Raw genomic sequence first — 140,291 nt, forward strand, 5'->3', positions numbered from 1 at the left:
ACCCTGTCCCTTGGCTCCCTTCTTCAACCTCTCAAAATTTTTCCCAAAGCTTTTTTTGGAATTCCGAAAGCCTCTCATGGCCAATCATCAAATCCCTTAGCATAGTCAATATCTAAAATTAGGGAACAATGGTTTAATGTTCCAAAATTTCTCTTATTCCAGAGTCTATATTTAGCATGGTGTTCATGCCTTTGATTTAAGATAGCATTAGTTTCCATCCCCATTAAACAATTCTTAGCTCTTAAAACTCACCCTTTTCTCTACAAAATTGTAATAAAAACCCTAAAATCTTCTACACTTCCAACAAAACCCTGGGAGTTTCTTATACTTTACAAAAACCAATGAGTTATAGACCTCCACAAAAGGGGTTCTCTACGCCAATTTTGATGTGTTAATCCACACATTACCCTCATAGGATGAAAATATTAACAAAATAATATTAGGGTTACAAAAATTGGTTGAAGATTTTGATTTGGCACATTGTTTGTTTTGATTTTGGAGAAAGATGGGTGACGGTAATATGCAATCAAGGTATGTGAGATTGACAAAAGATCAGGCGCCATTGGAGGATATCACCCCTGGAGAGCTGAATCAACCTATTCAAGTGCCTCAGGTCACCTTTTCTTTTTTTCTTCTACTATATATCAACAATTGATGTTGTGTGTTGAATATTGATATACAATGACTTGCACAAACAGTTGATTGTTCATAGATGTGAGGAGTGTGGGCAGCCGCTACCGGAAAGCTATCAGCCACCAGCCGATGAAGATTGGACCACTGGCATTTGTGGTTGTCTTCAAGATACCCAGAGTTGTAAGACTGTTGCTAACAGAGTTTATGTTCAAAGTTGACAATATTATACTACGAGTCTAGTGATTGATTTTGATGTGGTGCAGGCTGGAGAGGAATGTTGTGCCCATGTGTGTTGTTTGGGGAAAATGTAGAGACACTGAAAGAGGAGATACCGTGGCAAAATGCATGTGTTTGCCATGCAATGTGTGTGGAAGGAGGAATGGCAGTGGCGGCGGCAACGGCACTTATACATGGCATTGATCCCCAAACTTCTTTTTTGATATCTGAAAGCCTCTTGTTTGCTTGGTGGATGTGTGGTATCTATACTGGTTTGTTTCGCCAGTCCTTGCAGAAGAAATATCATCTTAAGGTCACACACACAACCTTTTATTTCTCTCATTATTCTTTCTCGGATCTATTATAATAAAACAATTTTGTGTCTAACAATTTTGTGTCTAATAACAATGACCCACATCGATTAGGGAGAAAAACGAAAACATTCTTTATGAGTGTGTGGAAACTTCTCCACGCGTCTTATAAACCTTGATGAGAAGCCTGAAAAGAAAACTCAAAGAGTCAATTGGCAACTGTGGACTTGGGCTGGCGATTTGCTCATATGGATTGGGGTCCCGCATCAATTGGAGAAGGAAATGAGTGTCAACGAGGATACCGGGCCTTAAAGAGGGGTGGATTGTGAGATTCATTCCATATTAGGGTTGACCCATGATTATAAGTTCATTTCATACTAGGTCAGACTAGAATATGGCTGGTTACATTTCTACAAATGAATTATAATCTGATAATCGGGTCGATTTCATGATTATAAGTTCATTCCATATCGGGCCAGATCGGAATAGGAATAGGTTACACTTTTACAAATGAATCGGGGTGGATTGTGAGATCCCACATTGGTTCTCACTAGGCCTCGAAAGAGGACATTTCTAAAAATGAAGGGTGGATTGTGAGATCCCACAACGGTTCTCACTAGGCCTCGAAAGAGGATACTTTTAAATGAATCAGGGCAGATTGTGGAATCCCACATTGGTTCTCGCCAGGCCTCGAAAGAGAACAATTCTACAAATGATTCTAAAAATGAATCGAGATCCCACATCTGATCTCGCTGATCCGCAAAAGAGGACACTTCTAAAAATCAACCTACATATTGATTGAAATTATTTATTTGGGTTGGTATTTTGATGTTATTTATCAAAATTATGGTTAGGTTTTTAGTAAGCCCTAATATTTGGTGTACCTTCTTAGAACTCTCCATGCGATCCATGTCTGGTGCATTGCTGCATGCATTGGTGTGCGCTATGTCAAGAGCATAGAGAAATGAGGAACCATCTTTCTGATAACGTTGCCATGCAAATGACAGTCATCAGCCCTCCTGCCCTTCAGGCGATGAACATCCACCAGAATGAATCTGCACCGTCCACTTCATCTCTGCCATCTCAAGAACTAGCCATCACGACGATTTAGAACTCACTAACTCCTTCATGGGCCTTGGAGAGTTAGGAACTTTTATAAGGAATGACAATATTTTAGGAATCTTTGTTTTTAGTTCAGTGTTTTTGAATCTGTAACGTTATTACCAACAATTATTCTCTTCCTTCTTTGTTTTAATCGAGTGCAATTCTCAAATGGCACTCCCAATTTAAGCATATATCTTTTTGGTCGAAATATATGTATATCTTTTTGGTCGAAATATATGTATATCTTTTTGGTCGAAATATATGTATCAATCAATTGTGTTATACTCGATTCTAGGTATTGTAATGACCCAACTTTTCCTCTTAAACATATGATCGTTACTATGTGAATGTCATGACCCAATGTATCTGACAAGTCACACTATAAGTCAACTCATGATGCATCTTCATCTCTACGGGACTTCGAAAAAAGATTTTTGAAATACCCAACAGACATTAAAGCGCAAAGTTTATAGATTGGGTCAAAATAACTACAAACAATGCTATGGATGAAAATGCATCCACTACCATACTACCATATGAATCTTGACTAATAACCTAAAAATTTATAACTATTTCTTGGGTTTTACTTTCTTTTATAGATAAGATAGTATTTTTCTACACACATATCACATACATGTACATGCGCTTACTAGGTGTGATCGTTAACGAAACCCCTAGGCTTGATTATGAGCTAGCGCATACTCACGCTTGTCAAAAATCGATGAAAAATAAAGAAATGTGAATAATTTTGGGGTGTACGCTATATATAACATGTTGGAGAAGTAATTCATGATCATATAGGCATACAACATGTATTAAGTCTCGCATTTAATGTCGTGGTTGAATGAGATAATGCACGTTAATATTTCCATAATTATCATGACTTCAATTTCTTAAAAAACTACATAGATATTGTTATTTCAATCGTGCTTATTTAACATGTTATATCATGATCTCGAAAAACTTATATGTAGTCATTATCAACATATTAATCCTAATCAAACAAATATGGAAGTATGCATCACATAATTCAAACAAATATCATGACAAATTAATAATAGGGCCACTAGTCCGTGTGTTAATATAATTCCAAATGTTCCTAAGTTTTGTAAGTTGTTGGGATTTATGCTCAAAAACTTCAGATTGATAATTTAAGTTTTAATAAAATTTTGATTATTTTATTTGCAATTTAATATTATCGTATGAAAAATCTAAGATTATTAGTATAATTTTGAAAGGTATGTGGTTGACATGCAGAAGAATTTTGTTCAAATAATATCCTAAAGGGTTTATGATATATAGATAAAGTTTGGTGCATTATCCGGGTAAAAGTATTAATACGACTCATTTTGTAATTGTTACAAATGATTTAATCCAAATCGGAAACATGTTAGTGTGGGTATCCTATACAATGAATTTGTATAAGATTGGATTACGAAATATTTAATCTTTATTTATAAATTCATTAATTAATATTTTATTGGAGGATCATATTTGACTTGATCTGAGTTTATGAACTCGTGCTTGTGAGGGTGGTTGGAGTTTATGTCTAAGGCCTCCTAATTGTTTATTTAATTTTTTTAATAATAATTTTGATTATTTTATTTACCATTTAATATTATCTGATATGAACCAAAAGACATCAATCATACAATATACTTCAAATGTGAAGAAAAGGTTGACAAAATTATCAAAAGATGTTTCAATTAATGAAGTTTGATTGTTATAAATTTTGGGTGGATTACAATTTAGAGTTATTGTATTTCATTAATGTAGTTAAAGAGTTTTTATTTACTTTAGGTTACAATTACATAATGGTTAATTATGGTCATTAAGTATGAATGTTACAACTCTTGGAATGCCTTTAATAGTTTCATTTTGAGGTTATATAAAGCCATGTATGTTGTATTTGTAAGTTTCTTTGCAATTCTATGTAGTTTAGGTTGCATGTAGAATCATTCAAGCTCGACATGATCAATCTTGTTTGTGGAGTGATTCGAATCTCAAACAAGTGTTCTTGCGTTGAGATATTTGATCAACAAGAATCATTCAAACTAGACATGATCGATCTTACTTGTGGAGTGATTCGAATCTCAAACAAGTGTTCTTGCCTTGAGATATTCGATCAACAAGGTAATCCGAATCTTATTCCCCTTGTATTGATTCCTTATCTTATCATTATCCATGGTTGAAAAATTATGAGGTTATTAGTGTAATCTTATGTACGTGATTGACATAGAGAAGGATCATATTTAAGTAATAACCTAAAGTGTTTCATTGATACGACTAACTTTGTAATTGTTACAAATGATTTGAGGCAAATTGTATCAGACTAACCACATATTATTTAATCTCTCTTTAAAAATATGATAATTGAAAAGATTAATATTTCACAGAATTATCATATGTGACTCGATCTTAAGCTTGAGTGAGTTATGAATTTTTGCCTACAAGAGTCTGTTCTTTGATTTGCATGGGTGAGAGTGATTTTTGTAGCCGATTTAGTATGCGTACTATTTTGGAAACTTTACCAAATTGGGAGATGGAAACATGGTTTCACAAGATGAAATTTAATCTTTACGATATAGAGAACGTAAATGAGTAAATTCCCTTATGCGTTGATTTTGAGACTTAAACAACAGAATCTCACTCACTCGCTCAAGAGGGACTCTAAGGATAAAATGAACTTTTGACCCAATTGTAATTACGAGCAAGGGTACACTGAAAATATATAAAGATTACCAAAATTCTCACGTTTATTAGTATATAATATGAATATAGTCCAAAATGTTGTTTCTAGAAATAAACTCAAGCTGTAAGAAATTACTCCCAAAATCCAGTCCAACCAAATTACCTGCTCCACGAGAGATATATATCTGTAATGTTTTAAGGGAAAAAAAAGGTCACTTACGTAGCAATAAGTGTACTTAGATACAAGTCCAAAACATGTGCTTCTCCAATAAACTGCCCAAGTCAACAACAGTAGCAGGAAGCTGACTGGTACCACCTCACTATCCGCCGTTCATCAATCAGCCTATCATCTGCACAATCTATATGGTCAGATTCTTTTCCTTTTCGTAAATAAAACAAATAATCTTTTCATTGATACAGACACTTTAAGGTTCAAATCTCACTATAGTTCAATTTTGATGTAGATAAATTAAATGTGTCAATATACCAAAGTCGAGCATCTAGTGGAACAAAGTTTATGAGGCACTAAAAATCACCTTCAAGAAATCTCCGAAGATCCCTTGTAAGGGATTTCTGCGCCGTACTCCATAGAACTTCTCTGCAATTTCATCAAGAAACTGAAGCAAAATGCTAAAGTTAGAATCCGATTATTTAAAACCAACCAACTTTCCACAACTTCATCTCAAACAAATGCAGGAGTTGCACCTCATTTAGGGCAGGTTCTCTCTCAATACTTGGCTTGTAATTCGCCCTCAGCATGTTGAAAAGAGGCAAAGCATCTCTTTGCAACCTGCAAAGCCATATTTTAAGTTCGCTCATAAAGCATAACCCCTCATAGAAAGAATCCAGAAGAAGTCACACTAAAAATTTAACCAGCAAGCAAGACTAAATGTAACACTACTTGACGGTTCTAAGACAATGACCAAAAAAAGAAAGAAACAAAGAAAGAACTAATCTTTTCTCACTAAATTGATTTTATTACCATCATGGTTCGCACTCGATGCTTTACATCTGCTGAAGTAGATATATTGTTGGCTAGTTTATTCAAAACGAAGTAAATGGACTTACGTCAGCAAAAGATATATGATAAACTCAATCAATTCTGAATCAGGGAACTCAAGTTCCTCACGTTCTTCGTGCTTCTTTAACTCATCAATTAAACGATTAGCATCCCTTAGATTACCAAGAGACAAGTACCTACATAAAAACAAATGCATTTCACTCGTTTTATAACCATATAAATTTGAAATAAATTCCATATAGATGCATTGACAGAGATGGAGCTAGTATATCCACACAACTCTGCACTCTCACATTGAATGTACAAAAATTTCAAGTCCTTAAAAAAAGCTTCCTTTCATAGCCTTTTACTATGTTTTGGATCCCATCTTCTATCCCATAATAGTTCGGGAAAATATAAACTCTATCTTTGACTGAAGTTGAAGACCATTAAAACTAATAAGATAGCTATATCATTAAATGTATCCGTCCTAACTAACAGTTTAAATATTGATTTCAACATCAATATCTGAATTTCAATCAAGTATATCAATGAATATAGTGATAAATTATCATTCAAAAGTTGTCCACACACTCAAACCAAATATCGCTATGCTCTCTCCTCTCCCTTCTCCCATGCTTAACCACCTTTACATCGCCTCAACTTCTGACCACCATTTCCAGTGACTGGCTGTCGCCACTTTACAATGGCCTTGGAACTACTCCACCCATTCCTATTGATTGTAAATCCTTCACCATTGCTTTTGAACTCTCATGAGAAAGCAGAGCAAAAATCACAGCGCGAGTCAGAAACTCCTCCCATTCCCTTGCCCTTACATGGAACTCCTTCCAATGGCTTGCTTCATCTTTCAGCACCCTTACAAAAGACCCCTGCTCTCACAAAGAATTTTTCTGTGAAATCTGTTGAGATGATTACATCCCTTGGCTGGAAAAATTTACAAACATCTATGGGTTTTTTCTTTTCTTTCTTTTTTTTTTTTTTTCTTTTTTTTTTTTTTTTTTTTTGAGATCAGCAAACTATTACATAATGGAGGCTGGCGTACTCATCTCATCAGAAGACAATAAACAAAGTTGGTTCTCTTTCTTCTCTCTTATTTTAGATTATCCAGGAGCAGCACACCGACAGAATTGGAACCAATCAACCTCTCACAAAGAGAGGTTCCAGGAAAAGAATAAACCTCCAGTACCCGCAGCCCCATCTTACCCAGAAAGTTTGAAATGAAATGGTGGTTATAATCCAAAGGCAGAAACAAGGCAATGGCATGGCCAAGCATTCAAGATTTCCTACTTGCCTTCCCACTTGCTAAGGCCTCATTCCATGTTTATGATCGACAGGTATCCACGAACCCTTGCAAGCAAACAGATTGGACTCCTATTGAGAATTTTCAATTGAAGTTCTAGCACCTGACCTCACATACATATCTCCAAGATGGTATGTCTGCTGCTTATAGAGGACGGAATAATGTTGGAAGTCTCCAAGTTCCACAGAAAAATATGGATTTTCCTAACTGTTATCCAATTTCAATAAGGAGGCATGTCAACTGGTTAAAAGTGGTTGCTCACATTTCAAAATTCAAAAAGAAGATCAAATACATCAACTCGATCTCCAACCTTTTTGCGAACATGCAAGCTGGTCTCTATTTTCATATTTTAAATGGCCTTGTAAGGGTGAAGGGTTAAGGGTGTACTAGGAAGCTAAGGAACTTTGTCAAAGATTCTTTAATTTTAAGACAATTATTGTAAATTCGCCTCTAAACGACAAACAACCCCTAATTTTGAGCTAGTCATGGTACAAGCAGCTTGTAGAAAGAAGGCAAATCAATATTATTCTCTTAAACAGAGATAACAAGCCTATGCAGTTTTCATGCTTGACAACTTGACAAAAGTTACTCCCTTGTTATCCTAGAAAAAAAAAATGTTTTTTCGCTTCTTGAACAATTCTTGGTTGAGAGGAGTAGAGAAAAGTAGCTGGAAGGTTTCACAAAGCCAGTTTATCACAATTCCAATGGATGGAGATGATGTAAATGTTAACTTTATTGAACTCAACAATTCTTACTCCGATTCCTCTATGATTTTTGTCTATCAACATGAAGGACTTCCATTTAATCTTTGTAGGAAAACTTTCAAAGTTCCAAGCACGAGGGACACAGTGTTCAGAGGTTAGGAGGATCAAATGAGAAGGCCCATTGGGAAAAGAACAAAGCACAAACATTGCAGTCAACGCAAAAGCTCAAAGACGTAAAATGACTTCAAATGACATGCTCAATTAAGATGATGTCCCTCCAAAATCCTGATCCTACAAGAATATTTTACTTTTGATCTCCACCCAAATCTCTAATTTTTCGAATTCAGGATGAGATTGAGAATTATCCTTGAGCCCACAAGAATAGCCTTGCATTGTCATGTAAAGGATTTTTCTCCTAATACCCATGAGTGTCTGAGCAACTTTCGTGCACCTCAAATATTATCACAATACAATCATTTGACCTTATTGCATTTGGCTGTCAAGGTAACTCGTAAGATATTAAATCCTAAGTGACTACACAGGCATAAATCTAGCTTGCTCAAGAAAACCGCTATACCTCATAGCACTAGAATCGCCTCCGACCGTCGCACCTTCCCCATCCGTTCTTGCATTGCCTCTGATCCTTTTCTTAAACCCTATTCAGGCCGCCTCCACACCTTTTCCTAAACCATAATCACTCCCCCTCCCTAACCCCCAACCTCAACCCTCTTCACCCAATTCAAGCCTCTGGCGTTGTTTCTGTCCATTCTTCCTCACCCACTCCCCGAAGATTTCATAAAATTCACTGCCTTTGTCCATTTGTCCATTTTTCTTCTTTTTTACTTCCTATTCTTCTTCTCTTTTATCGCAACCCCTCTTCCTCCTCCGCCCCATACCACCTCACCGTTGACCACAACCACGCCTACCCTCTTACTGTTGCCTGCATTTTCTCAGTTCAACCTTCCACCCGTCAGCTCTCCTAGTCTGATATTCTCAAGGACTTTTCTTATCAAGATTTCATTATTCAAAGTCGATTGATTTGCATTTTTTTTGGTTCAATGGCAATAATGAGTTATTGCAAACGTAATATTGATTTCCACATTGGTGTGAAAATGTTGAGTTTTTCATGGAAAATGTGAACAAACAACAAGAAGATTATCCTTTCAACCTTCCTCTTATGCCAGCTTACTCATTTTTGGGACCATCTGGCTGTCTAGATTTTGTTCATTCAATGGTTGTCACTTTGAATGTACTGTTTAGCCTTCCTCGAGGGGAAGAAAGCTTGTACATATTCCTACTGGTTTTGACACGAAAGGATGGCTTGTATTTTGGAAAATGGTAAGAGATTTTATCTTAAAACTCTTGGAGATGAAGTTTTTAGTGTGAATTTTCTCATCAATCTAAGAAAGCAGCAACGTTACAGGAAGAATCGGTGAAAAGTAAGTTATCCTCCAGAAGTCAAGCAAATGCGACTAAACAGAATCCATGCCACATTCAAAGTCTGGACTTTTTGAAAGCAGTGCCCCCTGTAATTTCTTCCTTTTAGGCAAGGAAAGAGAAGGAAATAGTGGATATGAATCTCAATTCCCTCTGGGCGATTTCTAGGATGCCTGGTCAGGAAAGAGGTGCAAATCACCTCAGAATATTATTTCCAGTCCAGAATTTTATTAAATCCATTCATAGATGACAAGGTTTTGGTAAAGATTGATGATGGTTTATTGAGAATAAGTTTTGATGATAAGTGGATGCTTATTGGTAATCTTAATTTGAAAATTGAGCATCCATTCAACAATAGCTACAGAGGACGGATTTCATAATGTACCTTTGCTACTGGAAAGGTTCTTTTTTTCGAAGCTATAGGGCAATACTTTGGTGGTTCACTAAGAAATTTCTCCCAAACAATTGGTCTCCTTATTTGATAAAGTAGAGGGGAATATTTGTTATTAGAAATTTTCCCCTCCGTTATGGCGATATTCAACATTAGACCGTTCTAGCATGAGAAACTTTAATCATGGGATTTTCTCAACAGTCAAGGTTATTAAAGACCATTTTGTTGCCAAATGTTCAAACTTTATTCAAGAAAAAAACTCATTTGACCATGTGTCTTTCATGGTCACACATTCTTGGCTTCATTTTCTCAAGCTGCTTTTTTTAATTTCTTGAATTTCAAGCCCTAGTGTCTTTGTTCTACTTTCCTCCAGAAAAAGTTTCTGCACTTACAGCTGAAGTGGCAGCACTTAATTGCAAATTTTTGGCTGTATTTTTATTTCAATCGCTAGTTACTTTTCATTGTTTTATTCTCTTGTATTTTTTAGGCTTATTTCTTCTTGTATTGTTTTTTCTTCGATCCCACTGGGAATTTGTGACCTTGAATGCTTTCCTTCCTTTTCATATATCAATGAAAAGTTGTTTCTTATATATATATATATATATATATAAATAAATAAAAATTAAAAAAAAAAAGAGCAATAATAATAAATAAATAAGTGAGAAATTCTACATGGCCACCATGGCTTCAACCTAATTTCCTCTAAGCCTTGTTTTATTAACAAAATCCTATTGACCACCAGACCAACTCATGGCAGCTCATGTAAAAGACCAATTGCAAACTATCATTTTCAAGAAGAGAAAAAACCTCTATAATCTTTCAATATGAAAGCAAAAAGATAAGTAACATCCTGAACTACCTTCAAGTATCTATCCAAGTGCCTATTCCTCACCAAACAAACACCTCCAGATATATAATTCTAAGCGTCCAATGGAGTGAAAAAAATACATGTGCAAAAGGACCATCACTCAGAGGCTTCTTAACAATGTTCCATTGTTGCATTGCTAGGTCCATACTATATACATGCTTTATGAAACAGTAGTTCAAGTGTCATAATTTATAGCCACAATTTAAATTATTTTCCATTTTAATGCCATTGAACTTGTAAAAATAATAATGTAGCCCTTGGGACACAAGTTCTTCACCCTATACACTACATCCATATGATAACATTTCCATAATTTTCAATAGATTTGCTGTGTAAATATTTGTCCATATTTTTAATTCGTGATTTCTCCCATATTCTTGAACCCTTCAGAATTTCCATGATTCGAGAATTTTCAAGTGGTCTTAAGTATAAACGACTTTTGATAATCTTACATCAAAACAGCCCGTGCAATAGCCATATCATCTTCACCTGGATAACACTGCAGTGTTGGAAAAATGCACTGGCTCAGTTAATTACACGAAATAGAACAACAAAACAGATAACAAAATGATCACCTAGGCAAAGTACTAGAGCTCACAAGACAAAACAAATAATTTTGATCATTTTTACTCCGGAAAATAGAGAACACCAAAAACATGTACTCCCACTACTTATAATCGAGGTTTAAATATATGATAATGTCAATATTTCCATTCTACAGTACAATTGACAAAATAAAAAAATACATATTAACAAAATATATTTTTTTAGTTCAACATGTAAGAGTGAGGTTTCGAACCACTAACTTTTTTATTGAAGATATATGCATCAACTAAATGAGTTATGCTCCAAGTTGTGGCAAATATTAACAAAATTTTGGTAAGATGAATATAAATATTAATTACTTATTAATTTAAACATATTGTTACGAGTAATTTTTATTATTTTTTACGAAAATAACGTTGATATTTTATCAATGCTTCCATCAAAATTTCCATTAAATCGACCTCAACATTTTGGTCTTCATCAACCTTGAATTCTTTCATGTCATTAGTAAATAAGAAATTACACTAAACTATCTTTGGAAAATATAGATTAATGGCTGTACAAGTACTTCAACTGAATGACTATTAAAAGGTGTAAAAGGTGTACGGGCAACAAGTTATGTAAAGAAAAAGAAATACGCTTTAGGAACATAATTATTTAGGGAGCAATTAGCATAACACATGACTAAAACCTTACTTCAACCACGACAATAAATATGACTTAATGAAAATTGTATACTGATCCTTGAAAAATGAGTGATAAAGAAAGATTTGATAACCTTGCCCACAAAATTCACTAATATAGAAGCAAACATCTCGGGATTATTTCCTCGAACAAAATGATATGATACTCTGGTCATGTCCTGCAACAAGTAGAATACTGGAAGATACTATTAAACCAGTAAAGGTGGACAAGCAACAACAGTTTCATCACTCATGTTCCTAGATCACGTTTCAACATCATATTGAGTGGTTGAAATGGCAGCAAATTCTTACAGCAGCAGTACAACTTCTCATTGCCAAATTACATACTCAAAGAAAAATTTGTCATGCTAGGCTACAAAGAAAATTATCAAAATGGTCTTGGAGCCTAGCTAAAAAATCAAATAACAATCATTCTCGAAATGCTACATCTTGTTTCTATTAACAAGTCAGATACGACAATTCTAAATTTTTTGACATGATAGAAATTAGACACTGAAGTAACAAACTATTCTATCCCTAAAGAGACTGAAGTAACATTAAGCCTGCATTTGCATTTAAATGTACTCGTCATACTCATAGAGCACAAAAATTCTTATAAAACAAAGAACAAGTAGATAAAAGAGTGATACTCTGGTCAAACCTACCACTTCTGGTGACTCAGAATATACATATGTAGCAAGCATGATATGAATTTCCGGAGATCCACTCCTATGCGATCCAAACTCCATAGACCACCTGATATATTTAAGGATTTGTAGAAAGCATGTTCTCCTTTTTAGTACACAAGGATTATTCATAACTGATTGAATGAGACAGCAAAATCTAACTTAATCACTATGAATGTATGATATAGTTCAAACAGTCGCAGTTTTAAAATAAGATACTCATTTTTCTTTTTTATTTTGCATATTCCCAATGTAGATATGGCTAATTACTGGGAAGAAAAATGAACAATGACTCACTTTAAAGCTGCTTTCAAAAAGGAAGAACATCCTTCTACACGAGTTTTAGCGGCACCAAGTGCTTCAGAAAGCTGTTGCACATCATCATCTTCCCCCAATTGTTGAGGCAAAGGAATCTGAGGGAAATTCTCGTAAATTTTCCTGACACGACCTAACATAATGTTTGTCATAATTGTGAAAAGATGAGCATTACAACTTCATAAGCAACAGTGGACAACTAAAGGTAGTGTGTGTATATATATATATATATATATATATATATATATATATATATCTTCCATATTGGGTTATCAATTTAATCCTCAAATAGACTTGCCTAAGAAAGAGTTGAAGAAACAAATGACGAAGTTATCAAAAAGAAACTTTTGTTTTTAACAAGAAACAAAATTTTCCATTAATAAGATGGTAAGAGAGACTAATGATTGAAAGATACAAATTCTGCAAGTGAGAAACAAAAACAGTAGAGGACAAAGGAAATAAAAGCAACCCAAAATAGGCAAATAATCTATATAAAGAAAACCTCTCAAAAGACTGAATCTGAAAACAACTGAATCTCAAATTAAAAATTGAAAATTGGAATGCAAATACTGAATAACAAGCAACTAAAACTGCAATGGGAAAACGATGGAATTCAGATCATAAGAGAACAACGCTGAAAGGTTATTGCAATAAGAGAAATTAAAATTCAATATCCTTTCAGAGAGCTATCTCCCTCCTAAGTTTCACAATGGGTCATCCCAAATTCGGTTAACTTTCAAACATACAACCCACTCTATTTAACGATACAGTCTAACCAACGGTAATTTTTGTACATAACTTTTTTGTTGAGAACTTCCTATGTAATTACAATTATGCAACTCCTCATATCCATCCCAATAACACCCTCAATATCTCTTATAAAAGAAATACAGCCAAGCACGTCAAAGGGACTCACCAAGTGTATTATCATCACAAGGAACTTTCCCTTTAACAAGCGTCTCCACGAATAACACAGCAAGCTCTGCTCCACATGTAACCTGAAAAGTAGTAACTGTTAGCCATTTAAAACTAGGTTGATAAAAATTGTGAACTTCAAAAAGCATTGTTTCGTTTCCACACAAACCCTAAAAGCATTAGTATTAATAGAACAAACACATCAATTTTTCAACTAGAAAGCACAAAATTCCCATGAAAAGTAGACTTTTATCGTTATTCTTATTATTTTTTGTTGGGGGGGAGGGGGGCATCGAGACAGTGGCAGAAGCATAGGATCCATCAAGTGAAAAAAAATGATAATAAATTGATCAATCTATAGACATTCTAATAAACAAGTTTATAAAACCCCAAAAATAAATAAACGAAACAAAGAAAAATCAAGAGAAGCAACATAAGTGAACCAAGATGTCAGATCTCAGAAACACAACCAAAACAACAACACACAAAGAGAATGAACTAGGAGATGGAAAGAGGTCTTTCTAGGCAAAAAAAATTGTGCCAAGATGATAAGGAATCAACCCAAGGAAAAGCTTTGATACCAAATGATAAGGAATCGCTACTAGGGAAGTAAGATTCGGATTACCTTTTTGATCGAATATCTCAAGGCAAGAACACTTGTTTGAGATTCGAATCACTCCACAAGCAAAATTGATCATGTCTAGCTCGAACAATTCTAAACATGCAACCTAAACTATATAGAATTGCAAAGAAACTTAGCCATTGGCTAAAGGAAAAGGTAAGGAAACTTAGCCCTAATGATAAGGAATCACTCCAAGAGAAAGTAAAATTTGAATTACCTTGTTGATCAAATATCTCAAGGCAAGAACACTTGATTGAGATTCGAATCACTCCACAAGCAAGGTCGATCATGTCAAGCTTTAATGATTCCAAACATGCAATCTAAACTATATAGAATTGCATAGAAACTTAGCCCTCGAGGAAAGCAAAAATGCTCCTTTACTACATTTTCCAAGTCTCCTTTACAAATCTTCAATAAAAACTCTCCAAAGGAATCTAAGTCCTCAGTCGCGACTCTACAAAGGATACAATTGTGCGGACCCATCATCCCAGGTGAAAACCTCAAAATACTATCCGGCGCGTTAATCCTTTTGTGTAGGATCTACCAAGTAGAACACTTCACCTTCTTGAGATTCTAACCTTCCACACCAGGCAAAAGACCCCTTCCAAAGAATCCCTCTCCCCACCTAAAATGAAGCATCCTCAACCAAAGTGAGGATGCTAATGATATCCGTAGCAAACCCAAGATCAAGAGTGTTCTCAAGATGAGAGAAGTCCCACAAAACAATTTCTCATAGAAGATGTTTGGTACTGCTAAGAATTGTTGGGAGGGAGTCCCACATTGGCTAACTAAGGGGATGATCATAGGTTTATAAGTAAGGAATACATCTTCATTGGTATGTGAGTTTTTGGGGAAACCAAAAACAAAGCAGGAGAGTTTATACTCAAAGTGGATAATATCATACCATTGTGGAGGTTCGTGATTCCTAACAGGTACAACTGAGGAAAAATGAAAACGAAGCCAAGGAGATGATCGTGAGTTTATAAGTATTTGAATACATCTTCATTGGTATAAGACCTCTTGAGGAAACCAAAAACAAAGCCGTGAGAGCTTATGCTCAAAGTTGACAATATCATACCATTGTGGAGGTTCGTGGTTCCTAACAGGTACAACCGAGGGAAAACGGAAACGGAGTCTAGGGGTCTATCCCCCAACCACTTTATCCACACAAAAATAAGTAGCCCTCCAATCACCAACACACTAAGGATAAAAGAAGAAAAACAAGGAAAACTATCCAACAGTGCCTTCCAAGGTTCTTGGAAATGCCTTTGAAAGCCTTGTTTGAGGACCACTCATGAAGATGATAACCATACTTGCTCACAATAATCCTGCGCAAGGAAAACTATCTAAAAGTGTCTTCCATGGTTCTTGGAAATGCCTTTGAAAGCCTTGTTTGAGAACTAGTCATGAGGATGATAACCATACTCGCTCACAATAATCCTGTGCCACACGGAGTCAAGCGCGCAAGGAAAGCGTCACAGCCACTTAGCCAAGAAGACCTTATTATGAACCCTTAGGTTCTCTATGCCTAATCTGCCATCAACTTCTTGCATTAGAACCCCATGATATGCTTCTCCAAGGACCTGTTGACTAATATCGTGATCTTAGAATGAATGAAAAAAGAAAAAAAAAAAAAAAAAAAAAACATAGGGAGGAGAGAGTATTCTTGAAGTTGGGTTCACAAAGATTGTTAGGAAAGAAATAGTTGGAGGCAAAAGGCAAGAGTGAGATGGGTTAAAGATGAGTTCTTTTAAATTTTTATTTGTAACCCGAGATCCAAACAAAAAAGTTGCTTTAAGCATTAGGTGGTGTCTCACCTGAACCTATATGCAATCCACGCCTGGCACACTTTTTGGGATTTATCAAAATAGAACTTTGATTAAATTGTTATTATTTTTTTTGGATTTTTTCTTTTCTTTTTTCTTTTTTCTTGAATCGTCATATAGTCACAAATAAAAATGGTTTCTCTTATCCTCGGTTTTTGACCAAAAGTGACTAAATAATTGTACTTTTTTGTTAATGTGTATTAATAATTGTTTGGAACTGATGGAACTATGTATATTGTATATTTCATTTATACAGCATCAAAAGTAACAGAACAAACACAATCTAAAGGCCAAGGAGATAAATCTCCAAGCGAAGTAAAAAAGGATCAAAAGAACACCCCATTAATGGCCTCAAAAGAGACTAGAAAGGCAATCACAAACAAAACATTAATAGACCCTTCATTTTTTAATTGCTAACCTATTAATCCATAAACTCATTCACTAGAAACAATTCTGGAAACCAGTTGAAGAGAATGCTTACTTCAAACTCGCCAAATGAAGTAATCTTGTTTTCTCCAAAGGCAGGAGGTTGAGCCTCAGAAACACGGTATTATCATGAGTCCCTCACTACTATATTTGTGTATTCAAATGGCCTAGGGAAGTTAACAAGAACCATGAAAAATGCATACGACTCATGGAAAGGGCCTTCAAAGGAGGGAAGGAAGACTCTAGTTAATTGGAGTATAGTTTGTAGGCATTGAACTTATAATAATCTAGTGTGAAACAATCGTTCGCTGAGATACCAAAAGTCCTCAAAAAAAAAAAAAAAAAAACAAAAGAAAGTGCCCCAAATCAAGGTAGATAAATAGAAACTCCAGAATACTATCCGAACTCTTAAAGCACACTTACACAAAACACCACTACAGATCCAACAACATGGGGAAAAAAACTCTGAATATTCAATAGTCTTAATCCTCCAATGCAAAATGTACTAGACAAAGAATCTAACCGTCCTCAGAACTCTGACCTTCCACAAGGAAGAAAACAAAGAGGGCTTTGGAGAGGGAACCCACAGAAGAAGGGAAAAAAAAAACCAAAAGAAACCCCACCCAAAGAATTGAAGCTTTAAGAACAAGCATCCCAAGACGATTCAAGATGAAAATGGACTACTAGTAATAAATTGGAGACTATCTAAGGATAAACTAAAGTATAAGGTTATAGTTTTTCAGACAATATCATCAAACTGATGGTGCTGTATTTGACAAGGATAGAGGTGATGTGAGCAATCTGTAAGACATGACTACTTTCCTTTTGAGAAACTTGTTTTTGTTAGACATTTGATTTCATTTTATAAACTTTTGAGGGAGCCTATATTCAAAGTTTTTATTAGAATGACTGCATGGAAAAACAAGGATCCTAAGGATGGAAGCCTTAGTTTTGTAACTCCCTAGAGCTGGAGTTTCTTCTTCTTCTTCTTCTTCTTTGTTTTTTCTTTTTTTTTTTTTTTTTTTTTTTTTTTTTTTTTTTTTTTTTTTTTTGCAATTACTCCCCTTCTGCTATTGTTTTCCTGTAACACCTTTGTTGCTTTGTTTTATCTCCCCTTTCAATTTCATATTATCGATGAAATTTGGTTTCTGATTAATATTATTTTGTTGTGCGTGATGTCTTATTTTCTGGGATATGTCATATCATTATTGCTATGTTGTGTCTCATTTCTATATTCATGAATAATATTTCAAACACAATTAAACGTCACAGAAGTACCATACTACAGTTTTGAGTTTCTCCTGTTCTCTAGAGAAGAGGACTTCAAACATGGGCAACGAAATGAAGTTGAAATTTCAAGGCCTAAGCAATTGGGTCATTAAGAGTGTTAAAATAATGAAACATTGTTCTACAAATGCAAAAAGAACATCCAATCCAGCAATTACATACGCAGAAAAGATGCAACTAGCTTTGACCTGCTCATGTTTCAACTGGGAGCAAGCCCCTGACAGAAGAATTTCCAAGGCTTCAGAGTACTTTTCTGCAGCCACGTATCTGTAACGAGACAAGCAGATGTTCATGCACGTGCAGTTTGATTGTCCAAACCCCCATTTTTGCATTATCAATTGAGTGAAGGTCAGTTTTAACAATATTCGAAAAGGCTCAAGTCTATTAGCATTTGTGATAGATAGTAATTGCCAGTAAGGCTGAATCCAGATTAACTAGAAGCAGTACAGCAGACGTAATGGTAGTATTGTTATCTACTAATCAGCATTACTATTCTACAAATCAGAGTCACATACCGTGTGTCCATTTTGCATACTAATTTGAAAGGAATTTTTTTTAAATCGATCAAAACCATATGAAGATGGTATACTGTACCTTGAACTGACAGATTTATACATTTGTTGAGCCCCGTAGTAGTCACCGTCGTCGATAACGTCATCTATTTTCATAATATGCTGTAATAACAGTTCCAAAGAAGTTAATGCAGTCTAAAATATTTCCTCGACTCAGGGTGGAAAAAGAAAAAGAAAAAATAGACATGGAGGACAAGGTTTCTGTTTAATGAACTAAAAGAGTGGTCTCTTACATCAGTAATTGCGTTTTTTTTTTTTTTTTTCAATAATGCCGGAATACATTACAAAATTCAACTCACATAATCAATGAAACTTTCATTCTTTTGATTCCGAACACGACATCCTCAATGATTCGTGCATCACTTTTCTTCTCTTCCGGTCAGAAATTGATAATAATTTCGAAAACAAAACGTTATGTAATTTCTGAATTTGAGTGAAAACAAATCATAAGAAATAGTAACTAAACGAAACGCTAAAACTGAAATTGGTCTTAAAATTCTAACCAACACTCTAATTTCCCATGGAAGGCTCGAATTCGTTCTTAAACAACATAGAAGTGAACAAGAAGAAGGAAAAGGATCCCGAACATTCAATAATTACCTCTTGAACCGGAGGCAGTACAATTCGACTGGATCTCGCGCGGGACATCGTCTTCTGCAACGGGTGCGGACTCATTTTGAATCGAATAATGATCCCAGAAGAAACTGATATTTTAGTTTATGATCCTTCAAGAAAGAAGAACAAAAGCAGGGATTTCGAATGAAAAGAAAATGGAGGTTGTGTTGGGAAGGTTTCTTCGTTCTATGAAATTGAACCCCTTCGTAGAGAAAGCTTATTTTTCATAACACAGGATAGGTTCCTAAAATAGTTTTCTCATTCTCTGCCACCGGAGTAACAAACCTTCGGGACTTTTTAGATTTTTTTTTTTTAATTATTTTTTCCTAAATATTCAACTGTCATATATTGTCCGCTCTTTTCCAGTCTGAACACAAGCTCTCCAGGCTTTGCTTTAGGCTTCCCAAGAGGTCTCAAATTATTTGATTATAAATCCATTATCATTCCCTAAATTAACCAATGTGGGACACTTTCATCCAACACTATGCGATTTTAGTTTACCACCTAATATCCATTTACACAACATTCAACATCTAGTAGATTAATACATACATTAAAGTTGCGCACGGGAGCGATGTGTTTTGTTTTGTCTCTCAAGAGTGGTTATGCTATATGGGATCGAATTTCTTATAAATTTTGAAGATAACGGTAGTGTGAGCCTTTCAAGTTCATGGAATTATAGTCCTTTCTGGGCCGAGCATATTAACGTTTTTCTCGATCTTATGGATTTTGATGGTGAGATTTCAATATGGCGAAGTCCTTAAGAAGGTTGTTGAGAGCACATTTTAAACCAAAATACAACGTTTGATATCGTTTTCTACTAACGAAGTGTCAAACAACTTTGGGTTGACCATGTATCTCGTAGAGATGATTACGGTATAACTCCTAATTGTGAACTAGTCAAGAGGGGTTAGGGTCAACTACTTGGTACACAGTTTAGTTATCATTCAAGAGATTTTCGGAGTCGTAGAGAGTATACTACTAGGTTATCTCCGATTGTGCCTAGTGGGGAGCCATAACCTTCTACTGTTCTAACTCGAGAGTGGGTGTGAATAGTTTACTGTTCTAGCCTGAAAAGGTAAAGTAACAAGTAGTTTATCCTGTAGGGTAACTTTTTTTTTTTTTTTACTATTTTCATTCGCTTCAACTTTTTCGAAGCTCCCTATTGCATTTCCTAACACCTTGGCCATACTCCTAGAAAAGCAAACTAAAGGTAGGTCATAGAAATGCATCGAAAAACTCACATACTTTAATTCGAGGTCCGATATCTTCTACCTTTTGATTCCTCATACACAAGGAGCGCCTTATCCAAGCTCCACCGTCCTTCCTCCTCAAAGAAGATTTAATGGCGTATGACTACTTCCAATCTAACGAACACAATTGAAAAGTAGCCAAAACAAGGAAGCTATAAGTAATGCAACTATAAATCTCATGGAGAGTTCGATCGTGGCTCAAGATGAACGCTGGCGACATGCTTAACACATGCAAGTCGGACGGGAAGTGGTGTTTCCCAACTTATTCATAATTTTAAGTTCAAAATTTTGAAGAAGGTAAAATTGAAATTTGGATTATCATGAATACGACGTTTGACCTAAAAAAAAAAAAAAAAAGAAAACTCGAGCTAACAACGGTACACGTGCTTATCGATGATAATCAATCCGTTTATAATAAACACCAATAATTAATCAATATTTAAGAAAGGTTGGGGTGCATAAATTTTTATTTGCATTTTTTGTTTTCTAAGGCTAAGATTGTCAAAGTCCACATGGTGGCTGGATTGTTTACAAAATTAAATAAAAATAATGGTTGTGTGGATAATGCTCTGCTTATAATTAATAATTATTTACAAAATTAAAGATTTTTTTTTTTTTAATAATTATATAAATAAAATTTAATCTTTTAAGTTATCTATTAAATAAAAATTTAAATTTTTTATTTAATAACCATATGATTTTTAAATATTGAATTGATTAGAGACATAAAATAAAAAATTTAAAGGAATCTTATTAAATACTTTAAAACTCAGTGAATAAGACTTATAATCAACCTAACTACCGTATTTTATCTAAGTAAATATTTATTATAAATTAAATTTTTTTTGGTTTAACGAAGGTAAATGCGCGTAGATTAGATCTTCAACCTTTAGAGAAGTAAGAAATAAGATAATTTATACACTAAATTATGTCGGTTCTCAAATTGTTTTTTCTTAAAAAAAAAAGTCAAATTAAGGATAAATGAGTCATTTTACGTTCTTATGGACTCCACGACTCTTTATTTGTAATTTGAATTTTAAACTCCCAATTCACATCTTTCCCTTTCGTGTTATACACACAAAGTTGGTTCATAATGTAAGTTGACTTTGTTAATTTTTTTTTTTAATATATATATTAATTTGGTATATTTTATTTTTGATGTTTATACGAAAATATTAACCTATTTTATTTTTAGCTGGAGACGGAGACAACTCCTATATCCAAAGCACCTTACAGAAGAGCTGAGGGAGCTTAAGGAGCAACTACTCGATCTTCTAGATCAAGATTTTATTAGACCTAGTGTGTCACCTTGAGGAGCACAAGTGTTGTTCGTCAAGATAAAGGACGGGACATTTGTTGTTGAGTATCACTTACAGGGAAATGAATAAGGTGACAGTTATGAATAAGTGTCCTGTACCTCATATGGACGACTTGTTTAATCAGCTACAAGGTGCTTCAGTGTTCTCCAAAATTGATCTGAGGTCAGGGTATCATTAACTGAGGATTAGAGAGAATGACATTTCCAATACGACTTTCAAAAGCCAGTATGGTCACTATGAATTTACTGTAATGTCATTCAGTTTGACAAACGCCTCAACAGCATTCATGGATCTCATAAGTAGGGTGTTTAAGAACTTCTTGGACACATTTGTAATAGTCTTCATCGATGATATACTAACATATTTCAAGAACGATTAAGAGCATGAGTCATAACTGCGAATAGTACTATCAGTGCTGAGAGCTCATCAATTTTATGCAAAGTTCTTTAAGTGCGAGTTCTGGTTGCAAGAAGTGACATTGTTAGGACACGTCATGTAAGGAAGAGACATTTCAGTAGATCTAGCTAAGGTCGAGACAATCATAGATTGACATCAACCTACTTTGGCAATGGAAGTGAGAAGTTTCTTGGGTTTAGTAGAATATTACAGAAGATTCATCCAAGACTTCTCTAAAATATCTTCCACCCCTCACTAAGTTAACAAAGAAAGACACGGTGTTCTCATGAGATGGCATTTGTGAGTAGAATTCTAGGGAACTTAAACATTGACTAGTAACAATGCTAGTACTTGTTGTGCCAAATGGTTCAGGAAACTTTGTGGTATACAGTGATGCATCGGGTAAGGGGCTTGGTTGTCTGTTGATGCACAATGGCAGAGTTATAGCCTATGTCTGAAGACAATTGAAAGAATATAAGAAGTATTACTCGACACACGATTTAGAATTAGTAGCATTAGTGTCTACTCTAAAGATATGGTGGTACTACCTGTATGGTGAGTGCATTCAGATATTTATAGACTACAAAAGCCTGAAGTATTTGTTCACTCAGAAAAAGTTGAACATGAGACAAAGGCGCTAGTAGGAACTAGTTAAGGACTACGACATTCAGATATAGTCAAAAGTTGTAGCCGACACTCTGAGTAGGAAGCCGGCCCATTCTTCTACACTAGTGACTAGACAACTAACGTTGTAGGAGGATATAGTCAAAGTTGGGATAGAAGTAGTGGCCAAAGGTGTCATTGACATTTTGAGTCAAGTTTAGGGTTCAATCAGACTTGAGATAGCAGGTTATAGAGGTTTAGAGCAGTGATTCCTGCTTATCCTTGATTTGCAAGCAGAATGAGGTAGAAAGAGAAGAATGAAGACCTTCTGACTAAAGCTCATAAATTTTTCTTTGAGTGCACCCAGTAGTACTAAGATACACCAAGATCATACGAGTGACCAAGGATGAAATGTGATATAGCTAGCAAGGTTAGCTGATGTTTAACCTACCAGTAGAAACATATAATAGATTGTACATGGAACAAGTTGTGAGATTGCATGGTCATCCCAACCTCTATTGTGTCGGATAGAGACACATGTTTTACTTCTGATTTTAAAGAAGTTTGCAAAAGGCAATGGAAACTAAGTTAACATTTAGTACACCCTTCCACCCACAGAGTGACAAGCAGACAGAGAGAGTAAATCAGATCTTGCAAGTAGGTGGAACGAACATCTGCTTCTCATGAAATTCTCGTACGGTAACAGTAACAATTATAAGGCGACCATCGAAAATGAAACGTCCATAAAGTCCATAAGATAGAGAAAGAGAGAGAGAGAGAGAGAGAAACAATAAAATAAGAAGAAGACCTTGGGCTAGAGATTAAATTTCAATAATAATACAATATTGCGAAAGCTGTGTGTATGGCCATATATTAAATATACATTACACCACTTTTCCTTCTCCTTATCTCACTCAACCAATGATCATAAAATTGGAGGAACATCATCTCCCTCTCTAAATTAATTAATCATATGAGGCCCAAATCCCACCACCGCAAGGCTGCCGTCGCCGCCTTCCTCGCCGCTGCCCTCAAGCCCGCCGCTTATTTCCTCATCCTCTTGCTAACCTACACTCTCGGTTACCTATCATCCTCACCCTCTTCCACGTCATACTCCCCATCCACTCCTCCTCCTCCTCCTCCTCCTCCTATTATAACCCCTTCTTATTCAACCCCTCAATTCATCCAACTCACCGACACCCCGACAGAAATCCACCAATTCCGAATCAGAAACCGCTGTTCCCCTCCCCTCCCTCACCCACAGGTCCGTTTAGCACTCCTCCAAAAGGTCTTCAACGGAAAATCCCCATTCCTCAATTTCCCTCCGCCGCACGTGGCAGAGCTTCTCCACCCGAAGAAGATCAAGGGGTGGGGCTCAACCGGTGCCGTTTTTGAGAATCTTGTGAGACAAGTAAAGCCACGGACTATAATCGAGGTGGGTTCGTTTTTGGGAGCCTCGGCGACTCACATGGCTAACTTGACTCGCCAACTCGGCCTGGACACTCAGATTCTATGCGTTGATGATTTTCGCGGCTGGCCCGGTTTTCTCGACCGGTTCAAGGACTTATGGATGATAAACGGCGACGTTTCTTTACTCTACCAGTTCATGCAAAACGTGGTTGCTATGAACGCGTCCGATTCGGTTATCCCCTTGCCGTTCTCGACCGGTTCGGTTCTTGATAGCTTGTGCGAGTGGGGGGTTTATGGGGACTTGATTGAAGTGGATGCGGGTCACGACTTTAACTCGGCCTGGTCCGATATAAACCGGGCTTACCGGATCCTCAGACCGGGAGGGGTTTTGTTCGGCCATGACTATTTTACTGCTGCGGATAATCGAGGTGTAAGACGGGCAGTTAATTTGTTTGCCCAAATCAATGGCTTCAAAGTCAAAGTGGATGGTCAACACTGGGTTCTTGTCTCTCATTAATCTTCTGCCACGTGTTCCTTTTTTTGTGTGTACAAAATTTGGCGTTTGAAAGGTCATAATTGTAATTTGAAATTATGGGCTCAGGCTGTATGAGAATAAAACTTTTTTTTTTTTTTTTTTTTTTGTCCTTTTTGTTTGATTAAAATGATTGGATGAATGGCGAACCGAAGGTCACCGGCGACGGAGGACGACGGAAAGAATCGTCGGAAAATTATTCGGGAAGAGAAAGAGAATTGAAGAAAAGTTGCAGGCGAGTTGGGTGAAGGAGACGACCGAATGGGGTCGGTTTTGGGTCGGGGTCGGTTTACCCAGCATAAGAGCCAACCCACGATCAAATTTCATTTCGGCCCAAACACGCGACCCAACCTGCTCGACCATCCTGATAGAAGCCCAAGGCGCTTGCAGCCCATAACCCCGAGGCCCACTATGACGACCCAGGTCAAAACCCAGAAGCCTCGGCCCGTCAGCATGCAAGGCCCAATGCGTGACCCGCGTACTCGAAAGATGCGACCTGAGATCCCAAGCCTTGACCCGTAATGCAACGTGTCGTGCGTGCAGACGCCGAATCCTTCGGCTCACACCACGTGATCGGCTTGGCTCGACTCCGATGGGGCCTTGACGACTCGGTGACTCAATGGATTCGGCTTAAACGGCTCGACTTCTCGGCTTAGGCAGCTCGGTATACAAATAATATATCGTTTCCTAGGTTTTTTTTTACCCTCCTAAAGAGATTTTTTGACCTTAATTAAGGCAATTGAGGTCAGTACAACGTCCTATTACGAAATTCAAGTTGATTTAGGTTAGAAATGTGAGTGATTAACGAAAATACGATGGATGTTCGAATAGGAAACAACTCCCAACGTTGCTTGGAGCAACTTTGAGGAAACAAAATTCTAATGTACTAGAGTTTAGGGAGAACACCAGCTAAGTCCAACCGTGTAAGTGGCCTTACTATCGGCTAGGTTGGAAGACTTGCCTTATGTATGACGATACGTGCCTAGTGGTAGTGGCATTTGTCATTTACGCTTATTATGTTGTGATGTGTTTGAGCTTGATTATCATAATGACGTGTGATAGTATGATAACGCTATTTGATGATGACGATATAGTTTATGATGACTTATAATGTTATGATGACATTATTTGAATGATGATGTAATGATTATGACATAACGATGATGTTGTATGATGTTATGATAACGTTAATTGATGATGATTTAATGAAGATGATACAATGATGATGATGTATGATGATGTTATATGTTGATGTGTGATATGATGACGTTATGTGATGATGTGTGATATTATGATAACGTTATTTAATGATGATACAATGATGATGTTATATGATGATGTATGATGTTATAATGACGTTATATGATGATGTGTGATATTATGATAATATTATTTGATGATGATATAATTACGATTATGTATGATGTTACGGTGACACTAATTGATGATGATGTAATGACGATGACGTAACGATGATGATGTATAATGTTATGATGATGTTAATTGATGATGACATGATGATGTTGTTATAATATGAATGATGTAGGATGTTATGATGATGTACATGATGATGTTATGATGATGATATCATAATGAGGATGAGGTAAAACATAATGATGATGTACATGATGATGACGACAAAGTAATGATGATGTATGTTAATATGATGACGTAAGACTGTATGATGATGAGATAGATTAACATGACGTTATTCCATATCAAGATCACATGCATGTTTTGAATGTCATGATGCATTATGACGATAATTTATTCTTCTAAGGACACAACCCTAATTGAAGTTGATGATAAATGTATGAAGATCAACACCTACATATTGCTTGTGTAACATATAAACGGTGTATAGGGTTGTGTCATGAAGATGATTTAAAGATGAAAACTATAGGAATCTCATGCATTTTGTATGTACATACACATCAGGATACTTCCCCATTTATGATGATGAGTACAGACGCGTATACTATGATGATGGTGATCATGCCTTGTATGACACCCAGGGGTCTGCTGACCTCCGAACGTTGCTACGAACAGCTAGCTCGACTATGATAGGTCTAGTGGGTGCAAACCGCCTGGGGATCCACACTCGCAGGTGTGAGTCGTGTTTAGGAAAGTACTACACATCCAAATTTTGTTCGGACTAGAGGCTACCCCTATGATGGTTTTTAAATGATAGGTCCCTAGATCCTGAGTTGGATGTGTTTGCATTCCTTGATCACAATAGTGGGGTCATTTGTGTTAGGATCGCACAACAACGCACATGCTCGATCTAGATGAACACAAAGAATGGGATAGTGAAAATTGCAAGGAGAACTCTGGCTAAAAGGATTTTTTTTATTGATAACTTCAAGTATGTACAACAAGAGAGAGTACAGAGAATAGAAGGTATATTTTCAAAGCTCTACCGAGATATATATATGGTTTAGTTTACTATATATAGCTTTACCAGATTTAGCCATCTACTATATATAGCTATTTACCATATATAGCTTTACCGGATATAGCTTGACCATATATAGCTTTACTATATATAACTTTACCAAATATAGCTTTACCGGATATAACCGTTGACCAAGCTATAAATAAGAAGCAGGCTCCATAACCTAACAATTCTCCCACTTGGAGAATGATCCAGTCAACCAAGAATTTCATTCTCAAACGATCACTGCACCATACCAATTAAGGCTTTGCATAATCTTAATTTTCCAACATCAACACATTTTGTCAACATGTCTGCTGGATTCTTTGCGCCCTCTATCTTCTCCAAACACATATCGCCTTCTTCCACTAACCTGCGAGTGAAGTGGTATCGTCTTCTAATGTGTTTTGTCCTTGAATGATAGTCTGGGTTTTTCACCAACTGTATGGCACTCTGACTATCTGTATAAAAGATCTTCTTGCACTGCTTCCTACCTAATTCTTCTAGATAGTCTGTCATCCATATCATCTCCTTTTCAGCTTCAGCTATTGCCACGTACTCTGCTTCAGTAGATGAAAGAGCAACGCATTTTTGAAGCTTGGACATCCAACTCACTGCTGTTCCATCTATAGTGTAGATATATCCAGATGTGCTATTGCTAGAGTCTACATCTCCACTCAGATCAGCATCCACAAAACCTTGCAAAACTACTTTGCCATTGCCATAACAAAGTGAAGTATTGGATGTTCGTTCCCTGGATTTGCCATGTACTTGCTAACAACTCCCACTGCATGTTTTATGTCAAGTCTAGTGCAGACCATAGCATACATCAAACTCCCAACTGCAGAAGCGTACGGAACTGATGCCATGTGCTCACGTTCCTCAACTGTCTTGGGAGATTGCCCCTTTGACAGTTTAATATGATTTGCCAAGGGAGTAGTCCTGGGTTTAGCATCATTCATCTTGAATTTGGACAACACCTTCTCAATGTACTGCTCTTGGGATAGATTTAATGTGCCAGCAGATCTATCTAGAGAAATTCTCATCCCAAGAATCTGCTTCGCTGCGCCCAAATCTTTCATCTCAAATACTGAAGACAAGCTTGCCTTCAAGTGGTTTCTCTCTCTCATACTTGATCCAGCAATTAGTATATCATCCACATACAGGAGTAGAAACACATAAGAATTAGTGTATTCTTTGAGGTAGCAACACTGATCCTTTTCACTCCTGTGGAAACCACTCTTGCACATGAAGGAGTCAAACTTCTTGTACCATTGTCTCGGTGCTTGTTTCAGTCCATACAAGCTCTTATTGAGCTTACACACCATGTGCTCCTTGCTTGGAGCTGCAAACTCTTCTGGTTGTTGCATATAAATCTCCTCATCTAGATCTCCATGTAAAAACGCCATTTTTACATCAATTTGCTCAAGGTGCAAATTCTCCGATGCAACAATACTCAGCAGAATTCAGATAATAGTTAATTTCACAACTGGAGAAAAGATCTCAGCATAATCAATGCATTTTCTTTGTGAATATCCTTTAACTACTAACCGAGCTTTAAACCTCCTTCTGCCATCTGATTCAACCTTGATTTTGAACACCCATTTGTTCAACAGAGCTCTCTTTCCTGTCGGCAACTCAGTCAGCACCCACGTATTATTCCTTTCAAGTGAGCTCATCTCATCATCCATGGCTTGCTCCCACTTGGTTGAACCTTCCACTTGTAGGGCCTCATCAAAGAACTCTGGTTCTCCTTCGTCAGTCAGCAATAGATAATGTAATGAGGTTGAATATCTATCTGGTGCTCTGATAGTTCTGGATGATCTCCTCAACACCTGCTCAGGTGCAACTTGCTCCATGTCTGGTTCTTCAGCAATAGGATCAGGAGTTCTTGAGCTTCTGTTGTACCATCACTGCGTGAATTTTCCTGCCACTCAAGTTCAACTCCCACTTGCTTCGTAGTCTCAGAGTTTATCTTCTCTCTGTCCTTGTACATGACATTTTCATCAAAGGTCACATCACAGTGTCTTAGGATTTTCATATTTTTCTCATCCCAAAACCTGTACCCGAACATGTCAGAGCCATAGCCTATGAAGTAGCATTTCACAGCCTTAGCATCAAGCTTATCTCTCTTCTCTAGATCAACATGAACATACGTAGTACAACTAAAGGTTCTCAAGTGAGTACTTGAGTTCTTTTCCTGTCCATACTTCTTCGGGCAATTTGAACTTCAAGGGTACTGACGGCCCTCTATTAATCAAATATGCTGCTGTGTTCACAGCATCAGCCCAGAATGTCTTTGGCAGTCCAGAATGAATTCTCATGCTTCTTGCTCGCTCATTCAATGTTCTGTTCATCCTTTCTGCAATACCATTTTGTCTTGCCTTTCCGGGAATTGTTCTTATTAATCTAATTCCCTCAGCTACACAAAATGTTATAAACTTTGATTTGTTGTACTCTCCTTCATTGTCAGACCTCAGGCATTTGATCTTCAAGCCGGTCTGATTTTCAACTTCAGCTTTCCACTTCTTGAAGGTTGTAAACACATCTGACTTGTGTTTCAGAAAGTAAACCAATACCTTCCTGCTGAAGTCATCGATGAAGGTGACGTAGTACCTTGATCCACCAAGTGATGAAACTGGAGATGGTCCCCAGACGTCTGTATGGACCATTTCCAACCGCACTTTCTTCGGTTCTCTGGCAGCCTTTGTGAAACTAACTCGTTTCTGTTTGCCCATAACGCAGCTCTCACAAAGACCCATATCAACAGATTTTAAGCGTTCTAAAACTCCTTTCGCAGTCAGCATCTTCATTCTTTTGACGCTCATATGTCCAAGTCTATTGTGCCATAGACTTGAATTGGAAGCACTCTCAGCAGCAGCAGTCATGTTTATACACTCTGCAGTAGTGTATAAGGTTCCGGATTTGTGCCACGTGCAACAACCATGGCGCCCTTCACAATCTTCCATGAACTCTTTCCAAACTCTGCTGCATAGCCTGTGCTATCCAACTGACCAATAGAGATCAGGTTCTTCTTGAGACCAGGAATGTATCTGACATCTTGTAATGTCCACTGATTTCCTGCTGGAGTTTGTATGGAGATATCTCCCTTTCCTTCAATCTCCAAGGTTTTTTTGTTGGCAAGATACACCTTCCTGAAATTTCCTGATTTGAAATTTCGAAACAATTCCTTACTTGGAGACAAATGGAACGATGCACCTGAATCCAAAATCCAGGATTCAGCTGGGCTGTCCACACTAAGGATTAAAACGTCAACAGCATCTTCTGTTGTATATATAGAATCATCATCATCTTCAGATTTATGATTCTGCTTCTTCTTCAGTTTTGTTACAATCTGTCCGAAAGTGTCCTTTTCCCCCACAGCTCCAACACGTTACGTTGAGTTTGTTTGGAGATTTTCCCCGGTTCTTTGATTTTGAATGCCCATGTTTGTTTGAGCTCTTTGATTTGCTTCTTCCCCTTCGATCAACACTGAGAGCATTGCCTGATGAATCTCCAGTTTCCCATTTGCGAATACTTTCGCTGAGAACTACATCTCGAATTTCATCAAACTTCAGTTTATTAGATCCTCGGGAACTGCTGATTGCGGAAACAACAATATCCCATGACTCGGGTAAGGATGACATCAAAATCAACGCTTTAATTTCATCTTCGAAATTAATTTCCACCGAACTCAGTTGACTTATGATCATATTTAATTCATTTATATGATCAGCAACACGTTCACCTTCAGCCATCTGTAGATTGAACAATCTACGCATCAAATACACCTTGTTCATAGCCGACGGTTTTTCATACATATTTGACAGCGCCTTCATCAGATCTGACGTTGTCTTCTCCTTGATGATGTTAAACGCCACGTTTCTGGATAGCGTCAACCGGATCATCCCTAAGGCTTGTCGATCCTTGAGCTTCCACTATTCCGTGGTCATGGTATCCGGCTTCACCCCCAACAGAGGTTCGTGAAGATCTTTCTGGTACAGATAATCTTCAATCTGCATCTTCCAGAAACCGAAATCGGATCCATCAAACTTCTCAATTCCAATCTTTGAACTTTCCATCTTCACAGATCGTGGTGAATTTCGCTTAGCTCTGATACCAGTTGTTAGGATCGCACAACAACGCACACGCTCGATCTAGATGAACACAAAGAATGGGATAGTGAAAATTGCAAGGAGAACTCTGGCTAAAAGGATTTTTTTTATTGATGACTTCAGGTATGTACAACAAGAGAGAGTACAGAGGATAGAAGTACATTTTCAAAGCTCTACCGGACGAGATATATATATGGTATAGTTTATTATATATAGCTTTACCAGATTTAGCCATCTACTATATATAACTATTTATCATATATAGCTTTACCGGATATAGCTTGACCATATATAGCTTTACTATATATAACTTTACCAAATATAGCTTTACCGGATATAACCGTTGACCAAGCTATAAATAAGGAGCAGGCTCCATAACCTAACAATTTGCTAAGTATTTCTTAAAATACTTAAGTCGTGTGCTACTTCTTTTTCTGGTAAAGGCAAGACATCCCTCTATGGCGGGTGACGACATGGAAATTCGAGACCATGACACATGCATAGGGTAGTTGTACTTATTTTCTTAGACTTAAGTTATATTAGGGTATTTTGATTTAACGTTATTTATTTCATTCAGACTTTCGTTATGTCATTTAAAATATGTTTTCGAACACCTAAGTCCATGTCAGTGTTTTAAGATGAAGTTTTAAATGGTTCATTCTGCATATGATTATAGATGATGACGACGGTAACAACTCTAACAAGTAGAAATTTAGGGTTATTACAAATTGGTGATAGAAAAAGATGATCGTGGTCAACAGTCAACCTACTTTTAACTCCTCCACTATTTTGGCCTATTTTGACTTCCCCAAGTTCAATCTTTGATCCATTTTTAATAGTTTCATTGAAAGTAGTCATTTTGTGACAAAGATCTTCTTAATAAATTTTGTGACATTGAAAGTAGTCATTTTGGGTTTTCTTCGAGATAGGAATCGACTTGGATGTATAATTAATTTTCTCCACATGGCTTACACGTACAAGTATGAACCCACTAGTTGGTTCGTACATCTCCTGGGCTCCTTTCTGATCGGATAAGCATACTCTGGGAGCTGTTGATGCCAGTCACTAGTTAGAGAGTAGCGACCGTCACAAATGATCATTCCTCTGCCTAGTAGCATACACATTCATACTATTGTGAAGAAATTAGGTACCCTGGATGCATGAACACACAATAATGCATGAGGTCTCTATATCTTTCCATTTTAATTATCCTCAATACAATCCCACTAGCATATTTTCATATCATAACGTTTTTCACACTATTTCTCATAACTTTCATACGTATATCGGTGTATTTCATACTATTTTTTTTGTTTTTTTTCATGTCAATCATATCATATCATCTATGTAACATATAAGCCATATTATAACATCTTCATGCTTGCAGACATAAAGACCCATATCATACACATATCATATCAAATATCATAAGAGTTACATAATATATTCTTAGCACATCTTCAAAAAATCATAACATCCCATATCATATCACAAAGTACATCAATTCATCAATATAGCATAACAATCACATCGAATAGCAGTTACATATCAGCCTATGACACGTGCGAAACCATGAGCCCGTGTCATCCTACAACATTCAATTTGTAACTTAACGACGGTAGGGCCACGTGTCATCAAACCATAAGCATCAGATTTTGAATATTTATTTGGTACTAAAAAGGAAAGTAAGGAATAAGTTAATAAGATATTGAAAAACTTGTTTTGTACTTGTGTTTGTTGAGAAAGAAAGGTTGAGTTATGACCTAAGATTAATAATCATCCTTAAATACTGTTTAATAACAAATTCTTGAAGTAACCCATTCATATAGATTAACCAATAACTTGGGAATAGAACCATTAATTAGAATACAATTATTAGAAGTTTATAAGGAGAGAAGGCATTAGGGCACCCTATAGATTAGAGTAAACCCTATTCCTCTTCTTTGATGGTCACTTTTGAGGATACCCTTTGGCACTTTGGAACCCTCTTTTCCCCTTTATTAGCTGTATGTTGCCCTTCTCTCTGAATCTGATGCTTTTCTTCCCTCTCCCCTCTCTTCCCCCTTCATTTCTTTTCCCTTTTTCAACCTATATTAATTAATACCCTACTCTTTCGATTCCTCCGCTTTATATAATTTCCACCGAAACAAATCAATAACCACGACGTAACGACCCAAACCCACCACTAGCAGATATTGTCCTCTTTCAGCTTTCCCTTTCGAGCTTTCCCTCAAAATTTCCACACCCTATAAAGAATACTTCGTTCTCCTCCTCAACTAATGTGGGATCTCACAATTCACCCTCCTTCGAGACCCAGTGTCTTTTTAGGCACTCGTTCTCTTCTCCAATCAATGTGGGCCCCCCAATCCACCCCTTCAGGACCCAGTGTTTTGCTAGCACATCTCCTCGTGTCCACCCTTTCCAAGCTCAGCCTCCTTGCTGACACATTAACTCATGTTTGTCTCTGGTACCATTAGTAACAACCTTAGGTTAATTAGAAAATTTAGGGTCATTCCACACTATTAATACCCAAAATCTAATAAAGTTTAACAAAAATTATAATGTCCTAACCTTTTATTTTTTTCCTATAGTTAAAATATGCTCAAAATAAAATTATCAAAAATTAAATGTAAAAAATGATTTGATAACTATTTTGAAAACAAAATTGTATTTTTTCTTATAAGTTTTTATTTTAATGTTTTTTTTTTTTTTTTTTTTTTTTGTTTTTAGTGTTTAAAAAGACAAATTGTGTATGTTTTTCATTCCTTAAAAATAAAAAATAAAAAATAGAAAAATAGAAAAATAGAAAAATAGAAAAATAATAAACTTGTGTTAAACATGAAAATGGAAAAAATTGGAATAGTTGTAAAGAATATATTGAGAAAACACTCAAATTCATAGAATTTAATCTGTTATTTGTTATTATTCATTTGTCAGCTTTATACAATTCTTTTCCTTCCACTATAAATAACTCCACACGTATTCTTTCTTCATCACCCAATTCCTTCTACATTCTTTTTCATTCTTATTCTCAATGGCCGGTCAAGTTCCTCGTCCATGGTTCCGTTTGGGCTCTATGACCCGACCAACAACCGCCACAACCACCGCTCCGCCCACCGACCAACCGCGACCTGCTCCCCCTCGGATGCGCCCGCCCTTGATCCGAACCACCTCCTTGACGGAGCTTGCAGAACCCACCACCCCACAGCAATCTGCCAAATCGCCGCCGCAGTTACCTCGCCTAGCCCCACTAACCCCTCAGCCGAAAAAGGAAGCGTCGCCACCGCCACCGCCCCCGCCTTTGACCCGACCTGTTGTTACGTCCACTGCAGCGCCAAAACCCAGTAGCCCCAAGGGAAAAAGTCATTCGCTTGGAGGGTCTCCGCCGCGCAATGGCTCGTTTGATAAAGAAAGTAATAAACATCCCACCCCAGCTCCGTCTCCTTCTATTCCCAAGTCTATTCCGGCCGTTCCGTCGCCTTATCAGTCGCCAAAGCCGAAGCCTAAAGCCACCGCTTCGCCCCCGTCGCCGCTTGTTTTACCGCCGCCGCAGTTGCAGTTTGTCGCCGAGCCTAAACCTGAGACCATTCCTCAAGAGGTAGGGTTAATTTAACTTCATTGAGATTGGTGTGTTTTTAGCATTGGCAAACTTTTGAAAATCGAGAGTAAAAATAGTAGGTTTAGCCCGTTGAGGATTGTTGGGAGAGAGTACCACGTTAGCTAATTTAGAGAATGATCGTGTGTTTATAAGCCGGGAATATATCTTCATTGATACGAGGCCTTTTAAAAGCCATGAGAGCTTATGCCCAAATTCGACAATATCATACCATTATGGAGAGTAATGATTAGTAACATGGTATCAGAGTCATGCCCTTAACTTAGTCATGTCAATAGAATCTTCAAATGTCGAACAAAGAAGTTGTGAACCTCGAGGGTATAGTCAAAAGTGACTCAAGTGTCGAATAAATGGTGTACTTTCTTCGAGTACTCCAGAGAAGGAGTCGAGCCTCGATTAAGAGGAGGTTGTTTCTCGACTCCTTCCTGTAATCCTCGAACAAAGTACACCCTTTATTCGAGGGCTCGAGAGGAGGATTGTGGAGTCCCACCTTAGCTAATTTAAGAAATAATCAAGGGTTTATAAGTAAGGAATACATCTTTATTGGTACGAGGTCTTTTGGATGCTCAAAGCGAACCATATCTTACCATTATGGAGAATCGTGATTTCTAACATAATCAATGAACAGGTAGAACGAAAGACGGTTGTTTTTCAAAAAGTGATGGAGAAGCCTTCACCGCCCGATCACGATATCAATAACTACAATTCCCAAGCATCTGGATTTGGCAAAAATGGGAAGAAACATGATGACAATCAAGACAAGGGAAATGGAGCCAAGAAACCGTTCGTGTCGTCCGGTGATAAAGACTCGAGCACAAGAGTTATAACAATGGCAGGAGAAAACAGAGGAGCTTCCATGGAAGTAGTTCTCTCAGACAAAAACAACAACAGCCGCCATCTTCAAACAAATCAAAGCGACAAGGAAGAGACCACCAACGATTCTAAAGACAACAAAAGTAACAAGAAATCAACGGCGGGTCGTGGTGCATGGCCAATGAAAGCTTTCTTTAACAGCAATGTTCAAGGGATTAACAATTCAATTCTGATGGACTCCAAATTCACCCACCACGACCCTGGGATTCATCTTGTCTTCTCCAAGATGCCGCCGCCATCTGCCCATCAGGAAGACGGCGGACAATAACCAAGTTGTCTTGTTTCCTTTGATTTGTGTCTCTAAGTTCACTATCATCTGTGTTTATTTCTTTAATTTTATCCATATGTTTCTTTGACAGAATAAAATATGGGAGTTAATTGGGTGTTATAGGGTGAAAATTCTGGTTTGTTAAAGTCTAGAGTAAGGCATATTTAATAAAATGTTATGACTTTTGTTCATGTATCCAACCTATTTTTTCGATTAAAATAAAATCACTACTCGTATAATATGTCTAATATGTTATTTTCGTAGTCTCTGGAGTGACACAGTCATCCGTACATGGGTGTTTACATTTTCCCGGACAAAAAACATAGCATACTTGGCTTGAATATTAAAAAAAAAGAAAAAAAAAAAAAACTCAATAAATAGTCCTACTACTGGGTTCTGAAAATGCAATCACATGTCATCATGGTGGTCTGTGTAGAGTTGGATATGTAGTACTTCTCTATACACGGTTCATGTACGCACATGGACTCACTAGGGGTTCATATACTTATCCCTAGGTCTGCCTATGAGTTAGCGCATGCTCATGCTTCCAAAAGCCATAGAGGGAAAGAGTGTATATCCTATCATGGTGTATTCGTCTGAATTAATCATATTGGAGAAGTATCTCAATGCTCGTGACGAACAACATGCATGAGGTACGTAGGTTCAAATCGTGGTACATAATTATGATGCAAATTATACTTCTTTTCTTTTCATGATATGACATTCTTAAGAGACGTGCATACGTATACTCGACATATCTATCATAGTTAACATATATGGTTTGTTAATGTTTCATAGGCATCGTGTGGACATGCTATCATAAGGTACATGGGTTGAAATATGGAAGTACATGTATCATGTAACATTTATATCCTGAAGTAATTCATATCATAGCATATTCATCATATATTATATTGTACATAACACACAATAGTATCATAGAAGTATGATAGGTACAAATTGCCAAAGTGTACATATCATTCATATAGCACACAAGTCATCCAATTAATCTCTTGGGCGTCCAATAATAAAATCGTTTGGTTGGTTAGTCTAAGCTGAGGAGTCACTGCACGTCTTTAATGGTGCCTTGAATCTACTCCTTGAAATCCAATTTCACCTAAGAATTCTTACAACATCAAGTTAGGACATAATAAGCATCTTGACTTACTCAACAACATCAATTAATTCAACTTTTGACTAACAACATACTTTAAGTTGACTAAAGATAAGCGGTGTAAATTGGGTTAAAGCCACCAAATTTGGTATAGCCGATACAAGCTAATCATAGGAGAATCGGCTCAGCTGAGCCGCAAGTGTGCTACACGTGGATCGCAATTTCGGGTCAACTCGTGGGTCAATAGGTCGAGGCACGAGTCATCGGATTGGTTTGGATTCTGGGCCAACTTGTATTAGTCCAACTCAAAGTAAAATTAAGTCACTTTCGTCGCCTTCTATGATCAGCTCATGTCGGTCCTGGGCAATCTGCGCTATAGCTCCCTTAACCATCACTATTATCCCTGTTTGCTTAAAATCTGCATGTACTCGTGGCTCTCATGTAATAATGGCCAATGAGTGGGCCGTCTCCCTGTTGTCTTTCTACTTAGGACATCAACGAGCACATTCTCCTTCCAGAAGTATAAATCTGAGTCATTTCCCCATACAGATAGTGCTGCAAGATTTTTAGTGCAAATACAACTATAGGTAACTCCAAGTTATGAATGGTATAGTCTTTCTCATAGTCATTCAACTGACGGGATGCAAAGTCAATGTGCTACATCAATACATACCCAATCCTTTCTTGGAGGCATCATTATAAACAACAAAACCTCCTAAACTCTCTTGAACCATAAATATTGGGTCGACACTAATCTGTGTTTCAAATTTTGGAAGGTCGCTTCACATGTCTTAGTCCACACAAAATGGAACACCGTTCCTGCGTGGAGGTTATCTTAGTAAAGTTTTGCACAAAGCATCGACCTTGCCAATCCCAAGAAGCTACGTACCTCGATAGTCGTAGTTGGATGGGCTCACTTAATGATTGTTTTCACCTTTAAGGGGTCTACTAAAACCTCATCCGTTGACACTATATGTCCTAGAAATGAAACATGTTGTAACCAAAATTCACACTGAGAGAATGTAACATAAAAAATATTTTCCCTTAAACTCACCGGTACTCTACTAAAGTGTAACTTATGTTCCATCTTGGAATACACCAAGATGTCGTTTACAAACACAATAATGAACATATTTACGCAGCCTTTGAATACTTGGTTTATCAACTTCATGAATACTATGGGAGCACTTGTGAGTCCAAACGACATGACCATAAACTCATAGTGGTTGTACCTTGTTCTAAATGCTATTTTGGCACATCCCCTCCCATATTCTGATCTGATAGTAGCTTGATCACAGGTCTATCTTGGAAAACAATGTCACTTCTCTAACTTGGTTAAACAAATCCTCTATGCTAGGGAATACACTCGTGCATCCCAAAGAGATACGTTGGACCATATGAAACCCTTATCTAAAAAATCTTGCAACTACACCTCGAGATCCTTCAATTATGTTGATGCCATACAGTACAGGGGCGTTAGAGATAGAATTAGTACTTAGCTCAAGCTCAATGCAAAAGTCCACGACTTGAGGAGATGGTACCCTTGATAAGTCCTCCAGGAATATATCAAGGAACTCGTTTACCACTAGCATTGCAGATAGACATTTCCTCCCTTTTTGTATTTACCATGCTGGCCAATATGCCTAGATTAACCTTTTTACTTTCAACATAAAACTACACCATTTTCTTAGAATCTAAAAGCATGCTTGTACAACAAGGCATAAGTGTTTTTCGCTTCAAAGGTTAAAAGTGTTCACCATATTTTTTTTTCAAACTATTTGAAAGGACCGTTCTTATAGTTTTTCAAGAACTACGAACGATAAGCTACCTTTACCTTGATGGGATACAAAATGGTTTAAGTATGATACAAGATTGTTATGAATAATAAATCGAATAATACTAAAAAAGTAGTCAAAAAATGATTCTTCCACATGGCCTACAATATCAATATTACTATCCCATGCATGAAAGTTGTCATAAAATAAACACACATATATATATACATGTATGATAGAGATAGAGAATATTTTTAGTTGGGACCCATTCAAATCGTCAAATATGAATACAAAAAATCAATAGATTCTCATATGTTTCATGTGCTAAAGGCAACCATCGTACTAATATAAAAAATTAAATATTTATTTATATTATAAAAGAGTTGATCTACATGATTCGACCCCTTTTTAGATATATTTATTAAAAACGTTTGAAAAAATATTTTAAAATATTATAATTACCAAACATTAAAACGAACGTTCCAAAAATATACTATAGAAAAATTATATTTGAGAATATAATCGTGTAAGAATATTAATTAAAATTCATTGTATATTTAGTGGAGGATTTTTATGTATGTTCATAAGTTATGGGGTGGGAACCATGTCTAGCTAAATGTGTTCACTTTGAATAAAAATTATAGAAATTGGAAGAATTTCAAGTGTTCGATGCAATTAAGCCACTAGAAGCTTGTAACAACGGGGATGACGCGAAAATATTCATTTAAAATAACTCCACAAAATGATGTCATAGACTTATACGTTTGTGAGACGATCTTAAAACAATATGAAGGAAATATTCAAAGTAAATTAAAATAGCACTGCCCTACATCATCTAAGATTTACAAAAATAAATGCAACTACCATATGCAGGTTTCATGTTCTTTGATGAGAAGTTGCGTCAATCGGGTGTCTTGTCTTTACCTAGAATATAAAAGTAGCATGTGGCTTGAGTTTTTTAAGAAATATTTAGGGAGTGACCTTATTATTGGGGTTAGGGAATGCAAACACATACAACATAAATAGGATCTATCATTTAAAATCATCTCTGAGGTGGCCTTCAGTCTAGAAAAATTATTAGATGTGTAGTACTTTCCAAAATACGGCCCACACATGCAACCTGGGATTGTTGGGTGGAGGGGGGGGGGGGGGGTAGTTGGCTGTAGTCGGACGTCTGAAAGTACAACGACTGTCGTGCATCATGCACGTCTGAAAGTACAATGACTGTTGTGCATCATGTCAAGCATGATGGGTATATCATCATCATAGTGTATGCATCCGTACTCATCATAAAATGGGAAGTATATATCCCGATGCATGTAAACATATAGTATGTATGAGATCCTTATACTATCTTAAACCATTCATGCAGCACGATCCCACACATCCTCACATATTACCCTAGGTAATATGCATGCATAAGCTTTCATACATTACATCATTCATAATATTACTTAGGAGTTGTGCATCAGAAAACTCTTCATTGTCATACATGTCGTAGCATGTTATACATTTTATTGCCAAACATATTCATGTTATAGTGCAACATGGCAACTCATACATGCATATTATCGTAACATGAGATATCATCACAATGTATCATTATCGTCATACATCTCGTGTCATCATACCATATTACATCCTTATAACATATCATAACATCATATCATATCATCATAACATATTACAGAAGCATAACATATCACATCATCATAACATAAAATATCATGATAACACATTTATTAAAACACATGACACGTGTTATCATACATAAGACAATACTTCCGACTGAGTCGATAGTAGGATCACTTACCTAATTAGCTTAAGCTTATGTCACTAATTTATCCTTAATAAAAATTGGATTATGTCCTTTGAATTTCAAGTCAACTTATATGACCCCATGATATCAATTTCAAATTCGAACGTCTGCCAAACTATTACTCTAATTTAGAGTCTATGTGTTAGGCTTTCATGCGAACATTAGAGTTTTTTTTTATAGAAGAGTCTTTGAATGTTTATATATATTTATACATATATTTATATACTATCCCAAGTAGTAAATTTAACACTTAGAGGGTGCTGATTTGAGTTATTAGTTTTCATTATTCTTATTGAATTATCACTCCGTACTTGGCTATCCAACGTTTATCGTGGGCACGATAACTGGTACACCAGAGATGCGTCTTTCTCGGTCCTCTCGTACTAGGGAAAGGTCCTCTCAATGCTCTAAATTGATATAAAAAAATAGACAACTCAAGGTAAGTAACCACACTGGGACTGAGACACGGCCCAGACTCCTACGGGAGGAATCAACTATCATTAATAAAGGATAAACATCCTAAGGTTACGTTCCTCCCTCCTCAAGTTTAGCTTCTAAACATTGTCACGTTCAATAAGAATAATGAAATCATAGTTATAACTTGGTGCATAACAAAGAGATTCACAAATAAGCTAGCAATTAAAAAGATGTCTCCCCCAATGCACTAAGGTTCCCTCCTCATGTGAATCTACCGCTAATGGAGGTTGCTCCCGGTCACTCTTACTGCATTCTTCTTTGTTTTAGTACTCATCGTCACGGGTCCTTGGATTCTACTATGCCCCTCCAAATCTTGCTCCTCTCTCTATTATGTTAAGACCCCAAAAGGGCTTCATTTTTGTCACCACCTCCAGTCTAGTCTAGTGGGGATGGGACTCTATATGTAACACCCCACAGAAAGGATAAAAGTAACGCAAGGAAACCAAGGCATTTAAGCCCGAATAAGGGTTTTAAGCCCGAATAACACAACCTAATTTCTAGAAAAGTTTAAATAAAAAAAAAAAAGGAGAAAATTAAGCATGATTCTAGAACAATCAACGGCGTTCAAGCTTGATATGTAAGTAAATAAGAAGTTCTGGGCAATATTTTAAAATAAGAATCAAGTGATGAGTATTCTTCAAACTCGATTTTATATTATGGATTTTTCTTCCTTGGATTTCTTCTAAATTTGAGGGCTATGGTTAATCATTTTTTCTCCTACCAACTTCTACACATTTCATATAGGATTTCCATCGAGTTTCGTGAAGAAATTGAGTTTTGAAAATCTCTAGAATTGGCTGCCTAAAAAAAGTGTCTAGATTTATTCTGGCTAGAAACATGTTTTGTAGCAAACTTTGGAAGGTTATAACTTGAACTACAAACAAGGAATGAAATTGGTCTCTGCTTCTTCCATGAAACTTCATCTAAACGTTTCGTGAAGAAATTGAATCCATTCGAGCTCTATATAAGCTTTACAAGGGCAAAATTAGTGGTATATGATAATTAAAAAGGAAGAAGATGAAGTCGAAAGTCAAAGGTAGCCATATGTTGACCTTTCTACATTTTTTTTCCTATCAATTTCGACCCTTTCCAGACTGGTTCTCATCAAAATATTTTTTTGTTCCTAAAACTAGACTCAAAGATGAATCTAATAAAGAAAATTTGGAGCAATTTGGATTCTGGATGCTCAAGGATTGAGGACCTGAATATCAACAACGAGTTAAGTAATCATCTTGAACTTTTCTTAAGAAATACTTGTAGGAATCACTTAGATTTCTGTACGAATCTTAAAACAAGTATGAACTAAGGGTATATGAAAGAAAAACACCAAGAACCGTGAGTTAAGACCCTGAATCGATCAAATTATTCAAGATTTAAGTAACATTAAAATAATATGCTAAATGAACTCCGCTGCTTATGAAATTTGAATTTTGAGCATATTATAGCATGTTGAGATTATATATGAAATTTGGTGGTCATTGGATAAGGTCAAGTAGGTAAACCAAGAAATAGTATAAAATGACCATAATGCCCCTAAGGTAATTTACATTTGGTCCATGACCTATGATGTTTGATGATGTTGCGAACTTTGAAAGCCATTCGAACATGTTAAGCAACAAAACCAAGAATGAGGGGTAAAATGACCAAAATGCCCTAGGTCTACTTATAATCTTTCAAGGTCTATACGTGCTCCAAATGACCTATTACTTTCTATAAGGCCTATTCTTAAAGACATTAAGATATGTTTGAGATTTCAAGCTTGGAACCTAAACCAAGTTAGGATTCAGAAACACCTCACTACTAAAGACTCTTCTAGAACCCTCTAAAAAATTCATTATGACTCTATAACTTTCTAGAATAATTTACGTGGGTTGATAGGTACATATTTTTATAAATGCATGTTACAACTTATGCTTCAAGGAATTAAGAACCTTAGAAACTTACAAAATAGAGAATCAAGAACAATACACACAAGCTCTAGAACTACCAAGGTAAGGAGAATGTTAGGTAGCACTAAAGAATAAGGAACAAATGTCCTCAGGCACACGAACTAAAAAATGCTAGGTAATAATCTAATCATGTCCAATTTTGACCCATGACCTCCTACCATGCGGTGCTTTCAAAGGTCCATGTCTTCCTCTTTTAGGTGGTGAAAATATTTGCTAAAACCACTCCACCTAAATGGTGGTAATATTCTCTGCTTATAATCATCAAATAAATTACAAAAGAAAGGAAAAGAATACTCATAAATGAATACAATATATTTTCCTATCAAATATTTTCCTATAATAAAATATCAAATATTATATAAAAAAAAAAATTTCTATATTAAAGGGTCAAAGATGTTATCTATCTAACCAAAGACAAAATATTCTCATTCACAGAATAAAGGGTCAAATATGATATATATGGTAAACCATAATTTAGGACTAAATATCCTTAACATCCCCGTGAGCTAAGTGTTGGATTTGAACGCACGTGAAGCTTAGATCTGAAAATTCAGAGAGTTTGAACGCACGTGAAGCTTAGATCTGAAAATTCAGAGAGTAGAATTATGAGAATCATCAGCAGTTAGGCGTTGAGAAACAATCATGTGGTGTGGACAATAGAGACGCAAGGCAGAAACTTCAGAATTAGGGCGATACTCTATTATGAGAAAAGGGCAAGAGAGAGAGAGTTTGATGGTGGTTGTGAAGAAGAGAGGGGGGACGTGGTGACCGTTCAAAATAAGAGAGGAAGAAGAGGGACTCTAGGGTGTATTTTGGACGAAGGAAGAAAGAGGGACTGATTTTCTATCGAGGTTGGCGTTGGCGGTTGGCGTTGGCATGGCCGACGAGGGACTGTTTTGGTGTTAGTGTTATGGATGGTGGTGGTGGTTGGCGTTGGCATGGCCGACGAGGAAGCACCAACTAATATCGAAGAAACAGAGGAAGAGAAAAGAAAGAAAACAGAGACATCAGAGAAGGGAGAATCTTACCCATATGCCCGGTAAACCTTAAGGTTCTTTGGCGTTTGTTGTGACAATGTGCAAACCTGAGGTTGGGGAGACGATTGTGAAGGCTGTTCAGCCATTCAAACTCTGAACTAAGCTGATTTAAGCGGTTGTCGCAAAGGTAATGAAAAACCCATATCACCGAACCTTTAAGTATCGATATCTTGGTTCATATTGCATAATAAGTTATGAAATAGGGCTTGTTAGAATCGTAATAAGGAAATCTATAAATTTGTAGAAGAAATCCAGATGAAATTCGGATTGTAGAAGTAAGATATGGCTTAGGGATACAACGGGTATTAACAGAAAAGTTGGAAAAATTTCAGAAAACGAAGGAGGAAGAAGAAGCGCGTGAGGATCCGCGACTGGGCGTGCTCCAGGCGCGTGCGTCGTCGTTTTGGCTCCCGGTTTGTCCCGTTCGATTCGTTTTGACCTGTTCTATCTAGATTGACCTATACCTACCTTGAAAATGGTGAAATATAGGTCTAATTGGAAGGAATTGTGTTGAAATACCCTATTAAATGTACATTGAAGAGAGAAAGGGATTCGAAACCAGATAAATAGCATATCGATCTTTGAACTAGTTCTTAACTTGTTAAACAACATGTGAGTATGTTGTTTACCTGATTAAGAGCTTAGTATGTTATGATGAGCTATGATGATATTGAGTGTTTATTGTATATTGTGACTGCTTGCCTGATGTAAACATAATATAAATGATTGCCAGAATGTTCTATGTATTGAACATGATACATGTATGAAAGCATGCAGTAACTGTGAGTATGTTATGCATGTTAATGGAAAGGTTATGACTCTAGGATATGCTTATTGGTTGTTGAGCTATGGCTTATTTATATGAGTATGATAGTTTACTAATTCCCGCGGAGTTCTTGGCCAACGCGCTGTGTGCTAAGTCAGGGAGCATGAGTACTCCTCACCGTTCATACATGAGATAAACAGGCCGCCTGAGAAATTAGTAGACGGGTCGTATTTGACTGAGAGCGAGTCTTACATACGAGTCCGAAAATTCTAGATAAGCATATCAAAAGAGAGTCAGTAACCTAAGCTGGAGGTAGCTGAGATACCTCATTAATGAATAGATGACCGTAGTAAGAGAAACTAGGAGTCAATGACGAATAAAACTTAAAAACATCTGCTATGCCAAGGTGGAGGTAGCTGAGATACCTCATTAATGAACAGATGACCCTAGTAAGAGAAACTAGGAGTCAATCACGAATAAAAGTTAAAAATACCTGGAAAGATTAGTTAAGAATTTATTAGAGATAAAGTTGGCTACTTATGGGTAATTTAATTACTCATCAAAATTATTTTTAACTTTTCTTTCTAGATTTAGTTGATGCAGGCCAACCGAGGACGAGGACGAGACCAGCGGGCTAGAGACTATTTGGAAATCCATGTCTGTGTCTGTTTGTGTACTTATGTTTTCGCTGTCAAGAATTTACTTCGGTTGTTTTAAGTTTAAATAGCACTGGTTTTAAATGTTTTATGGGATGTTTTTGGAAATATTTTTTAAATTTATCATTGGTTGTCGGAGTTTATTATCGAGGTCAGTGGTAGCTCCTGTGAATCGTGTTGACGATGAGCGGGTGTTACAACGACGAAGATAAAGGCAGAAGAGGAAGCCTAGTCGTGAAGAATACAAAGAGAAGAAAGAAAAGACGAAAATGGAAGATAGAAGGGAAATTTTAGTTGCCAAGGTTGAAGATGAGGAGGTTTCTAGTTCAAGGCAAGACCAATTGTGTTGGAGAAGATAGGTTGTATGTACAAAGTATGGCAAAGGGTGGGCTTGCGAGAGATGATTTGTTAGAAATTACGACTCTTCATAATGCTATGATATTGTCCACTTTAACCATAATCTCTCGTAGATTTGCTTTGGGCTTTCCTAAAAGCCTCATACCAATGGAGATCTATTTCTAAAAGAACCACCGTACTAAGGCCATTAGATCATAACCAAAGTTTCAAAATCCAAGGACCAAGGTTCTCAGGATAAATCATGATAAGAACCCACAAGCCAAGAACAGAACAAGAAAATAAAGAGTGTAGTACACTAATATATGAAGTACACAATTAAGAACCTATAATTAGACTATTTACTGAATCTTTGTACTCATTCCATATTTTCCATGTTTTTCAAGTTAACAAGGAGCTAGTTGAGGTGGAAAGCAGATTCTAAAGTAGGTGTCATAGACAAGCCTCACCTGTTCGTCCTCTAACACTTTTGTTTTAAATTGTTTTGTGTCTATTTCTTATTTTGTGTTTTAACTGTGGTATTTTAATTACTTATCAACATTATTTTGTTAGAATATAATTATAATATATATTATGCCTTCTGACGCACCTTCTCTAGAGTTTTCGGAAGCCATCATATTAGGTTGACCAACTTCTATGAATCAAAGTCATAGAAAACCTTTGCTCGGATACCAATTTGTCATGACCCAATTTTAAAAAAAATAAAGACGAGGTATTTAAAATATAAGTTCATGCATATCCTTGTATTATATTAAAGTAGGGGTGTACATTCAACCCGGCAACCCGACAACCCGGACCAACCCAACCCAAACTATAAGGGTTGGGTTGGGTTGGATTAGCATTTCGGGTAGGGTTGGGTTCATTTTTCTGAACCCGAACTGAATCGGTTCGGTTTCGGGTTCATGGGCAAAACGCTCGGATTGACCCGAGCCAAATAAAATATATAGAAGTATTAGGAAGATTATTTCATATTAATGGGTTTGCCTGAGGTACTTAGGTTAGTCGTTTCCGATTTTGTTATTTTTAATTTCTTTGTTTGTTTTGTTTATACTATTTTATTATTTAATTTCTTTGTCTTCCTTTCATTTTATTTATATATATATATATATATATATATATATATATATATATTTTAAATACCTCAATATTTCATACTTTTTTTAAAACACATTAGAATAAACTATAACTAACTAATTCCTTTCCTAATCTACGGTTGTATTTTTGTTCCTTTAACCAATTCTAAAAAAAACACATTAGAATAAATTATAACTAACTTATTCCTTTCCTAATCTCCTTTCCTAATCTACTGTTGTATTTTTGTTACTTTAACCAATTCTAAAAAAATACGGTATTTAGTTGTCTTAGTTTTATCACAATATTGAATGCTCGTTATGTTTTATTGATTTTTTATTGATTTGTGTTTGTTTGAGAACTTTTAATATATTTTATTTAAGACTGTATCCGAATTAATTATAGATTGTGGATAAATAAAACTTAAAAAAGAAAAATTGACAATCCAACTCGGACCCAACCCGAACCCAACCCGAAAATAGAGGGTTGGGTTGGGTTGTGAAAAATTTTGGGTTGGGTCAAAAAAATCCCCCAACCCGACCCAACCCGGACCATATACACTCCTACCGAGAATCAAATAATCCATGAGGAGCAAAACTAGAGAGGTAAGGTCCTCAAAAGTCACCTAACTACCCTCGGAACTTAGCAGACCACTACTATAAAAAAAAAAAAAACGACCATGGAAGCCTCTTTAGCCTGCAAGCTGTTTGAACGGTGTCAATAGGTGTTCCACCACCCCTTCCAAACTAGTAAAGGATTAGATAAGCTAGATATGGATCGAATAGGGGAGTGTGGGCCCGCTTTCGTGCTATGACCAGCCGTTCTTCGAATAGGACCAAATAGATGTAAAGTTGTTTCCATAGAGGAATTGTGAGACCACGTCGAAATAAACTAATTGTTGGATGGGTTTTGGGGTCGTGTCCCCCAAACAAGGGTTACTTTAGGGTCATGTGGGAGGGGTCATCCTTCCAATTGAATTTACACGTTCAACTTGATTTTACTATCCATAAATAATTTAAAAATTCATTAATGGAGTATATAAACATCATTATCCTATAATTAGATCTTTTTATTACTCTTTATTAATAATAGATTAAGGATAACAAGGAATGAAATATCAATTAAAATTTAAATGAAAATAGAGAGCGATGTAAGGATGTTAATCCAAATGGGTACAAGTGAGCTAGATTTTAGAAAGATATGGAGGATGACATGTTAATCCAATTCTTCACTATGCCCTTTTTTTCGTTTCGACCAAAAAGTAAAAGAAGACAGCTCAGCTCACTTTGAGCTCAGTCTCTCATTATTTTGATTTGGGTTCTCCAACGAGCCTTATCCCAATAGAGAAAGATAGAGTGCAAAGCTGGTGTACGTCAATCTAACATCTATGATGCTCTAACCCCACCACCCACCAATGTTTTCTATTGTTTTATTCTTTCACAAATATAGATATTATCAAATCAAAGATTATAATCCCTTCAATTCCTACTGGCCCCCACCATATTTAATCACATTTCCAAAAGGATAAACATCACAAAAAAATGTATTAACTCAAATTCCATTAATATTTACATCAAAAGGGAGGAGGGAAATTCAGATGTTCATGTCACGGTTCATCTTATTATAATATTAATTCATTTACTTTATTTACCGCCGTCGGGATACTTTAACCGTCAGTGGATTCGCCATCTCACAAGACAGCTTGAGTTTCTCACACAAGTCAACGCCGTCGTTTTGCCACCATTTAAACTCATGCAACAGAGTAGCTACCCAAAAGGTTACAGTAGTCCACGCGAGTGCCTTTCCGGGGCAACTCCTTCGACCCGACCCAAATGGAGCCAACCTTAGATCCGAACCCATAATCGAAAACTCCACCCCACAACACTTATTCCCCACAAACCTCTCAGGCATAAACTCCTGTGGGCTCCACCAAACCTCTGGGTCTCGTGCTATGGACCACATGTTAACCATTGCAGTGGTCCCACGCGGCACGTGATGCCCATCCACCATTGTGTCACTTCTGGCTAATCGGGCCCATGATAGAAGAGGCCCAGGTGGGTGTAGCCTCAGAACTTCCTTAACCACCGCCGTTAGATATTCCAACGACGGAATGTCGGATTCCACGACGGCGCGTGATCTACCAACTACTTTATCTAATTCCTCTTGTACTTTCTCTTGCTCCTCCTTATGAACCACCATCCTCGCTAGGGTCCACTCTATCAACACAGCCACCGTGTCCGTCCCTCTAAATATCATTTCCTATATTATATAATATATTGTTTTAATAAAAATGTATTTTCGAAAAATTAATAAATAAATAAATCATTTAATTACCCAAAGAACGGCGATGATATCGGAATCAGAGAGATTTTCGGTTTGTTGAAGAGAGAGAAGAACGTCGACAAAATCCATGATTTGTTGGGTTGATTTGGACCGGTGATCCGCGATGATCGGGTTTAGAAACCGGTTCACTTTAGGGACCAACCGGGAGCATCTGAACCGGATTCTCTGTGGGTCGAGATCAGCCAAAAAGGGGAGATGGTCGGACCAGTTGAGAAGGCCCAATAAATCGTAACCTTCGTCGACGAGGCTCTTGAGTTGCTCGATTTGATTATTTGAGTCCGAGAGATTGTAAGCCTGGCCGAAGACTGAGCCCATCATGTGGTTCAAAGAGGCTCGCTTGAGCGTGTCACGAACTTGGTGATGAGACGAGGTGTGGTTGTTGTTGTTGTTGTTGTTAGCGAAGATTGCGACCATTTGGGAAGCGATTTGGCGGCGTTGGAATTCGGAGGATTTAATTTGTTTAGGACAGAAGAGATGTTGTGAAGCAATACGTCGGAGTGTCCGCCAATAGACGTCATAAGGGGCAAATCCAATGGCGCGATTGAACATCAAGGAGTAAGCAGATTCCTTAATCGGACGGTCCACAAAGACCGAGCTGTTGAGGATTTCTTTAGCCACATCCGGGTTACACGTGACAATCACGCGAGTGTTGGCGAGTGAGAAGGCCATGAGTCGTGTGGCACCTAGGGATTTGGCCATGGCAGCTATTCGGTGGTGGGCCAGTCCAGTCATGAGGGTCATGCTCCCGATGACGGGGAGGCCTCTTGGGCCAGGGATGGTGGTGGTGGAGAGAGGGGAATTGCGGCGGCACCGTGGGTGGCGGCCCCAAGCAGGGCCGCCAGGATGGGCCCAATGGAAAATGCAAACAAGAAACCAAATAAGGAATAGGAAGAGGAAGGCGTAAAGGACGTTGGGTTGGGTGAGAGGCGAGCATTTAGAAGCCAAAGCGAAGACCCAGAGGCTTTCGATTTCAGTACTCAACGACATAGTGGTTGGGAGAGAGACGAGAGAGGGCGTTGGGTTTGGGGTGGAGGGGGAAGAAGGTAGGTGGTGGCTTTTTATATAGGGGAAAAATTAAATTAAAAAAGGATTTCTCGGGGAAATTTAATTAAAAAATACCCAACAAAAATATAATTTATATATACGGGCCCAGGGGGGAGTATGATGTTATATAACTAAAATTAATTTAATTAATTCATTAATTAATTTACTATATAGTTTTTTATCCAATACGGCCGCCTTGCCAGTTCCATTGCATGACGTCATATCAGAATGCAAATTTCCGACAATAAGAGCGCGTGAAACACACGCGATCTTTTGTGCTTTACATTTCAAGTATATACATAAAAGGATGAGAGGTCAACCCACACCATCTTTTGAATCTCTCCAATATTTCTCTGTCACATGGTCACGTTACTTGTATTAGCAAGAGATTTGTTCAACATAAAACTATTTTAAACGAAGCATATTTAACTATTAAGTTTTTATAATTGATTTGCATCTTGTTGGTATATATAGTAACTTTCATTTTTTTTTAAGATTTTTTTAATCATTCTATCATCTGGATCGTTCTCATTTGGATGTGGTCTTGTTTATTTATGTTTCTCTCGTTTACTCAAGTGCACATTTAACTATTGAGTTCTTATAATTGGTCTACCGATAAAAAAAAAAAAAAAAAAACTACATCTTGTTAGTATAGATAGTAACTTTCAATTCTTTTAAACTTTTCTTAATCATTCTATCATGAGGATCGCTATCATTCAGATGTGGTCTTGGTTCACTTATGTTTCTTTTGTTTACTCAAGCACATGTTCAACTATTACAAACTTATTTTTTTCTAATAAAATAGAAACGACACTAAATGCATAATGCAGGAAAAATTCATTTAAAAGATTTCATAAATGATTTCATGGACTTGACCGTGCTTAAGATCATTTCAAATAAAAGTAAAATCAATAAAATAGCAAATAACATTAAGTTCAAAGCAATGGAAATGCATTGATCTACCTTTAAGGGTCATAATTTAAACATTAATGCAACTATATGAACTTGTGGCCTCCACAACGTTGTTGTCAACGATACAAGGGAGGCTTAACTTTACCTGAAAATAAAAACAATACGTGGCTTGAGTATTCTAAGAAATACTCATTAAGTAACTCCTTTGTTGCTGTCCAGAAATGCATACATAGATAATCATGATGGGACCTATGCTTTCATAAAAATATTTGATGGCCTTGAACTTTGATATCTAATCTAGGTGAAAATTGGACGTGTAGTACTTCTCTACACACGACTCATGCCCTTTAGCTAGCGCACACTCACTCTCTTGGAAGCCACAAAAAGAAAGGAACCCACATAATATCATGACGTGGATAATATTTTAATGTATCGTCTATACTACCAATCATAATGAAGAATTATCCCGATAAAAGTGACACACAAAAATGTATGAGATCCTCGTAACTTTAAATTATGGCATAAGCTTATAAATATTAGTCATGGGACATATATATATATATATATATATGACTTGTCATAACTTTCATAATTTCACGCCTGGCTTTCTAATGTCTAATACATGTACATCATTCTTGTAAGCATAGTTTACATGGTGTGATACATGGAGATTTATGCATCATAATTTATGATTTCACACCATAGTATAATGATATTATAACACAACTTATAACATGACATGACATAACATTACATAGTATAGTATAACGTAATATGACATGACATAGCATAACATGACATAACATAGCATAACGTAGCATAATACAACAGATCACATGTTAGAACAATCATAACCATAAAACGTGTTGATATGTCACAAAAGTTGTCCAAACAAGTCAACATTACATGATTGGCCTAAGTCGGAGTTACTAAATATTCGTTGGCTTGAATCTACTCCTCAAAATTTGATACAACCTATATGAACCCCACGATATCGATTAGTCAAATCATGTTTTTTTTCAATAAATTTAATAAAAACATTATAACTTGGACCAAATAAATAAAATAACTTGAATCTACGCCTACACATTGCTCAACTTGGCAAAAAAAAAAAAAAAAAAAAAAATCAATTTAGTTGAGTTCATGTCAAATTAAGTTGAGTTTGCAACTTTAATTAGAACAATAAATTAGTAAGTTAGGTTTTTTTTTTTTTTGAAGATCTCATTTTTTTTAATCCCCATGTTCTTGATCAAATTGGCAACAAATAAGATTATTCAAAGTATGATATCATGAAACTAATGCAATCAAATTATTCGTACAAATAATTTTGAATTTGGAATCAATTGGACCATATTATAAATAATTATATGGCAAAGATTCTTTTATAAAAGTTGTTTAATTTTGTTGATTCCAATTCATATCTTCCAAATGGAGAGGAAGATGACTTCACAAAGCACCACCTAATCCATCCTAATACATTAGGTTATATAAATATATATATATATATATATATATATATATATATATATACACGTTATGATACATTAGGATGCTGATGCATTATAATGTGATGACATGAGATGCATGATGATGAAATGACATCACACGATGATATTGCATGTTACGATAATGTGCATGTATGAATGTCATGTTGCATTACGATGAGTTTTCTAGTTCACAACTTCTAAATGATGTTATAAATGATGAATGTATGAAGACTTATGCATCCATGTTATCTAGAGTAATATGCGAAGGCTGTGTGTAGGGTTGTGTCATATGAATGATTTTAAAATTAAAAGTATAAGGACCTCATGCATATTATATGCTCATTTACATCGGGATACTTTCCCTTTTATGATGATGAGTACGAACGCGTGCACCATGATGATAATAATAATCATGCCTTGCATGATATTTGAAGATTTGTTCTATCTCCAGACCGCAACTACCAATTAGCCTGACTATGATGGACCTAGAGGGTATGCAAACCGCCTGGTGGGCTCATGCCTGCACGTGTGGGTCAAGATTAGGGACCTATCATTTCCAAAATCTTACAACAACATCACTCATTTTAATTATTTGAAATGGTGAGAAGTCTAAATATCTAAAATAAAATATTATAAGAGAGTTTTGCCAAATTTATTTCGTTAATTTCTAATTCCTCTTTCTTCCTCTCGTCATCATGTGCTTCCACCAACGATAAAATTTTAATATTCAAATGGTTTCCCCTCGCTTGCACGCTATCCTTCAAAAAGAAAAAAAATAATAATAAGGGTTAGGAATCACGACTCTCTACAATCGTATGATATTATCCACTTTGAGCATAAGCTCTCGTGGTTTTGTGAAGAGTCGTGATTCTTAATATGCTATCAGAATCATGCCCTTAACTTAGTTATGTTAATAGATCCTCAAATGTCGAACAAATAAGTTATGAGTTTGGAAAGTGTAGTAAAAAAGTGACTCAAGTGTCGAACAAAGGGTGTCCTTTGTTCGAGTACTCCAAAAAAGGAGTCGAGCCTCGATTAAGGGGAAGGCTATTCGAGAGCTCCATAAGCCTCAAGGGAGATTCTATAGTGTACTTTGTTCGAGGGGAGATCATAGGTTTATGGGTAAGGAATACATCTCCATTAGTATGATATTGTCAGAATAAGCTCTCATCGCTTCACTTTAGGCTTTCTCAAAAAATTTATAAATGGACCTTTATTTTAAACGTTTGAACTATTGAATTATATCTCTACTATGTATAATCGTACAATTTTCATGCATATAAATAGGTGATTAACCATATCACGAAAAGATGATACAATCCTCACGAACACAGATAAACAATTTACCCAAGACCTAACATATAAACCAAAGCAATTCTCATGCACACAAATAAGTAATTACAATTCACATACGTGTCCATAAGTAATCTCATGTCTTACGGTAAATTTACGATTCTCGTGCACACAGGTAGACAATTTTTTTAGTTAACAGGCATACAAAAGGTCCCAAGATCAATTTCAAGTCGGTATAACATCCAGAAAAATTTGCACATCAATACACAAAACAATCAAATATGCACATATCTAATAGCAAAAAAGTACGAGTTACTTCGAATCAAAGCCAAAATTGCTACAATCCTCCTTAATTAATTAATAGAAATTTGAAGTTTGTATAAATCATGTATATTATTCTCTAAAAACATTCAAAATTTTAGGTATGGAAATGAAATGATTATGAAAAGAACTTAAAAAATTGGGTCTGGTCCAAAGATGCATAAGATTAACAAAGAAACAAAAACCCTTTTATAGATAGAGATGGATAGAGATAGATAGCAAGAGATGCTCAACTTTGGAGAAGAACCCACTTCGTGTTATATGTTGATAGCACTTTATAAAAAGGAAGGGCACACCCAAAACCAAAGTGCAACCAACTGGATTTTTTCATATTCCCTCTTCCTTTCTCAGATTTTATTCAAAATATTAAAAACAAATGCTAAACCAACTTGTTTCACAAATATTCACCACCCAAACCCTTGACATAGACCTTCCTTTTTCCACACATTTTTTAATCACTTAACTCGCTCTTTCCCCCCCTTAATTCCATTGGTGCCCGACAGCTCATATAAGAACACAGTAACGAACCAAGCCCACCATTAGTAGATATTATCTTTCTTGGACTTAAAACGTGTTTGGTACGGAAAAGCTGTCACACCCTTATAAAGGGTGTTTACTTCCCTTCTGGGTATCTCGTGTCTACCCCTGTTTAGGGAACAACCTCCTCGTTAGTACATAGTTCGGTGTCTGGCTTTGATACAATTTGTAAATGCCCAAGCCCACCGCTAGCAGATATTTTCATCTTTGAGCTTTCTCTTTCGGGCTTCCCCTCAGAGCCACACCCTTATAAAGGGTGGTTCGTTCTCCTCCCCAGCCGATGTGTGATATCACAAACACACCCTTTGATCCAATACATATTTGTATATACATCTAAAAACGACAAAACTTTTAGGGTTTATGTTTCAAAGATCATATCTTTTATTAATCCTTTAATCATATGATTAACTAAATGATAATGAATTATTAATTTAGGAAGAGTATCTCAAAAGCATTATTAATATTTTGTTGGAATTAATCTCAAATTGTATTGCATTGCATAAAGTGTTATTGCTTTATGCTTCTTGTTTTTCCAATTGATTAGTATATTAAAATTGATGTTTAATTAGTTAATGTTATGATGTTTTGTTCATGGGGTCCTTCGTCTTTCACAATCGAATTTATACCATCTTTCATTCTCAACACATCATTTCATTATTTTATAAACATATAATCTTTAAAGTGTTTTGATTAATATTATATTAGACCAAAAAAAATTATTCATAGATGATTAATATTGTAGTTTGAATGTTTAATTTTTTAATCGTAAGCTTAACAAGTAGTGAAATTTATTGAACCACAACTAACCCTCTAACACGTCGTGATAATCTAACTCATAACTGGGAAATAGCGGACTATCCAAGCCCTAAAACATGAATAATAAATTTATAAAAGCATACGACATGCTCGTCGTGCTCATTAAGTGATAATAATTCAATCTTAGCATACTAAAAAGCATAAAAGCCTAATGATCTATAAGAGTTCACAAACTGTGCGTGTAAAAGGTATATAACTGTAAATAGGACTAAGTTGTAAACTGTTTACATATCTAAGCAAAATTATCACGAGACTAGGTCAAATTAAGCTCCAAAACATAATACTCAATCATTATCCTGAATCCTAATCGACTCCTACAAATATTTCTTAGAAACAAATTTGCTCCATATGGCTATTTACTTGATTATAGCCTAAATTAAGCAATGAACGTGATAGAACTAATGTTAGGGGAGTCGTATTTATGTCTATTTTATATCTCTTAGGTTAGATCAGACATTCTTCTATTCTATTTTTTGTTTTATTTAAATTTCACGTTATTTACGTTTTGTTGTTTTGTTTTAAAGCTTTCTCACGAATGTTTAAGTCCATGACATCGTTTTTTTTAATATTAAATGAATATTTTTTATATGAACCACGACTAAGGAATTTCCATACCTCAAGGTCCAATTACAAAGACGAGAGCCAAAAAGCTATAATAAACCTTGTACACTTATATTCAAGTTGGTGAGCTCATCAAAAGAAATTCTAAAAGACGTTAGAGACCTTCATTAACTAGCTATTTTAATATAAAGGTTATGGGTATTTTTTATTTACTAACTAATTTAATTTAGAAGTTATGTGTTATCTAGGTTAAGGTTGTAAAGGCTGTATGAAGCCTCCTTTTCTTTGATTAGGGAGATCACATTTTTTTAATTAAAAATAAATAGAATTTCTATTCTTTTTAGCTTTGTTCAGAGCTAAAGCTAAGATCTTCTTTGCAAATTCTTGTGTTTAGAACTTGTATGCTAGAGTCATTCAAGTGGTAGTGATCAAATATCTTATGGAGTGATTTAAATCACGAGTTTAGAAACGCGTTTTCTTTACTCTTGATCTTGATCATCAAGGTAATCCGTTTTATATTTTTCCTTGAGTTGATTCCATATCAATTTTCGTACTTAATAATCATGTCATGCATGTAATATCGACTTTATTATAGTTAAAAAAAATAGATTCCCTCCATAAAAAAAAAAATAAATAAATAAAACCAATATGGTTGTTGGGAAAAAGATTATGAAATCTTACTAATAAAGGACTGTCACGTCTCATTGTTTGTTTAATTAATCTATCAAAAAACCAAAACATAATATTAATATTTAAACACATTTATTAAATCTCTTCAAATAATTAAAATAACAAAATAATTAAAATAATAAAAAAAAAAAAAAACTATTTAATCTTATAATTATAATAAGTATTCACTGATGACCACATCTCTTGGTTCTAATTATTTTGTAATGAATTATTTAAAAAATATTTTATCGCAATTTAAGTGGATCCGCAACTTAGGTCAATATTCATAATTAACTTTGTGGATAAGAAATACCACAATTATTTTAAATAATGTGTGACATTCATATAAATTATTTTAATATATGGTCCTAACTCATGGATAGGGACCATAATTAATTGATAATTTTCATATAATGTGCACACATAAACAACTAAAAATGGCCACATTAAATTTTAATTTAAATAATAATAATAATAATATCTCATTTTTAAACTTTCCACTAATTTATTTATTTTTATAAAGTTAACATTTTTTATTTAAAAATATATCTTTCTTAAATTATGGACCCAAGCCTCTCTGAGGTTTGATTTATTTTTTATTATCTTTAATAAATAAATTTATAGGACAATCTTTAAAATGTTAGAAAATTAAAAAATTTAGTATTAATTGAAATTGGTGCGATGACGATGGTAGGGACCACATATATGTTCGATCTATCAATTATGAAATCAAAATCTTATACAATGGAGTCGCTATCGTTTGTAATAAAGATTTGTTCGAAAAATTTAAATTTTTTTATTTTTTTTATTTTTTTTTAAATAATGAGAAATTTAATCCATCAGAAAAGGGAGTGAGGGGAAAGCATTAAATATTGTAAAAGTAGGCGTCACCCATTTGCTTGGTGAATTAAAGACCAGAAACAAATGAGGAGGAGAAGAATGATTCTTGACAATGACTTTCCACCATTAAAAATTCAAATTTAAATAATATTAATTAATTAATTAATTAATTAATTAATTAATTAGATTTTTTCCCCAAAGAATTAAATTTATAAACAATTATAGTATTATCGTCTCAAATTTTGTTAATTTTAAAGGTCCATTTCATGACGTTTTTTTTTTTTTTTTTTTTTTTTTTTTGTTAATTTTATAGAAACCCTATATAAGCCTTCAATTATCAATTATCAATTAACTTTGTTTAAGAATTGTTGCGTATATATATATTTTTTATTTATTTTGTTTTTATTTAATTTTAAAATTATTTTTATGATTGTTTATTCGGTAATTTTTCAAAATATGTATATGTAATTGAGTTGTAAATTAAATTAAATGTTTCAATATAAATAACCTAGTATTTCTGTAAATTTTTTAGCCGTCTTTGTAAGTTGTGATAGCTCATGTTATTGGATGATTCATGTTGGATTCTTTGAGGTTTGTTTTGCTCGAGAAAATTTTTGGCCTTCTTTCTCTATTTCTCATTTTCTCTCGCTTAGCTTCTTTGTTGCGAATGGTTTGAGGAGTGTGTGGCTGAGTGGTTTGGTGGGAGCGTCTTTGAAGAGGGGATGGGCGTGGCGTGGCGTCTTTTAACGGAACGTTACACATTTATTCTCTTATCTTCAAATATTATTTCTCAAGAGTCGGGTACTTATCTGGATTAAGAACTTTACTCAAGGCAGTATCAATAATATTTGTAACACGTTCCCGAGAGGATTAGATTTCTCAATTTTTTCTTTTAGGTTTGAATTTCTAAGATCTTATTGAGGTTGTTGGAGGTTGAATTTCAAGATGCCATAAATGAAAAATATTCGAAATAATCTTAGTAACCTAATAAAAAAATTTAAAAATAGTAAAAAAATATATATATATCAATCAAAATTAACCGAGGGGCAAAATTGTCATTTTATCTCCCTTTCCGATTCAAGGGTATGAGGCACTCCTTATTGACCAAAAGGATTAGGATTTCAACGGAGGAAGAAGAAAAACAAAATTTCATTCATTCGGACAATTTAAGTCCGATTTTGGCCAAGAGATCTAAACTTCAACAAGTTGATACAAGAAGTGTTCCTCACATTTTTTTTGTGAAGAAACTTGAAGTCGAATCGAATTTGAAGGAGGAATTCTTGCGAACGTGATAAAATTATGAGTTTTTAGCCGACCTTAGACTTGATTATATCTTTTTGTAGTTGACGATTAATTACGAAAGAATAAATTTTAAAAACAGGGTTGTAACACTACAACTCTCATGAATTAAGAAATTACAAAACTTACGAGAAGAAGGATGCATGCTATGCGCGGATTCAGGTCATGTGTTCAACGGTGAGAGAAGCTATGCGGTAGGCTGTGAAACAGACGTGTGAAAACATCAATTGAAAATATTGCTCGGGTGAAATGGACGTGTGTTGAGTAGTGGTTCATAAGTGAAGGATTTTTGGTACTATGTACTCTATGTTTTACATATGTAACCTAACGTGCATGTTTAGATTGCCCTTACGATTATATTTTTCACCTTAAGTACTACTGTAAGTTCATATCGGGGGGGTAAAAGGGTGATGTCCATGGTTCATGTCTCCAAATTAATACTTGGAACTACTCATGTACTCTTTCTATACGGGAAGGAGTGAATTTCATTTTATAAGGTTATATTCTCCGCTCGCAATTTGTCTTGAACTCCAAAATGGTAGGCATATTAAATCGGTAAAAGTCATTTTTTGCCTATGCTAATTAAAGGACAAGCGCTCACACATAAGAGTTCATAAATCCCTCAAGATTAAGATCGAGAACGGTTGAACACAACTCTCTGTGGGAAACACTGCACACTTTATTAAGACCAATCAAGAAGAGATTTACGAAACATCCTGTGAAACTATTTTGTATTGATTGGGATTTCTTGTCACGATAAACTTAGTAGGGTAGATGAAGAACTCAAGCAAAGCAGGAGCTCGGGCATTGTTATATTCCATCAAGAGAAAGGAGGCAGACTGGTAAGAAGGCCGGGGGAGCGAACCGAAAAGCTCAGCTTTGCGGAACGGATCAATCTTCCGTACCCTTACTCTCGATAAAAAAAAGCCTGCAGGAAGCGCGAAGAGCTAAGCCACTAATGTCGTGGCGAAGGTTATACCTCAGAAAGTCAGCAAAGCTAAGGTTTCGTATGTCTTTTTATATCCTTTCGATCGAGCGACGAGGGGTATTTATATTTGAGGGGAGTCCATTTATTCCTAAAATTTCTCGTTTTTTCTAGAATACCTAAATCATTTTCCAAATTTTATTCCTAAAATCCCAAAATCATTTTCTTACATTTATTTCTAAAATACTTTACGAGCCAGTGATGATATTTTAGCAATAACCATATATTCTAGGAAGTATTAACCTTCTCAATTAACTTATTTATAAGGAAAGATAAAATATTTTACAGACAAATATTATACAAATTCATTGTATACGATACCATACTCACATACCATTATATGCACAATTTTGGATCAAATCATTTAAAACGGTAACAAAGTGGGGTTGGTCGTATCAATAGTATTTTCACAACAAAGCACCCGACCTTATCCATATAGTATAAATCTTTTGAGTTAGGCAGACCGTTTCTTATATTCCTATACTCGTACAATGTTAGCAGATCAAATGAAAATCAATGTTTCGGCCGAATTCAAACTTACTATTACTAAGTTTAGTATGATATATATATATTTTTTAAAATGTTTCTAATTGAAATTATTTTTAATAAACTAAAACATTTAATGTTGTTGAAGAAAAGTATGTTCCAAACCTAAATGTGCTATTTTTAATTTCTCCAACAATGTTACAAATTCATATCAAACCTAAATGATAATAATAATAATAATAGAAAATAAAAAGGTACAAACGCAATGAACAACAATAATCAATGGAAGCTTCAAATTCTTATTTTACCATACTTGTGGGAAAATTAAAGACAAATCTAATTTTATTTTTAGGCCTTAATTTTCAAATAGGGAAAAGCAAAAGCGAAGACGAAGAGCAATAGAGGAATTAGAACATGTAAAGGCGAAAAGGAAAGTAGACTCGGAGTTGGTTTGTGTGGAGTAGTTTCCACGTGTTTCTGTTCCGTCGGGAGAGTCAACAGGTCGATTTTACCTATCTGATACTTTTTCATCCTCTCTTGAGCTGTTTCACTATGTCCGACACTCTTAAAATCAAATGTCGCATCTTGTTCTGCAAATTCAAATATGTTATATAAGTTCCATGCTCAAAATCTTTGTATTATAGTCCGATATTTTTCCCACGAAAAAAACTATTTATTAAAAAGATATATTTTGGTTAAGATCGTAAATGAATGCAACAGCATCTTACCCACAGCCAATACCAAAAGCTCACCGCCACCTGGGTGATCCGGTAAATAAGAAGTTACATCATACACCTAAATCAACATCTAGAGATTAGAAATATATCTCAAAAAAATAATAAATAGAAAATAGAAAACAAGATATCAAAAAGAACCTCGAATGAAATTTAATAGTATTTAAACTAAATATTTAATTTAAAGTCTTTATTGCTACTAACGAGCTGATTCGTTAAGTGACGTGTTGCATTTCATCAAAATCTCAAAATCTTGATAATGTTATAGAAATACCCGTAAACTCAAAAAACAGTTATCAAACAATCGGTTTATTTAATTGAAATTAATGATTTTTTAAAAAAATTAAAACAAAAAAGGAACATACATAACCAGAGATGATAAGCCAGCAATCTTTCTCGTGGTTGTGCTTTGCAACTTCATCGAAAGTATAGACTTTAGAATTTGAATTCATTTGTGCGAACCGTACCTAACCAAATTTCCGACCATAAATATGAGAAGAGGAAGAAGAAGAGAAAAGGAAAGGTTTGAGAGTTGAGAGGCACTTACTTGAAGATCTTCCAAAAATGTTCCCTTTGTGAGTGTATTTATTTTGGTTGGTTCTCCAAAAAAATACAAAATAAAATTATTTATTATCATATTATACTTAATTTTATACAATTTAAGGACCAGATCTGCGGCCAAACCACGTGAAAAACGACTAAATGGTCACATCCAAGTTTTTCGTTTTTCAATTTTCTTCTGCCTTTAAGATGTTGGGCCCAAGCCCAAGCCCATTTGTCGAGAGTTAAACTTTTCCTCGACAAATTTTTGTGTTTAGAACTTGCATATCATATTAGAGTCATTTAAGTAATATTGATCAAACCTTTTGTGGAATGATTCGAATCACGAGTTTAGAAATGAGTTTTCTTTACTCTTGATCATGATCATCAAGGTAATCCGTTCCAAAAGAATCCAAATTACAAGTAAATTAGAATCTAAATTACAGGTAAATTCATGTAATTCTAATTTGAATATTCAAATAAAAAATGTCTAGACATCGTATCAATATCAATTAGGTAATCCTTTAATTATTCAAGCACTTTATATGCACTTTAAATGAGTTATATGCATTCTTGAGAACCCTGTTAAACATACATACTTTCGAAACGAACAAGCTCTCATACTACTTTCATTCATTAATTTAAAGTCTCATACTACTTTCATTCATTATTTGCACTTTAAATGAGTTATATGCATTCTTGGGAACCCTGTTAAACATGCATACTTCCCAAACGAACAAGTTCTCATACTACTTGCATTCATTATTTGTACCTTTTCTCGTATGTGGGACTCTACCATCTCGAGTAGATAAACAGATGAGGCATAATTTATGGAGTAAAATAATATGGTAAATGAAAGTATGTACTAAGAAATTTCATTATCATTTGCATTATTGGAACCCAAAAAATATCTGCACTCCTGCAACTAGATCAGGTAATAAAGAAACATTGGTTCATCTAATTGAATTTAGAAGAGTTGAAGAAACCATATGAATCTGAAACAAAGCTGTAAATGCTGTTATGACTGACACAATGGTAGCAATACATACTATTTAAGGAGCTTCAGTACCCGGCTACGGTATTCCCCAAGGGCCCATATAGGGAAAATGTTACGGTATGCTGAATAGCTAATCATGCAGTTCTTGTTAAAGACTCCCATGATCTCCTGTAACAAAGAAATCTATAAATTAAAAACACAAATACTGCACTAATTCTAGATAATGTGTTGCTTACATTCTTTGATATTGGTAACTGCAAACCAGGCTGCATTTTTTAGTAATTTAACTGAAACAGTAAATTCCATAGTTACCTCTTGAGGAAAATCTCCGTCTTCCATCTGAGAATTAATTAATACCCTTGCTGCACGGTGTAATGGTGTTGGATCTCTCTCAGACTAACCACGAGAAAAATTGTAATCATTACAATGAGTTGATATCAAAAGCTTGAAAACATCTTAGGAAGTAACCAAATTATACCCAATATGAAGTAAGTGCAAAACGAATCATGCTAAACCAATATTTGAAGGAAACCAATGAATATCAAATACCTGCCCAGCATCGATGAGGGATAACATAGCCCAACCAGTATTGACAATATGTGGCCTGTCATCTTTAATATTTGTGTACACCTGTTCAAATGATAATAAGATTCATGAAACGGAAGAGGGAACAATAAGATAAAAATTAGTCAGGCTTCACATGATCACATGATCTCATGATCCAGCAAACATAGTGGGTTTATATATGTGATGTCCCACATTGGTTGGGGAGGATAACAAAACACCCAAAGGGGAGTAGATTGTGATGTCCCGCATTGGTTGGGGAGAAGAACAAAACACCAGGGTGTGGAAACCTTCCCCTAACAGATGCGTGCCCGAAAGGAAAAGTCCAAAGAGGACAATATCTGCTAACGGTGGATCTGGTCGTTACAATATAATTCATAACATATAAAAGTAGCCCAAAATTCCAATTCATTGGGGAACTTTGGCTGTGACTCGTGACATAAAAGCAGGCCAAAGTTTGACTCCGTTGCAAAAATAGACAATTTTGTTCAAGTAAATACCTAGCCCCCTGTAAAAATGATGAGAAGAAAATGCCTATCCACTGAATGTAATAACTTAAATGAGTAGAAATGCTAATGAAGGTGAAAAAAAAGCAGTACATTCCTGAGCTAGAGAATTTGAAGAAAGTTTAATAATTGATACAACCTTATTCTGGCAGGAAAGGTAACTTTCTCCCCAGCCACCGGCAGCAAGCTCTTTGGACAACAGGAAATCACAAGCTTTACGAAGGCTAGAACAGTTATCGTATCTCCTTCCAGCAGCGACCAGCCCCCTTATCCCGAACCAACCACCATAGGTGAAGCAGACTCCCCAAGATCCATACCTATTATGCAAGTAATCCGTTAATATTCATGCATATAATATATCAGCCTATGCCGCTCACAAGTCACAGTATAGTATAGCACAACAATACCATTCTAGTAGAAAAGTCATTCAAAGAGACTAAATACTTTTTCTCAAGATGGAAAACCTACTTTCATAGAGCAAATGAAAGGATGTATAAAGGAACTAAACGTATCAAGTTAACTTTAAAAATATAACCAGGAAATTGAAACAAACCAAGATCCATCAGTTGCTTGTATACTTTCAATGAAGTCCGCAGCTTTAGCAATACAATTATTAATTTCATCCCTTCTATGACCTGGATATAATTTCTTGAATGCTGCAAGTGCTTGAATCGCTGCTGAGGAACACTCGACATATCTATATATTCAATTGGTCTAACATCAAATTCAAGACTAATATACAACAACAAAAGGCTAAAACAATGAACATGAGTGTTTCAAAATCTCACGGGTAGTCAATGACAATATCGCCAAAAGTTTCAGCAGGGTTCATTAGCTGAAAATTAAACGCAAATAATAAGTAATCCAAGCTACAAGAAGAGGGAAACAAAATAACGTGGATAAAGATTAATTTATTTACCTCCAGCCACCGATATGACCTGGTCAACTCATAAGTTGCAAAGCCACCATCAGTATTCTGCAAGCTAATAACTTGGATTAAAGGAAGGCTATGGCTAATTAACTTGGATTTGAAGAATAAATATATAGAGTATGCTTGGATTGTAAGAAGCCTAAATTATTTTGAACTCAAGGGTAATTAATAGTACACCTTCAGATTAAAAAGACGAAGAAAATGATATATGTTATACCTGGTAATGCCAGAGAGATCTATAACGAAACCTAACCCATATATTTGTTATACAAGTCTAACCCATCAGCATCCAATTCCAATAGACACTTACGTGTATTAGAAAAGCATACAGCCATAAACCCTGATTACTTGAAGTAGGCACACAGGAGACAATGAAGAACTAGACTCAATATCCATTTGTCACGCAGGTTGAAGTAGCCACAGGGGTCAATTAACTCGATTTGTTTGTTTAGTTATACCTCGAAGTAGGTTTTACACGAACCACTATAAGACACAAGGGTGACAGATCTTGTGAGCTAAAAGCATCTAAAGAAAGAAATTCATCAATTGGCATCCGCGCATAAGTTTTTTGATATTGAGTAATGGTTGACTGGAAAAAAGTCTTTGGTTGGTGGTGATTCAGCTTGCATTAATGAGTACTCAATCAACGACAGAAACATCTTTCAATGAAAATCTTATCAATTCACCCATTAGACAACAAGACTTCACTAGTCAAAACTAAACATAGGATCAATGCCAAGAAATAGACATTTAGGTTCAAGATTTCAAAAAGCTTGGAGGAGTGGATTTTGAGGGAGGAAATTTTTCAGCTGAAAGTCAAAACCATACCAAATTCAGAACCATCTTACATCAAGGCACATTAACCACGGTTACCTGTAAGGACAGGATGACATTTACAGCGTTGTATAGCTGTTGTTCATCAATTTTCTTCCCTACTATTTCTGAAGGAAGTTTTGACAATAAAAGAACAGCCTGCAGAAATAGACAAATATCATTATTTAAAGAAAAGTAATGGCCAATGATGTCTGATAATTGTTCGGGATGGTAAGGTGAAGCAATGCCGGAAATTTTCATTACCCACTCTAGTGGACTTTCATTCTTCATTATAAATGGTCAAACTGAATATGAGAAACCTCCTCGAGAAAAATTAGTATTCTTCCCCATTTAGTATAATACTCTAAAATATTTTTACATATAACAAAAAGAAAATCATAATTTTTTGGGAAAAAAAATTATAAGATCATTTTGATTGAATTATTTCATACCTTTTACTAATTTAAAGGTCTAAATAATTGCTAATTACCATATGGATTAAACTTTAACTATCAAATCATATGAAAGATAAATTTAAAAAACAGGTTTAGAGTTGGAGGCAAGATAGAGAACATATTTTCTATCGTCTCCAACGCTTTGATGGAAAAGAAAAACTATCTTCAAGGAAGAAGTATTATCCCTAGCAGTGGTAAACTCTACTAAAAATTAATATATAAAAACAAATCCATACCTTCAAACCTTCAGCAGTGCAGTCAGAGATGGGCCATCCGTGATCCGCAGTTGAAAATGGCCATGCACCTTTTGAAATATGACGGTACCAACTTTGTAAATCTCCAGGACAATCTTCTAAGACCTGTAAAGAAGAAAACTGAACAAATACACACAAGCAAAGAAGAGAATGCGAAATTAATAAGAAATCCTTCTAATAAGAACCTGGGAGTCTTTTATATACTTGTGCGCCTTTCTTAAAGTTGTCTCATATTCTTCAGCGAGCTCAGTTGAAATGATGGCTTGAACAGCAAATGCAGTATCCCATAATTGACTTCCATTATAACCCTACAGTAAACAAACATAGACATGTATGATATATCTTCGGAACTTCCAACTGTTGCTTGGTGATGATAAAATCTAATAGAGCATGCTCAGAAATCACAACCAGCTCATGCTTACAGTAGTGCGAACAATCCGCTGAGAGATAATTTCCAATTGGATGAATAATGTTTAGTTTCCTTCCTTTTCAACATTTTTTTTCTAAAATCTAACAAGGCATGCTCAGAAATCACAACCAGCTCATGCTTACTGTAGTGCAAACAATAATGTTTAGTTTCCTTCCTTTTCGATTGGTAGACCCACTTGCGAAATATTAATTGGTAGACCCACTTGCTAAAGGACTCACTAAGGCAACCTTTGTGCATAGTGTCTCAGTCATACCTTTTCAACCGAGTGGTATCGTGATCTTGACACGCTCACGACCAGTCTTGAGGGAAACCCAAGCCCCATATTCATTTTTTGTCCAGCTTTATTGCTTTTCGGACCTTAGGCGAGATTTTTCTTCGTCAACCGAACATCACTCATGCAGAATCCAAGCTTGTTCAGCCACACACGCCACCTGCGCGTGTATGTTCAATCATCTACGACACAACCGACTTACTTTTACACTAGTCCAAGTCATTCGGCTCGACCTTGTTTTTTACCGAAGTCAAGGTCTCTCGTGTGCAACGTCGATCCAACATCATCTTGGTTCCCAATTAACATGGTCCTCCTATCTTGACATCATCCCAAGTCACGGGGTGTCATCGCCCATCCAAGCTCACTCGGTCATGTCATCAAGCATCGAGAGCAGGCCCACTTGTCGCTCATAACATCAAGATCCCGAACATCCATCCATCCGGGTTCTGTCAAGACATTGGCCCTCTCGTGCCCATACCATGTCATTTACGGACTCCGTACCAGATAGCAAGTGCATAATCCAACCTCCAACACATGGGCTGGGGCGCAATACCGGCGCACCTGTGCCGCCCAGTACTATCTTTGAAAAACTCATTTCAAAGGAAGTCGCCCGAGACACTCGTCTCAAAACGCTCGCCCTCACTGTAACACATGCATGTGCCACAAGATAGCTCGCTCAAGCCCAGGAGTGGTGAAGAGCTAACACAATACATCCCCCTAAGGTACATTTTGAGGCATTTCCAAATTGATGGGTGTAGACATGGTTTTGGCAAACGGGCATACGGTGTTGTAGAGTATTCATCCGGTGTCCGACTGGCATCGAATTTGGTGAACTTTCATATTTCATATGAACGGACTTGACTCCAGAACCGCATGTCCAAATTCCCTTTAGAGACCCAACTTTCGAGGTTAAGGCCGGGGGCCCTACTTGGCCCTTCAACAAGCCTATATGTGAACGCTCATGTCTACTCCTTGCCCCTATCTTGCTTATGCCTTTTCCTCTTCAATGCACACATTATATGGTGTGTTGGATGATGCACCGTCCTCCTCATTCGCATCATGGCATTCTTCTATATTGGCCCTCGCGTGGTTGGATGGGCGCCACTTGAAGGTCGTCAAGGCTTGTTTCAACGTGAGGGTCACAATCTACTCTCTTCATAGTATGGTTGTGACACATAGCATTGATTGAGTATTAGCTACCAACTTGAGAGGGACTAGCGTGAGATCTCAAGCAGCACTATTAGGAATTAATCTAAAAAGAGATTCCTCTTGGGTGATACGTTATTTTTTAAAATAGTGGATCTTAGTCCTTTTTTTTTTTCTTTTCTTTGGAGTTTTCGTTTCTTTCATTTCCATGTTTCTTTCTCACTTCAATGAGAAACCATACTTGCACAGAGAAAATGAAAGACCGTGTTTTTTTCTTATACCCCTTACATCATTATGTATATACCACATATTCTATGAATGATAGGAAGAATAACCGTTTTCAGTATAGCCATCTTGCTTCGAAGATCATAATTGGAGAAAATTGGTAGGAAAAAAATAGGATTCATAAATTCAGAGAGGCAATTTGACGTTATTTGTGAACCTGCATTTTCATGCCATCTTCAGCAATCCACAGATAATCATAGATTCTAGGAATATGCAATTTGAATGCCTCTGAATGTGGATCTTCCGCCCAACAGCAAAGCATGTTTAACACCTGCACAAAAGAAGTAGACAATCAAGGCCTCCATGCGAAAAATTATAGAACACGGAGTTCCATCCAGGTGAGTTCAAGACCAGAAGAAAAGAGCTGACCTAATTGTTTCATTAATGAGAACTTCGTAGATGGCCACAAAATTAGTTTATATACATATTTTTCTTTTTGATATCCAAAAAAAGTAGTCTGTTATTCATGTAAAACATAATTTATAGTTCCTAAAGCATACCTTGTTGACAGGCCCTATGCATATATACCGAGTATTTTCATCTTCATAGTGGATATGCTGCATTACACTCTGCAAAGCCTTTTCCCTCAATCTTTTTGCAGGCCAATGCATAAAAAGAGGCTCATAGACATGGTGCAGCGAAGCCCACAGAATATCCTGAACCAGCGGATGTGGGTAATACAGATCTTCCTGACAACAATGGCAAAGCAAACTGTGACCATCAAAACACGGCATCTTTCAGAGAGATCTTCAACATTTTCCTTACCCACCTTTGCACATTGATTTCGAGCCTTATTCCAATCAACTTCATGATAAGGAACAAGATAAAGTTCCTTCCTTAAAGATCTAATTATAGGCGTTATAGGACCAACAAATCTCTTGCCATACAGATAACACATAGGCAAGTATACCATTCGACAGTGACACCACATCCTTCCTATCAAATGAAAAAAATTAGGAGTCACCAACAAGAATTAGCAGCCATGAACAGATGATAAAGTTACTATAAAAGCATTGAATATAAGATATAAAAAAGAGACGAGAAGAATTGAACTTCAAATAGTTCATTTCGCAATGGTAAAACACTGAATACTTAGTGGTATAATCTGATAATTCAAAGGTGTATGTATGAGATGTTATTAACTAACAAGAAAAATGCATTCAGGAATAGAACTCTAATTGATCACACATTACACATCAAGAGGAAGATTGAGGTATTTAGTGAAGAGAAGATGTGCTCATATCGCTAATGAAATGGCGTATTTCAATTATCTTTTTTATCCACTAAATTCTACAATGCTTTTGGATTTTGCAATGGAGTTCAATTTATTTCTCTCTCTGTTGCAAAAATAAGGTCTGACAAAGGGTTTCCTCCACATTTTAGAAGCTGTAGTGTGCAAAATAAGTTCTCTTTCATTAGGTAGGTTAGGCTCCTGCTTGAAGTTGAAAGAAAACACACACACACACACACACACACACACACACAAGATTACATACGAAGCAGCATCAATGAGTGGAACAATGCCCTTCGAATCACCGTTTGAATAAGAACATATATTGCTGTTTGAATAAGCTGATTGTGTTTCATTAACAAAAGGGAATGATGATTGACCTGGATGACAAGGGAGAAGATAAGGCAAGAGCCATAGCTCTGGAGGAAGTGGATTATTTCCAGCCCATTCATATACTCCAAGAACCTGTCATCAGTGAACATTAATTACATCAACTATTGACTTAAATCATAAAACAAAGAATCAGAGACTTGAGACCATACTGAAAGCCACATTTTCCCCCAAGAAGTAATCGCAGCTGCACCACCATGGTCCAAGATCCATTTCCGTGCTTTGTCCACAGCACCCTGCCCATCTTCAGCTTCTTCACCAAGCAATCTCAAAGTAACATAATTCAACACAGATCCGAACATTGTGCTTGGGCCCTCAATATGTAAACCCCAACCCCCATCTCTATTCTGCATTGACAGAAAACATCCTTTTAAGTTATTTAATTCATTTCTAAATGCTAAGGAACTTAATGTTAGTTCTGTTCTAGCCGTTTCAACACCATAAACCTAAAAAATAAGCAATTCAATAAGGCATAATTGTCCGTTTTCCAGTAAAATTCCTTTACCATTTACCTTAGTCCTTAGTGGATACTAAGCCAACCATGGAAGAAGAAGAAGAAGAAGAAGAAATAACAAAATTAAAAATTAAAACCTTGCCTGATGATTGTACAGATATCTGCAAATCTCACGCTGGTGTTCTGTAGATAAGACCGCATTCAAGGCGCCAGTAATGGAAAGAGTAATGACCTGCAATTGGTAGACCAACATACCAATGTACGTGGTTAACAATGCATCGTTTCTTATCATTTAAGGGATGGGGAAAATTGGCATTATTGCTGTACCATACATGTTCCTAGAAGCTCAGAACAAACTACACCATAATCTATAAAGTCAGATATATCGAAAATGCAGCTTCGCAGCTGTTCTCTTACCAAACCAGGAATTAAAAACATCGGGCCGCCATAATCACCAGGCCAATGACCGTCATCTGCCTGGATTGTTGAATAAAAATTGATAGCCCTTCTTAGAGTGCGCGTTACTGCTTCCTCTGACACTTCTTCTTTATCTTTAACTTTGACTTGCGGTAGATTCACAAAGGACGAATTCTCCTTCGCAAACTGCAATTGGAAAATCAGAAACTTATAACTATAATCCCTCATCCAAAATGTAGTAGTAAAAAGAAAAGAAAAACTGCAAGTTCCTAAAACCCTCTCTTCCTAAGCAGTGAAGAATTTCCTTGCTCAATGAAGTGAAACTTTTGCGTATTCCTCAAAGCCCTTCTATGAATCCAATTACCAACAATTGGGGGTGGGAGCACAATTTGCAGATCTCAATACCATAAATTCATGAGTGTCACTTTGAGTATTAAAATGAGTAGTAGACTTCTTTATAGCCAAATCAGCCAGTTGAACAGAAAAGCGGCATGGATCAAGGAACTGTGCGGTCAAATTTCAAAGCTTAATATTTAGTTGGAGAAGGAACCTGCATTCGCATGAGGAGATCAGCACTATGCTTCTTCTCGAATCTATGATCGGAGAAGCGCTGACGAGCCTGTTGTATTTGCTGAAGATCCTCCGGGGAGCCGAGTTCGGGATCAAAATGCCAAACTTGGCGGCCGACGTGGTTGTTGAGAGTTGAAAGCCATCCGCCGGCATTGGAAGGATCGGAAGGCACTGTATCTGCTCCAATCTTGAGCTGCCACATTCTGGTTTGGATTGCAAAAGAATTTTGGTTGTTGAATTCTATTTATGAAGAAGAATCCATTCAGTGCTTCACCAAGCCACTCACTCCCAGTGTTGAACACATCTTCCTCAACTTCGATGCCGTTTGGGCGGAGGGTTGTGTTGGAGGTTAATTTATTTAGTCTAAAGAGAATACAACCATGGGAGCCTAGAACTTTATGCTAGGTAAAGTTAGGCAAAAGTTTAATGCAAATTAATTCATTTCATTAATGAAGAGGGGCAAAAGAGACTTTTCACATAGTGCACTCCGGTCAAAGATCGCAAAAATAATAGTTCATTCAAAAGTGGATTTCCTTCTTGGCTCTCATTAAAATACTCGTTTGGACGAGGGCTATAAATACACTGCTCCTTCCCTTCGTTCATTCAGTAATGTCCGGGAAGGAGGGAGACATGTTTCAGGTGAAAAAAACGATATATGGTCTCATATATATATATATATATATATATATATATATATAGCCAACGTACATTAGTTTACTCATTCCCTGCCCTATGCTCCCCAATTCGACAGACAAGACTACGAATATCAAGCCTAGTGAGAAAGAGTTGATCCTAACCTGCGAAATGGTTAGATTCTATATCTAATATACGAAAGACCAAGCAAAGACCCGGCGGAATCTATATATATATATATGATAGCGAATCCAAGACGTATAAAAAATCAAACAGTTTAGCTACGATAAGTAAAGGAACAATTACCCTCGTTTGTAATATTGGCTACGATAGCTCATTGTAGTCCTAGTGTATGAGTTTTGATATTTACAATTTTGCCATCCAATTGAACCGGGGTCAACTATGGAGCAAATTATCGGGGCGAGGAAGGGTGTTGGCGAAGAGAGAACACCATTGATGTTTGAATGGTTCAACAACAAATATTGGGATACCAAGTCGTACAGGCTAACTAAGAGACGAAAGCTTAAACGATCAAGCATACAAGAAATATGACAGCGGGACATTCAAAGAAGCTATGCATTTTCACTAAATGTAAATGAAAGCAAAAGCCCTTTCATCCGCCTCTCATCTACTGAAAAGAGGGTCAGGGGTAGCGCGTTCTTTTTTGGGACCTATGTGTAGGCTATTACAGACGTATAACTAAACACTTTGCGAAGCGCGGAACCCTATCGACTTTGCAAGTAGGCGACTTTCTACATGGGAATTATACAACCACCGAACCTTCTTTATCATGATCCGACCCACACCTAAAACCCAAAATTGAGCACCAGAGCAGCTCATAACAACATACCAAAAAGAAGGACGTGATGAGTTCATATTCTCCAGATTCGACTATAAAAGTAGATAATGACGATGCTAAATTTTAGAGTATGTATCAATTCAACGTCCAAACTAATAATTACATCAATATACGTAATTGTTAATTGTTTTCACTTAATTTCATTTAAAATCAGTTTAAATTACTTTATAATTTAAAATTTATGGAATTATTATTATTTTTTTTTTTAATCTTTTAAAAACCCCACGTGTTGCAGTGGAAAATAATAAATTTGGAAATAAAATGACGTGGAAAGCTGATGGTCACATGGATAAGGGGCAGGGTCTCACCGAATCTCTGCCTAATGCTGCAATTAATAAGAAAATTAATAAGAAAATTATTGAAAGTTGCTTAATGTGATGCACATAATGGATCCCTTTTAAATCTCATGCCAATACATGGATGAGTTTAATCTAACTTTTTTACCGCAGTTATTTAGGAGAATTATTATTGGTTTTAACTTGAGGAGAAATTTGGATATGTTTAAGAAGACTCAGAGTTATTTAGGTCCAGTGGTTGAAATTAAAAACCAATATCTATAGCACCTTCATCGAGTAAATATTTTAGACGCGAATTCTAGAAAAGTCAAAGATAGTCATAGGTTGACTTTTTTTTTTTTTTTTAATCAATTTGGATCTCTTACAAACTAGTTCTCATGAATTTTTTTATAGTTCCTAAAACTAGACTTAAATATAAATCTAATAAAGAAAACTTGGAGAAATTTAGATATCGGAAGCTCGAGAACGGAGGTTCCGAACGTCGACGATGAGGTAAGTAGCCATAATGGATGTTTCTTAAGAAATACTAGTAAAAATTAATTGGATCTTAATATGAACCTTACAAAAAGTATGATTTAAGGATATTGGGAAGAAACACACTAAGAACCGCGAGTTGAGGCCCTGAATCGATCAAATTACTCGAGATTTAAGTAACGTTAAAATGACTCACTGAATGAATTTTTCTGCCCATGAAATTTTAATTCTGAGCATAATATGACATGTTAAGATTATATATGAAATTTAGTGGTCATTGGATAAAGTTAAGTAGCTCAACCGTGTAAAATGATTATAATGCCCCTAAGGTAATTTATCTTTCGTTTATGATCTAATCACCTCCAAATATTGTGAAAGTTTATAGTAGGCCTTATTTTATGATGGTTGATGACATGGTAAAGTTTGAAAGCTATTGGACATGTTCAGAGGTTAAACCAAGAATTAGTGAGTAAAATGACCAAAATGCCCCTAGGAACTTTTAAGGTATTTCAAATGACATAAAGGTGTGTTCAAGATTTCAAGTTGATCAGAGCTAGTTTGAAACCTAAATCAAGTTAGAGCCTAAGAAACGCTGAAAGAGAATACCTCAGGTAGTTCTTCCTAAAACTCAAGACTCTTCTAGAATTATCTAAAGAATTCATTATGACTTCGTGACATTCTTAATGACTCACGTATGTTATTAAGTTATGCAGAGCTTAAGACATGACGATTTATTCTTCCAAAAATTACGAACCTTAGAAATTATATGTTTAAGACTGAGAACAAGGAAAATACTACACAAGCTCTACAACTACCAAGGTCGGAAAAATGCTAGGTACACTCAAGAATAAGGGATCAATGTCCTTAAATTCAGAAACTCAAGAAACTCCTAGACCTCCCACAGTACAACATATTCATAATTCAGACTACGCTGCTTAGAACGTATGAAGTCTTGAGCGCAGGTATTCAGATTATGCCGCTTGGAATGTATGAAGCCTTGGGTATCGGTATTCAGGTTGTATCACAGGACAAGTCCTGAATGCAGTTTTCAGATTACGCTGCTTGGAACATATGAAGCCTTGAGCGTAAATATTCAGACTATGCTGCTTGGAACTTATGAAGCCTTGGGTATAGGTATTCAGACCATCACAAGGCTAGCCCTGGATGTAGAATTAGACTACTTCACTTGGAACACAAGAAGCCTTGGACGTAGGTTCAGACTGTGTCGCTTGGAACATATGAAGCCTTGGACACAAGTTGTTAGGTTCATGACTCGTACCGTAAATCCTAGGGGGAGTGTCTTGGAGAATGAAACAAGAACAGAACAAATAAGCAAGAACGAGACAACGATCAAGGACTAGAACATGGATCAAGATCTAAGTTCTTAAGACAAGAACCCAAAGCCATAATAGTAAGACCCTTAGGCCGGAACCAAGGTTAGGACCTCAGAATCCAAGGACCAAGGTCATAGATCATGTTAATAACTCACAAGCCAAGAGCCGAACCAAATGACTTGAGTACTTACAATAAGAACTAGAACAAGAGAATAAAAATTGTGGTACCCTAACATATCAAGGACACGATTAAGAGCCTACAAGTAGACTACTTATTGAGTCTTTGTACTCACTTCATGTTTTCCATGTTTTTTAGGTAAATAAAGAGCTAGTTGAGGTCAGAAGAAGACTCTCGAGCAGGTGCCATAACAAGCCTCACCCGTCGTCCTCAACCCCTTTTGTTTTTAAATATTTTCCGTTTTTTCCTTATTTTATGTTTTAACTAATTAAGTATCAACACTATTTTGATATAGTATAAATATAATATATATTATGTTTTAAATTCTCTTTGTTTTATATCGCAAAAAATTTACTCGTCTTTCTTTACCAACGAGTCAACCCCAAAGTCAAGTCGCGTTCGTGTCTTACATGAGGAGTCGCTTGCACGGACGAAAAGGAAAGATGTGGTTGATTCTTCCTTTTCAAGTACAAAGGGACATGACAGCCACAATATCTCACAAACTCATGACAACGTCAACCCTTGGAAGGAAAAGAGGATGGTCAAGTGTTACTCTTGTGGAAAATATGAGTATTATGTGGTAGAATGCTGCAAGAAGAAGCGAGATTAAGAGGCAAACCTCACATTCACACATGACCAAGAGCCCACATTAATGTTGACCGAGAAGATGTTAAACTTATTGATGTTCAACAATGAGAAGGTTATGGCGAATCTTCTCGTAAAAGAAGAAGACCGAATGGAGACCAACATGTGGTATCTAAACAACGGAGCAAATAACCACATGACTGAAGATCGAGCAAAGTTCAAAGAGCTTGATAAAAAGCATATTGGAAACGTGAAGTTTGACAATGTATCAATTGTTAGATATTAAAAGTCATTTCTAATTTTTAATTACTATGTTTCAGCTATCTACTTTTTAGTTAAAGCCGACCGTTGAAGTGAGTGGAATATCCACGTCCAGTGGGTTGACTCTAATTAAGTCGCCACTTCTTTCGATTTTTAGGATATATTGTTATTTAAATATCCCGATTCAATGAAAAAATAAAATCATCTGCAGAATCTGAAATACGTCAAGGTTCGTGATATATTATGAAAATACACACATCCTGATTATAAACAAAATTGTTAGTAGTTTTTAACTCGAGGAGACCTAAATCAGTGCTTAAAGTTCCCCTATTCAAAATTTCTCTCCCTTCAAATTGTTCTTCCTGCTTCAATTGTCTGTTTCGACATATTCCGATCGTGAGCTGCATCCAACATTTGGTAACAGAGTTAGGATACCGAAACAAATGTCGTCACATAACAATATTAAACCATTACAATATTATTTTTTTTGGGTGAAAATAGATATCATTTTAATAAGTTTAGGGATAAATATTTATTTATTCTCTAAAAACAATAAATTATAATATTATCAGAAATATAAATATTAATCCAACAGAGTAAATTTGGTTAATTACTGATTATTGAAACCGAACCGAACATTTTGATTAAATAAATAAAGACAATGGCGATATTGTAATTAAGTAATTATTCGAGTCGGGTCGGGTCGGGTCGGGTTGAGAACCCGTGCGAAATGCATATCCATTGACCATTATCCAATCCAACCCAATCCAAGTGGAGAACGGGTAGCCACGTCGCTGACCTGGCAGCGGGACCCAAAGTATTCCACACGATCTTAGCATACACCCTCCACCACCGAATCACATTCGACCCTTCCCAGTTCCCATATCATGATATGGATTCATAATTGATACTCAATACAAACAATTTTTACTCTGTCTTCCTTCTACACACACTCTCCCTCTCCCCCTCGCTCTGCTTTCTCCTTCGCTCGCGATCTCCTCTCCACCTCGATCGGGACCGGTAGGGTTTTGATCGATTTTTGTTACTATTTTGATCCTTCATTTCTCCTGCTAGGAATTTGATCTGCTTTCTTTCCGATCAATTGTTGTTCACAATGCCGTCCGTCTATGGAGATCGGTTGACCACTTTTGAGGACTCTGAGAAGGAAAGCGAGTATGGATATGTCCGGAAGGTTCGTCCCAACTTCTCGATCTGTTTACTTTCTTTTTTTCTTTCTCATTTTTGACTGTTTCGATTGTTTTCTCGATCATATTACATGGGAATCAATCGGCATAACTTGATTTTATATGCATTCTCCGCATACTTCAGATGTCAATCCTTGTTTTGTTTTTCACTTTTCGTCTTCCCGTCTCGATGTGCAATTTATTTCGTTTCGATTGAATGGTACTGGATTTAGATTTTTCAGATTCGTGCTTGATCTTCCATTAATGGATCGGGGCTTTTATTTATTTTCTAAATTGTTTTTTTATCTTATTTAAATCTAATGAGTTTTCTACTAGTTGGTATCATATTTTGCTTTCTCTATTTTATTATTAATGTTTTCCCATTGTAAAAAGGGAATCCAGTTTGCCCATTATGAAAAGAAATAAAATATATCATGACGATTTTAGTTAGTTATATGCTCATAAATATATCAATATTAATCTCTTTGTATGTCTTTTTCCAAATTTCTTTTTTCTGGGTTATGAAACTCTCATGTCGTTCCCAGGTATCTGGACCAGTCGTCGTGGCAGATGGCATGGGAGGTGCAGCCATGTATGAATTGGTTCGTGTTGGTCATGATAATCTGATTGGTGAAATCATTAGATTAGAAGGAGATTCTGCCACAATTCAGGGTATGCTACATTAGCGCAGAGTTCATTATCGCTACTACGTTGGTCCTCCTTTTATATGTCAAGAAGATGACAGAAGACCATCCTAAGATTTCATCATTCCATGCTTATTACATTATATTATTCATGTTCAATGTTCTAAGCGTCGGTAAATTGACTGGATTTTTCCAATTTTATTTTAAAGTTTATGAGGAAACTGCTGGTTTGATGGTGAATGACCCTGTTTTACGTACTCGTAAAGTAAGCATTCCTTCTTTCAGTTATTATATTTATACTTTCAGTTCTTGAATCTTTATGAATTAACGGTGTGTCAACTATCAGCCATTGTCAGTGGAGTTAGGACCTGGAATACTGGGAAATATATTTGATGGCATTCAGGTTTGCATTACTTCACGAATGTTTGTATTTTAGATTTTTTACTATCCATTTATTATTGATTTCTTTTAACTTAAATTTTGAGCAAGTAGAGGCCATTGAAAACAATTGCGAAGAGATCAGGAGATGTCTACATTCCTCGTGGTGTTGCAGTCCCTGCACTTGACAAAGACACACTTTGGGATTTTCAACCCAAAAAACTAGGTATGTTACGAGTCTTACGACCATACAATTTGTCTTACGCACACGTGTTTGGTTCTGTTTTTTGAATTGCAACAAGTTTGTATCTCACAAAAAACATTTCAGGTGAGGGCGACTTATTGACAGGTGGAGACTTGTATGCTGTAAGTTGCTGCTATCTAGCCTTTTTCGTTAAAGGCCCTTGAAATAACAATGTTTTTGCTTGCTCCGAAGATCTAACATTGATACTTTCTGATTCAGACTGTCTTTGAGAATAGTCTAATGGAGCACCATATTGCACTTCCTCCTGATTCTATGGGGAAAATTACCTATGTTGCACCACCTGGTCAATATTCACTAAAGGTTCTAGTCTTTTCTTATCTCTTTTTTTTTTTTCTTTCCTTTTCATTTTTGTTACGTATTTTTTTCTCATCTATTTTTATACCTTTTAATATCTATCTTGTACTAAAAATTTAAATTTAGTACTTGGTTTTTTTTTTATATTGGTGGTAGGTTCTTTTTATTATTATTATTTCTTTTATGAGGATGGTGGGGGTTACAATACCTAAACATATGTTCTGCCTGTTGTATGCAATTATATCTTAGCAAGTTGCAGGCGATGGTTTGCTTCTACACTTGGCAATTGAAAATATATTATTATATGTTGTACGTATTAGTTAGATTCTCCTGGCCTTTGCTCATCATTATCTTGTTTATTATGTATAGTTCTCAGACATTACGGATTGGTTTCCAGAAATGTTTTCTGGTAGGTGGTTTCTGATTAAGTGAGGGTAGTTCAGAGAGCTCTTTTGGTGCTCTTCCATGATGAATATAAACAACTATATATACATAGAAATATAAGTAATGTAGAGAAATAGAGGTTTTTATCAAATTTATAATTTAACATATTAAACTTACGTTTTGCAATTTTCTACATATTATCTTGAAATTTGTTTCAGTCTTAAAATTCTGGAGTGCAAGTTTGTGCAAGTATATCCATCGATGAATCAAGAATTTGAACTAGGATTTACGTATAGATGTAGGAAGATCTGTTTGAAAAGTAAGCAAACCGTTTGATAGTTGGTACTGGCAGGTGCTACTACCATTTTATTAATTGATCAAAACTTTTTTTACGATCTTACTGAAGGGACAACATTTGTATTGTCTTAACAAAGTATTTTGTAACTGAAGTAGTATTTTGATCAATTTCCATTATGGTGGATGCTTTTTAGTTTCCTTGGTAGAGCATCTTTTTTCCCTTGTCCTTAGGCTGCTGTTTTTTCTTTTATGTCAAGTAGATGCTTGTTTCTTATCCAAAACATCTTTCTTTACAGGACACTGTTTTAGAGCTTGAGTTTCAAGGAGTTAAAAAGCAATTTACCATGCTTCAGGTTTCTAAATGATTTATTATTTATGGTTCCTTCATATTTTCATGGTTCAATTAGTTCTTATGTATTCACGTGTTTCTATCCCTGTGTAGACATGGCCTGTACGTACTCCTAGACCAGTTGCATCTAAGCTTGCGGCTGATACCCCTCTTTTAACTGGGCAGGTATATAAGATGGTTGTTTTATCTTTGGTTTTTCCCCTTATAGAAACTGTGTATTTCTAGTAATTTATTTTTTTAAACTACATCTGTGTATGTGACTTTCACGTGCAGCGTGTTCTTGATGCCCTTTTCCCTTCTGTTCTTGGTGGAACATGTGCCATTCCTGGAGCATTTGGTTGTGGAAAAACAGTCATTAGTCAAGCTCTCTCTAAAGTAAGCTACTTTCTATATCTAAGGTTTGATGTGATCTTTTGTGGTGCCAAAATTTACTATTGCTGCTTAATTTTCATGCAGTACTCAAATTCTGATACTGTGGTGTATGTTGGTTGTGGAGAGAGAGGAAATGAAATGGCTGAAGTTCTTATGGATTTTCCTCAATTGACAATGACATTACCTGATGGCCGTGAAGAATCTGTCATGAAGCGTACGACCCTTGTGGCTAACACTTCTAATATGCCTGTGGCTGCTCGTGAAGCTTCAATTTATACAGGTAATAATTGTCCAAGATCATCCCTCTTTTCTCATTGACCATGTGTAAGTTAACCACAATGATTAACTCTAATTTATTTGGTGCTATTGTCTTATTCTCTATCCTTATTGTTCTTTGCGTTGCTATTATGATGAACCATGAATGTAATTTGACCGTAAAAATTTATTTCCTTTTTAAATTGTCTCAATATTGTATTTCCTTCTATTTTCTATATGATAAACCATACTGTGATTGAGAAAATGAAAGAATACAAAGTGCATCAACAAAACTAACTCCCGGAAGGAACCAAACTATAATAGAGAAGTGCTCCAATCAAGCATGATAATTCGTAATGGTAATTACACCAATCCTTACACGCCAACATCTAAGGGGAGACATGGAAACTATCAAGAGACCAAACTTCTTTCCTCCGACTTCTTTAACTACTATAAAAACTCCATTGTTTTTTTCACCCCAAAACAAAACACAAATGCTGGCAAGCCACAAAAGTGGCCCTTTTACGCGAGGGAAATGTAGCATAAACTCCTCGAACATGGAGCTACAATCTCTAGGCCGGGCCGAGTTGAATATTCTGTTATGTTCTGTTGAACTCATTGATAAGTACATCTTGGAAAGAATTAAAATACTTGCAATTGATTTTTACATTAAATTTTCGTTGTACCTATATTCTATCCTTCTAACATTTTATTTCTTTCAAGTTTTGTTGAGCCTGGTTGAGATATATTTGTTGTATTGATATCCACCATAACAATGCATTAATGTGTGCAGGAATTACTTTGGCTGAATACTTCAGAGATATGGGATACAATGTAAGCATGATGGCAGATTCAACATCCCGATGGGCAGAAGCACTGCGTGAAATATCAGGACGACTGGTAAATAGCTGGAGCTTGTTTTCTAATTTTATAATCATTATCTTTACATATATTAGGACTTGTTTAGAAAATTGTGTTTCTTGTGTGATTTGGTTAGATTGATTTGGTGGTGCACTATTCTGAGCTTTCTTTTTCTCACCAAGCACCATCATCTCATAAGTAGTAGTAACTAAAACTTTCTCACTTCCGGCCTTATTAATCTCAATAATATTTAAACCGAAGAAACATGGGTTGAAAGTGTGGTATAATTGTATAAACTCGATTGTCATTCTTTAACAACCTAGGCACAGACATGGTAGGTAAACATCTATTTATGAACATACGTACACTCATTTCTATAATTTATTGTGCTATAATATTTGCATGTTAAATAAAATTGTTATATTGAAATTGCAAAGTAAAAGACGAGATAAGAAATATGACATCTCGAAACCAATGAAGCAAACTGTATATTCAATAAGATTCATTGTCTATTATCGAAGGCGTATAAAGGGAATACAAAACTAAATAAACGTTCAATTATATATTTAATTATATTTCTCTCATTTCCTTGTTTTTATTTTTTTTTTAATTTTTAAATTTTTTATGTTCATCTAGACTATGTCTTATTCACTTGCCTCTGAAATTAAAGAGCATCTTATTCTAGTTAAGCATCTGATTAGTTTCAAGATGTTGTATGTACGTCATACTGACACATAACTCAATATGATTTGTCAGTGTTGCATATAAGCATTCTAAAGACAGTATCCACTGCTTAGATTTCTTGGCTTGAAGTTGAACTCTTAAGATGAGTGCACGTAACTATTGTATTTCTGTTCTTGTCTTATTGTTGTTGGACTTGTCTTCTTTGTTCCTTTTTCAGGCTGAAATGCCTGCAGATAGTGGATATCCTGCATACCTAGCAGCACGTTTAGCCTCTTTCTATGAGCGTGCTGGTAAAGTGAAATGCCTTGGTGGGCCAGAACGAACTGGTAGTGTTACCATCGTCGGTGCAGTTTCTCCACCAGGAGGAGATTTCTCTGATCCCGTGACATCTGCTACCCTCAGTATCGTCCAGGTGAACTTTTTCATGACTATTCTAATCTGGTTAGATTTTATATAGTGGTTTCTACAATCATTATTTCACTCTGTGATTATTATGGTTATTTAAACGGTTTGTAGGTTTTCTGGGGTCTAGATAAAAAGCTTGCCCAGAGGAAGCACTTCCCATCCGTAAACTGGCTAATTTCGTACTCAAAATACTCTACTGTATGTTAGCGGAGCTCTCTGACTTGTGTTTTCCTTATCTTCCATACGAATTCACTGAGTAATGCATCTTTATTAATTTAAATTTTTTTATTAGGCATTGGAATCTTTCTACGAGAAGTTTGATCCAGATTTTATCAGCATCAGGACAAAGGCTCGAGAAGTTCTCCAGAGGGAAGATGACCTCAATGAAATAGTCCAAGTATGTCTGCTGAGTCCAAGTTTCCCTCCCCCCTCCTCCACCCCCTGTCCAGCTCTCTCTTTCTTTCACAAGTAACACATCCACCCATGCATACACATCCGAGGAGTATATAAATAAGACTTGGTGGTGAATTTTACAGAAGACAAATTTCACTATTTTTGATTTTGGGATTATGGCAGCTTGTAGGGAAGGATGCCTTGGCTGAAGGAGATAAGATTACCCTAGAGACTGCAAAGCTTCTGAGGGAGGACTATCTCGCTCAGAATGCATTTACTCCGTAAGTCTTAGCTACATCATCCTTGTTCTGGTCTTTACTCCAGCAGTGGATGGTATATAGATCAACCATTTCTAGATTTTTTTGTTTTCTAAAGAAAAAAATTGTGGGTATGACAGGTACGATAAATTCTGCCCCTTCTACAAGTCGGTCTGGATGATGCGCAATATCATCCATTTCTATAATTTGGCTAATCAGGTAGAGCTACTACTGTTTTTGACCAAATCATATCATCATTGTTGAAACGTGAGGTGGTAGGGTGAGGGTCATAATTTTGGTTGGATATTGTTTGTTGTAGGCAGTAGAGAGGGGAGCAGGTATGGATGGCCAAAAGATAACATACACTTTGATTAAGCATCGGTTGGGAGATCTGTTCTATCGCCTGGTGTAAGTAAAAAAGTGACATTGCCATTGCAATATTTTGATTGATTGTGATAGTAGATAAACTAAAAACATTTGGGGTTTTGCAGGTCTCAGAAGTTCGAGGATCCAGCTGAAGGAGAAGCAGCTCTTATTGAGAAATTTAAGAAGCTACATGAAGATCTTACAAATGGTTTCCGTGCTCTCGAGGATGAAACTCGGTAGATTTTCCATTTTTCTTTAAAAAAAAAAGAAAGATGTTCCTTTTGTGTAGCCTATTATTATTATTACTACGATGTATTATGCTCTGCAGTCGTGCGCCTTTCAGTTAGCCATTATTTAATAATCATATGTATTCTCTTTTTCCGGGTTCGACTTTGACGTTCAGATGTGAGATTCTTTGTATTCCCTTATTCATATTTTTACCAAAATCTGTGACATAATAAGATGAATCCGCGTTTGAATTTGGCGGTTGCTTTTGCCAAACCTTTGTTTTTACACCTCTCCTTCTGAGACACAGTGATGGAAGCTCTTGTTTTGGTACGGACAGAAATGAATGTACTTACATTTGGGTTATATGATTTTCCATTGTTTCATTTTTATGGGCCATTTGGATTGGTTGGGAAAATGGGTTAAAAAGAAATTCGGGAAGCTATAATTCTAAACCAAAATCAAATCTAGACTAAAAGAGATCCATTTCTCATATCTCAATATCTCAATTGAAGTACTGAGCCTCACAACCTGTACTTCAACTAGTTCTTGTGTTCGCCTCACAATCTTTACTTCAACTAGTTCCGGTTTACAAGACCTCTATCCTATCCATTAAACAATGGGCGTATTCAATTCAATGATGCATTATATGAATACAATGATGCATTATTAATATAATGTAATATTAAAATTTTGATTTGAGTAATTCCATTTTAATTTGAATGGATCTCTTAGTTGTTGAGAAGGTTGTCCAAAAGTAGTAAGGTATACCCAATAAACATACTCGGTAAAACTACTTACTTACTTACTCCCTGTAAAACTACTTACCAAACATACCCGTAAAACTAACTTACCTATAGTAGTAAATAAATAATACTTACTTACTTACTCCCTGTAAAACTACTTACCAAACATACCCGTAAAACTAACTTACCTATAGTAGTAAATAAATAATCGTATTCACAGCGTATTCATAGATTCAATGTCTCTTGAAATTAACAAATCTCACTGGATAAACAAAAATAGTAATATAGAACAGCTTTTTTCTAGATTCTTTTTTTAACATATAAATGGTAAGAGATATAATTTTTCTCCACTCAATTAATGATAATAATTGGTGTGATTAATGTTTTGACAATTATTTAAGCATGCCAGCATTGACATACGTATGCACATATTATTTGGAATACAAAGTTGGAAGTTAATTAATTATATTGGATAAAGTTGTGGTTTTATTAATGACTTTTTCATAAACCATTTACTGTGGGAATTATAATTTCGGCTTTGGTAACAAATTAACATTTACTGTGGGAATTATAATTTCGGCTTTGGTAACAAATTAACATTTACTGTGGGAATTATAATTTCGGCTTTGGTACCAAATTAACATTTACTGTGGGAATTATAATTTCGGCTTTGGTAACAAATTAACATTTACTGTGGGAATTATAATTTCGGCTTTGGTAACAAATTAACATTTACTGTGGGAATTATAATTTCGGCTTTGGTAACAAATTAACATTTACTGTGGGAATTATAATTTCGGCTTTGGTAACAAATTAATTATGTGATAATTCAATCAGTGGTTGAGGCTAATTATAATTCCTCTCACCTCATCTAAATTCATCTAAATAATGTTCATAATCATTCATTAATTAAACACCCATTTTTCTAGGCACTTAAATGTATATATAAAATTATTTAAATAATATTAAATTATTTTTTAAAAAAATTCTTTAAATAAACATTTCATTAACTAAGGAAAGAGTGATTTTTCAAACAAATTTTAAATTTTATTTTAAGGGTGTGTTTTGAAATATTTATATATATATATATATATATATATATATATATATATATATATATATAATAATAATAATAATAAAGGTCAAATTTAAAATTTAAAAGTAGAGATGAGGGGCAAAATTGGTAATTACTTTTTATAATTTACCCGAAATATAATATTATATAAATAAATGGTTGGACTTTAAAATAATAATAATAATAGTAATATTACATCGGAAGTCCGAAGTCCCAGCGAGTGTCAATTCCCGGCGGAATTTGCTCTGACTACGGTCTTCCTGAAACTCCGACGCCTCAAAAATGGCGGAAGGATCCAACACCGTCCACTCGCCCCTCGTCACTTATGCTTCCATGTTATCTCTTCTCACTCTCTGCCCTCCCTTTGTCATCTTCCTGTAATTCCCTCTGCTTCAGATGGATCTCATTCACTTTCTCTTTTTGTCAAAGATCGCCTTCATGATCCAATGTTCCTCTAATTTCAACGATCCATTGCGAATCTTGCTTCGCTATGCGCACATTTCGTGTTTGTTTTTGTTTGAATATCTCAACGTTTCTTCTCTGATGCAGATGGTACACCATGGTCCATGCCGATGGGTCTGTTTCCCAGACTATGGCTTACTTATACCGCAATGGATTGAGGGGGTTTATAGATATATGGCCACCGCCCTCTGCTACTGCTTTCAAATTAATTGGATCTTACGCTGCCTTTGAGGCCGCCCTTCAGCTTCTTTTACCTGGAAAAACGGTTTATGGCCCGATCTCTCCTACGGGAAATCAACCTGTTTACAAGGTATTTGGATATTAGATTCTCGATCACTCTGTTTCAGTAGACGAAACTATTAATGCTTCGAAGTTCTGTTCATAATTTATTGTTCCTGTTTCTGTGTTGCAGGCAAATGGCGTGGCTGCGTACGTAGTGACTCTGGTTACTTATATTGCTCTTTGGCGGTATGATTTCGTTCATCTGTAGTAACTGAAATATTTGAGGCTGATCTATTCTAGATGTCCGTGATGAATTTCAAACTTCGTGATCCCTTTGGGGGAAAAAGTATATACATCAGTATGTGATATGTGATTCTGTAACAACCTAAACCCCCGCTAGCCGATATTGTCCTCGTTAGGCTTTCTCTTCGAGACTTCGCCTCAAGGTTTTAAGACACATTCACTAGGGAGAGGTTTCCACACCCTTATAAGGAATGTTTCGTTCCTCTCTCCAACCAATGTGAGATCTCACAATCCACCTCCCTTAGAGACTAGTGTGTTAGTTGGCACACCACCCGATGTCTAGCTCTGATACCATTGTAACGGCCCAGGCCTACGGCTAGCAGATATTGTCCTCTTTGGGCTAATTTGGACCATTTCTCGATTTGTGTGTCATCCATGTGCAGGGGCAATGCTAATCTTCTCTGTATTGTTCCAATTTTATCGTGAAAACCTCTCCCCTAGTAGACGCGTTTTAAAAACCTTGAGGGGAATCTTGAAAAGGAAGTCCAAAGTGGACAATATCTGCTAGCGGTGGCCTGGGCCCTTACAAATTCTGTACTACTATCTCGTTGTTTTGTTATTCTCAATCTATATCTTTTGTGCTAGAATTATATGCTTATACAGAATTTAGACAGGAAATATCTTTTCTGCTCTCTGGATTTCTGATGGCTTTTTTTTTTCCAGTTTCATAGTTTAATTGAATGTTTTAATCTTCAGGTTTGGGATATTCAATCCAACAGTTGTTTATGATCATTTGGGAGAAATATTTTCAGCTCTTATTATTGGAAGCTTCATCTTTTGTATTGTTCTATACATAAAAGTGAGTATTTAGGCTGTTGTGTTTGATACCTGTTGAAGTTAAGTATATATATATATATGCTATTTGTATGCATAACAGTGGTGTTTGCATGTATAAGGGCTGTGTGGCGTCATCTTCCTCTGATTCTGGCTCGTCTGGTAACATAATAATTGATTTCTACTGGGTAAGTTTTCACATCCCTTTGATATTTATAACTTGATGTGATAATTTTCACTTTTCTTTAGTTAGAAATAAGAAAGAAACTCGGTTGTTTTAAAGATGAATGAGGGTACAGAGAAGGTGACACAAAAAAGGGGCCCAACCAACATGGGAACAAGACAACAAAAAAGAAAAGATAAAATACCAGATTATAAAAAGGAACCAATGAACAGCCAAACAACCCTTATTCCAAAATGGAGGACTTGAAACACTTCCTCCAGCACTGTGTGTAAACGCCAAAAGTCTACGCAAAACGTCTTTTGGAACAATGTGATGCATATTATAGATGATTATTGAACTAAGTTACCCATGAACGATCTAATGAACTCTCGAGATACAATTGTTGGGGTAATTTGGCACAAATCAGATGATAGTCTTCTAAGAAACTCAAGTAGTTTGTATATGCACTTGTTGTCTTGAAAAGTTCCATGGTTTTATTATGATATAATGCTTTGCTTTTTTACTTCACCAATCAGCCTGTCTTTAAGTGCTGGTCTGCTTAGTATGTATGGTATGATAACAAAATGTTGCAAGCCTGGCTGGTTTGGCATAAAATATATTTCCTTTTGTTATTGCTTCAATTTGAATTCAATTCTGGATGATTCCAAGGTGCAACCAATATCTTTTTATGATGTATTTTGTTTTCATTTTCGAAGTAATCTCCACTAGAATCTCATGTTAAACTCTTAGCCTTGTGAAGTTATCTCTTTATATGCAGCTTATATGCTTTCAATTTGAAAATTGGAAAAGTAGTATGCTCTATACTCTAGGGTTCATCTTCATATAACTTGTTTATGTTTTTCTCCCGTGTTTTTTTTTTTTTTTTTTTTTTTTTTTTTTTTTTTTTTTTTTTTTTTAATTTAGTATTTGCTTAATTTTCTCTTTTGTTCCATTTTAAAGCATCGGTTCAAAGAAAATTGAATAAGCACTAGAGTATACGTGAGATTCCATTGATTGGAGAGAGGAACAAGTGTCAGTGAGGACGCTGGCCCCCGAAGGGGGTGGATTATGAGATCTCATATCAATTGGAGAGAGAGAGAGGAACGAGTGCCAGTAAGTATGTTGGGCTCCGAAGGGGGGGGGGTGAATTGTGAGATCCCACATCAATTGGAGAGGGGAACGAGTGTCGGCGAGGATGCTGGCCCCGATTGGTTGTGAGATCTCACATCGGTTGGAGAGGGGAACGAAGCATTATTTATAAGGGTGTGGAAACCTCTCTCTAGCAAACGCGTTTTAAAAACTTTGAGGGGAAGTCTGAAAGGGAAAGCCAAAAGAGGACAATATCTACTAGTGGTGGGCTAGGACGGTTACAATATAGTATTTTGGTTGTATGATTGACTTGGCTAATCTAGGTCTTGTTGATATTCTAGTAACACCTTTTTTATTTACTTTCTTGCAGGGCATGGAGTTGTACCCGCGTATTGGCAAACATTTTGACATTAAGGTTTTCACAAACTGCAGATTTGGGATGATGTCTTGGGCAGTTCTTGCTGTGACCTATTGCATAAAGCAGGTATGAAAGATTATCCTTCATGTGAGGTTTACCAAATATTATTCAGAATAATGGGATTCAAGCCTCATTTAATTAGTTGGTACCTTTGCTTTATCTTTTATCAGTATTTTCTCCCGTTACATGATATAACATTCACAGATGTTCTCTAGGCTTGTAGGTTCTATGGTATTCAAGGTGTTGAGATGTAATTGTTGCATAATTATCTTCTCGTTTCGTCCATTTCAGTACGAAAAGAACGGGACAATAGCTGATTCGATGCTTGTAAATACTGCATTGATGTTGGCTTATGTTACAAAGTTTTTTTGGTGGGAAGCTGGGTACTGGAACACAATGGACATAGCGCATGATAGAGGTTAGCTTATATTGTATGCTTTTCTTTGTTTAACATGTCATTTCTTTTCATACTCTTCTGTTATTAATAGAATGCTCGAGCAGAGCTGACTCGTTTTCGATCTTGAAAAATGTGATACACAAGTCTTCAACTCTTATGCAGCTGAACTGTACTAGGATGTTATTTTAATGGTCCATTTACCTTGTCGGAATTAAGAATAAATAAAACATGTTATCCTCTTTGTTTTATCAATCTAATTACTCCTGGAAATTGGTAACTCGGATTTTGCAGCTGGTTTTTATATTTGTTGGGGCTGCTTAGTATGGGTTCCGTCTGTATATACCTCTCCTGGCATGTATTTGGTCAACCATCCTGTAAACCTTGGAACTCAGGTACCCCTTCTATCTAGTTAACCTCTAACATTAAGCAATTAATTTGAACTGAAACATGCTGGATCATCACATATTCTGGAGATTCGTGGAGATTCGTGGAGACTCGTTAGCTTTTAGATGGTTGCTGGTTAGCCAATGTGGAAGATATCGACTCGTAAAATTATCATTTCTACTCGTATAATTCTTGATGGTTTTCAGTTGGCAGTATATATTCTAGTAGCAGGCATGCTTTGCATATATATCAACTACGATTGTGACAGGCAGAGACAAGAATTTCGGCGAAAAAACGGGAAGTGCTTGGTTTGGGGAAAAGCTCCATCTAAGGTTTTGACGAGAATTCTGTCTAACAGTTCTTATGGAACGATCTAGTGATACGATGTGACGAAATCTGGTATTAATTTGACAGATAGTAGCTTCATACACCACTGCATCTGGGGAAAACAAAACTAGCCTTCTTTTAACCTCTGGATGGTGAGTTTTCATTTGCTTCATTTTCTCTACATATACATAAGTGTGTGAGTGGGATTTTGATGTTGGTGTTGGTGCAGGTGGGGCTTAGCAAGGCATTTTCATTATGTACCAGAAATTTTGGCTGCATTTTTCTGGACAGTTCCAGCCCTTTTCAATCATGTAAGCATCACCTATTCTAATCAATACAAACAGAAAGAAGAATTATATTGTTTATTTGGTAATTGTTGGTTTGGATGTCCTCCTTTGCAGTTTCTACCATATTTCTATGTGATATTCCTTACTATCCTTCTGGTCGACCGAGCTAAAAGGGATGACGATCGATGTCGGTCCAAGTAAGTTAATCAGTTCGGTTCAGCTGATATGGGATGGGAGTACCTCCTACTTTGGTTGATGATTTTGCATTCATGCAGGTATGGCAAATATTGGAAACTGTACTGCGAGAAAGTGCCTTACGGAATCATTCCTGGAATATGCTAATACGGCTTCCTACATTTGTATATCACTTATAGTACGATCTAAATACTTTGTTTGTTTGTTATTACCTTTGTTGCTCGCTCGCTTCACTTCATGTAAACCTTATAATATTGTAACACTTTTTTCATCCTTCTTATCTGTTGTTTTTGTATGCAAGTTACTAGAGCTTTCACCATTCTCCCATTGCTCTATACCTCTCTTGTCGACAATCTCCCGCTGCAGCGACCGTCTTCTTGTCAACACAATTTGTCGTGGTCGCATCTTCCCTCGCCTTCATCGTTGCCGATGTTGTCTCTCACTCTTGCCTCCCTCCCCATTTGCCTAACACTATCCATACCGTCTCTTGCTCTAGCCTCTAGCCTCGCGCTTCACTGTTGCTCCTATGACTCAATGTTGTAGGGTTCAGAATGGTAAAACTATAGATAAAATAAATTTTCTAGGAAAAGAAAGTTTGGTGCGGAAACTGACTAGTCAGTTGGCATGCTTAATCCATAGTTTTTAAGAAGTTTCCATTGGAAACTGACCTGGTTGGTTCAGCGTTGGCTTGGATGTTTAATCCATAGTTTTTAAGAAGCTTCTATTATTTGGAAACTGACCTGGTTGGTTCAGCGTCGGCTTGGGTGGAAACTAACCCAACCAATCCTGTCATCGGTTCGAAGCTGACTATTGATTCTAACTTTCGTAGAACCGTTCAAATTACCTATTTGCACATTTTCTTTTTTCCCTGATTTCATCTCTGAGATTGGAGTAAACATATTCTCCTGCACAAGAAGCTGTTATAAGTGCACAATGTCGAATTGCAGAAATTGGATATGAACCAGGTGCTGCAGTTGTTGCCAGACTACTACTTGTACATGCACAACAGATAAAGGCTATTTGGTGGGTAGAGAGGAGGCCAAATTATAAATCAAATGAAAAGGGCCGATACTAGCATGCAGATAATTCACATCTTCTAACAACACTCTGCTTCTCTCCTCAGTACTAACCGTTACCTGCCCAAGCTTGTTGTACAGTACAATCATTCTAAATGTATAGACTCACTAATACTCCAATTTTCTATTCAAATTTGAGCTGCTCGCCGAGATCGGAAGATGGTGGCATTTCAAAACCTTTCAGAAGTGTATGTAGTATTGTGTTTTAAGTGTTTATTAGTTGGTTTGAATTACATCGTCTTTGTATAAATTTTCTTAGAACAGCGGGGGTCCAGCTCGTTTTCTGGGAGGCACGTCTATGGAGATTGTTCATGTTCAGCAGGTTAGTCGAATACGACAGTTAGGCACATATTGTGTTTTGCCTTCAATGAGTTTGTAAGGTGTATGTTACTGTGGCAGATATATATAAGGGGGCAATGGTGTGGTGGTTAATCATGCTAAACCTGGGATGTTTGATGGCAAAGTGATCGTGTCTGGCACACCAGATCAGATTCGGGCTGCCCAGAGACTCGTCCACGCCTTCGTCTTGTGCAGGAAGACACAATCCTGATGAACATAAAATAAAGCACGAAGATTGAGCTAAGTTTTATGAGAGCTTCCGAGTGGATGTAAACAAAAACGTACCAGTGAATCTAGTAGTAGGGTGCTTTCTAATTAAGGATGATTGTTTGCATCCATTTTACCCTGTTCCAAACGTCTTTTTCAGCTGCCCTTGCGAGAAGTGCAGAATGCAGAAAATCAATAAAACAAAATTAAGTATATGATTCAAATGTGCATCTTATTTCGTTGCACGGGATTTGTGGTCGTGTTGTGGACTCGAAAAAGAACTGAGTGATTTCATAGTCAAAACTTGCATCATTCATATTTGGGAGGTAGAACTCTGTGCAAGAGAAAATACTGGACAAAAATGAAATGGATTAAAATGACCATGCCATTGTACAAGCGCAGCAAATGCTAATTTACAAGATTCTAGGAATTTTGACATGTTGAAATGGTTCACAATATGATAAGAAGAGCTATTAAATTAGTACACGTCGTTTCCAAGATGAATTGGCCACAAGGGTCTCTGTCGATGGATGGGATTCATGATTCATAGCCATCGATGAGAAGTTTTTAATCCGTTTCAAACTAATCTGTGGGAGAAATTAAGGTTGTATGATTTTGCTAAATTTCGAAACAGCAATCATAAACACCTGTCACAATTCCTATGCACTTTTTGGGTTGGACTCAGAATCTCCATTCTGCACAACATTCTAAAACAAAAATAGAAGATTAATGTAAGGGGCAATGAAACAGCACGAATTCCAACGACTACAAAAGCCATGGTAAACAAAAAAGGACAACATCACCAACGGATCACCTCATTCCTATTGAAGCTTGAAGCTTGTCCACCCTGGTTTGGTGCTTTTGAGAGGTCCCGCAGAGTTCCCTTACAGTCAGCAAAGCAAATTAGAAGAAACGGAAACTAAAATATAAGAACGGGCTGTTCACTACCTAACAGCCTTCAGGAAAAGAATTTCTAGAACGGAAATCAGAGCAGCTAAATGCAGCATATCATTTTCAGAGTCGTGCTGAACTCTGACCAATACAGAAGAAATATACCTACCAGAAGTACAGAAAAGCCTTCCACCAATTAGAATATGAATATCAAAAGAAGAAAACCTTGAAAATTCGTTAGACACCACCAATTTTAATGACTTCTATAGGCTTTCTACGTCTATTATGAAAGAAAAAAGGTAATTGAGATTTTAGATCCGCAGCACCCTTAATATTACCACCACAAAGCCAATCCATAAATATCTGGCCTTCTCAAACAATCCTCGACTGAAAATGGTTGAAACCAAGACAATAAGGGACAAACAAAAACGGAGGACACAAAACGAAAAGATAAGGCATCAGCATTTGATAATAGTTAATTTAAGATAGTTTCTAAATAATAAAATATATTAATAAGTTTTTTTTTTCTTGTTTTTTGCACAATAGATAAAGGTACCATAATTCTCTCCTACTGCTTCAAATGATTCCTTTTTTCCACAATATCAAAGGAATTCACCTATTGGTTTTGTCCAACCCTATAACTAGGAAAAACTTCGAGATTCCCAAGTTTATAGGCACATTATTGCTCAAAATATAGAACCCCTTCATCTAAACCTATTCTCCTTCCAGCTTGCACAAATTTTCAGGCTCTTCACTATTCTAGCAACAAAACAATGCCTTGTCAGCAAGAAAGAAAGCATACAACCTTCGTAATGTTCCTTAAGCTTCTGATCCAGAAAATTGACTGTCGTGAAAGGGAAGTCTTGTTATCATGATGGTGCATTCCCATTACACTTGAGAAGAAACTTTCTCCATATGATTCTGTACGGAGGAGAGCTCTACGTTCTACCGTTACCGACCAATCATCAAAGAGACTCTTAAGAGTTGGATGAGGAACACCATAAATCTTTTTAATGATCATTTTCAATTAAATAAAGAGAAGATGCATGGGGCATCCCCAATCTAAATCCTCCCAAAAGAATGTGGAAAAACCACAGTGGCTTTGATTCTAGAATACACAAGATTCTCATACTTGAGGAGCTTATGCTCAACTCTCACGATGGTAGGAGCCCAGACAGAAGGAGGAGAATCTAGGGTTCTCGTTGAGGGGAAAAATGAATAAGCAGTGGATTGGCCATGCTTGCAATAAGTGTTAGAGGCCGAGAGATCAATATATGATTCATCTACATTTATGTCCAGGGTCTCAGATTTACTATATTGATAAGATCCTTGAAGCTTAAAACACAAGACATAATACACGTTTTTAAAAAAAGCTATCTCTGGATAAAAAGATGTTAATGTCTGTTACCTTGTTTGCCCACATGAGTCCGCAGGCATTGCAAAGGGTTCTTGGCCCATCAGGTCCACGTCGCATCATTGGAGTAGACTTCTCACTAATACCACAATGTCGACAGCTAAAGGCCAGTGAAATTGAAAGTGTTAATCAATCAATGAAAACAATAAGCACAACTCTTTAAATAGTATTCAGTCTGACATCAAAAAGAAAAACTAACAGAATTTCTTGTTGATGGGATCCATTTCCATCAGAACACCAAGTCTCATTTGATTCCCAACTTGTTGTGGCCGATAATGAATCTTCCTGAATGGGTTTGGAAGATGTGAACTGACCTTTATTACGCTGCATCCTACAAAGGTAAGAACAATGGGGTGAAAATAACAAAAATATAAGCTCAGTGTTCTTTGTGAACTTGCTAATATTTTTTATTAACCTAAACCAGTTACCAATGAGAAAGCTATATAAAAAAAAATCATCAAAATAGTTTCAACTTTTTGTGACAAAGCATTCAGAGAATACAAAGCATGCAAGATGTATTTTTGGTACGCAAAGTATGAAAATACAGATTAGTGAGCCCAAGTTTTCAGTTCCACTTATATTCATTCAATCAATAAATTAATGGGCTAGATGCATAATCTATAACAAACTATCTTCTCATAATTAGAGAGTCAATAGAGAAACCACCAACTGAACTACAATTAGCAACTCTTGGTACAACACTGCATACTTGACATGACTTTGGAACTAATTCCACAGCTGTTTCCAGCCCCCAAGCCCTCTTCAGTTCTCATAAATAGACAGAATGATGTACCTTATAGGCAAGAAATGAGCTAATAAGGAAAGAAAACACTATGCTGATTCAGAGAAAAGAGAGGCATCATTTTGATGAAAACCAGTACACAAAATGATGCTGCATAAAGTATCCATTGATCATGTAATCAGAATTTTACACGTTCTGATCATTAGCATCCCCAGCTCAATAAAACTACGTGGTATTAAATAGCTTCTACCATCAGCTCAAAATCATATTTAAATTAACCTAAGCTTCCTCATGGCTCATAACAGAAACATACAGCATTAACTCCCAACTCGTGGAAGAAAATATAACCCTATTGAAGGAGCAATAATAGACAACTTAAGGAGAAAAAAAATACTCCAACCAACAATAAAGGAAGGTGAGATACCTAAGTGCTACCTCTTTACGAACTGTATACCGAATTTTCTTGTCAAAATTACGTTCCTTTCGCTTTTCACGAAATCTAATCAAAGAAGCTAATCTCTGAGGGACACTTAGACGTGGGGGGATGGCAAGTGCCTGGTTAAATGCTTCATCAGTGAGATGCTACATTGAGATAACACGTCATTCTTTAATAGATAGCACAATAGGATACATGTAAATGTGGATAAGCATAAATACATACCCTATCATTTGGTTGATTAGTTATTGGGATTGAGGGAACACGCAAAGGTACTTCGCGACCTCCCAATAATAATAACACGGCTTGAACCTGACAAGAAGTTCTTTAGATTATTTTAAAAATAGGTGACCGTCGAACCAGTATAAAAACAAACTACATACACTAAAGCACTCAGAGGTACATGCAAAATCGTGTGTACATAAAACAGATAATTAAACTAAACTAAACTTAGACAACGGCAGATCAAAGCACATAAAATAACAACGAGTTATTTGTAAGCACCTAAAATAACAGTAAGCTCGATCCTGCAAATATGTCATTGCTGTTATTTAAAACCAATATTTGTAAAGCCGGTTACGAAAGAGATGAATCCTTAAAAGATGTCGCTGAAGGAATAATAAATTAGGAGTAGAAACCTATTTGAAGGAATTTTATATGATTAGTGGCAAACAAGAAATCCAGCCTACTAACAGAAAATATACAGAGCTGGGTCAGGTCTCCAGATATATTTGGGGGATAATCTGTTAATTATCAGTTCGGTCTAACTTAAGCTTGGTTGGCTGGCATTAGTAATTATAGGAATCCGCGAACAAGGGCAGAGCAAAGTAGGAAGGAGGCACCAACCCAATTTCAATATTGAGATTATATCATTACAGAAGTTAAAAGGTCAAATTTTTCTCATCCTTACGAAAAAATTTGGCTCCACGCAGCTAACTAGCTAGCATTCACGTATTATCATTGAATAAACCATCCATTTATTCCCTTCCCATTCATCACCTATAAAGACCAAATCAAAATGTCCATTTAGTCATAAACCTGTAATGTCTGATAAACACGTCAGTGTCAATTTACAACATCTCAGTCACAACAAAAATGAAAGATACTTAAGTCACAACATTCAATGTGGACTGTGGATGCAACTGCCCAAGCCCACCTCTAGCAGATATTGTCCTCTTTGGGTTTTCCCTTTCGGGCTTCCTCTTAAGGTTTTTAAAACGTGTCTGCTAGAGAGAGGTTTCCACACCTTTATAAATAATGTTTCGTTCTCCTCCCCAACCGATGTGGGATCTCACAGTGAGGACCAATATGACTCAACAATGTTTTCAGTGTTAACAAGTATGGAGAGAAGTCGAAAAGGCTATAGATTGTGCAAATTTTGTGTTATCTGTCCCAACATCAGGATATCACTTGAAATTTTTGCTGAACCGTTTTTTACTTTATACAGATACAGAAAAAACGAACACGAGAAGAAGAATGAGGGAACCTTTTCGGGCGAGACAGAATCGAAAACATAAACTTGACCCTGATATGACAGGGTAAGCTGATCGCAGTTATCGCCTCCTCGATCCACCATTACACCACGATTCTCGGCAAGATCACCATGGTCGGATGGAGCTTCCCTTTCCACAACCATGATACCGTGACCTTCATTTTCATGCTCATCGGCCATTCCATTCCCATTACTCATGTAATGCAGGTCATGATGTTCCTGTTCTTGCACAGATTGTGTGTGCATCGAATGCTGTGCATGACTCATATGCATCCGTCCATCGCTCGCATGAATACCGTCCATTTCACTGCTCCCGCCAAAAGACCGGAAGAAAAAAAAAACTCGATTAATCCTTTACAAGTTACTACGCATGAGAATTGAGATATACTTAAAAAGGCATCTCCATCCTAACCCTACCAACTCAATGCAAAGCATGCAATAAACAAAAAATGACCAAACAAAGCAAAAGAAATTAACTATCTGCGAGTGCGTAGGAGGATATCGAGTTCATAGTTCAAAATCAAGCTCGACTTTCTTTATGCCTAGCACAATGACAATGTGTTGCGAGTTACAGAAGTTAATTTCCCCCGTTTTCAAGAGGGGAAAAAAAAAAGGAAAGAGAAACAGAGAGTAATCAGAACCGAATTATGGTATGAGGAAAGGATTTGAGATTTGATTGAAGATACCATCCAAGAGAGTGATAATCTAACGGACGAACACGACAAACGCAGCACAAATAATGCAATCTCGTTGCTCTGATGCTTTGAAAAGAAGACGATCGACGATCACATTGCTTTCAGGTGGAAGATCTCTCCTCGGGAACGGGAGGGCTGAAGATGCGATCTAAACCAATTGGGATCAACGGCGGATTGAGTTGGGAGAGAGAGAGAGAGAGAGAGTTCTAGAAAGTCGAGACAGACGTGCCTCCGAATGTCGCCCGCTTGGTTCAAGTTTAACGCATATTAGGGGCGAGGACGTCTCATTGCCTTTTACCATCCCAATTTTAATTTCAACGTTGTATTTTAAAATATTTTTTAATTTATATTTTATTTTATTAGAAATTTTAAATTTTATTTTTTTAAAAATTCATAAATTTATAATTTTTCGGTGTTTAATTAGATATAAAATTTAATTTATATCAAATATATCAATTTTAATTTATCAAATATATCTTTAATTTTAAAACAATTTTATAATTATTTTTAGATTTATTTTTTATTTTTTAAATTTATCATCTCTACCCAAATCATTTCCTTTAAAATATCAACTTTAACTTAAAATATTTAATATCGAAATCAAAAATAAATTTAAAAAATGAAAAATAAAATAAATTTAAATTTTTTGATAAGAATATGTAATTGGACCGGGTGTCTTAATTTTTTTTTTTTAAATAACAAATTTCAACAATTTTAAAATTTATTATAAATATAAATAATAAAGTTAGCAAAGACAAATTAAAATTTTAAAATTTATTATAAATATAATAATATAATAATAATAAATGATAAACCTAACCTTTCAAAATTTATTATAAATATAATAATATAAAATAATCACGTGACATGTAATAATATATATATATATATATATATATAATTAATTCAAAACTCCAATTTTACACGTGACATGTTATTCTCAAATTTACACTATGATCATTTAAAATATTAATAATGGTTAATAATTAAAGGTACGTTTGTTAACGATTGAGTAGTATTTTTGTAGTTTCATTTAAATTTGGGAAGTGGTAAAAAATTTCATATAAACCATTGTATTTCAAAAATTGGAAGAGAGAGCATGTCGAGTACATCGTCGCACCCATTTAACATGTCACGGTTGACTGACCATAATCAATTTGTTAGGATTTATGTCATAAAGCCTCTTAACTAATTATTTAATATTTGATAATAATTTTGATTATTATAATTACAATTTAATATTATCCATTATATGAAAAATCAAAGATTATTAATGTAATGTTAAATATATGGTTGTCGTACAAGAGAATCATATTCAAGTAGTATCTTAAATCGTCTATAGAATATGGATAAAGTTGAATGTCTTTTCTTAGTAACAAAATTGGTATGGCCCACTTTATAATTGTTACAATTAATTTGATCCAAATCGTTGATGTGAAGACATGTGAGTCGGGAGATCCTATACAGAAATTTGTATAAGATTAGACCACGAAATATTTAATCTCTCTTTATGAATCTGTTAATTGAGAAGGTTAATACGTCCTAGGTCAATCAAAGAGACATCGAGTACATCGCTGCACACACTCAACATGTTATTGTCAGTTGACTATGACCAGCTTGTCGAATTTTATGTTCTAAAGCCTCAAATTATTTTTTTAATTTTTAATAATAATTTTATTTATTGTAAAAATTTCAAAGTATTAATTTAATATTTAACTTACCATAATCCTATTTAAGTAATAACTTAAATAAAGTTTGGTGTCTGGTGAGACTTGATGAAACAGAGAGTGGAGAACATAATTTACCCAAGCTGTAATTACAACAACTGGTAAAATATCGACTTGCTTCTAGTGATTATATCAATGGACATAATTTTTCTCCCTTCCCTCTATGATATCGTCATTCTCGCCTTTTGCTCTTTGCTCGTTCGGACTCTTCTCCTTACCATTCGCCTCCTCTTCTCGTCTCTTCTCCTTTCTCATTCCCCTTCCGCAAAATCCCTAGATTCGTTTTCATCTCTGCTATTTTTTTCTCGTCCAACTCACGCCTTCCCTCTATGTTTTTTTCACCTCATTGTCGGTTTTACTTTCACATGTCACTTTCTTGCTAATTTTACTTTATTTCTTATGGCTTATCTCAATCAATCGATTGACCTACTATTTCTCGAGTAGTTGGAATTTTGAGGTTACATGTACAAAAAAAAATGCAAATCTAAGTGAAGATTTGTTAGTTATTAGAGATGCTGTTTATTTTTAACTTACCAATGATCCTAAGGTAAAAAATAATAATAAATAAATATATTCCGTACCCAAGGTTATATACTGTGAGTGGTTGTTGTTACTCTCTTACCTGGTTATATAAGACCTCTTTCAAAAATCTCTCTTTTAAAAATCTCTCTCTGCCCTCGTTTTCTAAAACCTTATCTTAAACCGAGACTAAAGGCTCGAGGATACGTCGTTTGGCCGTAGGCGACGCAAGAACGAATTAGCTTAGCTCACTTGTCGTTAGAAAGTGAGTGTCGCACAATCGCAAGTTTGCTGTCATCAAGAGTGCAATTGTGACAAGTGATATATATATATATATATATATATATATATATATATATATATATATATATATATATATATATATATTTAGTAATTTGTCATATACCATATTTGTAGAGCTATACATGGTAGATAGTTATATATATATAATAGATTTCTATATCGGGTAAAGTTATATATAGTAAGCTGAACTATAGAATGGACAATGCTTTGAATATTACTTTCTGCATTTTCTATTACAATACATATTTGAAATCATCAATATAAATCTCTCGCCATCTAGTTTCATTTTCTCTCTCTAAGCCGATGATATAGACCAATCATTTTCTTCATTTGCATGTTTGATTTTTTATTCAACGTATATTGATTAAGATAAAAATACTCGTACATTTCATTCGTCGATAATTTGAAGGTCTGGCGAGATATTTTCTAGGTGTTTCAACTCCGTCTTGAACGCAATATTAGGACTCCATAAGGTTTTGTTGAAAACTTAATAGCTAATCAGAAACGCATGCACTCATAAGAGATCGAAATGGTTTGAGGTATACGCTTCACGAAGAATGTGTTTGTGGTTTGCTTCACAGATGGAGAAGCCATTTTCGGGATGGGAAGGCTCAACAGTGGATTCAAGGTAAGTGAAGTACTAATTGTCCGGGTGTTTTGGACCGTACATACACAAAGGTAAATGTTAAGGTCTCTGATCAACTAAGGTATACGACAAAAACTCATTTTTTCATGCTCAAATAGGAAGGCTCAGCAACGGATTCAAGAGTACTTAGAGATTCAATATCCGACTTAAACGGGGTACACGTTCTAAGGGTATACAAAATTTCAGAATTGTTACGATTATATGATTAGATGCACGTAAATGTATACTTAAATATTATGTTGTGAAGTCGAGTATCCTAATACCGAGGGACTTGACACATATAGACGAGAACGATGCCACCTATCGAAAATGGCATGGAATTGGGAATGCATCGACGAGTTCGAGAGAATTGTTCAACATGTAATATTTGTCACCAATGAACGTGATAGCATGCATTCAGAACGGAGGTGGGCCATTTTTCGAGAAAAAAACCTTATTATACTTTGACTTTAGAGCTCTGGTCAACTCAGCACCCGAAACACGAACTTCCTAAACTTCAACCTCGAAACATCAACTTATTAGCTCGATTGAATGAACGTGATAGCATGCATTCAGAAAGTTTGCTAGTATACGCTGACGTGTACCCTCACTCCATGACGTGTCAAATCATTATTGGGTAACGGCTCTCCGTACTCGTCACTGAAGAAATTTATAGCTCTTTCCATTCAATTCCCTCCCGCTCCCCTTTTTTTCTCTGCGATCTTCGTTCGATACCGTCCTTCACCGTCTCTTCCGTTGCCATTTCCCTGCTTCTTCCACCGGCAGCGACAATCGGCCTCTGCATCTACAAAGTGATCGTTCATTACTATCATTTCTTCCTTTAATCGCCTCAATCCCTGCCATTTTCTCTCTAATTAATCATACTGTCGTGCGTGTTTAATGCACTCTGTCGTGTTAGAACACTCGACTGCGAGCTGGAAATTCTTTGCTGATTGCGAATCAGGGAAAGGTGATTTGTCGCGCCGGAACCTGTTCTGAGATCCCATGGCTAGGACCAGATCATCTACGAGCAAATGGAGGTATTGTCACCCATCGTATTACCTGAAGAGACCGAAACGTTTGGCTTTTCTTTTCCTGGCATTTGTTTGTGCCAGTTTACTAGTTTGGGACCGCCAGACTCTGCTCAAAGAACATGAGGTACCGTTTGATTTTTTTAGTCTCGCTTAATTTTCCAATAGCACTTCCGCAAATGTTTAGTTTGGTTGCTTTGAAGTTTGTGGGATTTACGCGGAATTTCTGTGAAAGGCCTTCTAAGTTGGGTTGCCTGATTCTTTAGAATCGCCGAATATAAGAAAAATGCAACCAGTTTAGCATTCGAAATTTGACAATTCAATGTTCGAATGAGTCCTCTCCTCCTCACCTCCACTGGTTGGCACATGGCGACTTTTCGATAGAATTCATCGAGAAAATTCCAAATTTCGGTATCTCGTTTTATCCTTCTACGGACAACAGTTAGTTTAGGTTTGTCAAATTCATGTCTCGCAATCCAAATTGTCGAAACTGATAATTCCTCATGTTTTCCCCATAATTTCATTATATTAAATATGCTACCAAGTATGGGTTTTTATCATAATTCTTTTGCATGCCACCTCTTACAGGTAATTGTGCGCGAATTAGATATATGGGAATTGAAAAACAAATTTGCATGATCAACCATCGAGTATGGATGTTACTGCCTGCTGGCTGGGGTCTCATTCAAAGAAGGAAAAATTCCCTTTTGCGCCCCTGAGTTCCTTTTGGGGTTTCCCCGTAATTGAACAACGACTTGTATCATTTCCTACTCACGAGTGACTATAATATCTTATGTATAACTGTCCATAGTACTCGTCCGTCGCAATTATAACTAGACTTGTCGGATTAGCTGCACTTTCTATCCACGGAGTCCATTTTGGAGTGATATCTAGGTCGAGCTAAATAGCCATACTACTTATCTGAAATGCAAGTTGATGTGATCACAACCTACTATATCCAGTAGGATGGAATTCAATTCTCCCTTCTAGGAATAATCTTTTGTTTACAAAAATCGATTTTCTCATCAATGTTAATGGTTAGTGTCTAGCTACCACATAGCGCATTCAAAATCTTGAACCCGTTTCAAAGTTTGGTCTATCCCTGGACACTGATCTTGGGACAATTTTCAATGCTATTCTTTCAGTTTGAGAGTATTTTGTTTCCTTCATTTTGCCAGCTTTTGATGTATTCATTACTCTTGTATAGGAAGAGATTTTGAAGTTAAATGCAGAGGTGGTACGTTTGAAAAGTATGGTAAGAGACTTGATGTAATTATCCCTGTTTGATACCAGGCCAAGCTGCTTGCGCTAAACTTTTTCATATTTCATTTATGGCCTTAATGATTTCCTATACCTATATAAAAATTGTACGGTCAGGTTGGAGAAGTTAACTATAAGCCAGGGAACAAGGAGGAGGATGTTGACGATCCTATTGATGTTGAGCGCAGAGAGAAAGTCAAAGAAGCAATGATTCATGCCTGGAGTTCCTATGAGAAGTATGCTTGGGGAAAAGATGAACTGCAGGTATGATAACCTTTTTCCTGCACAATATATTCTCTTCATTCGCCGATGTTCTGTTTGATTTTAACTTAATTGTCAATGTTTATGAATTGGGTTTGAGTTAAAAGTTCATGATCTGACAGTCCTGTAAACATCGTTTTTTTTTTAAACGTATGAATCATGTTCAAAACTCTGCACTGTTGCTCTTTCCCTCTACTTTTTCTTTTGTCTTGAAAAGAGTTATAAGAAAGCCTAATTTTCCAATTCCTTACCCTTTCATTAGAACCTATGAATGTGTGTGTTTGTGTTTGTGTCTTTGGACCCATTATCAATATCCTGTGCCCTTTCCTTCTCTTTTTCCTTTTGTCCTGAAACGAATTATAAAAAATTCCAATTTTCCCATTCTTTACTCTAGTGTTAAGACTTTTGTGTGTGCATGATTGTCTTTAGATCCTTGGCAATATCCTACATTGTCTTTGTAAATAAATGCATCTATGCAGTGCGTTAGTTTGAAAATCAAAACAAAGATTTGCAACTTGAGCATTGTTCAATTGGTTAGGGCATGAGACTCCATGTTGAACTAAAAAATCAAAACAGAGAATTGCTGGGAATTTCTGCTTTCTGTTTCTCTTTGGCCATTCTTGGAAGAATTAAAAGGAATTATGCTTTTTATTTATCTTTCTGTATTTTGTAGAGATCATTATGATGCCCTGCATTAAAGAGTTGATGTATAGAAAATTTCTGCCAAATTGGTTGGAACAGCTCAACAGCATATAAAGTGCAAAAACTGGAATCTCAGCTCGGGAATATTGACAACTTTGAATAAAGTAACCGTTAAGCAACATATAGAAGCATACTACTTTTCACACTTCATGCCTGTTTTGATATCGATTTGTTGAAATATGATTCCTGCTTCTGTTAGACGATTGGAGTGCTTTTTATGTCATGTGAAAAAAATATGAATAATGAGATAGGGGTAAGTACTTATTATTGACTTTGGATTCTATGACTTCCACTATCTATATGAACTGATTATGGCTGCAAATTCTTTCTATTCTGCTTCTTGATTTATCCTCAAAGTGGTTCAGTAAGTATAAAGTAATTTGGGTTAATGCAGCACTAAGGATGTAATTTACCGTACTTTCAGTATCCAAAAGTTTTGAATCTCAGATTGATTGCTCGTCTTCCTATGTTATTTTTATTTCTCAACTATATCTGCATTCAGTTTATGGGTAACAGCGTTCTATTTCCTCATCCCTCTTAATTTTGGGTGTGACCAGCCACAATCAAAAAATGGTTTCAATAGCTTTGGTGGTGTTGGAGCAACACTAATAGACTCTCTCGATACGTTGTATATCATGGGTCTCGATAAGCAATTTCAAAAAGCTAAAGAGTGAGTGTTTTGACTACTTCTTTTCCCCGTTTCTTAATGCATGGGACTCATGGACTCTTTGTTACATATTCTAGATCTTTTATTCTTCCTGTGAGCTACAAAGACATGAAAATGGGCTTTGCCCTTTTGTAAATTTCATAAATCAATTAAATTTGTTTCCAATATAAAAAGAAACAAAAATAAAAAGGTATCACAATGTTATTGGAGTTTGTCTGCTACAAACTCTGAGCACATTAACTCTTCCATGCTCCCCCGCCCTTTTTTAATTTGTATAATTTACAATGTAGTTTAAATTTATTTATCACCATATAAACTTAATACTTTGCTAATTATTCCATTCCCCGTCAAGATCCAGATTTAGTACTATTCAACTTAGTTGGTGAACCATATTATGATATGTTTCTTTATAATTTAATGTATATGCTTTTACATTTTATTTTTTAAGTCTATTTTCCAATGACAACTCTACATTGCCTGGTAGAAATATGTTTGGTCAATGGCCTATGTGTCTTTGTGTTGTCTACAAAGAATTATGCAGACAATTCTGATGCCTCTAAATATTGCTTCACTTTACAGGTGGGTTGCAAATTCATTGGATTTCAACAAGAATTATGATGCCAGTGTTTTTGAAACAACCATAAGGTTGTGTAATGAGGTTTAATATGCGTTGATTTTAAGTTGTCTTTTTTACGGGTGAAGACCGTTGGACCTATGGCTTTATTTTGGTTCTCCTAACGAGAAATTCAAAGAGTTGTTGCCACATTTTGTTTGCTCATAAATGCTTTCTTTTGATTGGATCCAGAGTTGTAGGTGGACTTCTCAGTGCATATGATCTCTCCGGTGACAAAGTTTTTCTTGACAAGGCTAGAGATATGGCAGATAGGCTACTTCCAGCATGGGATACCCCTTCAGGAATCCCTTATAACTTAATAAATTTGGTTGGTGGAAGACCTCATAATCCTTCATGGAATGGGGTGAGTTCGTCAAAGTTTTGCATTTTTTTTCTTCTGGTTTTCCAATGCATTAAAAGTGTAAGGACGTTCATGTCCGGTTCCAAACTAGGATATGTTGCTACTTACATATCCTTGTATTGGAAGTGAGATGACTTTTACCTTAAACTTGCATGTTGAGTTAGAATTGCATGCTCCACTCGTTTTAGGCCAAGAAATCCCCGTTTATATTGAAATCCTTCCCCACATGGATTGACGTTTAATCCTGGTGATTCTTTTTGGATTCGTAACTTTAGACATTTCCATTCTTATAATATACTTCTGGAGGGTTGGTGTCGTCATTAGTTTTTACATGATCGATCTTGATATCTGACTTCCAAGGTGTTTTCTTGGATGTGCCACATTGGTCAATGTCCTTTATTCATCGTATTTTCTAGCCAATGTGTGGTGTTCAACGTCAAGTCCAATCATGCCAATTGGAGGTTCTTTTTTAAACAACTTTTTTTAGCTATGTAGTTTGAGATAGGAGTTACCGTAGTTGCAGTTTATTATGCTTAATGATATTATTTCTAATTCAATATGTATTATTATTACACATTTTTTGGTGAGGCTAATAATTTTCTTTTTGTTTTTTCTCAGGGTCTTAGTATCCTTGCAGATTCTGGTACAGAGCAGCTTGAGTTCATTTCTCTATCACAAAGGACGGGAGATCCAAAATATCAGCAGAAGGTCAAATTCTATCATTTATTTTTCATATTGTGTTCTTACACAATCTCAATCCACTCTGCAATTGACCGAGAATAGATAGATTGGTGGCTCTAAAATCCTGTGTACCAATGCTATATCTGAAAGTGTTATTTGTCCTGAAATGTATACCTCAATGATGTACACGTTTACTTGTTGATACGTACCCTAATAGCAATTGTTCTTTGTATTATATGTGAAGGATATTGATCTCCATTTCTAGCATATGGAACTAATGTTCCACTATTAGTGGCTTTGATTAATTTATTAATTGTACTTACTTGATTGTAAAGTGTTATTCTCTGCGTCAATTGGCTTCCTAGAATACTGAATGTTTGGTGTACAACATGTCAGGTTGAGAATGTTATATCACAGCTCAATAAAAGTTTCCCCGATGATGGGCTGCTTCCCATATACATTGATCAAAATGAAGGAAAAGCATCATCTTCAACCATTACTTTTGGTGCCATGGGTGACAGGTATTCAATCATCAAAGATCGATATTTTATATTATGTTTTTGAGCAATTTTTTTTTTCTTCTGAGTTTTTACTCCCTTTCATTTCAAGTTTTTACCAAACCACTCTTAACTTTTCACTCGTACCCTTTAACTCGAAGATTCATTGCAGCTTTTATGAATACTTGCTCAAAGTATGGATACATGGAAACAAAACTGCAGCTGTAAAACATTACCGGTATGAAGCCATTTCATCTATTATTCTCACAGCACAAAGATTTTTTTTAATGAAAAAAATTTAGATAGGGAACGTGTTGGCGGAAAATGATTGTACGTTTTAGAGTTATAGATATTTAACACAATGCATGACTCATGAGTTCTTTTTACGAATTTATTATTATTCTTTTTATTTATGGGTCAAATTACAAGTTTAGTCTCAAAGCTTTAAGGATTTCGGGATTGTCTATTTTTTTTCTTAAGCTTTTAAAGTATCTAATATATTCCTAAACTTTCCATTTCTATTTAATAGGTCCCTAGACTTTCAAAACTCAAAAGTATCCAATAAATTCTTGAACTTTCAATTTTGTGTCTAATAAGTTCTTGACCTATTCAACATTTTAAAAAATTACATACCTAAATTGGAAGTTAGAGTCCTATTAGATGTAAAATATCAAATATGTAAGAGACTTATCATAAATTAAAAGTTCAAAGATCTATTGGACATAGATTATCACGACTCGGTTTTTGAGCTATCTGAAGCACGGATTGTGACGTGGGCGTCGACGAAGTAAAAATCCGGTAGAATTTTTCACTTTAAAAAAAGAGTCTCGAGGTTTAAAAACATAAAACATACATACAATATATATTTACAATATCTGAAATAGTGTTTAAGTTTAAATACACAAATGGAACGAAGATCAAAATACAAGTGGACAAGACTTGCATAAAACCAGTGGAGGCTCTTGCCCCTAGGTTTGGCTCTCTATGGCACTTGCTCTATATCCGCTCCGTTTTTTACCAGTCTTCTACTTATTACCTAAAAGATAAATTAAAACTAGTGTGCGTATAAAACTTAGTAAGTAGCCTACTTGTAGCCTCTTAATCATGTCCATGGGAGGATTCTAGAGTAATATACTCTAAAACCTGACTAAAGGCCTACATAGTTTCTATTTTGAGAACCTTGGTCCTAGATATCATGAGTTCTTAAGTTCATAAGGTTTTGTCGTGTCTAGTCGTGACTCATGCACATATATGATCCCTCATCCTTTAATGAGTTTAAGGAGAGTGGATGCCATCAGGCTGTCCACTTCCACTCCATACACAATGTATAACACTAGTCCTGATCCTAAAACACTCTCCCTAGAAAACCTACCAAGTCACATGGGCGGTAAACAACATGAACCTAAAAAAACCTATGTCTGGGATTCGAAATCCAAATTTGTCCCATAACTGTGTCGACATTCCCCTGCATTCCACGAGTCATGGTTGTAAGGTTCCATGCTTGGGATTCGGAATTCAAATTTGGCATCTATCGACCTCGACATCCGCATGCATCCCTTGTGACATAGGCTAAGTTTGACATTTTGCAAAGGAAGGCATCTCACCTTGGTGAGAGAAACATATGATCATGATGTATTGTGTACCGGGAGGTCTAGGGTGACTTAAGGCAATAAGGCGGGTCTGAGTAGCGTAGTACCTAGTAGTCTTTAAGTGTCATGGTAGACTTAGGGCTTGGGTTGTGCATCTCTAAGAACAAACCTACTTGGCTTGGCTCTTAACCTTAAAGCAAAATCATAGGTTCAAAAGTTCATGGTTGTAGCTTGAAGGGTCTATCATAAAATAAGGCACAACTTGGGCATATGTCATCCCTAATCACAACTTAGGCATATGTCATCCCGAATCACAACTTACCGATCATAATCATGTCAACACTTTATAAATTTAGGCATAAGTCAAGCATTATATCATAAAAATGTGTCATGCAAAGTTTCATGTTATTCTAAGTTCATCCAAACCATAAAACACTATAGAAGGGATGGTAGGGGCATTTTCGTCCTTTCTTATCTTTATGTGGTTCATGTCCTAATTATGCTCCTATAATCTTGAAGTTGTGCATAAGTCATTCATTGTGAGATCTCACATCGATTGGAGAGGGGAACAAGTGCCAGTGAGGACGTTGGGCCCCGAAGCGGGGTGGATTGTGAGATCCCACATCGGTTAGAGAGGAAAATGAAGTATTATTTATAAGAATGTGGAAGCCTCTTCCTAGCAGATGCGTTTTAAAAACCTTGAGGGGAAATCCGAAAGGGAAAGCCCAAATAGGACAATATCTGCTAGCGGTGGGCTTGGGCTGTTAATAACGGTATCAGAGCCAGGCACCAGGCGATGTGCCAGTAAGGACGTTGAGCCCCGAAAGAGAGGGGGGGGGGGTGTGGACACCAGGCGATGTGCCAGCGAGGACGTTGAGCCCTGGAGGGGGTGGATTGTGAGATCCCACATCGAATGTAGAGGGAAACGAGTACCAGCGAGGACGTTGGGCCTCTAAGCGGGGTGGACTGTGAGATCCCACATCGGATGGAGAGGGAACGAATCATTCTTTATAAGGGTGTGAAAACCTCTCCCTAGAAGATTTGTTTTAAAAACTTTGAGGGGAAACCTGAAAGGGATAGCCCAAAGATAATAATATATGCTAGCGGTGGGCTTGGGCTTGGGCTTGGGCTGTTACATTCCTGGTTTCTTTAAGTAAGTGGTATGCAAAGTTTCATGCTAATTGGGGGTCATGAAAAACATAAAATTCCATATAAGGTGTTCAATGGGGCGTTTCTGTCACTTTCCACCCTAATCTTGGTTTATGTCCTAAACATGCTCCTAAATATGCTCCTAATTATGCTCCAATAGCTTTAAAACCATGCATAATCATTCATAACCTTATAAATAGGTGTCATATAAAATTTCAAACCATTTGGAGTTCGTTTAGACCGTGAAACATTATAAGGACGTAGTAGGGGCATTTTGGTCATTTTATCCTTATCGTTAGTTTATGTCCTAAACATTCTCCTTTGTCCATCAAATTTTGGATATATACTTGGCCTAATCTTTCATTTTTTACTTATTTCTAAGTTAACTTAAGGTTATGAGACAATACCAAACAATTCTTACCGGTATTTCTCGAGGAAAGATCAGAGTGGCTACTTGCTTGGTTGTGTTTGGGACTTCAGTTCTTGCACTCCAAATACTCAAATTTCACTGACTTTCTTGTATAGGACTTTGTAGGGTGTCCACCTTAAGGAAGAAAAAAGATTTAGGTGAGAACCGTTCTGGAAAAGGGTAAAATAGGCAAAAGAACCGTTAGGGGTTATTTTGGCTGACGTGGGCGTTTGAACCAGCCATGTTATCGTTTTCAACCTCTGTATGAAGAGAAGACGTGGGTAGACAATGGATGTCTCCCTCTACAACTCTGAAACTTACCTTCTTCTAACTCGTACAGTGGATGTCTCTCCCTTATTTCTTCTACAAACTTGTAGAGGGCATGTCAATGAAGAGGTAGGGACTGGTCTCGTGAAATTTAGTTCACCGTGGACAAAGTTACAGGCCGTGGAATGAATGCCCTTTGGAAACCAGCCTCGCCGCTAGAGCAAACTCGTGGCTACCCTTCCTTGGTTCAAGTGGTTCCAGAGCTCATTGGCCTTCGCTTCCTTCAGCAAGATTCTTCCCTTTCTTCCTCTCAATATGTTAGAATAAACCTTAGGGAACGAATTTTGCTCATTCTCTCCAATTTGATGGTCAATCCCCTTAGGTTCTTGGGTCTTCTTCTCACAAAGTCACCATGAAGCTATCAGAATTGGTTTGAATAATAAACATTGAGTGTAGAGGGAGAATTTTGGATACTCCCCAAATTGGCTAAAAACTTCCCCTGAATATGGCTCAAATTTGTGTATGGCTCAAATTGATTTTCAAAATTTCCCCTGAATATGTCTTCCAAGAACTCGAGTTGAGGGAATGGTTTCCAGCCACTTTCATCCTTCACGGCCTTCAGGGAACTTGTTGGAAATCTTGTTATGAACGTGTAGGAATTGGTTTGAGCTAGGTTGGTTGAGTGTAGCTCTCCAATTATAGCCAAATCCGGGAGCAGAATACCCAAAAAGTAAAAGCTTGTAACTTGTGTTTGGGTGATCCTCACTCCGATTTCTTGTTCCAAACCAAAGCCCCAAATCTCCTATTTTAGGCCCTTATCCGCATTATCTTGCAATTTCACCATTGGATGGCTATGTGGCAGAGCCTCATACGTCATATCAAATTTTCAGCCTATGTGGACGGTTAGATTTCCATAAATTAACGAAAATCTCGGGCAAGACAAATACGCCTGAGTATCAAAGTTTCAGGCTAGTTTTCCAAATTTCAGGTCTTTAGGCTATTTCCGTTAAGATCAATAGGGCTATTTTTCAAAAGTTTCTTTTTCGAATATTTTATTTTTTTCCCTAAAAAATTCTTACCTTATTTTGGGCATTTTTCCTTCTTGGCCCCCTTAAGATTCATCCTCTATAAAATTAAAAATCCCACAAATCTTGATCCCACCTATGGGACGCCACATAAATTAAAAGTTTAGGGACCTTTTCAGATACGAACTTGAAAGTTCATAAACTAAAACTTATAATTTAACTTTTGTTTATTCAAATTTTTGACGTACAGAACTGTTTGTTGGTATTTTGAATTCAGGGAAATGTGGGAGAAGTCAATGGATGGCCTTTCAAGCTTGATTAGGAGGTCTACACCGTCATCTTTCACTTATATTTGTGAGAAGAGTGGAGATTCCCTAATTGACAAGGTAAGATCTCAGCTAAGTTCTCTCTCGATTATCTTAAGCAGATCAAATATTATGAATTTTTTTGCCCCAATCTGTATGTGATTTGCAGATGGATGAACTAGCATGCTTTGCTCCAGGAATGATAGCTTTGGGATCATCTGGTTATGATTCCGAGGATTCTAAGAAGTATTTAATGCTTGCAGAAGAGGTAAAAAGTTCTTATATTTTCCTCTGGCTTCGCTCCTAATTGTTTGGCATAGACTAACTTAATTCAGTTTCTAATGAATATATTTTTCACTCCAGCCCTATTATTGCATAGGCGATTTATGAACGTTCTCTGTTTGTTTACCGGTTTGAAGTTGGATCTTGAATTGTAGTAATTCTTCCTTTGATTTATTTTTGGTCTAGCTTGCTTGGACTTGCTATAACTTCTACCAGTCCACCCCTACGAAGTTGGCTGGGGAGAACTATTTCTTCCATCCCGGAGAGGTCTGAATCATTCATCTGCTAATCTCTCACCAGTTTCGTTTAGTACTGTGGTTTAATGTCGTTTAGTCTATGGAAATTTTAGGATATGAGCGTCGGTACGTCTTGGAATATATTGAGACCAGAGACTGTCGAATCATTATTTTACCTCTGGCGCCTGACTGGCAACAAGACATACAAAGAGTGGGGCTGGAATATATTTCAAGCATTCGAAAAGAATTCTCGGGTTGAATCAGGTTATGTCGGGCTGCGAGACGTGAGCACTCTTCAAACTCTAAACATATCTGTATTGCCTTTAAATCATTGATCTGTATGAGTTTCCAATGGTGTGGTGCGTCTGTGACTGGTATTTTCAGGTCAAGACAGGTGATAAGGACAACATGATGCAGAGTTTCTTCCTTGCTGAGACACTGAAATATCTCTATCTTCTCTTTTCACCACCTTCAGTCATTCCTCTTGATGAATGGGTGTTCAACACAGAAGCTCACCCTCTACGAATTGTAACTCGGAACGAGGGAGGTGACCTTGAAAGGTCAGACGAGAAAAGCAAGCCATCGATAAGGTTGCGTGGTAGGAAGGAAGGTCGATCCAAATGAACGTGCCGTTTTATTGCACTCTAATTCTTGGTAGAGTTGATTTATAGCTGAAAACATCAAGCATCCTATATTATAGTGTCATTGCGATAAGAGGGCAGCTGTTGCTTCTGGGAATAATGCAGCTCCCATATGTTTATCACAATTTGCTTGTAAGAAACAATACTTCATAGATAAATCTTGATAAGGGTTTTGTTTTTTGGCCTCCAAAGATATTTATTTGTTTAACTTGCTTCATCATCCGTAGGTAAGCAATGATATGAGATTTTTGCATATTTGAACGAATTAAAGCTCTTTCTCCTATTTGGATTCCATTTTCAAACAGTTGATATGGTGGAGGCACCTCTATATGTAGTGTCCAATAGAAACCAGCTCTGTAATGATCCAACAGTGCTACATTAAAGTAATAAAGTGCTGTGATGTAAAGCACCTAAGTGGAGAATTGCAACAAACCTAGTCAAATCAAAAAGCATATTTAGAGGGCAGATGGTAAGTTAGTCGTATGAAATTCGCACTTTGCGAATAATATTGACGTATTCTTGAATCACATGTTATAAGCTAATATTGGTTAGATAACAATAGTTTTGATAGCATATAACTCAGGAAAGAAGAACTAACAACTAGTCATATCCTCTTGTAACATTTTGGGGCATTTTAATCTTGACAGGTGTAGACATGATTGTGCTAAACGGATATAATAATGGTAAAGGTCTTATCTAATATGAAAGCAAGTAAAAGGGGTTTGGAATGAGCATGGACAACACATCTTGGACAAGCATGATCAGGGTATTCGCCATAGGCAACAGCCTTGGATACTCGACTATATTGGCTAACAATGTACTCCGAAGAAGAAAATAGTTTCTCTAAGAGTTATGTAGATAAAAGACTATGAGGGAAAACTTGATGGTACTTTCTTCAAGAGAAGGATTGTCGAAATCCCAACTAAAGTCTCATGTTAGCGTTAAGGAGAAGATAACGGGTATATAAGGGACGTTTTTCTATTGGTATGAGATATTTTTTTGTGGAATTAATAGAAAAACCATGAAGATTTATGCCTAAAGGTAGACAATATGGAAAAGTCATGTCCTTGAATAAGGTTTGTTGATAAAATCTTCGGACGTTAGTTATGATGGAGATTCGTAGTTGAACTCTATCATGTTGACGATATGCTTTTGGAAAAAAAGGAGTGACTTAAAAATAGTAGATAGATAGACTAATATTTAAAGGAGACTTAATCGTTACACACTGTGTAGTTGTAGAAGTGCATTGACCATATGTTACAAGGTCAAACAATGAAGCTCGTTTCTGTTCGAGCGACATCTCATGATTCGGTTAAGACTATAATTTAATCTCCATTAAATTACGCTTTCATCAGTGGAAAATGGATTTTTGATGAGGCATATATACCAACAATTTTGTAAAAGGTAAAAAATAAAAAAAATTAATTAAAAAAACTTATATAAAGAGCAACAAATAAATTCATCCACGTGAGTTGATACAATAATATAATATTTATTTAGGGTTAAATTAATAAAAATACACCTATATTTTATAATTGGTCTAAAAAAACCTTAACAATAATATTTTAAACTTAAAAAAAAATTTAAAAATATTATTACTATTAATTTTATTTTATAGAAACTATTAATGTTTTTTTAAATAATATTTTAAACTTAAAAAAATTTAAAAAATATTATTACTATTAATTTTATTGTATAGAAACTATTAATATTTTATTTTTAAAAAAACCGCGACATGTAACTTTATAAAATTTTATTAATACCATTTTAACTTTTTTTAAAAAAAATTAGAAAATACTTATTGCAGGTTTAAAAAATAGCTGCCCTTAACATTTATTTAAAAAAAAAATTAAAAAAGGATTTACTGTCAATATATAAACAGTCCTATCTACCCCTCATAAATTATCTCAAATTTTTTAAAAAAAATCTAAAAATTTATGAGTATTAATATTGTTATTTTTAAAAATTTAAAAGTGTTTTTTTTATATATATTTTTAAGAATATTAATTTTTTTTTTTATATTTTTAACTTAAATAATATTTTTGAAACCTGAAAAAAAAAAAAAAAAATATATATATATATATATATATATATATATATTTGAAATGAAATAGTAATAATTTGTATTTAAAATCATCGGTAAAGTTTTACAGGTATTTTTTAAATTCTTAAAAGTTGAAATGTATTTTTAAAATAAAATAATTTATTTTATTAATTTAGAATAATTTATTATGCTCCCGAAAATATATATATATATAAATATATATATAAAGATTACAATGGCACATTAGAAGCGTATCTTCAAGTTCGTAGCAATTGCTGCGAATTTATGTAAATTTCTGGCCCTCGATTTCGCGTTCGCAACTGTTCTTCAAATAACCCGCCGGCACGCGGCGTCTTCTCTTCGTGTTCGATTGAATGGTCTCATTGCTTTTCAGAGAACATGATTTGGTATGCTCTAATGGTGGATTCGTGATTATACAGAAGCAGGACAAATCAAAAGCAGCCCTTGCACATTCGTTTTGATGCGAACATCCTACTTCTTGCAACGTTTCGCTCTCCACCACTCTCACCGTTCTTCTTCCTTCTCATTCCGTTCTATCTGCAATTCCTCGCCGTTTTCCTCATTTGATTCCGGCACCCCACAGCATCACCAGCAGCAACAGCAAGAATGTGACAGTCAGGACACCCCTCAAATTGGAACCCATTTTCTGTTGCAACCACTTCCATCTGCTGCCAGTTGTTCGAGACGGTCCGTTTTATTGGGCTTGAATTCCTTGGACTCTAATCGTGGTCGTCCTCTTCTTAACCATCATTACGCTTTCCATCGCGGTATGTTCCTTTCCGTATTCGCGTTTCTCTTTTGGCTTTAATTTCTTTGTTCTTTCTGCTCAGAAAGGAGATATTCTTTAATCTTATGCTTAAATTTAATCGCTGTTTCAAAACTGGTTTTTAACTTTTGCAGGATTTTTCACTAGAGCTAAGCCCGTTCAGAGAATCGAATTCAATGATTATCATAGGTAATGGGTTATTTTCTTGCACAGTTCCCATGAACGTTATGTAGTTATGAAATTCATACTCATTAGCTTTGTATTAATGAATATAAAGGCGAGCAGTTGCTGTTTCACTCCTGTGCACGATCAGATCGTAGCATTTTCGGTTCCGAAGTTCTGAATTAGTATTATATTTTCACTACACCAAAAAGTTAGAACGATTTATTAAGGGAAATGTAATTTATTTAGATTAATTCTTTAAGACTCAACACTTAAAACACTCAAAAACTAAATCCGAGTGTAGCTCAGATTCATAAAATCCAACATATAAACTCTTGTAAGTAACATTGCAGAAATTTCCATTTAAGTTGTTAGATTGCGATGAATACTATTTTTTCTATTTATTTTTAAACTTATAGGATCAAATAGGTAGCACTGAATGTAAATGCGTGTACTTTTGGCGACTTCAATCCTTAGAATGAAGGATCATGAAAAACGCAATCAACTGATAATTACTCGAGATTACTTTATCATCACTGATACTAAGTTTTCTTCACATAGCCCATAGCAGAAATTAATTTCTCCTTATTGATTTATTTTTATCCTAGTCAACGAGCGGTTACCACTGCTTTATGGTGCAATTTCCTTGTCTTCTCTCTGAAATTTGGGGTTTGGTTTTCCACATCAAGCCATGTCATGTTGGCAGAAGTTGTGCACTCTGTTGCCGATTTTGCAAATCAGGTATCCTAGTCATTGATCGAGCAAAGTATCTCTATCCATGCCTAATTTTAAGTTAATTTATCAATCACTGAATGTAGAGGAACTAATTATTCTTAACATTGTAGGCGCTTCTTGCTTATGGTCTGAGTAGCTCAAGGCGTGCCCCTGATGCAATCCATCCGTGAGTTATAAATATCTTCGGCTGTTTAGTATTATTCTGTTTGTAGTATATATTTTCCAACTTCAATAGCAATACTGCGTCCTACTTTATATGAGAAAATGCATTAATTTATTTTATTAAAGCCTTCTTTTGCCTCCCGTACCTTAAGGATTAAAATTTTTCACCTCTCTCAAAGTCATTTTTGGCTCCGAGCTGAGCTGTGGAATAAAAATGGTACGGTTTATTATAATTATATTTTCAAAATGCAGCGTAGTGGATTTATATTTTTACTAGATGGAGTAACTCCCTCCGTGAAGAATGATAGTTTGCGGCTGTTAATGTTGTGTTTTCATATGGTCACAAATTCATGGACACGTCTGATATACCTTCACTGTTGAACAGTTATGGATATTCTAAGGAAAGATTTGTTTGGTCATTGATATCTGCTGTTGGGATCTTTTGTCTTGGTTCGGGTGCTACCATTGTTAATGGAATTCAAAATTTGTGGACTTCACAGGTACTTGATCAATTGAAATTTGAATTATGCTTCAAATGTTACCATTCTCAAATTTTCTCCTTCCTATTTGATACTTAGCTCTTTCTTTGTTAGCGGCAGCTCTGCATGTTATCTTTTTATTTTGTTTGCTTCAGCCTCCTGCCAATATTCATTATGCAGCTTTAGTCATTGGTGGTTCGCTTATTATCGAAGGTTTTATTTTATCCTTCTTTTAATGAAAGTCCATAGATGTTCCTTCAAATGTAGTTAGATATGTTCTAATTCGATTTTACTGCTCAATAATTTTATCTGTTTAGGTGCTTCCCTGGTTGTTGCCATACAAGCTGTCAAGAAAGGTGCTGCTGCAGAGGGAATGAAACTGAGAGACTATGTGTGGCGTGGTCACGATCCCACATCTGTAGCAGTTATGACAGAGGTAGTCATAGATTGACGAAAATGATTCCTAAATGTTAAATTACTCGTAGTAAAAATCCTTAAGATTATTAAATTTATGAAGCACATGTTGGAACTACCTGACCTTGTTTCTCTTGAGCAAGCATGCGTTCGAAAAATTGATTTAGTATTCTTTCTGTCATTTAGGCAATCCTGGTTATATATTTTGGTGATTAAATATAACTTTCTTGATGCTAGATTTAACTTCTCTTATTTTGCTATTGTATAGTTGAAAGGGTTGAATTGCTATGAAATTTTAGTTTTTGGTTGTTTAAGTTTCTTTTTTTTTTTTTTTTTTTTTTAACCTTTGAGGACTTCTGATGTTTTTCAATAAAGTAAATTAATTCATGTAACTACAGAATAGTACAATTTGATGCCAAATTTATCAAATGTTAGAGATTCCATTGATCCAGTTTTCTGGTATGTTCAGGATGGTGCTGCAGTCACTGGTCTTATTATTGCGGCTGCATCTCTTGTTGCAGTAAATACCACTGGGAATGCAATTTATGATCCCATTGGTTCCATTGTAGTTGGTAACTTACTTGGAATGGTATGTCTTTTGCTTGAACTCTGAGCAAATAATATTTTTCTCCTCATTTGTTTATTGAAAGTGACATTTCACAGTGGTTATTTATATTTGAAATATTCTGACATCCTGAATTAGACTACATAATGCCCCTTGAAATTCCCTTTGAAACTTGGAGGCTTGTTTTCCAGGTGTAATGAATTAATTTTATTTGGAAAGGAGGCTTATTTGTTATTCTATTTTGATATGTTCTTTAAATTTTTCATGTAAGCAAACCAGACATATAGGCTAGTTTTATTTTGTTACATAAATACACAAGCTTCAAATTTTAGTCCCTGAAAACTTGAAACATGCATGACATGGACTGATTGTATTTGATAAAAGTAAATTCAATATTTTCATACATACTAGGTGTACTCAAGGATGTCGACACCTGCTTACTCTGACATAGTTGTGCTATATAATCTTTACTATCATGCTAAGAATATACAAAGTTTCCATCAGAAGATGCTATTCGATGGAGGACATATAAATGATCTAATGAAAAGAAAGCTTCATTGATAAATTGCACAAGGGCATACAAAATATCAACTCCAGAAAAGGAGACCAACTCCAGCTAGCTTTTGGCATCACAAGGATAGCCATAACCAAAGTCTGTTCGACATGTTCTCTAATATAAATCAGTGATAATGAAGTGAGGTAGAAGAAACAGCTTGTAGAACAAAGCCAGGATGTTAGTGGAGTTGCAAAGTAGACGTAGCACATAGTAGATTAGAAACCACTGACATACCGTTATTTTCTCTGCATTTTGCAATTTCAACGAGCACAAGGATACTAAGAAAGGGCTGAGATACAAATGTACATGAATAATAAACAATACATCAGTATAAAAGTTATTAATTTTATTTTGCAGGTGGCCATATTCCTCATCCAGCGTAATCGGCATGCTTTGATCGGTAGAGCAATGGATGAAAATGATATGCAGAAAGTTCTCCAATTCTTGAAGAACGATCCAGTATAATTGTGCTTGATAAATTTTTCTTGAATCCCTACTTTAATATTATACAAAACGAGTTCAAATTTTGAAATCTTCTTATCTAGGTTGTTGATGCTTTATATGATTGCAAAAGTGAGGTGATAGGACCAGGATTTTACAGATTCAAGGCAGAAATAGGTGATTTTTTCTTTTTTACTTATTTTCTTCCCAATACTTTATGATGCTGTTAGATTCTTTAATCTTCAGGTTCATTCATAAAATGTAGTCAACTTGCCTGGTGAATCAACTGTGGGCGACTTGGTAGCTTTTAACGATTTATCAAATATTTTATGCCTATGAATTTCCTTGCATCTGTATGTTTTCATGTGTTATATGGTTTAAGGCTCTTGACATCCTGCATCAACTGATAATTGCTTCCTAGCTGCCACATAATATCGTTGTGTTATCACTTCTGTTGTTCAAAGGGTCAGCATTTACAGGCAATAATCAGTTGCAAACACGAGACAACCTTTTTTGTCGAATTCTAAATGTGGGGTGAAGTAGATTGATTTGATCTAAATCACAATTGTCCAGTATATTTTTCAATATGCTGAAACCTTGTTATGTCAGTTTTATATTCAATAATTTTATATTTCTGGTGGTTTATGAAATTATAGTATCGTATCATCAATATATTTTGATTTTAACGAGCTGTATGAAGCAGATTTCAATGGAGTCGCAGTGGTGCAAAATTATCTAAATAGGACTGGACGAGAAGAGTGGGCTAAAGAGGTTTGTACTCTTTTATCTTCAGCGTGCTTACTACTGTTGGTTTCTGTTTGATTTGTTCTTTTAAACTCAATCATTGTTTAGGAAAATATTACATTATGTTTTCCGACTGTCATTTTTTGTCAAAAAAACTATAGTTTGGACTCTGCTTAGTCATGTTGCATCGACTCATCAGCGACATTTCTTTTAAGTTAATTCGAACGCATGTCAATGTTTGGATGAAATGAGCGAGTAAAGAGAAAACGGGATCGTGAGCTTGCATTTCGTTCATCTATTTTAATTGTTCTTCATTCCGTAAGCACCCATGTCCGGTGGTAGTTTGCTCTAGACACAGTCTAAACTGAATCCATATATTTTACAGTTTCGACAAGCTGCAAAGGACCAGAACGATTCAGCTTTACTCAAAATGATGTCGAACTACGGTACATGGAAGGAGCATTGAACATTGAAAACATTGAACAGAATTGAGATGTCGTTGACATATTTGGCTAACAAATTGTTATTGCAGGTGAAGAAGTGGTTACTGCTTTAGGAAGTGAAGTGGATAGGCTTGAGAAAGAGATTCAGGTGCTGGTTCCTGGCATTCGGCACGTTGATATCGAGGCCCATAATCCTACTGGGCCATCTGCATGAATCACAGGCAAGATTCTTTGTTTTTTTTACTACGATTTGTCAAAATTATTGCTTTTGATCGATCCTTAGTGAAGGCTTAAGGCTATTAATGTTTTTCGTGTGTACTACTTAGAGAGTTTCCACGGACTGAAAGAGCTAAAACCGTTGCCTGAAACTGTCACTACTTGGAAGCCCGTAGGAAACTCATTCATTTATTATGTATTGGTGAACGGCGTATACTTTAGTCTTGGTGGTTGAGATGGTTTCATTTCCAAATTGTTATTTTGAGCCTAATTCAAAGCTTTCTTTTTTTTTTTCTTTTTTTTTTTTTTTTTCTCTCGTTTAGTAGTAAGACTAATGAAAAAAAAAAAAAAAAACTATGTTATAGTTAATATTTACTATAAATTGTTACTACAAGTGTTATGCAAAAGAAAGAACCAGATTTTACTATTAGGTGAAATGGAAAAGAAAAGTAAGTCTTTACTTTTGTGTAAAGACCTGCTCATGCCAGAACAAGAAAACACTTATTTGACCATTTAGGACATTAGGTAAAAAAATGTTGAGTTATTTTTCTTTTGCCACTTTTTTTTTGGTTTGTTTCTTCAAAAAGATTCCAGGGGTGACTTTATTCATTTCTGAAGGGTTCTACTATTTGCTAGGTCGAGAAATATCGTTTTCCGTTCTAGCCTCTTATTATATTGGCTAGAGATTATGCTCAAACTAAACAGTCTAATATTGTATACTAAGAAAATACTAATTTGACCATCTAGAGTATTATGTGAAACATACTAATTTGACCATTTGGAGCATATTGTGAAAAAACTGAATTATCGGTTAATATTTTTCAAATTTATGGCTAGGAATGTTAAAGTTTGATGAAATTAAGATATGTGTATTGAAAATCACGTCCCAATTGGTTTTTTTTCTTGGGTCATTTTGGTCATTTTTTTTAGACGTCGCGTCATTTTCCTGTTTAGAATTTTTATTTATTTATTTATTTATTACGGTTTAGCTCCTTGTTATACTAGCTAGAGAGAGAGTGTACTAAGACTAAAATGCTAAACAAATAAAACATTTAGCCTTGTATTAGAGACCCTACCATGCAAACCATAACGAGATTAGTACAAATTATAAGATTTAAATTACGAAATTAAAGTGGGAAAATAGTTTTTTTAGAAATCAAGGTACCATTTGATTTTCAAGTAATCAATATATTACCTTAAGGCCAACAAGTTTACCACACACCGATGCTCTAAATTAGTACTACGCAAGCCCTAAGTCCACTAAGGCATGTAGACAACTAGGTAGAACTCAAGAAACAAGAACTAAGGATCGAGGACAAAAAACTAAAAGAAGTATCCTGATTTAAGAACTTAGGACTAAAGTCCTTGGGGATTAGATGAAGGAATTTCAAGGATACTTAGAACATGTGAAATCTCGCCATGAAAATAATTCAAGAACAAAACCTAAGAGCCTAAATTCTCAGGAGTGTGGTACCCTAAGGACATGATTAAGAGCCTAGAAGTAGACTACCTATTGAATTTTTGTACTCATTCAAGTTTCTCTAATTTTTTTTTTTTTTCAGATGATAAGGAACTAGTCGATGATGGACGCAGATCTAGAGCAAGTGTCATACAGAGCCACCAAATGTATTCAACTTCTCAAACTCTATTTTGGATTTTATAAATAAAATATATTCATGTTTCATTTTAGACGCCAAAATTTTTACCATATCTTTCCATGTTTTCAAATTCTTAATAAGTCGTGGCTCATGAAAATCGAGTAGTGATAGAATGTCTTTGTTTCATTTTAGAAACACGAACCTAGTTCAACCATAGACAACTTAGTTTATAGTATCATACTAAAAGGTGTCTATTTAACCAGCATAGTTGGAACTTTGAGAGAACCTATCCCAAACGAGCCAATGAATGAGGGAGGATGTAAGAAAAGATTTATCCTCATTAGTTAAATAGGACTAAAGTCGATGATTATATTCATTGTCACCGTCCCACCTGGTTCCATCTACAAAATAATATATTTAAATATAAATAGTCGATTAATGAAATATACCTAAAAATAAGGGAAAATATAATCCGACTAGACTAAAATAAAATATACTATTAATGAAATCATAACGGTAAAGAAAAAAACTTTTAACAAATATCTAAAGTATATTCCATAACTACATTCTCGAAACATTTTATCTTAATTATTTTCCACCGTTCTAAAAAGACAATTTGATATAAGTGGACTGTGTCTTTCTATGTGTCATTATTTGAGCGCCAGCTTGTGTCGACTGAATCAAGTACCCAGTGGGCCACCACACTCCGGCCGTACGGCAATCACGGCCGGATTTGGTCTTTCCATTATATTCTTCCCTTGGATTCCATTTTAATTTAAATTGACATTAATTTATATTATTTTAATATTAAATCGATTAAATAACACGCCCAAACTTTTAATCTTATATTAAACTGGACGTTAATTTTTTTAATTTCTAGTAAATAAATAAATAACAAATAAATAGTTATTTTTTAAAAAATATTAAAAAAATTTAATTTATGTAAATAAATATTTGGGGACATTAAGGTTTTTTAATTAAAATTCAAGAAGGTTAGTTGGGATTTGGGACGCGTTTTGAGAAGGTGCAAGCACGATGCGCGCTCTTTTTCTGTTTGCCGCCAACTGTCACATTTAAATCCCCAGATTTTAACTACTTAATTTAAATAAATTAAATTTTATTTTCAATAATTATTGAAAATATAAAACTAATTTTAAAATATTATATTTTTACTATTAATACTATTTATGGTAATTGATGTTGACTATTTCTAATTTTGTAATTAATTTAAAATTTAGATTAATTATTAAAAGGTGAGAATAAACGGAAACTGAGCGGGAAATATGCAAAATTTCAGAAAATAAAAAATAAAAATAAAAAAATTGAAAGAAAAATATAAAAATTTAAAAACAGAATTAAAACATGAGAAAAGAATAAATAAAAATTATATAAAAAAAGAAAAAAACTAAATGTATTTTCTGAAAGTCTTACACGAAGTTTCGACGAAGTTTCTCTCTATAGGATTAAACAACGAAGGGACAGTTACAGATCAGTGTAGTGCTCATCCAGCGCAGAGCTTCAATGAATCGCCCATCCATGGCGATCTTCTGCCGTGTCTCTTCCTCGTTTGAGCTTCTTTAGAGCTTCGTTTTCGAGATCAATGGATTCCTCATCTCTCAGTTACAGACACAGAACAGCCACATCGCCAATTTGGCCGTCATTGCCTTCTGCGGATGCGCGGATTCAGTTTCGAGCAGCAGCACTGGTACCGTTTCGCTTCTCTGTAGCTTCCTAAATTTGGTATGTGTTCGCTCCTTTTTTTTCTACTTCAAAATCCCCCAATTTCATCGCTCTTCCAGGAATATCGTAACTGTCTCCACTGTCTCCACCAGAATTAGCATCGATAATTTGGCTGTTTTTCTTTATTGTTCAAGTTAACCGCGTCTTTTCGATTTCTGGACCTTTTTTGTTCGAGTCTGAATGATTCTTGTTTTCGTCTACGGCGAGATGGCTCAGCAGGTATAAGCGTCGGCTGATTGTGTGTATGATCTTTGTTGCGACATATTTTAACTTGAACGGAGCCAAACATGACGTCTCGTGGTTCATCGGCTTCGGGCAATGGCCTATTTCCGCTCAACGCTTCCACGTCCGGCCGGCAAGACGATGTTGAGGCTGGGCTCTCCTCCGGCAAAAGCATTAACAAGGAGGAGGAAGAAGAGGTTTCCGATCCTTTTGATGTCGACAATACCAAAAACGTCCCGCTCGAGATACTCAAGCGATGGAGGGTAATTATCTTTTCCTCTTTTCTTTTTTTTTTATTTATTTATTTTTAATTTTTTTTATATATTATCATTTACTATCCAAGAAAATGAAAAAAGGAAAAAAAAAAAAAAATTATAAACTTATTTAAATGATAAATTGGGTTGAGCATAATACCTAAACTTATTATAGGTTGGGCTTAACTATCGAATTTTTATGGGTTGAACATAATACCTAAACTTATTATAGGTTGGGCTTAACTATCGAATTAATTATTATTTTTAGAAAATATTGATACATTTATTACTATTTTTAAAAAAATATTGATACAATTATATATACAAATACTTATTTTATTATTTGAAAAGTAATTTTTAAAAATATTTTAAAATTGAAGAATTGAATTAGGTTTAGGGGTTTAGGGTTTAGGGTTTAGGGTTTAGGATGATTGGAGTTTGGATTAAAATTGTTAGTATGATTATCATTTACCCCTAGAATAAAAAAATATAATTATTAATAAAATTATAAGTTGATAGATGGTGACAAATAAAAAGCAGAATATAAAAGTATGTGTTAAAAAAAATTATAAAATGTTATTTTCATTTCATTGAATAAAATGATTTTATATTATTTATTTATGAGTATAAAATGATTTATATATGATTTTTTGATAAACTATATATCTATACAATAAATTCAACAAAGAATTTATTTCTCTTATTTTCAAGATTTTTTACTTTTATATATTTCTCCATGGGTTATGGGCTGGTCAAACCTAAAAAGTCAAACCCATATACTAGTTTGATCTAAATTTATATTGAACATTGATTGACCCATATACTAGTTTGATCTAAATTATTATTGTTTTTATTTATTTTTTTTGTTAAATTTTAGTATATTAACGTTAACTTAAAACTAAATAAACTAACCAACCATTTAGACTTATAGAGATAGTGAATTAGTTTATAATTTTGGTTGGGTTCTTTTTAGTTTGTCACTTTAAAATTTCTTGTATGAGTTATTATAAAATCATTTGATTATGTTTTTAGGAAGAGATGAGAGAACAATGAAAGAGCTATGAGCAGTTGAAATATGATGCACAAAAAAATTTCAACTATTCAATGAAAACTAAGGTTATGATTTTGATTTGAACGAGCAAGGATTTGAATACAACGGAAGTCAAGATTGGAGTTTTGATTCTAGCGACTTCATGGAAGAATTCGTTTTGACCTAAAATCTATCTCAATATTTTGATTATGGTTCATGATTTCATAGATTTGTACAAGAAGTAGTGGGCGAAAGAAATAAATATCTTTTCATTCATGGAAGTTTTTAAGAAAAAAAACATGAGTTGGATGAAAGCAAGAGATTTTTCGGTCAAGTATTTCACAAGAATTGCAATCTAAATTCAGTTCTTACTACTATTATGATCCATGACAATACTCATCAAATGCTGAGGGTTAGGCAAATTTGAAGATCAATTTGAGAGTGATTATAGTCAGTCAAAACCAAGAACATATATTACACAAAATTTCTTAATTCTACCAAATAAGTTTCATCCAAACCTTGGTAATTTAGCACCAAAATAATTGAAAAAGACAGCACAAAGTTTCTAAGAGGCTTCCTGGACAAACATAAATTTCAATTTGGATTTAGAGCCAAATAATCCATCTCAAGCTGAATGAAAATACAAAGTTTAATCGGTAGTTTTCTCAGAAGCATTGGATGGGAAAGAGCAAATTCAAGATTTAAGGTCCATTTTGCATCAAGACAGGAAAACTGATTCAACTTGTGGTTGAATAATCACAATTAGTTTCTTTGAAGCACCAAGATCTTGCCGGAGAAAAAAGGGCTTCTTTTTAGATTAGTAATCCGACTAGTGGAGGTGAAGTGCTTCATGAATTTAAAGTTCTACTAAACCTGCTGAGACTGAGGATGAAGAAGAATTTCTTGGCATTTTTATTCATTCTTTTACCAATATTTTGGTGTGGAAGAACGCACTTTCAAGAAATCAAGAGGTCGATTGAAAGATGCATTACAGTCATGGTAAACTGAGTATACTTCAATGGTAATTGACATGCACTTTTTTCTGTGAGGTCGGAAATTCAAATCTTCATTATCCCACATGTTTTTTACCCAAAACAAAGAAGCATTATACTCGCAAAAATATTATTTGTATATATTTGAACATTGTGTTCAAGAAGGAAATTATGGGTCTACAATTAAATTCTTTGTGCAATTTTGCAACCAAGTGGATGTTTGGCATGCTGCTTTATTGATGTTCTGATAATGTTAAGATAAGGTTTTCAATTGAAGTATAATATTGGAACCATAGAATGAAGTAAATTTCAGTTTTGTAGATGGTCCATTTGTTATAAACTCACGCAAGTTAGTTTTGAAGGGGAGTAAAACTGTTGTAGTGAGTTAGATTTAATAGTTTTGGTTAGGTTTTTTTAGTTTGTAGAGTACTTAGTTTGGCATTAAGTCCTTTGCAATAAGTCACCAGTGTTCAACTTTTCTTGGATAAATAGCCAAAGAAACACTTTAACCTTTGTAGAAAGCTAGACTTCTATTTAATGTCACTCAAATCGTTGATAATTGCAGTCAGTTTGAAATGTTCACACTTCAGCATGATTCGAGCGTTTTGATTCAGTTTGTTTTCACGGGTCTTCCTAGTGCACGCTTCCGAACTCTTTTGCTGCTTATTCTCTTCGTGATATTTACCGTCATTGGGATGTCTTTATTTCGTTGTTGTTGCTGTGTTTTTGTTGTTTTGTTGTTCCTTATATTTTCTTGCTCCCATGCTTTTTTAGAATATCAGTAATGAAAAGTTTGTTTCTTGTTAAAAAAGCACCAACCTTTTAAAGAAGTTCAAGAGGGGTTTTCTTTGGGAAGAGGTGAGAGTGTGGGCATTTGGATAAGTGAAACAATTTCAATTTGTGTGAAGAGGGGGGTTAGGCTTGGTAATCCTTCTGGCAAGAACCTTGCCATTTTGTCTAGATGGTTGAGATGTTTCTCTTCAGAATTGGAGTCTTTGCCAATCTTGATCATTAATAGCAAATATGAGTCACATTTGAATGCATCAAACTAAATAAATATTGTTGTCCATGTCGAGTACAATTAAAATTATCATGTATTGTGTGCACGAAGTAATAGGGTCACCCATTGAGGATAGTGAAGAAGTTAAAGGTTTTAGAGTGAATGAACTGAAACCAGGGTAGATACTTACATAATATTTAAAATTGTACGTTCTAAATATTGTAGGTTTAGATGGTTGTTATGTGAGGTTAGCCAAGGTGCATGCAAATTGATCTAGAGACTTAGTGATATTAAATAAAATCATGGGTGATGCAATGGTAAAAAAAACTAAATGAAGAATCAGATATTCAGAAAGTGCCAAATTATGTTCTAATGGCCGCAGGATAATGCCAAATAAGTTTCCTGTTCCAAAATACTACAGAATGAGAGGTTTAGGATATAAATGAACTTGGAAACTTACCGTCACCATTCAAAAGAATAAAAACGTGGTGCACATTTGCAAATGAAGCTCTTGTGGAGAAATGCTTCTTTCCTATTGCATACATTTTCTATTAAAGCTAGAATATCAATATCCTTAGTGATAAAATATTATGGAAGTTCACAAAATTATTCCTAATTTTCCTTTTTATGTTATGAAAGATATTTCAGCTTCTGGTACATGAGGCATGAACTAGTTATTTATTTATTTATATTTTTTTTAATTTTCCTCTTGGGGTGCAGCAAGCTGCGTTGGTGCTTAATGCATCTCGGAGATTTCGATATACTTTGGATTTAAAAAAGGAGGAAGAGAAAGAGAAAAGAAGAAGGATGATTAGAGCCCACTCTCAAGTTATAAGGGTAATAGTTTGAGTCATCACCAACATTTTATATCACAAGGTCGGTTTTTCATATCCTTATCACTTTTGCGTTTTTCTTCAGGCAGCACTGCTTTTCAAATTGGCAGGGGAACAACAAACTGGTATTATTTCTCTAAAAATTTCCATATGTTTAACAAAACTTGGGATATTCTTCTTTATTTTTTGTGTCGTGTTACAGCAAATTTTCTACGCCGTCCTTTATCAAGCCTTTTCCTTGTTTAGTTCACTGAAAATTTTGTACCACAATACATGTTATCTGAAGCTGTAGATAATTCATTCAGAAATTAGTTTCATTCCAAAACCCAATGTCGATGCTTCTGGATGGAAGCAATTGGTTGATTAGCTGCCTGAAATGCAATGATTGTAACAAGAAACTGGGAACTGATAATGCATTGCTTCAATTTTACTCGACTCATATTCCTCTAATTTTAGTGTCTCCACTGGTAGGTTTCTCAGTACCACCTCCAACGTCAACTGGTGACTATGGCATTAATTTAGAACATCTTGTCTCACTGACCCGTGAACAAAACTTTTCTTCTCTACAACAATATGGAGGAGTGAGTCAGTTATAGTTTGTTTCATTGTATCATATTTATCCTTCTTCATCCTTGGCTTAAGTGAAAACATTTTATCTTGTGTTTTACCAGGTCAAAGGCTTATCAAATTTATTGAAAACAAATACCGATAAAGGAATACCGGGGGATGAAACTGATTTACTAAAAAGAAGAAATACCTTTGGATCAAATACATATCCACGTAAAAAAGGACGGAGTTTCTTGGTACAAACAATTTTTGTGACTTTTTTAGAACTAGTTTCCCATTTCTTTTCTTTTTTCTTGTGTTGATAAATGGCCATTCATTCTGACTGTTCTATTTTTGGCAGAGATTTCTTTGGGAAGCCTGGCAAGATTTAACCCTAATCATCTTGATTATAGCTGCAGTGGCATCATTAGCTTTGGGAATGAAAACAAAGGTTCGCATGGTTTATTAAATGTCTCCTCCTTCTTGTGGATAATTTTTTACGAAATATATTTATGTCACACATTGTGACTAGTATTTTTGCCACAAAGATATAAGACCAGCAGGTTTATGTAACTGATACTTCATGTTTCGCTATGATCAATTTTGGTAAAGATCAACTTGGTGAAGTGTTATGTTGAAAATACAGTGTGAAATTGGCAGAGAGTAGATGTGGCTGTGTTAGGATGGATATGCTTATAAGTTCTTAAAATTCAAAACGCTACTCGAGTCTAGGGTGAAGTTGAAGCCCATGCATTTGATTTTATTTTCAATCTGACATGCAACACTTTTTGGTTTCTTCACACGTTGCTTCCTCTGTTGGCTTGTTGTAAGTTTAGTGCATTCTGACTTTGGTAATCATCACAGGGTGTAAAGGAAGGATGGTATGACGGAGGAAGCATTTCCTTTGCTGTGTTTCTTGTCATAATGGTCACAGGTATTCTATCTTATCCCATTCTAATTGCAAGTGTTCTTTTGCCAAAGAAGAGGGAGGAATTGCTGGCAAGAGTTTTTCATATTTTAATGATGATGGAAATGAAAAAAGTATGAAATCCATTTTAAAGTAATTTTAATATGATATTTACGTGCCTTTTTGTTCCAGCAGGTTCGTTTAGGTCTTGCACATATTTGTATTTTATAGACATTCTAATGCTGTACAAATTGATTTATGCTTGAGAGTTTTTATTATGCTTTTGTCATTTTTAGGAATGTCTCATATAGAGGAATGTAAGTTTCTGTTCTACAATGTCTTCATAATTTTGAATCATCCTTTTTTATTTGACAGCGGTCAGTGATTATCGACAGTCTCTTCAGTTTCAAAACTTAAATGAGGAAAAACAGAACATACAAGTAGAGGTACATACTGGCTACTTGATGCTACTATGACATTTTTATGTTTACCTGTGAACTAAGCAAAATTTGATGCAGATCTTGAGGGATGGTAGAACTTTAAAGGTCTCAATATTTGATATCGTTGTTGGAGATGTTGTACCTCTTAAAATTGGAGATCAGGTTGCTGTCCTTTATGGTCAATTTATTTGTTGGTAGCTTTATAGTTCAACCATATTTTTCTAATTTAACAGTCACGTTTGTTTGGATTAGATCCCTGCTGATGGAATATTAATCACCGGTCATTCACTTGCCATAGATGAATCTAGCATGACTGGCGAAAGCAAGATTGTTAGTTTATATTTTCCTTTCAACCACACGATGTAATTATTTTATTTTATTTTATTTTATTTATTTATTTATTTCATGACTAAGCTGATATTGTCTCTCAGGTTCGCAAGGATCAGAAGGCACCCTTTATGATGTCTGGTTGTAAAGTTGCAGATGGAGTTGGTACCATGATGGTAATTTTCATGCTTTGACTTCTTGTAACTGTCTTCATTAAACTCTGGGGCTGTTCTTTATGATCCGTCTGATGCTGTTCTTGATAATCCGTCTAGTGCAGTTCTTGATAATCCGTCTAGTGCAGTTCTTGAACTACAAGTATCGGCATGCATTTATGAACAAGATTTTATCTCTCATTTTTTTGTTCAAGATTGTTCTTTCATATGGAAAAAGTGGGCCGCTGTTTCATTATAGCTTTTTAGTTTATTTGGGAAGAACTTTGCATGGCTAGAGAATTAATTTTGATAAGGTTCTCTAACTTAATTTTCTGGTTTGGGTAGTAGACTGGTTGGTATGCTTGGCTGGTTAGAGTTTGGTCTTGTCCTAGGATGTATTTGAGTCAGTGAGTCTGTTAGAGAGCTTGTCTTATGTCAGATCCTTGCACCTTTGTTTTCAGTGTTAATATCTTGGAACCAAGTGCTCTGTATAAAGGATGCATGTAGATGTCTCTGTCATAAATGAAATTGTTAAACAATAACTTGCATGTTTTTGTCATAAAATATAAAAAAACTACCATTATGGAGCCTTGCTGTTTTCGTCTTCAGGTAACTGCTGTTGGAATCAATACTGAATGGGGATTGTTGATGGCCAGTATCTCAGAGGATACTGGGGAAGAAACTCCCTTGCAGGTTAATGTCTTGACATTTGTTGCTTAGAAGGCCGTGGAATTTTCTTTTGATATGTTCAATTATATTTGAATGACATTTAATAGGTCCGGTTGAACGGAGTTGCAACTTTCATAGGCATAGTTGGGCTTGCGGTTGCAGTCTCTGTGCTAGCTATCCTTTTGGGCAGGTGATATAGTATTTCACAATTATAATTTTTTTTTTCTGCTTGAGTTTTCATAAACCTGTCCTTAAAATACAACTTGGAAAATTAGATACTTCACTGGAAATACACATGATGCAAATGGAAACATTGAATTTCAGCGTGGGCATACGAGTCTAGGTGATGCTGTAAATGGAGTAATTAGAATCGTTACTGTTGCTGTAAGTTTAGCCTCTTGATGCTGTTTTTCTCTCACAGTGCATTGTTAGTTACTAATTGCTGGTTATTAAATCATTCAGGTTACTATTGTGGTTGTTGCAGTGCCTGAAGGACTTCCTTTGGCTGTCACTCTAACGTAATTAATTATTTAATGTTTGTCTTACTGCAGTTTGTGTTGGACTTGATCCGACTTTTCTAAGATTTTTTTTTTTTTTTTTTTTTATATTCTTAATGTTTTATATTTCCAGATTAGCGTACTCCATGCGGAAAATGATGGCCGATAAAGCATTGGTTAGTATTTTTATCGATTTCCATCTCACGAACTTGTACTTCAGAAGACTGGTTTGAAGTTACAACCTTACTTGAATAGGATCAGTTCTATAAGTTGTTGAACTTTGTTCTTGAATTCTAAGAAGACTCTTTTGAAGTGTCTTCATCTTTTTCCCCAAGCCCAACGAATGAAAGTTGATTTGTAGGTTCGTAGACTGTCTGCTTGCGAAACTATGGGTTCTGCAACAACAATTTGCAGTGATAAGACTGGAACGTTGACTTTAAATCAGGTACGTTTGAGGCTCAACAGTGTTATATTTGGGTATAAGTTTAGCTCTGATGCAAGCAGTTCAGACAGTAGTTCAGCTAATCTAAACCTGTTATTCTGTTTTTTTCTTTTTTCATATCTTTGTAATGCCTTCAATTCATGACAGTTAATTTGGTTTTTGTGGATCGTTTTCTTGTGTTAGTCTGAAAATTTTGTTGTTCATTTGAGAAGTTATTTTTGACTTGATATTTTGTTAAATTTTCTGTTTTCTTGTCTCCTGATGGTTTGAAAGAAAAAGAAATTGTTTTGATATCAATTTCATGTTTGTTACTAATTGACTATGATCTTGTGCAATGTTTTTTTTTTTTTTTTTCTTCCTGATTGCAGTTGTCTATTCTTTAAGCAAAATATAAGATCTTTAAACATTTCTTTTGAAAGATAAAATGTTCAAATTTATTGGAAAATTTCAAAATTGTGTATGATATTCAGATTACATGTTGTAGATTAACGAACTTTTTTAATAGAACTGTGACAAAGAGAGTGTTTTTGAATGTATAACAATTTTAAGAATAGGAAATGAGAATGTTATTTAATGAGACCTTAAACTTAATGTTTTCCTTTTAATTCTAAGTGATGATGATGATTCCCCCCCCTCAAAAAAAAAAAAAAAAAAAAAAATTGGTCTCAGATGACTGTGGTCGAGGCATGTGTTGGCAAGAAAATGATGAATCCCCCAGATGAGCCACTGGAGTTGCAGTCACTGGTTCTCAATCTGCTATATGAGGGCATTGCTCAGAACAGCGCAGGCAATGTTTTTGTTGCTATGGTAAACTTTCATACATTGATTTGCTATTCAGAATGGAGGGGCGTTTTTTTTACTTTGTAATTTGGCTTGACCAGGGAAGGCCCTTTGACTGCTTCTCCAAGCATATTACGGAAGTTATAGGGTTATACTAACATTCTGTTTCTTGTTTTTTGTTTTCAATTTGTGAGAAAAAATTTATAATTTTACTTTTGAGTTGAGCTGGGAATGCTTGTCCTCTTTTTCTATTGTAATTGGTTGGAGCTGCATCATGTTTGTACATTTTTTGCTAGATTCAGTTGAGGAGTTCTCTGACTGAGTTTATGTTGACAGGATGGGAGAAGTATAGAGGTCACTGGATCTCCTACAGAAAAGGCTATTTTATCTTGGGCTGTCAAGGTGTGAGTGTGTATATATATATTTGCCTCAATTTGTGTATTGACTAAAACTTTTTGAAGTTTAGTCACTTTTCTAAACCTGTGTGCAGCTGGGAATGAAGTATGATGTTGTCAAATCAGAGTCTGAAGTTCTTCATGTTGTCCCGTTCAATTCAGAAAAGAAGCGAGGAGGTGTTGCGATAAAGCGGGTAATTATTATGATCTTGAGCTTGGAGCACCATGTTCTTCCTCACTGCATTTGCGTTATTATGGTTGTGCACTGGATAATTTAGAGGGCACTGGAATACTATTTTTAAGAAAGTTGTTGGTTGCTTTTACGTTTTAAACACGTCCTTTGTTGTTGATGAATTTGTGTCGATGAAACTTAGCCATGTGGTGTCCTGGCAGGCTGACTCAGAAGTCTACATACACTGGAAAGGAGCGGCAGAGATGGTCTTATCTTCTTGTACAAAGTATATGGGAATGAATTGTGAAGTGCACTCAATGGAAGGCAATGAGGTTAGTGATAGCAATTTGACTTAAAGAACAGTGTTATGTTTTGAGAATTTAGGCTTGTCCGTTCATCCAGCTTTATTTCTTTGATCGTATTTATTTGATGGACTGAGATACAGATTGGTCATTTATTAATTTATTACTTATGGTGCTATGCAATAGTGATCTTAAATCGAATTTTGATCTTTTTTTAACCCACACTCTTTCAATCCAAATTCCTTGAATGTTTTTTTTCGTTTGACCTGATTATACTTATGATTGGTTAGTGACATGGTACATCCAAGGCAAGATATATTAGAATATTATTCATAATTTAGTGCATTTCCTAGTTTGAACTTCTTGAAACTAGACATTCAATTCAAACTGAATTTCCTATTGTATCCTTTCCAGGATTATTTTAAGGCAGCTATTAATGATATGGCTGCAAGAAGTTTGCGTTGTGTTGCGATTGCATATAGACCATATGAATTAGAGAAGGTTCCAGTAGATGAACAGGGTTTGGATCAATGGGAATTGCCTGCTGATGATCTTATTCTGCTTGCAATTGTTGGTATAAAGGTAATGATCAAGTGCAGAACTCCTTTACACAATAAATTGCTATTATTGCAGTTTCTTTTGCTATGAATAGGGCTCAAATAGAAATATTTTAAATTATAGAGGGTTGCCCTGAACTTTTGAGAAATTGGTTTTTCATGGTAGACTTTTTACTTCTAAGGCTCTTATTTTATGCATTATGCACAACTTCCACTGTTCACCATGGTGAACGTGGGGAACCTTAAAAGTTGAAGTGAGCACCGTGGTTGCGAGATGTCAAGGCTCTTTTTTTACTCTTTTTCCTGTTTTGGTTTTATATATCGAAGTGTCAAGTTATGATTTTTTAACGTCATCATTTTGCAGGATCCTTGTCGTGCTGGTGTTAAAGAGGCTGTGAAAGTGTGCACGGATGCTGGCGTCAAGGTAGTTTATTATGTGTTATTTTTGTCTCATAGATCTCGATTCCTTTTACGTGCAACACACGTACATCTTCTTGGGTGAGCTACATTCTTTACACTATTAAATCCTAAATTTCAGATGATGAAGGAAATGGTTAAAACTTCTTCATCTGGCCTTAGGTTTATGTTAACTTGGAGCTGTTGTTTGACGCTCAAGTCATTGATAACTCTTCTAGTTACTTTTAACTCTTTGGTACATGATTTGGAAAAAACAATATTTTGTTTTCTAGTTCCTAACATTTTTATTTTGTTTTGAGATCTAGAGCTGGGCTTATCCTTAATTATGCAGCAGTTGTATACTTGCACGTGATATATGTGTTCTGTATGTAATACAATTGCAAATTTGTAGGTGCGCATGGTAACTGGAGACAATATACAGACCGCCAAAGCTATAGCAATAGAGTGTGGAATACTTAGCGCAACAGACGATGCTTCTGAGCCGACAGTAATTGAAGGAAAAGAATTCCGTGTATTGTCTGAGAAGGAAAGAGAACAAGTTGCCCCAAAAATAACGGTACACTTAGAATTGCATACATCATAGATGAAAATACAATATGCATTAACTATTTATGTTCAACCCACAAAGTCTTGTTTATATGAATAACATAGAATAATGATGCATTGAGAGTTCAATTTTAAGCAAGGGGACATCTTGTCCTTTTGGCCTCCAGACTGTTTTGTTTTCCCTTAATGGAGTTTGTGATTGTTGTAAAAATGATTATAAAAAAGGGTCAACTCTATGCAATGACATACAGGTGATGGGGAGGTCTTCACCCAATGACAAGCTCTTGCTTGTTCAAGCATTAAGAAAGGGAGGAGACGTCGTTGCTGTAACAGGCGATGGGACAAATGATGCCCCTGCACTCCACGAGGTTTGTGAACTTTGTGGTTTTTATTATTTCACATGAACGATTCTCTGTTTGCAGAGTGTAGAATACAAAATTAATTGTAATTTTTTTTTCAATCGGCTTTTGTTGCATTGCTTGCTATAACACTAATATCTAAATATAGAGCATGCATGTGCAAGCATACTGTATGAACTAGAAAACTGCTGTAATATGTTAATGTTTATTATTGTTTTCTGGAAGCACTATAAGACGATTATAAATAACGTTAATATACTGCTCAAAATTTTTATCTGCAAGTTGGTTTATGTGTCCATAATGGAAATGAGTCTAGACACATCTGAATTCTTGTTTGGTTGAGTACTTGTGAGTTTCTTTTCTTTTCTTCATATTTCGTGCGGTTTCTAGTCTTTGTTTTGATTGATATTACTGAGAAGTTCCGTAGCTGTTTAAGCGAGTTTCGTTCACGTTGATAGTATGTGTTTACCCTTTTGAACTCTAGGCAGATATCGGTCTTTCTATGGGCATACAAGGCACTGAAGTTGCGAAAGAAAGTTCTGATATTGTTATCTTGGATGATAACTTTGCTTCAGTTGTAAAGGTTTGTGTGGATCATCTTGACCAGCTTTTAATTCTGCAGTTTCTTTCGGTTTCTTTTTGGTTCATACGTAACTTTGAAGCTAATAACCTCCAAAACGTGAATATGTAATAAAGAATACTAAATAGATGCATTTATTTAGCAAAATTGACTTGCTAGTTCATAATTTCACTGCTTATGCCAATTTATGTAGGTTGTCCGGTGGGGGCGTTCTGTGTATGCAAACATTCAGAAGTTCATCCAGTTTCAGCTCACTGTAAATGTTGCCGCTCTTGTGATTAATGTTGTTGCAGCTGTGTCTTCCGGTGATGTTCCTTTAAATACTGTGCAGGTTTCTTCTCTCCCCTCTTACCAATATTTTTCTGCCTTTTGAAATGGTTGTTCCATGTCACATTGCTATAACGCGTGTGAGAATTCGATCACTATGCTACTAAAGACTAAGCTGAATGTTAAAAATGTGAATAACGTCAAATATTTGTGAGATCACACGTCGGTTAGAGAAGGGAACGAAGTATTCCTTACAAGGGTGTGAAAACTTCTCCCTAGCATACGCGTTTTAAAACTATGAGGCTGATGACAATACAAAACGGGCCAAAGTGGACAATATCTGCTAGTGTTGGGCTTGTGCTGTTACAAATGGTATAAGAGTTAGACATCAGGCGGTTTGAGCCCCAAAGGGGGGTGGACACTAGGCGGTGTGCCAGCAAGGACCCTTGGTATCAAAGGGGGGTGGATTGTGAGATCCCACATCGATTGGAGAGAGGAACGAGTGTCAGCAAGGACGTTGGGTCCTAAAGGGGGGTGAATTGTGAGATCCTACATTGGTTGGAGAGAGAACAGAAACATTCTTTATAAGGGTGTGGAATCCTCTCCTTAGCAGACGCATTTTAAAAACCTCGAGGGAAAGCTCGAAAGAAAAAGCCCAAAGAGAAGACAATATCTCCCGGTGGTGAGTTTGGGCGAGTTTGGGCTGTTACATATTCTATAGCCTATAAATTTAAGCAGATTGCTCTTTCTTTCTTTCTTTCTTTCTTTTTTTTTTTTCCCTTCCTTTGAGATTATTATCTCATATTGATTAACGAAGGTATATTTGTCTTCCTTGTTAGCTTCTCTGGGTTAACCTGATCATGGACACACTCGGTGCTCTAGCATTAGCTACTGAACCACCAACGGACCACTTGATGCATCGGTCACCTGTTGGTCGAAGGTAAAAACTAATGCTGTTTTCAAATGACTTGTTACAAACATGATTCTGAATTTTCTACAAGAAGCACGGATATGGAAACGACATGACATGGACACGGTGACATATCATTTTCTCAAAAAGTATGACATGTTTATTAAAATATGTATAATTTGTGTGGATTACAGGGAACCCCTTATAACCAATATCATGTGGAGGAATTTGATTGTACAGGTACGTGAAGACGACGGTGTTCGTTATCTTTGAAACTGAAACTCTTAAGGCTTGCTTTCATTTTCCCTGATGTTCTTTTCCCCTTTGTTGGCGGTGCAGGCTTTGTATCAAGTTGCTGTCCTTCTTGTTCTCAACTTCTATGCCACTGATATTCTTCAATTGAATACTGATAGCAAGGAGCACGCCTTTAATGTGAAGAATACAGTGATTTTCAATGCCTTTGTCCTCTGCCAAGTAATTCTAATAACTAAGAAATTTATCCAAAATCTCTGTGCATCTTCCTTGTTTTTCATTAGTTTTTTATGCCTTTTAGTTTGGTTTAAGTTATCAAATCTGGCAATGCAGATATTCAATGAATTTAACGCTCGAAAACCAGATGAAATGAACGTATTCAGTGGCGTGACGAAAAATTACCTCTTTATGGGAATAGTTGGAACAACGTTCTTGCTTCAGGTTACCTTTAAAGCCATTTTCTTCGTATTCGTTGCGATGCCTCTTCTATAATGCTTCCATGTTTAAATTGCAATGCAGATTATCATCGTCGAATTTCTAGGAAAATTTACTTCCACAGTAAAACTTGATGGGAAGCAATGGCTTATCTGCATTGCTATCGGCCTTGTGAGGTTAGCCTCTCACTTTTCAGATCATTCAAAAAAGTTAAATTACTAACAGTAAAAATAAAATTACTGTTGTGTTTTTACAAGTGGTAAATAAATTATCATCTCATCTCTTTCAGCTGGCCTCTGGCTGTCGTTGGCAAACTGATTCCAGTTCCTGAGACTCCATTGGGTAAATACTTCACAAAGCTAGTTCAACGGTACAGGAGGTCACATGGTGCTTAATTTTGGGATTTCGTCTTTCTCCAAAGTGCATAATTTTGAAGGACAATCCATAATTTGGTATTTCTTGGCTAAAATATATGCTTTTGGGTATATTTCTTTTTATTTCTAATAGTTTAGACATCATGCTTGCGTAACGATCAAGTTCCGAAGTTTTTAGAAAAATGTTTGCACCGTATGAGCGCAAGTCAATCGAGCAAATAGTTTTCTTAAAATTCTAAACTTAAAGTGGTTTTAAACGTATTCGGGACTTGATTGTTACGTTTCTAAAAGTATGGACTAAATTGTTACAAAAAAAGAAGTATACGAAACCCAAACAAACGGGTACCAAAAGTATAGAATATACATTTTAGCTCGAAGGACCAAGACGAAGGAATAACGTGAAGGAGGATGTGTTTCAACATTTTCAAGAACAATTTTACAATGTATTTGGCTTTTATGTATCCATCAAAGTAATGTGGTTAATTGTAATTTTGGGTTCTTGTTTATTTTCAGTAATGTAAGCTTGAAGAGAAGAGGTATATTATTTAATTATGGGCTTAGACATCAGTTTTGCCCCTTTATATTGATTTCTATTCTTGTCATGAATTAACCAGACAACAAGGGGAATATGTAAGTGTTCGTTGTAAACGTAAACGTTCTTCGAACTTTGGGCACGAGATGCATAAGTTTCTCAATCTCATTACTTTAATGGAAGCCTTTATCAAACAATAGTTGACATCTAAATCGTTCAAAAATACTTCTAACAAATATCTTCTGTTTAGTAGGAGGCATTAAAAGCAAAGTGAAAACATATGCAATACAATTAGGCAGCCATGAAGCTGGATGTGCACACAAGTGAGGGATTGTATCTTGATTTACCTTTGTGAAGAGCCTCAGCAAAAGCATGAATAAGCTAAGTGGTTCTTCTTTTTGATGTAAGAGGATATGAATTTGGTAGCAGGAGCAGTAGATTCTTGAATGGTGGCTGGAACAAGTATTTGATTCTTCCCCAAAGCAATCCTCTTGCCTGCAACATTCGAATAGAAGAGGCCAGAGATCGCTGGAACGAATATGTCGCTTTGACTACATACGTAGAAGTCGATCACTTTCTCGTATTCGGAACTCTCTGCGTTCAAGAACTTGGCCTTCTTATCCGCAGGCATTATGCTTTCCTGTAAAAATGAAACAGAAAAAAGAGGGAATTCATAGTTCAGTCCCAGAGTTGCATATTCTAATCAAGACAATATGTAAGAAAACGCGCGCAACAACTCGTATGAAGTAATCTTATTCTTTCTAGCTCAATTTATGGATATGTCGATAAATGATAAACCCGTCCATGACTCACCTTTGTGTAAGTTTTTGGGAATAAATCCTTGAGATCTTCAAGACTGTTATCCCATCTCGGTTGAGTTAAGTATATGGTAGCGTCCTTATCGAAACCAAT

General features: G+C 35.7%; 14 protein-coding genes and 1 non-coding gene across 23 annotated transcripts in view; 8 read left to right on the forward strand and 7 right to left on the reverse strand.

The window, feature by feature from the left end:
• The first annotated feature begins 219 nt into the window (after window positions 1–219).
• Window positions 220–2,475, forward strand: LOC111778617 (cell number regulator 6-like). Its single transcript, XM_023658547.2, has 4 exons — window positions 220–613; window positions 699–813; window positions 897–1,162; window positions 2,053–2,475. The coding sequence occupies exons 1-4, from the start codon at window positions 506–508 to the stop codon at window positions 2,269–2,271; spliced, it is 708 nt and encodes a 235-aa protein (XP_023514315.1). The 5' UTR covers window positions 220–505; the 3' UTR covers window positions 2,272–2,475.
• Window positions 2,476–5,002: 2,527 nt separating this feature from the next.
• LOC111778618 (protein GET4) lies at window positions 5,003–19,438 on the reverse strand. 2 transcript variants are annotated; one of them, XM_023658548.2, is made up of 12 exons: window positions 19,155–19,433; window positions 18,577–18,656; window positions 18,171–18,249; window positions 13,823–13,904; window positions 12,889–13,039; window positions 12,571–12,661; window positions 12,001–12,084; window positions 11,129–11,175; window positions 6,024–6,152; window positions 5,661–5,745; window positions 5,492–5,572; window positions 5,003–5,305 (listed from the first exon to the last, which is right to left on the reverse strand). In XM_023658548.2, exons 1-12 carry the CDS (start codon window positions 19,227–19,229, stop codon window positions 5,294–5,296), a joined length of 996 nt encoding a protein of 331 aa, XP_023514316.2. In that variant the 5' UTR covers window positions 19,230–19,433; the 3' UTR covers window positions 5,003–5,293. The 2 variants fall into 2 exon arrangements, with proteins under 2 accessions (XP_023514316.2, XP_086975220.1); XM_087119094.1 differs by lacking the exon at window positions 6,024–6,152 and having other exon boundaries at window positions 19,155–19,438.
• A 4,172-nt stretch (window positions 19,439–23,610) lies between these two features.
• Window positions 23,611–24,783, forward strand: LOC111779144 (uncharacterized). Its single transcript, XM_023659219.2, has one exon. The coding sequence runs from the start codon at window positions 23,714–23,716 to the stop codon at window positions 24,665–24,667; it is 954 nt and encodes a 317-aa protein (XP_023514987.2). The 5' UTR covers window positions 23,611–23,713; the 3' UTR covers window positions 24,668–24,783.
• A 9,428-nt stretch (window positions 24,784–34,211) lies between these two features.
• LOC111778244 (uncharacterized) lies at window positions 34,212–36,183 on the forward strand. Its single transcript, XM_023657950.2, has 2 exons — window positions 34,212–34,829; window positions 35,476–36,183. Exons 1-2 carry the CDS (start codon window positions 34,266–34,268, stop codon window positions 35,986–35,988), a joined length of 1,077 nt encoding a protein of 358 aa, XP_023513718.2. The 5' UTR covers window positions 34,212–34,265; the 3' UTR covers window positions 35,989–36,183.
• A 12,365-nt stretch (window positions 36,184–48,548) lies between these two features.
• LOC111778132 (cytochrome P450 78A3-like) lies at window positions 48,549–50,394 on the reverse strand. Its single transcript, XM_023657797.2, has 2 exons — window positions 49,341–50,394; window positions 48,549–49,265 (listed from the first exon to the last, which is right to left on the reverse strand). Exons 1-2 carry the CDS (start codon window positions 50,334–50,336, stop codon window positions 48,654–48,656), a joined length of 1,608 nt encoding a protein of 535 aa, XP_023513565.2. The 5' UTR covers window positions 50,337–50,394; the 3' UTR covers window positions 48,549–48,653.
• Window positions 50,395–60,882: 10,488 nt separating this feature from the next.
• On the reverse strand, window positions 60,883–61,902 carry LOC111779342 (uncharacterized). Its single transcript, XM_087119294.1, has 3 exons — window positions 61,699–61,902; window positions 61,328–61,394; window positions 60,883–61,189 (listed from the first exon to the last, which is right to left on the reverse strand). Exons 1-3 carry the CDS (start codon window positions 61,783–61,785, stop codon window positions 60,948–60,950), a joined length of 396 nt encoding a protein of 131 aa, XP_086975420.1. The 5' UTR covers window positions 61,786–61,902; the 3' UTR covers window positions 60,883–60,947.
• Window positions 61,903–62,736: 834 nt separating this feature from the next.
• LOC111778539 (cycloartenol synthase) lies at window positions 62,737–71,945 on the reverse strand. 2 transcript variants are annotated; one of them, XM_087118894.1, is made up of 18 exons: window positions 71,568–71,945; window positions 71,018–71,203; window positions 70,738–70,832; window positions 70,299–70,488; window positions 70,137–70,221; window positions 69,295–69,461; window positions 69,026–69,214; window positions 68,683–68,796; window positions 66,579–66,701; window positions 66,376–66,498; window positions 65,745–65,843; window positions 64,860–64,916; window positions 64,729–64,775; window positions 64,494–64,637; window positions 64,080–64,257; window positions 63,420–63,500; window positions 63,183–63,266; window positions 62,737–63,038 (listed from the first exon to the last, which is right to left on the reverse strand). In XM_087118894.1, exons 1-18 carry the CDS (start codon window positions 71,787–71,789, stop codon window positions 62,922–62,924), a joined length of 2,301 nt encoding a protein of 766 aa, XP_086975020.1. In that variant the 5' UTR covers window positions 71,790–71,945; the 3' UTR covers window positions 62,737–62,921. The 2 variants fall into 2 exon arrangements, with proteins under 2 accessions (XP_086975020.1, XP_023514204.2); XM_023658436.2 differs by having other exon boundaries at window positions 70,299–70,493; window positions 70,743–70,832; window positions 71,568–71,944.
• A 5,170-nt stretch (window positions 71,946–77,115) lies between these two features.
• Window positions 77,116–84,096, forward strand: LOC111778885 (V-type proton ATPase catalytic subunit A). Its single transcript, XM_023658885.2, has 19 exons — window positions 77,116–77,399; window positions 77,937–78,063; window positions 78,245–78,300; window positions 78,382–78,438; window positions 78,528–78,639; window positions 78,742–78,779; window positions 78,877–78,978; window positions 79,950–80,006; window positions 80,096–80,167; window positions 80,276–80,377; window positions 80,459–80,654; window positions 81,423–81,529; window positions 82,392–82,586; window positions 82,691–82,777; window positions 82,872–82,976; window positions 83,156–83,253; window positions 83,370–83,448; window positions 83,549–83,637; window positions 83,721–84,096. The coding sequence occupies exons 1-19, from the start codon at window positions 77,322–77,324 to the stop codon at window positions 83,833–83,835; spliced, it is 1,872 nt and encodes a 623-aa protein (XP_023514653.1). The 5' UTR covers window positions 77,116–77,321; the 3' UTR covers window positions 83,836–84,096.
• A 1,719-nt stretch (window positions 84,097–85,815) lies between these two features.
• On the forward strand, window positions 85,816–90,981 carry DWF5 (Ergosterol biosynthesis ERG4/ERG24 family). Its single transcript, XM_023658225.2, has 13 exons — window positions 85,816–86,018; window positions 86,191–86,413; window positions 86,516–86,571; window positions 87,325–87,427; window positions 87,525–87,590; window positions 89,025–89,138; window positions 89,364–89,490; window positions 89,761–89,861; window positions 90,060–90,185; window positions 90,268–90,332; window positions 90,410–90,491; window positions 90,582–90,664; window positions 90,743–90,981. Exons 1-13 carry the CDS (start codon window positions 85,924–85,926, stop codon window positions 90,807–90,809), a joined length of 1,308 nt encoding a protein of 435 aa, XP_023513993.2. The 5' UTR covers window positions 85,816–85,923; the 3' UTR covers window positions 90,810–90,981.
• On the reverse strand, window positions 86,968–87,072 carry LOC111779421 (U6 spliceosomal RNA). Its single transcript, XR_015413576.1, has one exon. It is a non-coding gene; the product is annotated as a U6 spliceosomal RNA (small nuclear RNA).
• A 1,652-nt stretch (window positions 90,982–92,633) lies between the features above and the next one.
• On the reverse strand, window positions 92,634–98,212 carry LOC111778422 (GATA transcription factor 24). Of its 4 annotated transcripts, none has more exons than XR_015413281.1 (8): window positions 97,946–98,212; window positions 97,254–97,566; window positions 95,993–96,079; window positions 95,756–95,913; window positions 94,789–94,920; window positions 94,584–94,689; window positions 93,099–93,340; window positions 92,634–92,991 (listed from the first exon to the last, which is right to left on the reverse strand). XR_015413281.1 is itself a non-coding variant. In XM_023658227.2 (8 exons), exons 2-8 carry the CDS (start codon window positions 97,560–97,562, stop codon window positions 92,944–92,946), a joined length of 882 nt encoding a protein of 293 aa, XP_023513995.1. In that variant the 5' UTR covers window positions 97,563–97,566; window positions 97,946–98,211; the 3' UTR covers window positions 92,634–92,943. The 4 variants fall into 4 exon arrangements, 3 of the variants coding, with proteins under 3 accessions (XP_023513995.1, XP_086975147.1, XP_023513994.1); XM_023658227.2 differs by having other exon boundaries at window positions 93,099–93,167; window positions 95,756–95,886; window positions 97,946–98,211; XM_087119021.1 differs by having other exon boundaries at window positions 93,099–93,167; window positions 97,901–98,210.
• Window positions 98,213–101,813: 3,601 nt separating this feature from the next.
• On the forward strand, window positions 101,814–113,295 carry LOC111778888 (mannosyl-oligosaccharide 1,2-alpha-mannosidase MNS1). Its single transcript, XM_023658888.2, has 14 exons — window positions 101,814–102,286; window positions 103,367–103,414; window positions 103,537–103,683; window positions 104,940–105,052; window positions 105,629–105,694; window positions 105,855–106,026; window positions 106,642–106,731; window positions 107,101–107,225; window positions 107,374–107,439; window positions 111,918–112,026; window positions 112,115–112,213; window positions 112,414–112,494; window positions 112,577–112,747; window positions 112,848–113,295. Exons 1-14 carry the CDS (start codon window positions 102,134–102,136, stop codon window positions 113,085–113,087), a joined length of 1,680 nt encoding a protein of 559 aa, XP_023514656.1. The 5' UTR covers window positions 101,814–102,133; the 3' UTR covers window positions 113,088–113,295.
• A 2,099-nt stretch (window positions 113,296–115,394) lies between these two features.
• LOC111779398 (Cation efflux family protein) lies at window positions 115,395–122,541 on the forward strand. Of its 3 annotated transcripts, none has more exons than XM_087119305.1 (14): window positions 115,395–115,936; window positions 116,070–116,124; window positions 116,706–116,838; window positions 116,943–116,998; window positions 117,380–117,494; window positions 117,629–117,686; window positions 117,791–117,909; window positions 118,357–118,476; window positions 119,366–119,467; window positions 119,554–119,626; window positions 120,153–120,220; window positions 120,579–120,639; window positions 120,726–120,857; window positions 122,415–122,541. In XM_087119305.1, the coding sequence occupies exons 1-13, from the start codon at window positions 115,630–115,632 to the stop codon at window positions 120,848–120,850; spliced, it is 1,392 nt and encodes a 463-aa protein (XP_086975431.1). In that variant the 5' UTR covers window positions 115,395–115,629; the 3' UTR covers window positions 120,851–120,857; window positions 122,415–122,541. The 3 variants fall into 3 exon arrangements, with proteins under 3 accessions (XP_086975431.1, XP_086975432.1, XP_086975430.1); XM_087119306.1 differs by lacking the exon at window positions 122,415–122,541 and adding an exon at window positions 120,963–121,123; XM_087119304.1 differs by lacking the exon at window positions 122,415–122,541 and having other exon boundaries at window positions 120,726–121,123.
• Window positions 122,542–123,975: 1,434 nt separating this feature from the next.
• Window positions 123,976–139,434, forward strand: ACA9 (autoinhibited Ca(2+)-ATPase 9). 2 transcript variants are annotated; one of them, XM_087119195.1, is made up of 34 exons: window positions 123,976–124,190; window positions 124,410–124,675; window positions 128,409–128,525; window positions 128,607–128,646; window positions 128,978–129,102; window positions 129,193–129,324; window positions 129,429–129,518; window positions 129,932–130,001; window positions 130,350–130,420; window positions 130,493–130,576; window positions 130,667–130,744; window positions 130,846–130,917; window positions 131,503–131,586; window positions 131,670–131,752; window positions 131,838–131,946; window positions 132,025–132,080; window positions 132,193–132,235; window positions 132,421–132,504; window positions 133,171–133,308; window positions 133,618–133,683; window positions 133,772–133,870; window positions 134,070–134,180; window positions 134,565–134,732; window positions 135,072–135,131; window positions 135,516–135,680; window positions 135,922–136,038; window positions 136,514–136,612; window positions 136,803–136,940; window positions 137,716–137,816; window positions 137,981–138,026; window positions 138,126–138,260; window positions 138,372–138,479; window positions 138,558–138,649; window positions 138,763–139,434. In XM_087119195.1, the coding sequence occupies exons 2-34, from the start codon at window positions 124,478–124,480 to the stop codon at window positions 138,866–138,868; spliced, it is 3,285 nt and encodes a 1,094-aa protein (XP_086975321.1). In that variant the 5' UTR covers window positions 123,976–124,190; window positions 124,410–124,477; the 3' UTR covers window positions 138,869–139,434. The 2 variants fall into 2 exon arrangements, with proteins under 2 accessions (XP_086975321.1, XP_086975322.1); XM_087119196.1 differs by having other exon boundaries at window positions 128,993–129,102.
• Window positions 139,435–139,526: 92 nt separating this feature from the next.
• LOC111779393 (protein MANNAN SYNTHESIS-RELATED 2) overlaps window positions 139,527–140,291 on the reverse strand; it is a 2,915-nt gene continuing 2,150 nt past the window's right edge. Inside the window, exons 5-6 of the mRNA XM_023659564.2 lie at window positions 140,193–140,291; window positions 139,527–140,019 (exon numbers count right to left, since the gene is read on the reverse strand). The exon at window positions 140,193–140,291 is cut by the window's right edge and continues 475 nt beyond it. Coding sequence (XP_023515332.2) covers window positions 139,741–140,019; window positions 140,193–140,291 — 378 coding nt within the window. The 3' untranslated portion in view covers window positions 139,527–139,740. The remainder of the gene's footprint in view (window positions 140,020–140,192) is intronic.

Source organism: Cucurbita pepo, chromosome 17, assembly GCF_057944985.1.
Source record: "Cucurbita pepo subsp. pepo isolate OVF chromosome 17, ASM5794498v1, whole genome shotgun sequence".
In the NCBI taxonomy this organism is placed as follows: domain Eukaryota; kingdom Viridiplantae; phylum Streptophyta; class Magnoliopsida; order Cucurbitales; family Cucurbitaceae; genus Cucurbita; species Cucurbita pepo.

What these genes read in the sequence shown, in the direction of transcription:
- ACA9 (XM_087119195.1), top strand. Translation starts at nt 124,478, where the DNA reads ATGACGTCTCGTGGTTCATCGGCTTCGGGCAATGGCCTATTTCCGCTC. An exon ending in TCTTGTCATAATGGTCACAG is followed by an intron (nt 130,002 to 130,349) that starts GTATTCTATCTT and finishes TTTATTTGACAG; the next exon opens with CGGTCAGTGATTATCGACAG. An exon ending in AAGTTGCCCCAAAAATAACG is followed by an intron (nt 135,681 to 135,921) that starts GTACACTTAGAA and finishes AATGACATACAG; the next exon opens with GTGATGGGGAGGTCTTCACC.
- LOC111778422 (XM_087119021.1), bottom strand. Translation starts at nt 97,562, where the DNA reads ATGGACGGTATTCATGCGAGCGATGGACGGATGCATATGAGTCATGCA. An exon ending in TCCCATCAACAAGAAATTCT is followed by an intron (nt 94,690 to 94,788) that starts GTTAGTTTTTCT and finishes ACTGGCCTTTAG; the next exon opens with CTGTCGACATTGTGGTATTA. An exon ending in CAAGCTTCAATAGGAATGAG is followed by an intron (nt 92,992 to 93,098) that starts GTGATCCGTTGG and finishes TTTTTGTTTTAG; the next exon opens with AATGTTGTGCAGAATGGAGA.
- LOC111778539 (XM_087118894.1), bottom strand. Translation starts at nt 71,789, where the DNA reads ATGTGGCAGCTCAAGATTGGAGCAGATACAGTGCCTTCCGATCCTTCC. An exon ending in ATCTCCTCATGCGAATGCAG is followed by an intron (nt 71,204 to 71,567) that starts GTTCCTTCTCCA and finishes TTCCAATTGCAG; the next exon opens with TTTGCGAAGGAGAATTCGTC. An exon ending in GCACTGCTGAAGGTTTGAAG is followed by an intron (nt 65,844 to 66,375) that starts GTATGGATTTGT and finishes CTATTTCTGCAG; the next exon opens with GCTGTTCTTTTATTGTCAAA.
- DWF5 (XM_023658225.2), top strand. Translation starts at nt 85,924, where the DNA reads ATGGCGGAAGGATCCAACACCGTCCACTCGCCCCTCGTCACTTATGCT. An exon ending in GTATTGTTCTATACATAAAA is followed by an intron (nt 87,428 to 87,524) that starts GTGAGTATTTAG and finishes TGCATGTATAAG; the next exon opens with GGCTGTGTGGCGTCATCTTC. An exon ending in GGACATAGCGCATGATAGAG is followed by an intron (nt 89,491 to 89,760) that starts GTTAGCTTATAT and finishes CGGATTTTGCAG; the next exon opens with CTGGTTTTTATATTTGTTGG.
- LOC111779144 (XM_023659219.2), top strand. Translation starts at nt 23,714, where the DNA reads ATGAGGCCCAAATCCCACCACCGCAAGGCTGCCGTCGCCGCCTTCCTC.
- LOC111779398 (XM_087119305.1), top strand. Translation starts at nt 115,630, where the DNA reads ATGCGAACATCCTACTTCTTGCAACGTTTCGCTCTCCACCACTCTCAC. An exon ending in AAAATTTGTGGACTTCACAG is followed by an intron (nt 117,495 to 117,628) that starts GTACTTGATCAA and finishes TGTTTGCTTCAG; the next exon opens with CCTCCTGCCAATATTCATTA. An exon ending in GAGAAGAGTGGGCTAAAGAG is followed by an intron (nt 120,221 to 120,578) that starts GTTTGTACTCTT and finishes TATATTTTACAG; the next exon opens with TTTCGACAAGCTGCAAAGGA.
- LOC111778888 (XM_023658888.2), top strand. Translation starts at nt 102,134, where the DNA reads ATGGCTAGGACCAGATCATCTACGAGCAAATGGAGGTATTGTCACCCA. An exon ending in ATCCAAAATATCAGCAGAAG is followed by an intron (nt 106,732 to 107,100) that starts GTCAAATTCTAT and finishes ACAACATGTCAG; the next exon opens with GTTGAGAATGTTATATCACA. An exon ending in TTTGGTGCCATGGGTGACAG is followed by an intron (nt 107,226 to 107,373) that starts GTATTCAATCAT and finishes GATTCATTGCAG; the next exon opens with CTTTTATGAATACTTGCTCA.
- LOC111778244 (XM_023657950.2), top strand. Translation starts at nt 34,266, where the DNA reads ATGGCCGGTCAAGTTCCTCGTCCATGGTTCCGTTTGGGCTCTATGACC. An exon ending in CTGAGACCATTCCTCAAGAG is followed by an intron (nt 34,830 to 35,475) that starts GTAGGGTTAATT and finishes ATCAATGAACAG; the next exon opens with GTAGAACGAAAGACGGTTGT.
- LOC111778132 (XM_023657797.2), bottom strand. Translation starts at nt 50,336, where the DNA reads ATGTCGTTGAGTACTGAAATCGAAAGCCTCTGGGTCTTCGCTTTGGCT. An exon ending in ATATCATCGCCGTTCTTTGG is followed by an intron (nt 49,266 to 49,340) that starts GTAATTAAATGA and finishes TATATAATATAG; the next exon opens with GAAATGATATTTAGAGGGAC.
- LOC111778885 (XM_023658885.2), top strand. Translation starts at nt 77,322, where the DNA reads ATGCCGTCCGTCTATGGAGATCGGTTGACCACTTTTGAGGACTCTGAG. An exon ending in CTGGTCAATATTCACTAAAG is followed by an intron (nt 78,979 to 79,949) that starts GTTCTAGTCTTT and finishes CTTTCTTTACAG; the next exon opens with GACACTGTTTTAGAGCTTGA. An exon ending in GATCTGTTCTATCGCCTGGT is followed by an intron (nt 83,638 to 83,720) that starts GTAAGTAAAAAA and finishes GGGGTTTTGCAG; the next exon opens with GTCTCAGAAGTTCGAGGATC.
- LOC111779342 (XM_087119294.1), bottom strand. Translation starts at nt 61,785, where the DNA reads ATGAATTCAAATTCTAAAGTCTATACTTTCGATGAAGTTGCAAAGCAC. An exon ending in GGCTTATCATCTCTGGTTAT is followed by an intron (nt 61,395 to 61,698) that starts GTATGTTCCTTT and finishes ATGTTGATTTAG; the next exon opens with GTGTATGATGTAACTTCTTA. An exon ending in GCTTTTGGTATTGGCTGTGG is followed by an intron (nt 61,190 to 61,327) that starts GTAAGATGCTGT and finishes TTGAATTTGCAG; the next exon opens with AACAAGATGCGACATTTGAT.
- LOC111778618 (XM_023658548.2), bottom strand. Translation starts at nt 19,229, where the DNA reads ATGAGTCCGCACCCGTTGCAGAAGACGATGTCCCGCGCGAGATCCAGT. An exon ending in TTTTTGAAAGCAGCTTTAAA is followed by an intron (nt 12,662 to 12,888) that starts GTGAGTCATTGT and finishes TAAATATATCAG; the next exon opens with GTGGTCTATGGAGTTTGGAT. An exon ending in TAGTGAATTTTGTGGGCAAG is followed by an intron (nt 11,176 to 12,000) that starts GTTATCAAATCT and finishes CCAACACTGCAG; the next exon opens with TGTTATCCAGGTGAAGATGA.
- LOC111778617 (XM_023658547.2), top strand. Translation starts at nt 506, where the DNA reads ATGGGTGACGGTAATATGCAATCAAGGTATGTGAGATTGACAAAAGAT. An exon ending in AACCTATTCAAGTGCCTCAG is followed by an intron (nt 614 to 698) that starts GTCACCTTTTCT and finishes TTGCACAAACAG; the next exon opens with TTGATTGTTCATAGATGTGA. An exon ending in TCTTCAAGATACCCAGAGTT is followed by an intron (nt 814 to 896) that starts GTAAGACTGTTG and finishes GATGTGGTGCAG; the next exon opens with GCTGGAGAGGAATGTTGTGC.